Source organism: Rattus rattus, chromosome 2 (assembly GCF_011064425.1).
Source record: "Rattus rattus isolate New Zealand chromosome 2, Rrattus_CSIRO_v1, whole genome shotgun sequence".
Lineage (NCBI taxonomy): Eukaryota > Metazoa > Chordata > Mammalia > Rodentia > Muridae > Rattus > Rattus rattus.
Window position 1 is genome coordinate 138,463,868 of NC_046155.1, and position 123,619 is coordinate 138,587,486.

The following is a 123,619-nucleotide window of genomic DNA, read 5'->3' on the forward strand; positions in this document are numbered from 1 at the left end:
AAACAAAATAAATCTAAAAAAATTAAGATTTAAAATTATTTTTTGAGTATATAACTCAGAGTTGAGAACCCGCTTGACAGTTACAAGGACCTGGGTTTGATTCTGTGATGGTTTGTACATGCTTGGGCCAGGAGTGGCACTATCAGGAGGCGGGCATTGTTGGAGATGTGTGTGTCACTGTGGGTGTGGACTTTAATACCCTAGTCTTAGCTGCCTGTAAGTGAGTATTCTGCTAGCAGTCTTCAGATGAAGATGTAGAACTCTCAGCTCCTCCTGCACTATGCCTGCCTGGATGTTGCCATGTTCCTGCCCTGATGATAATGGACTGAACCTATAAACCAGCCCCAATTTTAAGAGTTGCCTTGGTCATGGTGTCTGCTTACAACAGCAAAACCCTAACTAAGACAGATCCCCAGCCAGGTGGGGGGGGGGGAGGAACATGTTGGACACAGTTCATGTGTTTCATACAAAGTTGCCATCAGGTTTGGCGGTGTGAGTCTGTTGACAGAGTACTTGTCTAGCACGCACAGCTTCCGCCCTCAGTGCCACAGAAACCACAGGCTGGTACAGACCTGTAATCCAAGAACTTGGGAAGCAGAGGCAGAAAGATCAGAAGTTCAGGGTCATCTTAGCTGTGTAACCAGTTTAAGGGCACCCTGGGCTACACAAGATGCTGCCTCAGAAACAAAACAGAACAATGACTGCCAATGCAGTCAGTTTTCAGTTTTTATCATAAGTCTATTTATGGATTTTAGATTCATAGCTCAAATGGCCTTACTTTGCCTTTTAAAATTCTATGTTTTCCAAAATTCACCCTAGTCTTTACTTATCTGCGATAATGTGTCACCCCATCCAGCCCCGGATTAATAAATTAATACTGCCGATCAAAATCCCTAAATTCTCATGCTTATGCTTTTGTTTAAATAATTTACGTATCTGGCTTCTGGGTGTGTTTACCTTTAATCCAGCCTGGTAGACAAGTGACAGGCTCCTCAGTAATGCGATGAGAACATGCAGAGTTAGACATTTAAATATTAACACCGTGCTTAGGAAAACCTATATGGAAGAGAAATATGTTGCCTTCCCCTTACGCAAGAGGTCCTTTCACTGCTTGCTAAAAGCGGCAAACGGTCGCATGGAATGATAGCAGTCAGTCATTCCCTGAGTGCTTGCTCTGTTCCGGGGGATGTGATAAGGCAGCTGGCTGCTGCTCTCACAGATTTACAGCAGCTGACACTGCCTGCATTAGACCTGTACAAGAGCAAGCTAGCCAAAACTGCAGAACAGACAAGGGAGGAGCTCGCCTGGCCCTGACCCTAACTCAGCGGTTATTGGTAGTTGATAGCTGGTGGGGGAACGTCATAGTTAGCTTCTGTTAACTTGACACGAACCAAGACATAGCTGGGAAGAGGGAACCTCAGCTGAGGAATTTCCTGTCAGGTTCACCAGTGGGCACCTGTGAGGCGTTTCTTAACTGTTAGTTGATATAGGAGGGCCCATGCCATTGTAGGCAGTGCTGTCTCTGGGCACCCCTAGACTGTCTAAGAAAGAGAGCTGAGTATGCCAGAAGAAGCAAGCCGGTAAGCAGCTTCTTCCGTGGTCTCTGCTCCTGGCCTGGCTTCCCTCGATGATAGAGTGTACACCGTGAGCAAAGGAATATCTCCTCCACTTTTGGTTTGCATTTGATCCCAGTGATGGGAAAGCAAACCAGGGCAGGCAGGGCTGACTGTTCTCCTTTGCCTGTAGCTGTTGGAAGGTCAGCATGCTCCAGTGAGGCACACACACGCACATGCACAAGCACACACATGCACACACACATGCATACACACACACACACACATGCACAAGCACACATACACATGCCTTGTGTACACACACATGCATACACACACACACACACACACACACACACACACACACACACATGCACAGAGCCAGAGACAGACAGACAGTCAGACAAACAGACACAGAGAAAGAGAGAGCATAAAGTTAGGAAGGGGATAGGTTGTAGGAGATCTGGGAGAGGTTGGAGGGGAGAAATGAGGAGTGGATATAATTGTATTTTATTATATACATTATTAAATTCCCAAGGATAAATTTTTATAATAAAAGTTTTTTGGAAGAATAATTTTCGTTTTCCCCCCATTTTTTTATTTTTGAGATTGTAGTTTAATTGTTTCTCCAGTCTCTCTCCTCCTTCAAACCCTCCCAGGAAGTTTACACTTTCTTTCTTCCTTCAACCATGAATTCATGGCTCAAATAGGGTAAGGACCTCACCCAACAGTGCACTCCCAGGAAGTGAGATGCCCAATGCTTGGCAAAAGTGGTTCAGGGGAAGAAGAGGTAAGACTGGCTGTGAGACTGTCTGATAACGGAGTGACCCTGATGACCTCGGGGAACCATGGCATGAAAGAGATGGACGTGATCTGAGCAGATGGAGCCCTGACATTCCCAGATCGTGCTAGGACAGATTATCTAATGCCCAATGTCCAAGCCAGAAGAGCACTCGAGTAAGCGTCCTGCACCTTTTTATTATAAATTCTCTTTGTAGTTATTATTATTGTTGTTATCATTGTTATTATTATTTAAACAGGGTTTTTTTCCAGAGCAGTGTTCAGTGGTAGGGCCTCTTCCCGCCTTTCCTCCTCCTTCATTCCAGAAATGTGGGTTTGTCCTCCCCTCCCCATTTGTCTATATCATATATTTTTGTATGTATGTGTATGTGTGTGTGTATATGTGTGTGTATGTGTGTATGTGTGTGTATGTGTGTGTGTGTATGTGTATATGTGTGTGTGTGTATGTGTGTATGTGTATGTGTGTATGTGTGTATGTGTGTATGTGTGTGTGTGTCTATGTGTGTATATGTGTGTGTATGTGTATATGTGTGTATGTGTGAATGTGTATGTGTGTATATGTGTATATGTGTGTGTATGTGTATATGTGTGTATGTGTGTGTATGTGTGTGTGTATGTGTATATGTGTGTATGTGTGTGTGTATGTGTATGTGTGTGTATGTGTGTGCTATGTGTACATTCATGTATTCACACTTGGGGCCTCATGTGTATGTGTGGTGCGCATGTGTGTGGAGGCCCACGGTTATAGAAGGCCTTTTTCCTTTCCTGTTCACTTTCTACATTGCGGCAGGGCCTCTTACACAGTCTGGAGCTTACTGTGACTTTGACTAGACTCTGAAGACTTCTGTCTCTGTCGTCTCCTGTGCCAGGCCACCACACCCACCTGCCCTTTCGTGGGTTCTGGGGATTCAAACTCGGGTCCCCACGCTTGTGTGGCACGCACTCTGCTTGCTGACCACCTGCCTAGCTTCTCTCCTCCCTTTCGATCGTCTGAATACTGTGCTTCAGCTGTGTTTCTGGACAGATTTCAGGGAAGCATCTTGGGAGAGCTTCTTTTCATTAAAACCAGATCTCTCTCTAAAGAAAGGCCTGGTGTTCTGCTCAGCCTGGTCATCATAATTCCACAAAGTGCACAAGAACTGTGTCACAGCCCATAGAACAAAATGGGGCATGAGTAGGCAATACCCTTAGGATGCCGTTTTTCCACTTCCTAGTCTCCCTGGTGTGAGCATTCCTATGGGCCTTTGCTTAGAAAATGGATGCAAGCTAAGGTTCACCGGGGAAGGCACTTCTTTTTGTTTTGGAGGCCAGATACAAAGGCCAGCTTGAAAGCTCACTTCCCCACTTAAGATAATACCCGTGGCTTTGCCTCTCCTGTGCCATACAGACTGAACTCACTGTGTCAGACACTATATAAGGCCCTGGAACCAAGTGAATAATAGTGTGTGCTGTCTTCACTACTCCAGGTTGTGTCATTGGTGGGCAGCAGGGTCTTGAGATCCTAGTTGTAGTGAGGTCCACCATACTTGCCTGGGGAATTTGTCATTACCTGGGGTACTTACCAGAGCAAGGATGGGCTCAAAGTAGAGCTGGGGACTGAGGAGGGAAACTGGGCAGAGCTGGAACTAGAAGAGCTGGGCATCAGGAAAAGCCTCGTTTATGGCTAGCACAGCTCTTGTCTACATAGGCTTGACTGTGGCTACTGCCACCTGGAGTGTGGCTGCTGCCACCTGGAGTGTGACTGCTGCCACCTGGGCTGTGGTCTGTGGCTGCTGCCACCTGGTCTGCCTTTCAGGTTCTCTCCCAGGTGTTATAGCATACTACTGCTCCTCCCCTCCTCCTATCCTTCCCTTCCTCCTTCACTTCTTTCTCTCTGCTTCCTCCTCTTTCCCTATTCCTCTTCCTTCCCCCCTCTTCTCCACCACACTCTTTTCCCCCTTTCCTCTTCCTCCTTTTTCTCCTCTTCCTCTCTCTCCTCTTTCTCTTCTTTCTTCTCCCCTCATCCCTTCACCTTCCTCAGGTGAGGCTCTTATACTTACGTGTGATTACATGATCTAAGCCACCATGACAGGTTATCACACCAGTGATGTCTCGCCAGTGAGATGCTGAGCAGTAGGGAGGGCTAATCTCTCCTGTGCTCATTTATCAGTAGGCTTCCCATTCAAAATCATTGTGTGACCATGGCTCTGTTGTCGAAGGTGGATGGAGTACTTTCTCTTGCGTCTCCCACACTCTGACCTCTGCATCTAATGAACCAGTGGTCAGATATACTTGAATCATATGTCAAAGATCTAAGGACCTGAGCCACAGGTCCTGGGATCAAGTTCTCCATCCCTTTTTTGGGGTTCCTTCATCCTCTCCTTCTTCATTTTACTAATCTGCGGAGAAGGGATAGCAATTTAACAATGGGGTGGCATCAGTCAGCCATAAATGCTGGGAGAGTTTTGCCTGGCACATAGGAAGCATGCTACACACATTACCAATATCTTTGTACTCTCAAGAACTATGTATTCCCATCTTTACCATCGGATGTATTCTTTTTTAAATGTATTTGTATATATGTAAGTGCTTTCTGTTTGTGGGCGATGGGAGGCCACATGTGCAGGCACTGAGGCCATAGGAGGATGTGTCCTGAGTTATCACTCTCTGCTCTATTCCCTCGAGTCAAGGTCTCTAGGATGTCAAGCCAGCCCCTGTAAACCTTCTATCTCTACCCGCTCAGCACTGTGGTTACAGGAACACATGACCACACCTGGCTTTTTACACGGGTTCTGTGGATTTGAACTCAGATCTTTTTACTTGCTCAACAAACATTCTTACCCACTGAAAAGTCTTCTCAGCCCCAGATGGCTCCTGTGCCGCTCTCCCAGTAGTCCTCTTGTTACTTGGACCCTGTTCCTGCCTCTGGAAGCCACCTATTATAATGATTGTCATAGTTTACCACAGTCCTGAGTTCTTCTTTAGCAAGTACAGCATCTCCTTGGAGGTCAGGTGACTTTGTTAGAAAACAGTGACTTTCTTCGAGTAGCCAAGCTAAAGTGTATTAAGGGCCTCAGAAGAGCCCGGGGAACTTGGAAAGTGTTCTCAAGAGTCAGTCATGGCTTTTATTTTCTTCTCAAGAATGTGAGCAATGAGGGTACCTGTTTTGAATTAATCCAGATGAACAGTCCAAAAAAAAAAAATCACTGGACTGCTGTGTCAGCACTTCCAATTCATGCCTGAGGGTTTCTCCTTCCTTCCCTGTGAATCTGAAGGTATGTCAAATAGCTTTTGGATTAAATTTAGTTATTTCAAGTTTAAATACAAGGAGAACTTGGTGAGGGCTGTGGTTGATATTCCCACTGCAGACCTGGACTTCTCTCTACCTCCCCTAAGCAGAGATTCAGAAAGCAGGTCTTAGCTTGGACAGACACTGCTGCGTGAAATTTCATAGTGGATAGTCAGGTCTGAGTACAATAGCAGATATAGCCAGTCTGGGTATCATTTATCCTTGTGGCCTTGGATCAGGACAAGTCATCCTGCTGGGCCATATGCCTTCAGGATCTGAGATCTCTCTGGCCCATCGTAAATACCTGGGGAATAGTTACTGAGAGGATAGAGATGGAAATGAAGTGGCTTATGGCCACATTTTCACTGGCTAGAGAAAGGTGCTGTCCCTGTTCCAATGGCCTGGGCCTGCATACAGGATGATGATGGCCAAGGCTGGGGTCTTAGGAGCATTGGCTTTTCCAGAGAAGCACGTACTTGGAAAGGGTCAGCTTCAAGATGCTCCTGGACGTTTCAACTCTGCCACCTTCCAGGATAGGGGACGCTTGGCCCATCTCCACAGCATTTAGCCCTATACAGGCTATTGCAAGGATTCGAGGAAGGATGAAGAGGAAGCCAGTGAGGGTTTATAGGCTTTTCCTTCTGCGCCTATGCCACAGTGTTGGCTTGGCCCCATCTTTAGAGAAGGGGACTCTGGTGGAACCCAGCCCATTTCTCCAGGTGCACACTGAAGCCTGGGTCCCTGTACCTCTCCCAGGGAGAATGCGCTTCCTCCTTGTGACTGAAGCACCCACCTTGCAGAGACACAGCTCTGAAATGAGTTTTCTTTGCTAGAATCCTTTTATTTTATCTTAAATAAAAGATCTCTTATGAAACAAATATAGGAATGTTACATAATACAGAGGGAAAAGTGGAGAAATTGAAATTTTTTATGATCCTACCACCGAGAGGAAACAAGTTAATATTTTGATTGTACCTTTTTAGCTTTTTCCCCCCTCCTGCTTTTATAATATGAAACACTTCTGCACAAAAGATGTGTTTCGAAATAAAGCCCCTCAGCTACCTTTTCACTTGATGTTGTGCCTTCTCTATTTGCCTGCCTTTGTGGAAAGGTACTCTCCTTCAACTGCATTTTTTTTTTGAAAGACTGGATACAGCCCATTAAATGAAGGCAAAAATACTACTGAACACAGCTAGCTCACTGGTGCTGGACAGGAGGAGGCTATCTCTGGTTTCCCAGAATGTAGAGACCATGATGACGGACATCCTGGTCCACCATCACTGTGAACATCTTGTCCCCCTTCACTGAGTTCCTTGAAGAGGAACTTCTGTGGAAATGGTTCCTTTTACTCATGCCAAATTGTCCTTTAGAAAGGCCAATCCACACCTCTTTATGTCCACCTGATCTGATTGGTTCTCCCATCTGCCCTCCTCCAATGTCCCATGTGTGTACCTTTTATAGACTATGCAATGTTCCATGTCTGTCTCTCCATGGCAGTGTGTGTGTCTGTGTCTCTGTCTGTCTGTCTGTCTGTCTCTCTCTCTCTCTCTGCTACACCACGCTGAGATGATGGTCAGAGGACAGACTTGGATGTCTGTCTTCACCTTCCACCTTGATTAAGATGGTGTCTCTTGGTTGTTTGCCACTGTTCACACCAGGCTAGAGGGCCCCTCAGGCTTTTAGAAATTCCCAAGACTCCACCTCTAATTTCATCTTAGGAGCACTAGGGTTATGGACTCGGGCTACTGTGCCTGACTTTTATATAAATTCTGAGGCTTCAAACTTGGATCCTTGAGTCTGTGTACCTAGTGAGCCGTCTCCTGAACTCTTTTTCTTCATGCCTGTGATCTGAAGTGACACCGTCTGTCTCTAGCTGGCATCCCTGTTCGCCATGCCTTTGCTCAACAGGTGGCACACTCTGCGGGTGCAGGGATCCTTCTTGTTGGGGTCACTGCTGCCCCGCAGCACCCCCCACCTTAGCCTTACTCATTTGATGTGAAGCCTATGAGTATCTGCTTGCATCATCAGAAACACTCATTATTAGCACGTCAGAAAAAGCCACTAATGGTGAGGCATGGTGACACATGCCGACAGCCTGGTTCTCTTGAGGCAGAAGCAGGATGGTTGTGAGTTCAATGCTGGCTTGAGTAACTTAGGAGAATCAAAGCCAGCTTGAGCAGCATAGTGGAATCCTGTCAAAATCAGTCCCTAGGATGGACCTCACTGATGGCCTGACTGCCAAACATGTACAAGAACAAAGGTTCAAAAGTTCAGGTTCTAAAGGAGGATGCCAATCAAAACATAATCTACGACTGGCCACGGCTTGGAGATGAGCAGCCCTCATTTAGTTATATAATTGAAGCGTGAGGCCCTTTCCAGGGACTATACAGGAACTATAACTATTATAGTTTTTTATAGCTTCTAACAGTGGTTCTCAACCTATGGGTCGTGACCCCCATTGGGGGGTGTGGAGGTTGTCAAGTGATACTTTTGCAGGGGCTGCGTGCCAGATATTCTGCATATCAGACACTTATACTGTGATTTGTAACAGCAGCAAAATTATGAAGTAGCAGCAAAAATATTTGTATGGTTGGGGGGAGGGTCACCACAACATGAGGAACCGTATTAAAGGGTCACAGTGTTAGGAAGGTTGAGAACCACTGGCTTAAAATGTCTTCCCTTCTTTGAAAGGCTGAGACAGCAGGTATCTGAAGCAGGTCATGACTCCGCTTCTGACTGGCAGCTCATAATCTGCCAAGGCCTTGAGAGGAGATCGTCCCTGGTTAAACTGTGTTAAGGAAGAAGAGTTAGGCCAGTGCAAAGCCTCTTAGTCTGAGAGCCACAACCCCTCATGGGCTAAGTGAATACAGAGGCGACGGAAAACTTAAACCAGTGAAAGGCGTGCAAAGGCTCCAGAACCAACCAGGAATCCAAACCAAACACCTAACAAATTGAGGGGGTTTGGGCCTTGCTTCCCCAGGTTGCGTTTCGTAGTTTTACCACAGCCTTGGCTCTGAACACACAGCTCACACAATCTGCCCTGTGTAAGTGCCACATAATGCCAACAGAGACTGCCTCAAACACCTCAACTTGAATTTGGGACTATTGTATGTCACAAATTGTAGTGTTTTTACTGTATGTACCAAGCTTTCAGCTCTATGGAGCACAATGGCTTAATTACAGAAGACAAAGACTTTTAATACTTTACCTTCCATTATTTCTCGGCACACAAGAATTAAGTTATTATATCTTTGGATTGTATTGCATAAGACAGATAAGAACTTTCATCTTGGGGTTGGGGATTTAGCTCAGTGGTTAGAGCGCTTGCCTAGGAAGCGCAAGGTCCTGGGTTCGATCCCCAGCTCCGAAAAAAGAACCAAAAAAAAAAAAAAAAAAAGAACTTTCATCTTATTAATGTGAACATTTGTCTTAATTTTTAATCATTATTTTAATCTAGAATAATGTCTAACAAAGATTTTTTTTTCAAAGAAATTTCTTTATGAGATTTACCACCAGTGACAGTCTGATTTGCATACTTGCAAATATACGTGCATACCTCTCTTCCCATGAGGATTTATCAATGAAGGGGGTTGTTATTGGGAAGTGTTTAAGGAGCCCAGGGCTCCCTGGGTATGTGAGCAGCTCTCCCGAGTCTTCTGTATCCCTGGGAACTTAGTAGATTGCATCCTATTGTAACAGCAGGATGGTCTGGGTAGGTGGGGCCCAGGTGAGAGAAGTTGCACCGCTCTTTGTGTGTTGGCTCCAGAAGTACAAAGGTTACAGTCTTGTAGACTCAGTTCTTACAGGTGGGGCAGGGAGTGCCAGCTGGGGCTGTGTATCTGGGGCACAGCTGGAGGTCACTGCCCAGAGTAAGGCTTGGAGACTCGGAATCTGTTCTCTTCCGTGTAAGGATCTTGTCAGCAACTTGAAGGCAGACTTATCAAACTTAAATAAATGACACAAAACTGTCGTGGAAGACTAATATGTCAGATAATAAAATCAAGATCCCTAAAACTCCTGACAGGAGTGATAGGCCTCTGACTAGCAAGATAAATTCTCCCAGGATTACACTTGAAGTCCGTAGCAGGCTTGGGCAGAGTTACCAGTGCCTGCCTGCCATGGAAGATACACCGGCGGTTTGGGAACCTAGGAAAGGCTGAGATTTTTCCAGATGTTAATTTTAAGTTAATTAGGCCCTAACTGCGATCAACAGCTGCTCAACTGCCCTACAGCTATCCTCATCTCCCCTTTTACTGGAGGGGACAGCCCCTATCTCTTTCATCTCCCCTCAACTTGTCAGGACTCCGGTCACAGCTGGCTTCTTCCTTTCTAGTTGTCCCTGACCGGCTCAACACACTCACTTTGTTGTCCTTCCAAGTGTCTCTCTCCCTAACTTGTCCTACTCTGTGGCCAGCATCTGGTGATCTGTCTTGCTGTTTGGACACAGGGCTCTCAAAGGTCAGGGACTGGATCTGCCTTATCAGGTGCTCTACTCTGAGTAGAGACATCAAGACTGGCACAGGCGCCATGACTCTTCTTAGATCTGGGATCAGTGACAGGATTGCAGTCAGAGGGTGCTGAAGAGGTTGTGTGGACCCCTCTGAAGGGCTTCCGGGCAGCTCTGCAGACATCGGGGAGAAGGGACACTTTGTTTTCTTGAATGAAAGAGCTTTAGAACAATAGGAGTATCTGTGAACCGCCACCTGCCAACCTCCAGTGCAGAACTCGGGAACGGGCTCAGAAAGCAGAAGTGTGGAGTCGAGAGACAGTGAGAAAGGAAGTGTGCATGCACCTGTTTATTTCTCCAGAGCTCCCCCAGTCAGGAAACAGTTTATATAACCTCCCACCAGGCTTGGCGCTCTTACTGTCTCAGACACTGAGGCCTTCTGCAAAGCTTACGAGGGAGCTAGCCTTAGGAGGCTCTCTCTCTAAGGCTGTGACGTGCTTGCTCTCTGTGCTTCCACAGCTCTCCAGTGCCTGGGGGAGAGACTTTTTAGTTTGTGGCCTTTGTAGACTTTGTGTCTGTTGGTAGACTCCTTGTCTGCCCCCTCTATTCATGTTTTTGGGTCAACAGCTGACCCCTTCACTGACTTACCTTAAAATAGCACTAGTCTAACTAAGAGCAAACATACTTCTTGAGGAAGTGTGATGATGGAAGGACTTTCCCAACCAGAAGTTAGATGGCCTGGTTTGAGTCCTTGCTGCCACTTGCTGGCAATGTGGTCACAGTCCAAACACTATCCCCCTGCCTGAAGTGTAGTTAGTCTCCGGTTTTATAAGGTACTTCTCATAAGCATCTTCTTGACATAAGCTGACTTCTTTGGGGAATCTCAGTGGGTTGCTCATTGCCATGCTTGTTAGAACTCTGTTGTCCAGCCAAGGATGTTATAGCTCAACTGGTATGGCATTTGCTTAGCATACACAAAGTTCTAGGTTTAATCCCCAGCGCCTCCTTAAAGAGGCATGGTAGCATATACTAATAATCCTAGTACCTGGAAGGCAGAGGCAAGAAGGTTCAGACATCCAGCTGCCTTGATGAAGGAAAGCTTGGGAGGCAACATACACTACACACAGATAGCTAGTCAGACTCCCTATGTAGAGGCAAGAAGGTTCAGACATCCAGCTTCATCCTTGGCTACATAGGGAGTCTGACTAGCTATCTGTGTGTAGTGTATGTTGCCTCCCAAGCTTTCCTTCATCATCAGATTTTGGATCAGAGAGAAACGAGGGCCTCAAATCAACAAGTTCTCTGGGCCTCGTGCCTATGTGGGAGGACTCTTACAGTCTTTGTCCCTGTTTTCAGCTGTTACGGAGGTTCTGCTGTGTGTGTGTACATGTGCATGTGCGTGTGCGTGTGCGTGTGTGTGTGTGTCTGTGTCTGTGTCTGTGTGTGTATCAGTATACAAGTGTGCACTCATATGTGCACACAAGTGTGTATCAAGGTGTAACTGACATTTCCTAGTTTCCTTCCATAACCAGAAACGGTTACAGAGCATTTATTGAGGATCACCCATGAGTGTATGCAAGTTTCCTTTGTTAAATGACAGAGTGAGACGAGCCATTCACGCAGACCTGGCTGGTCCTCAGAGAACACAGAGGATGACGCCCTTGCTCTCCTGGAGTTCCTGTGCTAATTTGGCAAGAAAGACATTTACACAGAAGTGCACAGTTACCCCACAGCGCAGTGAATGTTAGCACACGGTCAGAGACATTAGAATTAATGGGGAGAGGGAGGGCTGATGTGGACAAGGAGTGTACCTATTTAATAACAGAAATGTCAAAGCAAACCTGGCAGAAAAATACTGTTTGCCTGGAGCCCTGAGGAAGTGAAGTGCAAACTGTCCAAGGATCCAGTGTTGGGGAAAGCATTCCAGGTACATTCTAGGTGGGAGGAACAACAAGGGACAGTTCCTGACATGCCACATAAGTTAGCACTCTTGGAGGCCTTGTGGCTGGAGTCTGAAGACAGTGGAAGCTTCTAACTGGACAGGAGAACTCAGGTCCTGGACCTGTCCATCGCCTACATCCCTCATTCTCACTATCAAGTCCTTGGAGGCAAGGACCATTGTCCCAGATGAGATGCAGATGGATTCTAGACATTGGGATAGGACAGGAAGCAGACCATGCCGTAGATCTAGAAAGGAACTTCAGTTTGTTATCATGTTGCCTTTGGCTGGGCGAGACCTGCCTTGTATCTCCTGCTTCTAGTCTTATGACCAAAGCCAAAGCTGTGGGGACTCTTAATGGAAGCAGTAGCACACGTATACATGCATGCACGCACAGATGTGCACACGCACACACACAGGCATGCACACATGATTTCTGATGCTGGGTTCTGTGTATTTCTACTTTGAAAGGTGAGAGATCCGTTGTTACTGGTGCATTGAGATAGGAAATGAATGTGGCTAAGATCAAGTCAAAGAGAAAATTCCAATAAGAGGAGACGAGGAAAATTAAAAGAATAAAGAGGCATGCCTCGTTGGTCTCTGTGGTCACAGGAGGCTCCTTGGCAGGGTGTGCCACCCTGGCTGTCCTGGACTGGGAACCCCAGGTTAACTGCTCCACAGGGTAAGGCAGGGTGCGAGTGAGTCCAAACAGCAGCCAGCTACCCCAGGCGCCCTGCCCCGCTGTTCTCTGTTCCTGGAACTCATGAAATGCACAGACCACCCAAACAGCTGTCCCCTTTTATGGGGTCACTAAGGTTTAGAGCGGCTGGTGTCACCTCTAGATCATGTCACATCTAGTGGCCAGGTTGACACCAAAGCCAACTCTTCTGGGACTCTCATCACTACAGAGCCAATGGGTGACTGTAAGGCCAGTCCCATCAGGAATTCGTTTTCTTTCCATTTCTGTCATTTTTAAGTTTTCTTGCTTCTTCCAAAATGATTCTTTAAGAGACATAAAACTTGAACCTACTTTCTCTCTCATTCTGTCTCCGCCCTCTTCCCAATAGTGGAGCCCATTAGCTGTTATGGGCATGGGTTCTGGAGTCTGAGAACCTCCATTTGACCACCTGTAAAATGGGCTCAATACTAATCCACAGTTCATAGTGGTTGAGAAAAGGCATATGGATTTGAGGTATTCAGAATACTGTGCAATACTTAGATAGAAGCTGTTACAAATAATATTGTTTTGATACCTTAATTAGTATAGGAAGGAGGATGGCTCCTCAGGTCTCAGAGTTGTTAGCAAAAATGGAGGGACATGGTTTTCACCATGACTTCTCAGCCTCCATGGGGGTGCATTGGGGACCTCAGGATGTTTATCCTGACTAGACAGGGAGAGAGTTCTCACTTGAGGCCAGGTTACTGTGGGTTCCCAAGTACAGCAAGTCCAAGGAGCTTGCTAGTTTTGGAAGGGGGTTCACAAACACTTACGTGTTACTTCCCCTACCTGCCTGGAAGGGAACCTGCCTGAGATGTTTCCAGCAAGAGGTCCATGCTCACCAACAGAGATGGGTGAGCCCTAGCTCACTATAGGACTCGCAATGTATCTGCAGGCTTCTCCTTCACTGTCTCCATTACATAAAAATTTTCCATGCAAGTAATTGCAGAATGGGGTAACAAGGAGATAATACGGGGAGGTAATTGTGGATAAATCAGCTTGATTACACTCTTTCCCCAAACTTGATTACCTAAATTCGCAGTGCTGTACAAAAATCTTAGAAGCCAATTAAGACCTTCCAATAAGGACTGCAGATTCTGGGGAAATCTCTCCTATGTCCAGCAGGTCTGGCAACAAGTGGGGAAAGGTGAGAACAAAGCTGTTGCTTCTGGGCTTTTTGTATTTCAGGATGAGCAGGGGAGTGGTGCCATGGCACTTACAGCAGGGTGATTATGTGTCCAGATGGGAAGGTGACTCCTCTGTAGATTTGGCGTGCAGTATGTTAGATGCCCCTCTGGTGTTTCACGCTGGGTTTTCTGACTGGCAGCCAGAGGAAGGGAACTCTGGCGACTTGCTCCTAGCTCTGGTAGGAATACCACATGTTCCTATTTGGTCCTCATTTTGCAAGTTTAATAGAAAACCTTTGGGTCCATAGCTACAGGTCCAAAGACAATTGGAGATCCAATCCAGAAGCAAACCTAGGGATTCCTAGAGGACTCCTCTGTACGCTTTGATTTTTTTCAAAGCCTACTTTTAATGGTGGTTTTAAATGCTTTAACCTCCCTTCTAGCCTACCACCCACCAGAGGTAGTGGGAAAGAAATGATATGGGGGAATTAGACCCGTTTAGAAATTGTTCTTTGGAATAACTCCCATCTGGGCTGTCAGTAAATCAGCAGTTTAGTTCATAGGTCAGTAGCAGCATCTCGATCCACTCAACAACTGTCCAGTTCAGTAGGGTTGGGAAAGCGGCAGTGGGAGCACCACCTAACAGGAACTGCTAGGCCTCAGCCAAATCAGGAGGGATCAGGACCCAGAGGGACGCCAGCGGAAGTTCTCTGCTGTGTGTCTCTTAGTGAAGGGAAGATCAGGGTGAAGAGGGGAGGCCTAGGAGTGTTGCACAGCTAGCTCTATAAGCAAGCCCCTCCCACAGTCTGTCACGTCTTATTTATACTCCCTCCAGACATTGTATGTCCTCCACGGGGCTTGCTTCATCACTTGTCTTGCCTTAGCATGTGAGTCTGTCCTAGAAAAACTCCACAGGAGTGTATATCAGTTGACATCACTCTTCCAACTGGCCCCAGTCTGCAGAAGCAGCACAAAGCTGCAGCACGCCACCAGAATTTTCTCAGTGCGTTTCTCTCTGTGGAGTCCTGACAAATGGAGCTCAACTACGCAATGTAAGGTAGATCAATAACGCGTGTAGTTAACAAAGAATCCTTCATCATGTTATCTTTCATGTGCTTGCTTTAGCAGAAAATCCTCTAGCCTTTCACCAGTGTCTGCTTCAGGGAAATGTTCCTTCATGTGTCTGCTTTAGCAGAACATCCTTTCACTGCTTCAGGAAAACACTCCTTCACATGTTTTCCACCCGACACAACTGACGTTCCAAAGAACTGAATAGGGAACCTAGAGTTGCATAGGAAAAATCCCTGGAAGTCAGGGCTCTCCAGAGCAGAGGTGGTCTGCATAGAATAAATGTCAGGTCACTAGATAGCCTCATGGGGGTGACCAGCCTGGAGGGAGGGAGGGAGGGAAGGAGAGCTGGGAAAGAGTAAATGAGTAGAGAGAGCAGCAAAGAACAGGAGTATCAGTGCTGACCCCTACTAGTGGGACCCTAGCTTGTGAAGTGACTCCATGTTTATTATGTATTGGCACACCGGTGGGCATCATCCTACACCAAACTAAGGAAGGAGTAAGTGAAGGGCAGACAGCAGCTGTTCTCACTGAACTTGCCTCCCATGTGCAGATTGCCACACCTGCTGGAACTCTTTTTACAGATGATAACCAGGACACACAGAAGTGAAATGATTTGGTTAAGTTTGGCCCAAGGAGGTGGATCTCAGAGCCCACCCAGGCTTTGCCCTTTAATGTGTAGTTATCTTTCAAGTGGGTGTATGGGTTTCTAAATAGTATAGTGTCCATTTCACCCATCTAAGAATAAGATGGGTGGGTGGGTGGCTTTTAAGCAGAAACAAGGTAGCCATAGGCTGAGTCAGGGCAAGTTGGCTCCCCAAGCTTGGGTCTGCATCCTCATATTGACTGGGAGCTCAGGTCACCCTATCGTGACCCCATGGTTTCAAGCTGTTACATTCATCCCACCCATATTCAGGGTGAGCCTTTCTTCCCCAGATAAACTTTCCTGGAAACACCCTCAGAGACTGGGCCAGAAGTGTTTCCATGGTGGTGTTTTCCTATCAGCTTGAAAAACAGGATTAACTACCACAAAAGCCCACTTGCCTCTAAAGCACACTCCATATAAGAGGAGGTCCCCAACACAAATAGGGCGGACATCTACCTTGTGTACGATAGGACAGCTGCTTCTATTGAGGTAGAGGCGCGCAGACCCAAGGTAACCAGACCAGATTCTTTAACAAAAGCCAGAAAGTTCAGGTCTTGATGTAAAAACTCCCAGTTTTTAGACATTGGCTATGAATTGCATTTTTTATAACACTGAGAAGACTAAACCCAATCTAGCAGCAGGCTTTACACGGGCCGCTAGCCAGCAGCCTCTAACTAAGGCTCGTGTAGCAGAGGATGCTTCTTTACTGAGACAGCTGCCACGGACTCATTTCTTAAGGCGCTGGTTCAACAAATGTTTATCGACCACCTACAATGTGCCAGGCATTGTACTAAAAGCTAGTGGTGCAGCCATAATCAAAAGCAGATCATGGGCTGGAGAGATGCCTCCATGGTTCTCAGGACCCACATGGAGGCTCACACCTATCTGTAACTCCAGTTCCAGGGGAGTTCAAGGGATCTGATACCTTCCTTTGGCCTCCATGGGTACGAGGTATGCTTATGCTACACATACACATACAAACATACATACATACATACAAACATACATACATACATACATACATACATTCATACACACACATACATATGCACGCACTCATGCATGCACGCACGCACACACACACACACATACATATGTACATACATACATACATAGAGGCAAACTCTCCTATACATAACATAAAGCAGGTTTCACAACTCCGTGTTGCCTATTTAGAACTACTGTTTCTCCCCCCATGGCTTTGAATCTTTGCAGCAATGACAATGGCCTTGTGATTTCCTATCCCCTTTGGAAGATTTCAAGTGAGCAATTTAACCTCCTCCATGGAGCCCAGTTGTGTCAACGGGCAGCCATTGCTGAGCCCTGACTTGGACTCTGAGTCACAGATACCAGCAAGGTGATGTCTTCAGGCACTCTGTCAAGGTTCTCAGGCCCATAGCACTTTTCACATCACACTGAGGACTTGAGTTTGCACGAGGGTGGCTATAAAAACACCCGGTGATGCTTAATATTCAAAAAATCATTATTGTTATTATTATTGTTATTATTATTATTGTTATTATTATTATTATTATTATTATTATTATTATTATTATTATTGGTAAGGGACAAGTTTGAATTCTCCTTTGCCACTTAGAAATTACAAGTGCAACTGTTTCTCAGGTACAGGAGTTGGTTCACAGGGCTTATGTCCCACGTGCTCGTTATCAACCCTGCTCCTCTCTCCTATGGGATTGTGGGCTGTCCCCAGGTCTGGACGCTCTGCTCTGTAGGTGTTTTATTTTCTGCATTTACAAGCCCTTCCAAAAACCATTCGAGGAGAGCACAGCCTTAAGCCTCCTATAGGCGGGAGAAGTGATAAGTCTAGAGAGATGCTAAAGCTGAGGGGATGATGGTGTTGGTTTCAGGGTCATTGGGAGGGATGCTGGGTAGCACTATGGAGACCTAATGCCTCTACACTGCTGACCAGTGGTCTCAGGAGAACTTAGGTTACAGTGGAGGGAATTCTCAGACAAGCTGCCCAGTCCCCTGGTCCACAAATGGTGCCCTCTCCCTTGTGCTTTAATTAAAACGGGCTCAGAACCTCCATCAAATGGTTTCCTCTTTTCTGTGTTCCCCTGACTACTGAATGGAGTTCTCTCTTGCTTAGTGTTCTGTCGTGTGCAGTGGCCTTTCCTGGGATCATGCTGTGGCCTGGTTCAAGGTGTGTTTGTAGAATGTCCCAGTGTGTTTTAAGGTCTGTCTGAGTTCTGAAAGATCCTCACTTGATACAGGAATGGATACTTCAGTGGACATTTTAGTCAGAGTTATTAGAGACTGAGGTCCCTTGGAAGGAAACATAGTTTTCTCCCTTGTCTGTCTCCTGTTGGGTCTTTCTTTAATGTACGTCTGCTCTCCTGGGCCTCATACACAGCCAAGTGGTTCAAACACCCTCCTTCCTTGGGAAACCGTGTGCCTCAGAGGGGAATTCTCTCTGCTCTGGTCCTGCTGCTGGAGGAATCCCAGCCTGCTTCTCCTGGGCTGAGGTCCTGGAAAACTGATGCTACAGTTCTGAATCAGTTTGGTAAACCCACTGGCCTGGGTGTACCACAGTCCTCTGCCACCAGGAGGCTTACTTTGCCAGCCCCACCTCACTCCGCGTTGTTGGGCTGCTCCATCAGGGCATTCCACACAGCTCCCAAACCCTGGAGGAAACTCCTCAGCTTCACCCAGACTCCAGAATTCAGATGTGTGTGTGTGTGTGTGTGTGTGTGTGTGTGTGTGTGTGTGTGTGTGTGTGTGTGTGTGTGTGTGTGTGTGTGTGTACACACTTATGTGAAGGCCAGAGGTCCATGTCAGGTCTCTTCTTCAGTGGTTCTCTGCATTGTATTTTGAGACAGGGTCTCTCACTATTCTTGAAATTCACTGATTTTGTCCTGACTGGTAGGGCATTAAGCCCTAGGGACCCTCTTGTCTCTGCTCTCTGACTCTGGGATTTTAAGCTTGGTTAACCACACTCATCATTTTTGGTGTGGGTTCTGGAAGTCAAATTCAGGTCCCTATCCTTACATAGCAAGCGCTTTCCAGGCACGACCTGGATTGTTAAAGGTGACTCGTTTTACACTTGGCCCTGCATCTTTCTGGCTCCTTCTTTCCTTCTGGTCTTCTCTTCCCGCCATCTTTCTCCTTTTTGGTTTTTCATTTCCTTTTTTAATTTTTCTTTGAATTACCCTATCATACTGAAACGAAATTGGAACTAAATACTTCCCAAGAGCAAGCTGCTACTTTGACGGATATAAACACTTTATGCAGCATCTTGGTGAGCCTGGGCAAACCATCCTGTGAAACACGGTTGAACAGGTCTGGTGGCCCACACCTGTGACTCCGGCACCTGGAGGTGGAAGCAGGATGTCCAGGGCCTCAGTCTTCCAGGGCCTCAGTCTTCCAGGGCCTCAGTCTTCCTTCATACAGACCGGGCTTGAGGTCATCTTTGGACATATGGTTCCTGTCTCATAAAAAAAAGCCCCTGCAAACTAGCCAAACAGCAACAAAACCCTCATTGTGGGAAATCTCTCACACCCTCTACCAGCAATAAGCCCATTCACTTACTCTGTTTCCTTCTTCTCTGTGTCATGCGGGATCTTTCACAGCAAACCCCAGACACAGCACCATTTCATAGGTAAACACTTCACTACCTAACTTTAAAGAGTAAGAACTTCAAAGTAAAGCCAATTAAACAATTAACAAAACCAACTAACCTCCCCTGGCGCTCCTTGTACTTGCTGATATTGACAGAGGTGGGGGTTTTTGGATTTTTCCAGCAATTAGTATTGTTAGTACAGTGGTTGAGTTCCTCTCCTGGGTCCTGTCACCTGTGCTAAATGCCTGTCACCCTGCCATGGGCTTCCTGCTCGTTTTCTAGACAAGGAGGAGGGAGGGTTATCAGTTGAGAAGACCCAAGGAGATCCTCCTGTATCAGCCTTTGCATTCTGAGCTCATGAAGACCTGGAGTTTTGTTTGGTTCAATGACAAGGACTCATTTCCCACCTTCTGTTGTATTCTCCTGAGGGGAAGCACCCTGTGGGGAAATGTTTACAAACGGCTTTGATCTAAGTGCTTGGACTTCTTGAGCAGTTTCCATACACTGTGTCTGTGCAAGCATAGCCTCCACTCATGCTTGGTCCCTGGAAGCACATGTGAGTGTGTGATGCTGCTTTTGTGAAACAGAAGTCAATTTTAACATGTGGTCGCTGCCAGAGACAAAATCCCGGGGAAGGGAACATGGGCTGAGCAGGGTGGCCCAATGCTGAGCAAAGTCCACTCTGCCTTTCCCCGCCCTAGTCTTGTGGTGAGTGGAACCACTGCTGCTGTTTATAGGGAGGACAAGAGGATAAGCCACTTGCCCAAAGTCACGTGGGTAGTAAGCAGTAAGAAGAGTGTGCAAGCTTTCGGTTTCAGAGGTCCTGCTCCCACCAGCTTACTTAGCAACTCTCATCTTCTCCACACATTCTCCTTCCCACTTATTTCTTTTGAGTCAGAGACCTACTGTATAAGTTAGGCTGGCCTCAATCCCGAAATCTTCCTGCTTCAGCCTCTCAAGCACTGGGCTTATGGATGTGTGTCATCATGCCCACTACTCACCCTCCGCCTCTGAGATACTGTTTCTAGACTGTCCTGGACCAATGTTTTCTTCTGAAACAGTTCAGGCACCCAGAACAATCGAAGAGTAGGATGATCCCCACATGCCCCAGTTAGAGTTGGCAGTTGTCAATATTCGTCACACTCACCTCACGCCTGAGTGTTTGTTTTCCTGAACACCTGCAGATGAATAGCTGACACTTCATGCTCCTGAGCTCCCTGAAAGCTTTGGGTGCTTCTGCAAAGGGAGTGTGCTTCCACATGCCCCTGTCCCCACTGCAGTGAAGGACACCAGTCCTTCCTTTGTCAGTAATGTCCTTTGGTTTACCCCAATCATCCTCAAGGTTAAGGGCTACATTTTTAAACATTTTTAATTTTATTTTTTACTTATTTTCTTTGTATCCTGCTCACTGCCTCCTCCCAGAAACGCCTTCCCACAATCCTTCCCCTATCCCACAGTCTACATTTTTAGGATTGGGATTCTTCTCCCCCGAATGTAAGCATACCATTTGTGGAGGTGTTTTGTTTCCTTTTAGTTTTTGGTCTTTGGTCACTGAGCTTTGAACTATTACTTCTACTGTCTTCCTGCATTCATCTCATTGTTCCTTGTCTGGTCTGGTTTTGTCCTTGTTGGGTCTGAATTCTTGGTGAGGTTTGGGGTTTAAGTGGCTGGGGAGAATGCCCAATGGAAATGCCTTATTAGTAACAAAACCGTTCTGACAAAGTAAGTAGCAATACCAGCCTAAGGAAGACGGGGTCTATCTTAGCTGATGCTCTGAGAGGCTACTGCTCATTGTTGTGGGAACGACATAAAGGTGGGTGTGTGAAACACTTGGCCACAGTATGTCTAACGTCAGCAAGCAGGAAGAGAGGACAGCAGGCAGTCAGGTTGTTTTCTTCTCTTCTTGTTTATTTATCTCTGGACTCTGGCCCAATGGATGCTGCTACCTATGCTCAGGGTATGTCTTCTCTGCAGTTAAACCTCTCTGAAAACTCCTTTAGATACACCGAGAGTCATGACTCTTAGAGATTCCAAGTCCAGTCTGGTTGACAGTGATGACGTCATGTGATGATGTCATGCACACACTTCATTTCACATTGAGTTGGTGTAGAAAGAACAGTCCTCAGACCCACTCTCAGTGACCAGAGAGAGGGAACGCACATCAGTGAGCATCCGGGATCTGAAGAAGAGTTACACTAGCAGTGTTGTTCACGCATGCAGCTTGTTTCTGGTTCATTCTTTCCTAGTCCCTCTATCTCCCACACCTAAGAGCTAGACAAATGAACAACATTTCCTGGCTTAGACCACATATCCCGTCACTGGCCTGCTCTTTACCCAGTCCTAGGCCAGTGTGCTTAGGAGAACATAGTTGCGTGTGTTACTTGTACATTATCCACCCAGTATGGAAGGAGGGATTCCTAATGTAGGGACTTAGAGAGTTGGGGAAGGAAATTCTGACCTCAGGTTTTGAGGATTAGCACAGGAGATGTGTAACTCTGGACAGAGTTTATGTGTCATAGACACTCACATCCAGGAAGAGGACAGCGTATGCTGTGAAAGGCCATCCAGCAGCAGGGTCATGTTCCCAGAGGAGAGCTGAATATAGACTGACAGGGAACGATGACTCGATATTCAGGAATAAGCAGAAACTGTCTGACTCCTTACTAGGACTTATTTTGGGGGAGTCCAGGAGACACTATTCCTGGAATTAGAGTAGGAGACAGACTTGTGATTAAGATTTCTAAAACCCTTCTGGTGTCAAGTGTTGTGCTCAGTCATGCCGTTAAGTCTTGATTATACTTCCCACTGTCCAAATGTCACACCCATGAGCCAACACATTTCATACACGTACCAACTATCTGAGGGAGGTGCTGCTCTCAGAGTCACCTCACAGATGAGGAAAACAAAACTGGAGAGATAAGAGCCCGAGATCACATGGCTGATTGAAGAAAAATGGATATGCAAGACGGCTATTCGTCCCCAGAGTCTGTAGCCTCAGCTAAACTGGCACGTGTGTCCTGGCTTTGCTACGAATGCCACTTACTTCTGTGAAGTCACTTCTCATACTCCTGTTGGGATGCGGATCTCAGAACGAAAGGAGAAGGTGACACCCGGAGCCGGTCCTCATCTGGTCTAGAGCAGATGGCGTTGACACAGTTCTTCACACCTGGGTGAGGGCAGGCTATTAACTAAATAAGCTGCTTCATGGGAAGCCACTTTCTGAGTAGCAAGCAGGAAGGCATTGGTGGGAATGAATGATATCTTGAGTCTTATTTTCTCCTTCTGGTGGTTCTCAACCCTTTGGTAAACCTCTATCCCCCAAAATATTTACATCATGATTCATATCAATAACAAAATTACAATTATAAAGTAGCAAAAAAAAAACCAATTTTATGGTTGGGAGTCACCATACCATGAGGAATTGTATTAAAGGGTCATGGTATCAGGAAAGTTGAGAACCACTGTTCTAGATCCTTCCTGTACTTCTAGATCTCTCTCCCCACCCCCACAGAAATCCATGCCCCTAGGCCTGTCCTGCTAGTCACACGGAGTGAGTGAGGCTGGAGACCAGTATGCAGGAGACATAGGGAGGAATGAGACCCCTGGCTTCCTTAAGCTTGCAGCATATGCCCCAAGGAATAGTGGGCACTGATGGGCTGAGCTGTGTGGACTGTCAGTGAGATGGCTCAGTGAGCACAGTCACTCACCAAGTTAGCCTGATGATGACCTGAGAGAATCAACTCCTGGATTGTCTTCTGACCTCTGACCTCGGCACTCACACCATAGCATTCATGTACCTCTAACAACAACAACAACAACAACAACAACAAATATTTATAAAAACAAAATATAAACAATTATTTAAATTTATTATTATTATTACTATTATTATCGTAGTAGTAGTAATAGAGTTGTAGTAGTAGTAACAGCCCATTTACCCATTTAAAAAATCTGCATGGACCTAACCAGGCATCCCATGTCTTGTAGCTTCAGTGTACTTGGTTCTGAACTGAACAGTCAGTTCTCGCCCAGAGGTCATTTTGAGGATTACTGAAGTTACTCTGAAAAACACTAAGTATAGTGCTTGGCACAGGACAGTGCCCAGCGTGCTGATTAGTTCTGCTTGTGATTCTAATTGGTACTTTTGTACCTGGGGGTCTCCAAGGATTCAGACTCAAAGGAAGACCCATCTGGAGTCTGGCTGCTGCTTTACTGGCTCAGCGATAACCCATCAATATGTTCTCTCCACAACTGCCTCCCACCCCTTGTTCCCAGGACTAATGAAAACTCTGATAGGCCTATCCCAGCAGGTGTGCAGCCGCCAGTGTCTTCTGCTGGCCACATCTGATGTCTGTTTGTACGGCCCACTGGAGAGCAAGAGTCAATTGTGCAATTAGGAACCAGGCTTCAGGGTTGGCTCTCACCTGCAAAGCCCTCTTAGCACACATCGGTCTTTCCCTTATAGATCTCAAGGTTTGAAAACAGCTTTTCAGGACACTCTTGGCTCATTAAGTGGCCAAAGTCAAGTGGTGGCTGTTACTACTCTTGTCTGAGTCCCTCCTCAACACACAGTCCCACTGTCTTCAGGAGGACCTAAAGAAGGAGGCAACCCAGTCAGCCTCCCATGGGAATCACTGCTGTTCACACTGGGAATTTTAGGACTCCAGACTAGACCCTAACATTTATCTCTGAACAAAATGTTCACAGTGGCCCCGGAAAGTGTAGTCTCCTGAGGATTGAGGGGAGTGTTGAAGTAGAAATGTCTGGATTCTTAACAACTCAATTGTGTCACATGATGTTTTTCTGGAACCTGTCTTGTGAGAGGGCGCGTGATGTTTAGAAAGAATATAAATGGAACCCCACAGATAGTGAGAGGATGCTCTTTCACCGCTGCACCGTGCAACACTTGGTCCCTTTCCTGGTCTTCTCTGGTCTCACTTCTTTGCTGGTCTTCACTGGTCTTTGATGGGTTTGATGGGTTTTGCTGATCTTTACTTCACAGAGAGAGGGGCACTGAAGAACTTCTTGCGCTATTCGGGCTGACTCAAGCTGCTTCAGGTGACTTGTGCCGATTCTGTGGAGCCCCTCGCTGTTTCTGTTGGCTTGAGCAGCCACTGCTGACTCTGGTTAGCATTTACTGTTGAACTGGCTTGCTGCTGTCTTGACAGCAAAGAGGAGAATTGCCCCAAGGAACTAAACAGGTCCACAACCCCCTTTTCCTATTAACTTTCTTTCCCCCTACCTCTGTTTGGTGGGCTAGAAGAGAGGTTGAAGCGTTTAAGAACCCTAAGTAAAGTAGATTTTGAAAACTCTAAGCCTGCAGAATATGAAATCTCAGAAAAAAATTAAATAATTCTTCTCATCCTACCCAACAGGCAAGTGCCGAGTCAGGGATTTAGACCAAGTCAATGCTCTGGCAAGTTCATATTTCTATAATTGGAGTAAAAATTAACAGTGGGGGGGGAAGGATAGAGAAATTCCTTCTAAATGTATGATTTTTACTATCCATAAGCATCTTTTCTTGGGAGAGGGTTATGGACAAACATATTGGAAAATCTATGTGTTTATTGGCTGATATGGAAAGGAGAGCTTTGATAATTTGTGTTTAAAGGAACATTAGCATCCCTTGGCTAGACTCTGGCTTCATCTGGGATCCTCTACAGGTGGCCAACTTGTTAAGAGAGTAGAGAGTCCACAATGGTGGGATATATTCCCCCAGAATTGCACCTGCTGCTTGGACAAGAGTCAGGTAATTCAAGGAAGAAGGCAGGAGGAGGATGGGTGAAGATCCACCCAGAGGAAACAGTGTTTAGTTTCTGTCGTTTGGTGTTGGCCTCACTCCCTCCTGCCTTAGGATTTTGCCTGTTTCTAGCTCTTCTGTCCCTTTTCTATCCCAGTAAATGTTAGCGGATTCTCTCTGCATTTTAAACCATTGCATGCTTCTGCACGCTTCCCTCTCACTTAAATCAGCTTTGGTGTATGTGCCTGCATTTGGATTTGTGCATCCTGTATGTGTGCGTGTGTGAGAGAGAGACGTACTTATGGGAAATTTAAATAAATAGTCTGTGCATGAACTATGCATGAATCAAGGGGAGAATTTCTGAGCATAAGATTAGGATCGTGTCTGTAAAAACATATTCTGTGTATTTTCTGTGCTCTTCAAATTGTCACGAGAAGCTAGAAAAAGCGATTCTTCTTTGCCAAGAGGAAAGTAAAGCATGTGTAGACTCTGAGGACCGTCCCTCTCTGGCAGCAGGGAAGCCAGAGCATGGTTCCATTTTTGCCCAGAAAGTCACTTGATTTTTGACAGTTTTCATGAAAGAAAATGATACATTTGCACATTTATTTTAGCTTTAATAATATCTATTTACCTTTGTAGCAATAGAGACTTGACACGCAGAGTTCAGACATTTTCTTTTTGAGTGAACAGAGGTTGGCCATAGTTAACAGCCTACAAATGCTTACAGTGAAGGGAGACTTCATTATTTGAAGGTTAGATTGATACCCTTACTGACTCTGGGCTTGCTGGGGACAATAAACATAATGTTACCACTTTATCTAACCAGTCTCATTGTACAACATTGATTTCTTTAAAGTGCTGAGTGACTGACCCCCAAGACCTGTTGGACTTCTGCACTTCCTTCTGGGACAGGATTCTTTTCCCCATCAGACTTAAGGGAGCTTTAGGAGTCTTATTCTAGCATAAAGATTATTGTGGTACACAGTGAAGATCTAGGCATTGATCCATGCCATCTGCATGCAGAGGCCCCGTGATACATGCATGCTTACTTGAGAACTTTTATCCAAATGCAGGGAAGGAACAGTCAAAATGGAGGTTCCACATCCCATATTTTGTCTGGTGGCTGGCCCCAACAGTGCTTTGGGGTATTACGATGTTGTCATCTGCATTATATTCATTGGAAATAAAGGTAAGCTAAGTAATTTTATACACCTGCCAGGGCTCAAAGGGATGCCCCCACGTTCTTCATCTTTTTCTTGCAAATCTAAGGATGTGGTCACCATGCTGGACAGGTGTAAGTTGATGTCAGATATTGCTGATGCGGCTAGAGCCATTTTCCTTCAGGTAGAATGACCCATATTGCTGAGTCTTTGAGTGTCCATATATATTTTTTAAAAAATATATATTTTTAAAAACACAAGTGGGGTTTAAAGTGATATTTGAAGCTTTACAGGATGAATGTAATTAGACATGAGCATGACCTTCCTCACAGCCACAGTGGAGAGTTTTGGTGGCATCCCTGTTCTCTTCCACCCTCCATGGGAGGGCCTCTTTGGCCACTTTTTCTTTCCCTTCTCAAAGAGGACAGAGTTCTGTTGAGAGGCCATGGTCACTTAGGAGGACTAGTTTCTGAGTCTGTTGTTTATTTTGATGCTTAGCAGGTGCTGGAGGGCATGCTGGTTTTATAATTAAAGTGACATGACATTTCTTCTAAAATAATCTGAGTAGCTTCAAAGGGGATTCTGTCAACAGAAAAATAATACAAATCAGCCAACCTCGTCCTAAACGGCCAGAGTTAGGAGGCCCGGGATTTTACCGAGACTCTCTTGTCTCAACCCATAGCGAGCACACCAGTTCCCTGAGATTCGCTAAGTGGACGTTCAGGTTGCAGGTCTGAAGTTGAGACAGATTCCCCAGGTCATCATCCCTCAGTGCTCATGGTTTGATCTACAGTTATACTTCATATCATCATCAGGGAAGAAGCTTGCTAGAACCACCAGCTCCCAGGTGTCCTTGTACCTGGATCTGTAATCATAAGAGCCCCATGTGTATCCTGGACGCATTAAAGTATGGGATCCTATGACCCAACACACTGTTGGAAGTCTTCAGCCCTGGTGTAGTGGCAACTAGAGACAGTACCTCACAGCTCCACACCACACAGTGTGTGTGTGTGTGTGTGTGTGTGTGTGTGTGTGTGTGTGTGTGTGTGCACAAGTTACTGTATATGCATGTATGTGCAGGTACACTTTGTGTGTATAGTTGCATATGGAGGCCAAAGGACCATTCTTTCTTTCATCAGATGTCAGTTGTTCTCAGATGACCATCAACCTTGGTTATTTATTATTATTTCTTGAGACAGAGTCTGTCACTTACCTGGAACACACTAGGTAGGCTTAGATGGCCAGTCAGTGAGCTCCCAGGATTCTCCTGTCTCTGCATTCCTCAGAGATGGGATAATGGATGCTCACTCCTGTGCCTTGCTTTGTAGGATACCCGGATCAAACTCTGGTCTCCGTGGCTGTGCAATAAGCACCTTCCTGACTCCCCAGGAAGTCAGAACAGAACCAGAATTTTGACTTCTTGCTTTATAGTCTACTTCCAAGGATGCTTCCAGGGCTGTGTGTGCCCTCCCTCGGAAGCTCTGTTAATGTCTCCAGTGTTTTCTGTCCTCTACATGCCCTCTTCTGACCCCATTTGCTTTTATAAGCCCCCGGTCCTCTGAGCAGCTGCCTTCCTGTCTGGATTCTCTGAGGCAGACGCCAGTAGCTGGAGAACGGACATCTATCTTTCTTAGTACCACTGGCCCCAGGGGATATGATTTGCCTGATAGATGTGTTTTTTTTTTTTTTTGTTTTTTTTTTTTTTTTTTTTTTTGTTACATCGACTCAGGGTACAGTGAGGGATTGTTCAAAAGTCTCAGTCTTTGGCAGCATTTTGCAAAACTCACACCTGACCTTTTGGAAGTAAAACCTTTAGACTGGGGACATAATTTGAGTAAAGTCTTTGGCATGAAAGCATGAGCCCAGCATCCTCTTACAAAGAAGGGCACAGTGACATAACGTGCAATCCCGGTCCTAGAGAAGCAGAACGGGTGAACCCCCAGAGCTTGCTGCAGGCAGCCTAGCCTAGTGGGCATTCCAAGTCTCTTTGAGAGACCCCATGTCAAAAAAACAAGGGGACAACAGATGAGGAACAATATTTGAGGTTGGTTATAGGTTGACGTCATTATGCAGGTGAAGGCAGGTACAGGATAGAATGAAGCCTGTCATTGGACAAGAAGGAAGCATGGCCGGGAGAAAAGTTTTAGAGAGGAGAGGAGACCGAAGAAGGAGGAGAGCAGCTGAGAGAACATGGAGGTTGATGTTAAGATTCTCTCTGCACATTCACAGGTTGTTTTGACTATTCTTAAGAAATGGATGTGTACAGGATTTTGTGTGTCCAGATGGGCAAATTATATCTTATCGATTGGATCAGAGGTTATTGTGTTGTGTGTTCTTTCATGTGGTGATTTAATTGAGTTCAAGAGAGCATGTGGTGTCAGGACACACTGGGCCGCCATGGAATTGGGATGTGTATGTCTGGCATGGTGGCAACCTGCCTTGGGAGCTAGATGGGCTCAGAGGGTAGCCATTGTCAGCGTGATATGGAATGGAGCTTAGCAGGTGAGAGGCTTCGTTGACTGAGATGAAAATATCCCACAGATGCCATGTAGCCCTATGGTACCAGCACTAGTGTGGGATAAAAGAAGCGTTGTTTTTTGGTTTTTGTTTTTTTTTTTTTTTTTTGTTTTTTTAATTTTACCTCAACAGTTAGTTGATATCTGGCCTCCACTAACATGCATGCATGTATACATTAACACCATCAGAGGCAGGAGACAGAGAGAGAGAGAGAGAAGACAGACAGAAAGAGACAGACACACAAAGACAGACAGAGACAGTGGGAAGGAAATTGTTCAGTGATGTATCTAAGTATCCTGGCCCTGTGGCCTGACTTGTGGAGAAGAAATGGGAGTCGAGGCTCTGGGGTCTCTGGCAGTGCGTTGTCATCACAGTTTGTGTCACCCTGTGGGTAGCAGATGGTGCTTCAGTGGTGGCTGGAGCCATATCCTGGACCACCTGCTTTTCTGTAGTTAAGATTCACTACACCTGTCAAGGGAAGGCATCTGTCTCCCTGCCTTGAAGACTTTAAGACTCACACATAAGTGTGGGCATTGACGCTTTCACTGGTCTTCTCATTGTAACCAAGCACTTGACCTAAAAACTCTTAAGGCAGGAAGGGTCTTTCCTGGCTCATGGCTGGAGGATGCAATCCACCATGGCAGGAAAGACAGACGCGGTTCTTCGATGCAGTAGCTAAGGCTGCTCACTTATATTTGGACAGATTGGGAAACTGTTGGGCCTATAAATGTCATGTGACCCATTTCCTTCAGCTGGGTTCTGCTTCCTAAAGGTTCCACAGCCTTCCAGACAGCAGCACTTCCTAGAAACAAAGTGTTCAGACACAGGAGCCCTTGGGGGTCATGGACATCTAAACTATGAAAATGGAATTGCATGACTCTCAAGGCTGGATCAGGGGAAGCCATCTAGCTTTGGTCTGCTTCTCTTAGGATGCAAGATAAAATTCTCAGTACTCAGAGACTTGCGGGGAATGTGTCAGTTCTCCAGTTCAGCTCCAGCCACACTGCCAGCAGTGGGAGGCCAGCTCGATAATGCCTGGTACAGCACTCAGTTAACTACTGTCTCGGTCAATGTCACAGGAGAGCAGCTAAGCAAGAGCTCTTCAGCTGGACCCACAGAATTTCCTGAGCCACAAACTCATGAGCAAAAATCAAATATTTTTGGATAATTTATTGTATGACCACAGTAATCAGAATATTCTAGAAGGTTTAGCTATCACAGGCAGCCTATGTGGAGTAAAATCATCTTTTAGACAAACATTATTGCATTTCATTTCATTTAAAATGCTTTTAAAATATCCAGAGGTGGGGAGCAGGCTGTGACACAGTCAAAGAATATACTAAAAACTAATGAAAACACACATTGGAGACTGGAGTGTGGTGGTAAATGGGAAAAAATTCTAATTTTTCTGCCCATGTTTAGTCTCTTCCCTTCCCATTTTATTTCTCTCTCCCTTTTCATTTCCTTTTTCCTCTATCCCTCCTTTTTCTTTTTCTTCTCCTTTCTCATATAGAGTCCAGACTAGCCTTGCTTGAACTCCAGCTCCTGCTTCCACTCCCCCAAATCTGGGACTCTAGGTGTGCACAATCACACAATAATTATATAGCCCTGGGAATGGGCCCTGGGGCCTCCTGCATGCCAGGCAAGCATCCACCAACTGAGCTTTGTCCCCATGCTCCATGTGTGTTCTTCCAATTTATTTCCATTCCAGCTCTGTAAGATATGTTCAGTTCACAGACAAGGAAACTGAGGATCAGAGACATTAAGGAAAGCACTTTCCATGCCCCACACAGCCAGGGCTAGATCAAAACTCTAGGGCTGTCAACCAAGAAAATTAAGTCATCAAGTTTCTTGGCATCGAGAGTGCAGGACCCTTAAGGGATTACTGTGGTCAAAGCTGGAGCACGGGACCTGGAGAATGGTTCAAAATCCCCATCCCCAAGCCCTATCCACACTGTTAATACATCTGGCTAACAAGTGTCCAGAAGATTCTCGCCCATCTCCAGCTGTGGCCTCTGATTTAGTTCCAAGCTGCCCCATTGAAGGTGCATACACTGCAGCCCCACAAAGGGCAGTGTTTTACTAAGTGGCATAGAGTGGCTTCATGGGAGGACTGTGCCAGGGAGCAGTTTTCTCATGCTCAGGGAAGTGCTCGCCGTATCATTGCTTTGGAGAAAGTACACGGGGCCCATAGCAGTTTTGCAGACCCGGTTCTTCATGCATTTGGGATCCCATTCTGCAATAGACACATTCTGGGCTCAGGTTGGTGAGGGCTTGGCTGGTCTCTATGACAATTACTACACTGGCAAATATTTCCCAGGTGACTCTTTTTCAGTTGAAGGTGCCATGGTCATAGGGCTGTTAAAGACACATCTATTCTTTTTGGAATTCCTAAGTACACATATTCTTAGCATGTAAAAGCCCAGTCACAGTTAGAGGTGATGGTGCAGAGAAGAGAGAACAGAAGGAAGGGCAGGGAGGCGTGTAGAAAGCGACATGGAGGATTATGGGTTCTAAATGCACAGTAGAATTCATGGAGAGACTGCTCTGTTTGAGGGTATTACTGTGAGGCTGCTCAGAGTGTACATTAAGCTTGGCAGCATCAGGGCCTCCTAGTGGGCCAGCATTCTAGGAGGCTCTCAGCTCACAGTCCTTGTACGGTCACTGCTGAAAATGTACATGAAAGTGCAGACAGACCACAATCCTATGACTCTCAAGTTTAGTTTACATAGTGAGGTTGCAAGGTCCCCAGTTTTGCTAGGACCTGGTTCTTGGATAACTGGCCCCCACCTTGTGCCTAAGGCAGGGAGAATTTCTGAATCCAGGACTGAAACAGGAGTGGCTGTGAAAAGAACAAAGTTTCTAGATCCTCTTGGCTCGGATTCAAAATTTCTCAGCCAGGCAGGGGAAGACTGGAACCTCTTGATTCTCTGGCTCCCCGCCATTCATGCTTAAAACCGTTCTGAATGAAATTTAGGTGGAGGTGGGGCTGGAGATGTTGGACAGAGGCTGTTGGCTGAAGTTGAAATTGGAAACTCATAATATTGCCTCCCCTCCTACCCCCCACACTTTTCATTTAAGCATTGCTTTTGGTTGTCCAACTAATGAGGAGATAGCCCAGGCTATCTCCCAGAGTGTGCTGGATTCCCATGCAGGAGTAGTTCTCAGAGGGTAAAAATGATGAGGGAAAGTGCCTAGAGCTAGCCCATTAGCAGACTCAAAACATCCTGTTGCCTCATCTCCTTATCCTTCCTCTGCCCCCTAGTGGAGGGAGTGGCAGCAGCACGACCTCACCTGGGCAATATGAGGGAGGCCAAGACAGGTCCTGTCGTCCCCTTGTTAGGTCAGGGGAACCTGCTGAGTATCCGCTCCTGTCTCAGACCCACTTTGTTCTCAGGTACTGTGTGGACAGCCTGGCCTGACTCCACATGAGCTGCTGAGCTGAAAGCTCACATTAGGAGCCTGAGTTCTTGGGAGTCTTTGTAAAGCTGTTTCCCAGGCTGTCTCCTTAACCAGGGAATGAGTCCTTGCTGCCTTGGGTGACAGGATGTCTCGGGGACACAGAGTCTCAGTTTTGTTTTATCTTTATCTGGTTGGAACTGGCTGAGGATCATCACTTGAGCTCCCTGTTTTTCCCCTTCCCGGAAGTTGGGATTCTTCTGGGGGCATGCAAAATCCAGCTTCTTGTGGGAAGCCTTTTCCACGGCCCCAGAGTGCTTAGCTGTCACATCCTTTTCTCTGTTTTGTTTCAGTTTTACAGAGTTTTTGGATCCATTCCAGAGAGTCATCCAGCCGGAAGAGATCTGGCTCTATAAAAATCCTTTGGTGCAGTCAGACAACATACCTACCCGCCTCATGTTTGTAAGTACCATGATTTGGTGGCCAATGTGTCCACTACCCCACCTATACACCAAATGGGCTTTGACCTTTGCTGTTCCTGTTGAAGGTAGTTGGCAGCTTTAGATAAAGAGGGAGGTAGCCCATCCAATCGAAACTCCCTTCCAGCCATGACAGGCACTGAGTCCTCACTTGCGGGATTGTGATTGTCCAACACTTTGGAAACAGAGGGGACTTACTTACCTGAGTTAACTTGAAAGTTTCCGCATAATGACAATGTAGTAGAGACGGACTGGAAGCTAGTGACAAGAATTCCCTGTCCTTTCTCCTTTTGGGATAAGCCTGAAATTTTCCAACTTGGCCAATACAGACAACTTTGCTAACTACTTGTCTGGTGACAAGATGACCCTTAGGTAGGCTGAGGAGTGAGTGGCTCATTAGGTAAAATTCTTGCCACCCAAGTGTGAGGACTGGAGATCAGATCCCATGAACACATGTAAATGCTGAGTGGATATGATGACCAGCCTGCAATCCCAGCACAGGGAAGGTGAGTCTTAGGGAGAGTGCTAGCTACACTAGCCAAATCACAAAGCTCTAAGTTCAAGGGTGAGACCTTGCCTCAATATGTAGGGTGGAGTACCATTGAGGAAGGCATTTGATTTCAATTAGTGACCTCCATACATGCTACACACACATATACATGTACCAACACACAACAGAAATATACATATGTACACCATACAGCATACACCCAGATATCTATATCTATATCTATATCTGTATCTATATCTGTATCTGTATCTGTATCTGTATCTGTATCTGTATCTATATCTATATCTATATCTATATCTATGCCTATCCCGTATCAACCACTAGACGTTATCTATGTCTCTCTCTCCTAGAATGAATGAGGAAACACCCAATCAAGTGATATAGAATGGGGTTACTCTTCCCTCCTTTCCTACCATTCAGCGATTACAGCCTTTTACCTTTCCCTCCCTGTGTTCCAGTGCATACGAAAGACTACCTCATATAGTCCTAGACTGTCAGAGAGGAAGGGGTCATTACTATCCACTGCTTGCCGGGTCAGAAGTGCACCCCAGAGAGATGAGGGAATTAGTGGGTGACAGTGTCTGATCTGGGTAACCAACTATGAAGTTCAGCTATCCTCCTTGAGAATTCCCTGGATGTTCCAGAGAGTCAGGAACTCCTTGCTGATGCTGTTACTCTTGGAGCATTGCCACTGAGCCATTCTGTAACAGAGGAAACAGTCACAGTCTCCCTCCACCCGCCCGAAACAATAATAAAACTTTCAGATGGGCTGCCTGGTGGATGGAAGGTGATTCCTTTTGACCCACAGACTATGTCTGTGCTTCGGGGGACTACAGTGACTATTCCAGGCATTCATGATGCACATAGGACTATTTGAAAGAATGTCGCCATTTTACAGAAGAGAGCATTTTAAGGAATGATGGTCGGAAAGATTCATATCTGCAAATGAAGATGGCTGCTGCCCTGCGCGGACAGTCAGGTGTTGTAAAAATGGCTGCCACCCTGCGCGGACAGTCAGGTGTTATTACAGTTGCTTTCATAATTACTTTTCAGCTGAGGAAAAGAAAATAGGTTCTATAAATCTTGGAGGAAGTGAAATATTAAGGTTGGTTGGCAGTAGGGCATAACAAATACTCATGGATTACAATAAGATTCGTTTCCAATTCTATTCTAACTCAATAAATCCTAGATATGAACAAACCAGTATGTGGCTAATGACTTCACAGCACAATTAGGGGAAAACGTCTGTTTATCACTCAGACCCGCTCTTCCCTGGGCTTTGCATTTGATGTGCTGTAAAATGCAATTTGGATGAATGTTCATACAGGACACCAAGAGAAATTTGCGGCTCTGGCCTAGATTTATGAACAATGGATCGTTTCGAAGACTAAATGCCGACACCACAAATGTTCTAGCTACAGACAGGAATGGGCTGACATGATTTGCATATTGCCAGTGGTTGGGATGAGATTTGAAAAGGTCATCCAGTGCCATGGTTTCTGGAGACTAGAAGTATGTTTGGCTCCGCGCCCTGGCTTACTCTCTAATCTTACAATGAAACGAGTTCAACCTTTTGTTTTGTTAATAGTGGTTGATGAAGCACATGCATTCAGTTACAAGCTCAGTGCAGCCCATCAGAGCAACAGGAAAGCAGAAGCACCAATTAAAATACCCAAAACTCAAAGAGGGAAAATATTTTGTTATCCCATAATAAGATTTGTTCTCACAGACTTTATTAAGAGCATAATATGAGCTATTGTTTGTCAGTTTGGGTTCTCAAAAGCTTCCCCAGTGTCTTCAAGAGAATGTTGGGTGGAGCTTATAGTGTCACTTATATCTAATCTAGGTCAGTCCCTCTTAGAAGCTCAAATTCTACTCATTTGTTTATCGTATGTGTGTGCATGTGTGTGTGTGTGTGTGTGTGTGTGTGTGTGTGTGTGTGTGTGCACATACACACATGCCATGGTGTGCTTGCCACAGTCAGAAAACAGCTTGGGAGCATTGGTTCTTTTCCTTATTCCATGTGCATTCCTGTGATGGGATTCCAGATGTTTGCATAGAGTGCCTCTGTTGGCTTGTCCACCTCACTGGCCTAAATTTCCTTCTTTCATATGTAAATTTTGGGACTTTTACATAAGTTGGACTGTTTTCATCTGAAGGTGAATTTTCTCACTTTCCAACTGAAATGTTTTCTTAGGAGCTAGCATTGATCCAGGTGCTTCCTTATCCAGTAATTAGCGGCCCCAAGTTATAAGTCATGAGTACGCATGTGTGAGCACACAGGCATGTATGTTTGTGTGTATTGCAATCCCTTCGTCAAATGTAACCAGAAAAATAATAGAGTAAAGGTTTGTTGATTGAGTCAAAGTTCAGTCAAGGAGAATAAATGCTAATGGTGTCCTCAGAGAAGCTCCGACTCACACTTGACCTGCCCAAGGCTCCTTCAGTGCAGGCACCGGGTGTGGGTATGGTGGACTGTTCAATGCCAAGAACTTCTTTTTTCCCCCATGATGAATCTGCATTCTTGTTGATCAGAGAGACAGACCAAGGATTCTTTTCAGAAGTACCGATTCTTGACTTAGCATTTCCCCATCATTCCCAAGCAGCCAGCCCCTTGCCAGAGGCTATGCTGTTATTCAAAGGAGGTCAGCCTCTCTTGCTGAGTGTGTGGGATTTATCAGAGCATGGCTAAACACCTGCTCTTGGTGTAGGCCATGTCAGTTGGTTATGGATGCTGCTCAATGTACCCTCCATTAATGCTGTGTTGTGCATTCAGGGCATACTTCCAAAGAACATGTTGTAGCTAGGGGAGACAGTAAAGGCTGTGGAGACTAGGAAGTCAGGTCAGGTGTGGAACACATCCTCAGGGACCCTGCATATCTACTCTGATATGAAATAGGATCTAGAAAGGTCAGAGAGGAGACTCAGGTAAACTTCCATGGGGCTTCAGCGCCTTTACCATCATTGCCTTAGAGTTTCATCGCTGTGAAAGGATGCCATGACCAAGGCAAGTCATACAGGAGCACAGTTAATTAGAGCTTGCTTACAGTTTCAGAGATTTGTTCCACTGTTATCATGGCAGGAAGCCTGGTGGCACGCAGGCAGACATGGTGCTGAAGGAGCCAAGAGCTCTGCATCTTTAGCCACAGGCAGAACATATATAACATCTCAAAACCCACCTCCACAGTGACACACTTCCTCTAACAAGGCCACACCCACTCTAACAAGGCCACACCCACTCTAACAAGGCCACACCCACTCTAACAAGGCCACGCCCACTCTAACAAGGCCACGCCCACTCTAACAAGGCCACACCCACTCTAACAAGGCCACGCCCGCTAATCAGACCGTCTCCTATGCGCCAAGCATTCCAACATATGAGTCTATGGGGACATTCCTATTCAAATCACCACAATCATCATCATCATCATCACCATCACCATCACCATCATATTACCCATGCTCATCTCTATCATTGCCATGAACAACCACGGCAGCCATCTTTTCTTGAGGACAAGAAACACATAGCAAGCAGCCTCTCGGTTGACGCTTCTCAGAATCTCTCAGCACCATGTTGCATCGGCTCAATAAGTTCAGGGTGAAAAGCCGAACAGCTTTACCAAGATCTTACAACTGTTTGAAGCTAGACCAGACCCTCTCAGGACACCAAGAAGTCATTCTGCTATGTGGCCTCTTTCGGACTGGGGTGAGGTGGAGAGAATGCAGACATAAAAGCTCTAAAGTGGGAGAACAGGGCCCTGGAGGCTCACTGAGTCAGAGCTGGTTGGGGAAGGGGTGGTGTATAAAGGGTGAAGGGTGCAGAGGAAGCAGGAATGGAACCAGATGGTGGATGCCTTCAGATGATGATGATGGTGATGATGATGATGATGATGATGATGGTGATGGTGATGATGGTGATGATGGTGATGATGATGATGGTGGTGGTGGTGATGGTGGTGGTGGTCGTCATCCTCATACTCACTCACTCACTCACTCACTCACTCATTCACTCTCTCACTCACTCCCCCTGCAGCCATGAATCATCCGCCATGAGCCAAGCCCAGGGCTATGAAGTAGGGATGCTGAACCGAATCAATGTGGCTTCTATTCTTGTGGAGGCACAGACAGGAAAGTCAGCTAGCAAGTTCAGCCTTGCTGGACAACCTTTGAAGAGCAATTTACACTTAACTAGGGAACTGAAAAGAGAGCTCTGCAAAATTTCCCTTGCCTCTCAAGGAAATACCAACCCAAGACTCAGTCCCTTTGTCTCTTCCTGTTCTGCAGGGCACACCTGATTTTTATCTCTCAGTTAAAATCCTCCTGTCACTGGGATGATTCGCTAGGAGGGTTTCCTATTCTGGGATGCTTTTAAAGAAGATAGGAACTAGTCAATTTGGGGAGAGGATAGAAGGAGAAGAGACAAACTTGGCTGGTGATAGACAGTTTAATTTGTAGTCTCCTTTTAAGTCTTTGACAGCCCTTTCTGTGGCGACAGGTTGCCATTGTTTACCCAAAGTAGGGACTTTGCTGGGTGTCTGTGTTCTGGAGTCCTCTTTAAAATCCTTCTGTTGTCCACCGTTATGTAAGGTGCCAGAGCTGGAATGCACTTAGCCTCTGTGCTGTGGCATAACTGAGCCTTGGTGACCACCGCCCCAGTGAGATTCCTGACATTGAAATGCTTTGGGTTCGCCTCCCCTCAACGTTTCCTGCTGCATTCATGTCCCCTTTGCCGGTAGGCTGTTCTAAGTCATGCCCTTTCCTAGACACAGCTGGGACAGCCCAGTGCTTTTCAGCATGGCTGAGGCAGATCTCATTTCTAGATGGGGTGGAACTAGGACACTGGGGACCTTTCCTGTGTGGAATTCACTGGTAGACATACACTGCTTGGGCAAGGTGCCTGGAAAATTCTATTCAGTCTTATTCCCAACTTTCTTCCTCTCCCCAGCTCTCTCCACTGGTATCAGGTAGGTTTGTGTGGGATACATGTGAATCCCATATGAGATCCTGGAACCCTGTGGGTGTAGTTTGAATTCATGTTGCACTCATTTTGGGGTATGGTGAGACATCAGATAAGAGATAGGGGGAGGGGATGGTATATATAAATATGTCTCTGCTCTGCATTGGGCTCTCTGTCCCCAAAGATGTTGCAGATACTTGCTATATTTGTGACTTTTTTCTGTTGCTGTGATAAATACCACAAACATAGAAGGATTTTTTGGGGGGCTTATGGTTCCAGAGGGATAAATGTCTACCACTATCACAGGGGAAGACTGGCAGCAGTCAGGGTGACCAGAGAAGCTTGCTGGCTGAGTGCTTACATCTTAAACCACAGCAAGAAGAAGGGAAAATGAACTGGGAACGACGTGCAGCTTTTGAAACCGGAACACCTCCGGTGATGTACCTCTTCCATTCATACCTCCTAAGCCTTCCCAAATGTAGCCACTGACTGGGGGCAAATGCCTAAAACTACCTGTGACAGTGGTTCTCAACTTGTGGGCTGTGACCATTGGTATTTTCAATGATCTGAAGAACCCCAACCATATATCTATATCTATATCTATATCTATATCTATATCTATATCTATATCTATATCTATATCTATATCTATATATTTTGCTACTTCATAATTGTAATTTTTGTCCCTGAACAGTGTCTCAGTTCCTAAGACCATTGGAAATATGTGTTCTCTGATGGTCACTACCCACTGGCTTAGAACTGCTGCTGTAGGACATTCAACCAAACCACCATATATGGCCAGGACAAAGGCAGACTGGCGCCTCCAGCGTTGCTAGGATATAGGAAAGGAAGATCACAGTCTTCAGCTGCCCACAAATACTTCTTTTCAGAGATGGAGCTGGATGCTCTCTGTCAGGCTATGGCCCTTTTCTGGAAGAATTCTTGAGGTGCAGAAACTGTGCCCCTCCTCTGGGGTACTTAGTGCTGGCTCAGTAAGCAGTTCCGGTGTGGAAATTTCATAGTGTCATAAAGCAATCCTAAATTGCATCTACTCAGGAGAGTTTCACAGTGGGTACAATGAAGGCTGATGTTGGCAGAGGCAGAGGGAAGAGAGACTTAAGAACAAGAGGTCTGTGTCAGGGACAATGCTTAAAGAAAGCCTTTGCCATCGGGCCCCTCGTAACTCTCCTAGTCCGGATTCTTGGCTCTGAGCCTGCACACTTCTCACTTGATCCTCTGTCCCTATTTGGGCCAAACATCCTACTTTAAAGTCCCCTTTACCAGCCTTTGGAGCCTCACAGAGAAGTCTTTTCCTACTTGTACTTAATTTGGAGTTTTATTTCGGCCTGCATATATGAACACATGTTGACTAGTGCTGTCTCTTAATAGTTTCTTTTGCTCTATGTTATTTCATTAATGCTTGATTTGGTGGTGGTGTCAGTAAAGGTCGCTGGTTAATGAGTTGCGCTCTCCCCTTCAGGAGCTTGTGATATGAATTATGGCTGTAAAGGATGGGAAACAGCGAGGCTGGTGAACTTGATGTTTGCATTCGGAGACAAAATGGATTCTTGAGCCTTAACTGTGGTCTTGGCTGTCAGAAAGTTGTCCTCTAGACACTGGTTTTCAGAATCCGAACGTAGAAATGTGTTTCTCAATCACCAGGATCAGAACTGTTTAAGATCCATGTTTTTAAAAAGTGATCATCAGTTCCCAGACCGGCTGTCATTCAAGTACATCATTATCATGTCAGCAAGCCCTGAGGTTATTCAGATATGAGCAGTTGCCATCCAAATGACTTGGTCAGTTGATTTTTGAAATAACCATGTCACTCAGCACCATAGCTGATAAGGGGACAACCCAAAACCAGTTAGTATCATTCATGGTCACAAAGGTATGATGACAAATAGGAAGGAAGACCTTCTGGTGTCTTGTAAACCATCTCTGAAGCCAGAGACCAAAATAATAAGACCGAAATGAGAAGAATTTGTTTGGAAAGGTCATGGCTATTTTCATGAATTCCATCCATGATGACTTAGTCACATCAGGAAATCCCTCTGCAAAAAGTGGCATTTCACCTGAGTACAGTTAAAGAATTCCAAAGTAGGAGTACTATTTCTTTTCACTAACTGATTTGTACTGTGTCAAACTGTCCCGAGATTGTTATCCTGAGATATTTCACATGGAGAGTTCAGTAAGTAACTTTCCTTTTGGTGACAGCAGTAATTAAAACTAACTTATTAATTTTAGAAAGCTTGGTTAGAGACTCCATATTGGAGACAGAAAACTGGCCTAAGAAGACTGGTCTTGTAACTCATAAGCTGTCTGTTTCCAGGCCCATCGCTGAACACGGGAAGTCATGTCAGAGCCATCATGAGCCTTATATATTCCTAAAACACAAACTGCCTCATTTAGTGCTTTGTGATGAGTCTGGCTGCATGTGGCCCCCACCAGCTTCATTCCATGAGTATTTGTGCAGAGGAAAAGTGCTAGATGGTGCCTTAGCTACTTCTCTTGTTGCTACAACCAAATACCTGACAAGAAGCAACTTAAGGGAGAATGGGTTTATTTTGGCTTACAGTTGGAGGGGGTACAGTCCATCATGGTGGGGGAGTCATGTCAGTAGAAATAGGAGGTAGCTGATCATGTTGCATCTGAGCCAAGGGGGGGGAGAGAGAGAGAGAGAGAGAGAGAGAGAGAGAGAGAGAGAGAGAGAGAGTCAGTCAGACAGACAGAGAGACAGAAAGAAAAATGAGTGCTGGCCTTCAGCCTCTATCTCTTTGTCATTCTCTTTGGGATCCTACCCAGGGAATAGTACTGCCCACAGTTAGGTTGAGTCTTTTTCTACCTGAATTAACCCAATCTAGAAACTCCCTTACAAACATATCTAGAAGTTTGACATCCAGGTGAAGCAGGTGAAATTGAAAGGAAGAATTTGTATAAAGGGGCTCACTTCTAACCTGAAGGGGAAAAACTGGATATTCAACAAAAGAACTCCAAAGAGGAATGAATTGATTGGCCTTCATTAAGAAGTCCCAACTCATGTTGCTAGGGAACCTACAGTCATTCCTCTGACACACACACACACACAGAGAGAGAGAGAGAGAGAGAGAGAGAGAGAGAGAGAGAGAGAGAGAGAGAGAGAGAGAGAGAGAGAGATGGGGAGGAGGGGTGGAAGGAAAACTCCAGAGTGTTACTGATGCTGATGAACTACTGTAATTATACACTGTTCTTTACTCTTTCCAAGGCTCCCACTTTAAATGTGGCTCCTAGCAATTACAAATCAATTAGAACCTGCAATCAGACCTCCAGTTTCCCAGTCTGTGTTTTTGCTCCACATAGACAAATTGCCCTTCTTTGTTTAAGGTCAGTTCAGTAAGGTCATTTGACTGGTGAGTTGAAGCTAACCAGGACTAATTATGGGTTGCACATCTGAAGCAGATCAGTGTCCTCATGAGGAATTGTTCCTTGTTTCTTCCAGGCAATTTCCTTCCTCACACCCTTGGCTGTTATTTGTGTGGTGAAAATTATCCGGCGGACAGACAAGACTGAAATTAAGGAAGCCTTCCTAGGTAGAGTATTCACAGTTCTTGCTTTAGGGGCTGGGAATGATCTTAATTAGATAATCACATTTGAAAAAAAATCTCATTTACACCCAACTGATTTTTTTTCCTTTTGGTCAAAATTAAAACTGTGGAAAAATAAGATAAGCTTAAAAGGACTTGAGCCCATGGGGAGGAACGGCATTCACAAGCGGGGTTCTCAGAAGGCACCCAGGAGAGACCTATATATTTTAGTCACTTCCCTGTCCAAAGGGCTTTCTCATGGTCCAGGAATGATGGCTCACACCTTTAATCCCACACACCTGGGCAGAATCAGGTAGGTTTGTGCAAATCAAGGTCTACTAATCTATATAGGAATTCTAGTCTAGCCAGGGCTATAGGCTGAGAACCTCCCTTCCCCCTTCTATCTCTCTGTCTCTGTCTCTCTCTTTCTTCTCTATCTCTGTCTCTCTCTCTCTCACACACACACAGAGAGAGACAGAGAGAGACAGAGAGAGACAGAGACACAGACAGACAGAGACAGACAGGGGCAGAGACAGGGAAAGACAGTGACAGAGACAGAGAAAGACAGAGTCAGAGACATAGACAGAGACAGAGAGAATATCCTACTGGGCTGTTTTAGCAACTAAAGTAATTTAACCCATGTCTAAATGTCCAGCTTTTTAATCCCCTGGAAAACTAAATTGGATTGCCTGTATATATTTTAATGAGTTATCTAGACATTCATCCCTAAGTCCCCAAGCTTGGGTTTGGCATAGTCTCTGGACCTGCCATCCTCTGGAGTAGAAATCTAGAACCCGAGTTCCTCACTGAGGGATGCGTTTGTTAGTTGTTTGTTAGTTGCTGGGCTTTAGTGATGAAAATATACAGGATATTCCTCCCTTAGTGAGGGAGGATGGATGAGGTGGTGTGTGTCTAAAGGACAAAGAACTGGTTTTATGTAACCAGACTTTAGTTATGTCTGTCTAGTTGAAAAGAATAATGTTCAGTTTTCCTTTCAAATTAGCTAGAGTAAATAGTGGGTTTAAAGACAGAGCTAAAATAAACAATCTTATCAACTCCAAGGAAAGGAGGGGACAGAACAGCAGTGCCTCATGGGTCTGCAATGGGAAGAGAGCTGAAAGGCCAGGAGCTCACGAACAACTCTGCCTGAAATAGGCCATCCCCCAGCCCCTCCACTTCCTGTCTCCTGTCCTCCCTAGCCTTGGTTTCTTAGGCCCCGGATGTGAGACCTGGGCTCACAGTGGTGCCACTTTCTCCCTATGTATCTCTCTGACTGTTCAACTCTGGTGGCACCCACTACTTCCACTCTATTTCTTGGTTCCAGTCTTACTCAATTGCTTCTCCAGGCTGAGAGTAAAGCTGTGACTCTAGCCAGCCTGAAGTACCATGCTCACTCTCTCCAGTCAGGGGTGTTCTCCAGGCTGCTAACCTGTAGACTGAGAGTTTGGTCACATGGCCTCGGCTTGGGTTGTGATGACAAAGTTTTAAATGTTTTCGTGGGGGTTGGGAGCATCGGTACCCTCCTATGACCGGCTTCAGTAGCAGGGCAGCATTTGGATGGATACTATGGTGATCTTTAGAACATCCTACTGGGTACCCTCTCTGTTGGCTTGGAAATCCCTTCACCTTATTTTATGCTGTGGTTGCTTCCTCACATAGAATCCCAATATAAATGACAGAGGGTAAGAATGGTCTGTCTTGTTTGTGGCTATAATTTACTGCTGGCTATGGTGCTGTGTTCCTGTGGTGTCTCCAAGCATGCCTGGTTACCTCCTTCAGACATTTTCATTCTCTGCTAAATCTCCCTTAGGGTGATGCTTCGAAATTGAGCACCATACTCTGCCTCCTCTACAGTAACTAAAGAGGAATTATTGGCTGTTCTGTTTGCCGAAATCAATGAGTTCTTGTCTGGAAAATGACGAAAAGCCAGCAGTGTGCACAGGGGGTTGCAAACAACCCATGCTTTTAAGCAAGGCTTGGCAGCAGGGAGGGGGACTTCAAACACCAAGGTCAGAGAAGTAGACGGTTTCTCATCAAGCCTGGAATTCAGATCTCTCTCAGGGAGTGGGGTTTAGTTGTCATGTCCGTCCTGTACTTGAGGGTCTTTAGAAGATTTAACATAGTCATTTATTTATATCTTAGTCCCAGTGTTCCCCTCTGCTACCTATGTGCAAGAATGGCAGTCCTTGTAGCATCTAGGTTATAGGCTTTCAGGCTGTAGAACAGCCAGAACTCTGTTATGGAAAGACTGGAGTATTAGACTGCCTAAAACTATGCAAACAAAACAAATGACAGCATAAGCTCTCAACTCCTCTGGCACGCCCATATCCCATAGCACCCTCAATGCAAGCCCCTAGCAAGTAAACCTGTAAGACATGACACTTTGAATTTCTTTCTCAGTCTTGTTTGTATTTCTGATCCATCAGTCAAAGTGGTCTGTCAGATTGTGTGAAAACATCACATGAATTAGACCTGTGGTGCTCTTGTTAGTCAGCAGGCTCAGGTTAGTCTGGGGCCATGCGTTCTCCTGCCTATCCAACCACCGATCAGTCATTTTTCTAAAGAATACGGAAGATAGGAGTAGATGCCTCATGAGAGGGCCCTGCATCAATACCCTGTCATTTTGAGGCCTTCTCATCAGGTACCCTATCCATTGTATCACTCATATAAAAATTAATCAGTTGTTTGTACTTCCAGAATGCCAAAGCGACTCCCACACTCCAAATCTCATCTCTCTAGCTTTTGATCCTTCTCTGTCTCTTTCCAGCATTTGGATCATATAGCAAATTTGCTGGTTGTTGGGTGTCTTAGTCAGAGTTTTTAATTCCTGCATAAAACATCATGACCAAGAAGCAAGTTGGGGAGGAAAGGGTTTATTCAGCTTATATTTCCACATTGTGTTCATCACCGAAGGAAGTTAGGACAGGAACTCACACAGTGTAGGAACTTGAAGGCAGGAGCTGATGCAGAAGCCGTGCAGGAATGCTGCTTACTGGCTTGCTTCCCCTGGCTTGCTCAGCTTGCTCTCTTATAGAACACAAGACTATCAGCTCAGGGACGGCACCACCCACAATGGACTGGGCCTTCCCTTTTTGATCACTAATTGAGGAAATGCCTTACAGCTGGATCTCATGAAGGCATTTCCTCAAGGGAGACTCCTTTCTTTGTGATAACTCCAGCTTGTGTCAAGTTGACACACCAAACCAGCCAGTACATTGGGGTTTTCTAGCTTACTCACTTCAAACCTTTGGAAAGAGTGTATTGTGCTGTGACAGGCCCACTCAGCTCCGAATGTGTATGAGGTATATTGTGCTCTGGATTGACAGAACTGTGAATGAAGTTCACACAAATTTCTGTGGGATGAAGAGGGAGCAGCTGCGATGCTTACTCACAGATGGCTTGTCTGCACTGAGGCCATGCTCCCAAGCTAAGACTGAGTGGAACTCCCTTAGAAAACATGGCAGGACCAACTCTAACAAGGAGGACACCACCGTCATTTCTGTGATCTCTCACAGTTTATTGTCAGGAATCTCAGAGAAGTCAGCCCAGATAACCTAGGGGAATTTCTCAGTTCTGCAGAAGAGGCCTCACCTCTGCTGTGAGCTTACAGACTAGAAGGAAGTCAATATTTCAGGCAGGAAAGATCTCTATGTACAGACTGTCCTTACCGGATTGTCCCTATGTTCTCTGAACTCAGAACCAGACTATGGCCAAGCCTGCACATTGGGCATTTTCATGGTAGTGCTGTGGGACCGACTCATGCTCAGCTCCCCAACAGGGACCTACCCCTTCTTTTCCACTATATTTATATATAGCCAAGAATTTCCCATCACCCACCACCAAACACCACTCAGGTGTTTGGTTTCCCTTTCCGTAAGTATCTACCCCAGCCTTCTCCTTCCTTCCATTTCTTACAACTTGCTAAAAGCAGGTGGCTCTGTCTTCACTCTAGTAGCCTGTGGCCTGGTGACTGTCAAGGCCATGCTTTCTGCATATAGAAGAGCTCATCTGTCACACTTAATGTTAATGAATCACTCACGGAAGGTCCTTCCCGAAAAAGGCCCTCTGCTGCTCTCATCTGACATAAATCTCTGCTGGCATCAAGCAGTTAATATTTGCCAAAGAGAAATGGTAGCTCACATCTTTGACTACTCAGCAAAGCACAAGAGAACCTGGGCTTCTGTTGCTTATGTAAGACATTTGACCCTCATCACATTGACGGTGATGACTATGCCTAAGTCCCTTTAACAAACTCTAAGAGAGGGTCAAGGTTTTTGTAGGGAAGGGGTTTTGTAGGGGAAGTCGGCAGGTTTCCAGGCTGCTTGGAGGTCCCTGGGCTGTATATTTTAAAACAATGTATTCCAGAAGTTCTTGCTAGTCTAGATGACAAAAGTCACCTCCTGGACTCTCCACCGTTTTGGAAACAGTGATGGACAGCTTTTGGCAGGTGATGGGTCAGCGGTGAGACAGAGGCCTGGCAAGGCTGTCTGGCTCTTCAGAAAGATTCCGGCAGCTGCTCTGATTTGAATTATGTCTGAGGAGGTTGCCAAGAAGAAATAAGAAAGTTATGTGTTTTGCTACCAGTAAAAGAAATTCTATATGCTGTTGTATTAAATCTGTTTATATCAGGCTGGAAAGTGATAGATAGGTTTGTTTGTGAGGCTCAAAATTCTGGCAAAAAAGGAAAGATAAATTTCTTGTCATAAGAATGTGATATTTTATGGGACAAACTCCATAGCCCTGCCCCAATTGCATTTTTCCCTAGCAACAAGGTCTCCCTTTATGTTTTTAAAATATCATTTAACAACTCTGTGGTCATAAACTAAATCTAATCACAGATGATGATGATGGTGGTAGTGATGATGATGATGGATGATGATGATAGTTGTGATGGTAATAAAAGTGATGGTTGATGATGATGGTGATGGTGATGGAGATGGTTGCAATGGTGATGGGTGATAATGGTGATGATAATGGTGGTGATAATGGTGGTGGTGGTAATGGTAGTGATGGTGATGATATGTTGATGGTGATGATGATGGTGGTGGTAATGATGGTGATGATGATGGTGGTGGTAATGATGGTGATGATGATGGTAATGTTCATTATAGTGATGATGATTTTTAAATTTGAGAACCAACTGGTTTTTTCTTTTTCTGTCTGTTGGTTTTGTTTTATAGCAGTGTCCTTGGCTCTTGCTTTGAATGGAGTCTGCACAAACACTATTAAATTGATAGTGGGAAGGTAAGTTCCACAAAGAAACACATGATGTCTTATACCTCAAAGTTCACCTATATGGCAACTATGATCAGAGGACACCGGGAGGACAGATTCCAGTGTGTCTGATTTTCCATTAAATTGTTGCTCTTCTGGGATTTATGGCCTTCAGATCTCTTCTCTCCTTTAAATTATGAACTCATTACTTTAGAGAGGAGTTCACTTGTAAGACAGTGTGTCCACTGGCTGGCTGAGCACATTTTCTCTTGGCCAAAACCTGCAACTGTCATCTCCAAAGTCATCCACTGCTATCCCAGGCCCTTGGCAGGCTTAGTCATCACTTATCAGTGTTGGCCTTTAACAAACTAATCAGATCACTTATGTATGTTGTCTTTGGAATGAGATGTATGGGTTGGCATTTCAGATCTGGCTTTATGACACACTTCCCTTACCGCTCCTGAAAAAAAAAAAAAAAAAACAATCTTGAGTCTCCATTTGCTTCCCCTTCTCCTTTGGTGGCTCCGGTAAAGAGTCAGAATCAGCCAATGAAACACCCTAACCTGAAAGTTCCTCCAGGTCTCCATGCTCAGCATGCACTTGGGGCCTAGATAAAGTGCTGATTCTCCAGCCTCACCCCCTGAGATTCTGGTTGAGTAAGTGGACAACCACATTAGGAAACAATGGCTGGGTCTGAGAAAGACAGGACAGGAACAGCTCTGATAGGTCGCAGAGGCACCTTCCTGATATCCCAGAGCTAGGAAGATCACTGAGTCTGTACGTGACAACTATGACTCAGTATGCCAAGTAAAAAGGGCATCTTCTTGCAGCATTAGCAAGCCTCACCCTTGGTCTACACACAGCAGTGCTGGAGTTGAGCCCATAGAGTAGTGGGCTGGCACGTTTCTATGAGTCAATCCTCCCTCAAGTAGAACATTCAGACTGTGGTGAAATCCTGGGCATAGGATTCAATTCTGTGGCTGACAGCTTATGTTTGCCACTTATGGATCATGGATGATCTTGGCAGGAGTACTATCTCCTACAGCACCCTGACCCTGCTTTAAGGATTCTCATAGGCTCTATATACATGGTGGATATGCAATGCCTCCCACACCCAAAGCTAAGTTAATATTAGCTTGGATGGCTCTGGAGGGCCTGGCTTCAGCCAGAATCACCCTTCTTTCCTCTAGAGATACCTGTCCCACTCCTGCTCTAAACCAGAGCCACCAGCCTGGGTCACTGAACTCCTCACACTGTGTGACTGAGCTGTCAGGTTTCCCAGCCAAGTTGAGGGCCACTGAGGTGAGAAAAGACAACTGACCACCAAAACTTGGCATGTAGCATCTCAGAACCTGGAGGCAGGGTCTAGGTTGACCGAACAGTAAAACAGGAAGTCCTCTCGATTCTGATGATGCCTAGGTGCCTCTAGGAAGGTTCACTACCTAATGCTCAAGACCTCACCATTGGCCATGTATTCCTTTCTCCCTTTTAGATGTAGAAATGTGGCCGGGGAGGGTAGAAGCCTCCCTAAGGCTACAAACCTAACTCCATTTCAGACCTTTGTGACCCCAAAGAATGAGCTTTTCCTCAGCAACCATGTCTGAAGGGTTCTCAGGGATCTCCTGTGGAGGATGACAGAGGGGTCCTGAGGAGGGTTGGGATCTGTGGGGAGGTGGGGTCAGCTTGGGGCACATTGTGATGGCAGCGTCCTATATTGAAAATGTCCATGGTGTCTTTTGTAGACCTCGCCCCGATTTCTTTTACCGCTGCTTTCCAGATGGGGTGATGAATTCAGAGATGCACTGCACAGGTGACCCTGACCTGGTGTCGGAGGGCCGCAAAAGCTTCCCCAGTATCCATTCCTCCTGTAAGTTCAAGGGGAAGACATTCTTGTCCTCCTGCTCGCTTTCTTGGGGGTGTTTAAGAGAAATGGTTTTGGTATTTGAATATTAGCACAGTGTAGTTTTCTTCACTGTGGGATGGATGGTTTAGAAAAATAGTGTTCCTTGGGAAGTCATGAAAGCCTGTAGCTAAGGCTCCAGATTTTATACAGTGCTGTATTGCTGTATATGTTGCTTTTGTGAGCTTAGAAGAGTGTGGCATGAGAGGCATGAGACATTTCAGCCTTGGAAGGTATGACACAAGAATTTGACAGTACAAAGGGAATCTACCAAGCTCCTTGACAACCAGTGTTCAATTGAGCATTGTATCTAGTATTTTTTTAACTGAGGTGTATTATACATATGAACAAATATATAACACATGTGCATATAGATAATGCATATGAAAATATGTATGTATGCACATGAATCTCAATATGCTGTTTCACTATAGATTCTAAATCCTAGATCAGCTTTACACAAAGGCTTGTCTGAACCAGTAGCAGAATAGCATAGCAGAAAGAAACAAAAGCAAAGAAATAAGAAATGCCACAGACCTCTGAATTGTGACACATCCTGGCTCTACCATGCCTTGGCTCTCGAATGTCACCTTTCTGAGTCCAGCTGTGTTAATGGAACTAGAAATGCCTCTGTTCTCAGCAGACGGGAGGATTAAAGTCAGCGATCATGATTACTAACATTTCTGGAGAATCCTTCAAAACCAGAATGTGGAAGTGCATTGTTTTATTTAATCCCTCCAGAATAAGGCGCTTGGACCTTGGACTTGTAACCGTGGCTCTTCCGTTATTATTTATTACCACAGCTGGTGTCGCCACTCACTCCGGTGGGGTTTATTGACTGACTTAGACACCAGGCATTGGTCCTAGGAATCCAAAGATAAACAAGGCAAAATACAGCCCTGGGAGTCCACGGGAATAGGCTGTCTGTGATGTTATGACTCTTGGGATAATTGGAAACAGACTATGGCTGCAGGTAACTCCTCGGAACAGCAAAGCCTCCTGTCAAACTGTGAAGTTCTGCATAGATCTAATCATTTACTTTTTGGCAAGGCTCTTATCTTAATAGGATTTTTTTTCTGAATCCTGTGACAAAGATGCACCTTACTGGTGAGTGGCTGAGTTGAGAAACATCTTAAAACTTCTTTGAATGGACATTTTGCCCAGAGATACAGGAAGCTTGGGTCTATCATTGAGCTATGGGAGCAGCAGGCACTTTAAGAGGATCGTTATCAACCACTGTTACAGCTCTGTAGCCTGCCAGGAGGAGGATGAGCTCTTCTTACACAGAGCAGTGAGGCTCAGACAGGATTGGTTATTCATCTGAGGACAGCAGCCTCTGGAATGATGGTGTTTTCTCCCTCGCAAAGCTTTAATATAATAGAGTGCTCACATTCCATGTCAGTTAAATAAATACCTCATTTTCTTCTCTACAGCTGTGGAGATTATAGTAAGTGGAATACTGCACCCCCTTCCCCTAAACAAATCCAGGTCCTACTCTCCAGAACCTATAGCTATGACTTAATTTTTTAAAAAGGGTGTGTCTACACACACACACACACACACACACACACACACAGAGAGAGAGAGAGAGAGAGAGAGAGAGAGAGAGAGAGATTACATAAGAAAATAGATAGATGTGTTAAATAACTTGGCTGTAGTAATCATTCTCCAAGCATACTTTTGCTTTCTCTCAGTGTTTAATTACCAAAGCAAAATGAACAGTAAAAAACCCTTCAAGTTAAGAATATTGAGATGAAGTCTTAGATTTAGGGTATTCCGAAACCCAGCAAGAGTTGTTCTCATGGGAGACAGGCAGAGGAGGGTGGAGGTAGAAGTGAGGAGAAGGCTAGGTGAGGACACAGAAGGATGGAGTGATGCAGCCACAGCCAGGGAGCATGTGGCTCTACCAGAGCTGGAAGACGGTGATACAGGATCTACTAGAGCTGAAAGATGCAGGGATGGTTCCTCTACAGAGCCTAGAGGAAGTGTGGCCCTGCTGATGTTTTAAAAATCTGGTCCCAGAGCTATAAAGGGAATGTTATGTTATCAAATTTATGACAGCTTTATCCAACAGGCCAAGAAGTACATGAACAGAGCCAGATCCAATCCATAGGTATAAAAGAGTTGACCTTAGAGCCACCACACACTGCTTTATAGTGCCACTGAGGTGCCTAGGGTGAGGACATGGTGATAGAAGAAGGCATGACTCTGGGCGCAGCCACAGTGCAAGAGTGCTTCCTCCCAATCTTGTGTTTCTGGAGACACAGTTAAAGTGAGTGTATGCTTGGGCGTCAGGTGCTAGCTGGAAGGGTTCCCCCTGCACTGAGTGATTTCACCGTTGCTATTAAGGGTTCCAAAGCTCTAACGCTTTGAGGGGTCTGGTGTATTCAAGGTGGTGTCAGCTCCTATAGGTTCTCCATCCACTTCATTACAGCTAGGTTTATTCATGCCCTGTGCTGCTTCTTGTGCATGTGTACCTTGTGTGTGTACATACACATGGGTGGATATATTCACATGGGTAGGTATGTGCACTGTGTGTGGGGAGGTTAAAGGTTGACATGGACTTATTTTCTCGGATATCCCCCACTTTATGCTTTGAGATGGGGCTGTCTCCATGAACTGGAGCTCCCTGGGTGGGTTAAGCTGGTTTGACTCATAAGCTTCAAAGATCCAGCTGTCTCTGCCTTGCTGGTCTGGCATTCAGGATGTATATCATCATGCCTGGCTTCCTCTTTCCTAGAATGTGGTCCTAGGGATCCCAGCACAGCATGACAAGCTCTTTACTAACTGAGCTGTCTCCTTACCTTTATGCTTCTTGAGATATCTTCCCCACTCCCAAAGATTTGCTGCTAGTGCTGAATTTTAAAGGGCTTTAAAATTTAAGATCACTAGGAAATGAAACCGTTTCTAAAATTAAAATCTTAATCCAGGCTTCTCAAACAATTGACTGAGGACCGTAGCACAGGCTAGCATCTGCTGGCACACTTGGACTTGTGTAGGAAGTAGCTCTCGTGTGGACTACCTCATGCTGGCAGACCATGGGCCTCAGAAATTAGTGGCTGAACCTTAAAGGAATGTTTCTATTAGATGTGAGTTCTCTCCTCTGCTTCCAAAAGGCTGGCTTTCTCACAGGCTGCCTCTGGCTGCCTGCCTTGTAGATGTGTGGCTATAGGGTTCTGTGCCTCACAGGCTTTTGGGCAGAGGCTGTTATTACCTCTTGCCTCAGATGCTCCTTAAGGCGTTGTTTGCTCCTGTTGGCAGACAGGATGTCCAATGCAGCTCTGGGTTTTTGATGAAGTCGCTTTCATCTGTGTTCTTTCCCCGACTTTGTGACAAGATAGTGTTAGCTTGAAGGGAGCTGCCTTATGTAGCGAGAAACCCATCAGTGCTCTGTCCTGCATGTCTTATTGTCACTATTAGGACACCTCATGATTGGTGTGACTTTTTGCTCCTCAGAAGAGATGACCTCAGCGAACCCCTTCATTTTATTAGAAATGCTTCATGTTCCTTCAACAATCAACACTCTAGTCCAGACTTGAGTGACTGGATGAGGTGGATCCCAGGCTAAAGAGATGTGAGCCAGGCTCCTCTGTTCACAGGTCGATGGAGGCTGGATGTATTCCAAATCCTTATATTATCCCGTAGAGCATTTGCTTTTCCTTCAAATCTAAGGACAGATATCAATTTGTCTTGGAAACAAAAGAACTTGATCTGAATCTCTCTTAAGCAGCTGAAAGGCTCCAGTGTGATGTAACCAAGCGGCAAAGCGCCATAGCAACTTTTGCATGGAATTTTCTTTGCGACAGCCCTACCTAGCTTCCTTGACTGGAAAAGCAGAGACCACAATTGCAGGGAGCTAATGGTTTTAAAGCTCGGATTTCAAAAAGGGCTGTCATTGCGCCTTTCTCCAGAAGCTGAGTGTGAAGGCATTTGGGAATTGTCTCAGTTTTTGATTCAGTATTTATTCAGCATCCAGGGGATGATTTATATAAGGGAGAGGTGGGAGATAACAAACCATGGTGCCGTCAAGCTATAAAGAAACATCTGTCCTCTAAAACTGGTGAAGCGTCTCTCTGATGAGAGCAATAGCACCCAGGTGTCAGCACATGAGTCACTTCTAGCCACGGCTCCTATCTATAGGCATTCTGTACTAGAACATCAAGATGTCCCTTCATCTATTTGTTGTTTGTGGTGGCTTTCACCTTACAACGGTAGAGCTGAATGGCTGTGAGAGGGAGATATAGGGCCCATGGAATTATAGCTGTGATCTGTCCTTTGTGGAGAAAGATCAGTGGCCTTGCTATGAGCAATACTGTAAGGCAGCAGCATCAAAACCTTACTAAGAAAGGATACTTAGTGTTGCAGAAGAAGGGAGGTAGAGACAGGAGGAATCATGGGATTGAAGGCCCTATGTAGCAAAACTTCTGTCTTAAACGAGCTGGACTGGTTAGACTGTTGTTTAAATTGAAACAAACTTGGGTCATCTAGGAAGAAGAGTCATCATTTGAGAAAATGTTACCTCTAGCTTTTGCTACCCCACCTTAAGCTTCAGGAACCCTGCTACCAGTCCTCGCCCAGAAAATATCGGAGCTGGGGATGAAAAACACAGACACATATACATTGCTCAATTTCAACCTGACTTGTTGCTCAAATGCTGGGCTCTTCCAAGCCTTCCTCCACTAGTGTGGCCATCCCAATACACTTAGCTCAGCGCCTCTCAACCTGCCCTCAGCTTCAGCTGCTCAGTTACCTTGATTCCCAGCTCAACATCCTAACCTCCCACCTGGAGAAGCAGCCAATGGCTACTTTGCCCAAGATCTCACATATCTGGTTACCTTTTGCCCTTCCAAACCATGGTGAAAAGTCCTTTCCTTTTCCTGTGTCTTTTCTCCTACCTTCTGGGGACCCAGAAGTCCCACCTCTTTCCTTCCAGCCAGCAATTGCCCCTGACATCTTTTCTGCTAGATCAAGAACCAATTGAGGAACAGGACCATAGCATCAGAACCCCTACCAAAAAAAAAGCCTATAGGACAATCTGTGGGACATTTTCTTGATTAATGATAGATGTGGGAGAGTCCAGCCTACTCTGGGCAGTGGCATCCATGGATTAGTACTCCTGAGTGTTATAAGAAAATGGGCTGAGCATACCACAGGGGGCAAACCAGTAAGGAGCACTCTTCCATAGGTTCTGATTCAGTTCCTATCTCCAAGATCCTGCCTTAAGTTTCCTCCCTGACTTCCCTCAATGTTGGGCTGTGATGTGGAAGTATACCTCCACTAGACTGATACAGCAATAGAAAGAAAACTAGCTCACAGGCCAACTCACTAAATAAGCACACATCTAAAGCAAGACCAGTGCACTCAAATGTACATGCAGATATTCTTATTGTTTATATGTCTAAACATGGTTACATGTAGATGTTTGCTTGTTTGTTTTTTAAATGGTGCTGGGGTTGGAACCCAGGGCTTCAGTATTGCTAAGCAAGTGCTAGGCCACTGATTTGTACTTTTGCCTTGGCAGTCTCACTTTTAAGCCACTGTGGCACTATATAAAATGGGGCAGCTGTTGCTTGTGGGATACATTTTATGGCAGAGAAGATATAAAAACATATCCACAATACCTGAGTGATCCCTTAGTATTTAGCGGTACTAGACTAAGTACTGGGTAGAGAAGGCAAGAACAAACTTGACTCTGTGTCCTTCTGGAGCGTGAGGGCAAACACTGGTGTTTGAATGCCATGTGGTGGGGATTAGGGGATCTAGAAAGGCAGGGACAGCCTCCAGGAGGGAAACATCTGTAGCTTCTCATCAGAAAGCAATATAGTTACATGTCTTGAGACTTTTGTGCTCTTAATTTGGAAGTCCAAATTATCCATCATTTCCATGAGGCTCTCCAAGTTGCAGTGTTCCTGAGGGGCATTTGATGGAGGACTTTCTTTGATTTGTTTTGGGGGCTGGAGTTGTAGCCCTGTCAGTATCCATGGTTGCCTAGCAACCACAAGTTTGCCACTGAATTAGCTGGGTGTAGTAGTCCATGCCTCTAAACTCCAGCAATAAGGAGGTAGAGGCAGGAGTTTAAGGTCATCCAAAGTCCCATAGGGAGTTCAAGGCTAGTCTCAGCCACATGAGACCCTGTCTTTTGCTTTTTTGCCACCTTCACAACTTCATAAGGGCCCACTGTGTACCTTTGATCATCTGAGACTTCACAGTGACATACCTCACTGAAACCATATATTTCTCTATGTATTTTCCTGGTCACTGGATGTGTCTTTTTAATCAGAGAATGTGCCCCTTTTCTAGATCTGTATAGAAAGATGTTGAGTTACTTTTCCATTATCTTTTCTTTCCTGTTGTCTGCCTTTTGGTTGTTTAATAATCACCTCTTGAAGATTTTAAAACTTTAGAGAATTATATAGAATTATCATATTATTTTCTATTTTTAATATCTAAGAGCTTTCTCAAACTTTGGATTTTTAATAAATGTACCACCCTTGTTCTTTCTCTCACAGTGTGAATGACTCTGACTTCTTTCTCTGTGTCTGGGAATTTCACCCTGCCTTCTGTGTCCTCACAAGCTGTTTTGTTCTTATACCCAATGTTCTCAGCCTTGTCTTCTAGCTTAAAGATGGATGGCTAAAGGTAACTGGACAAGGTACATTAACTGGCTTTTTCTGAGGGTGACTGCAAGGGACCTGTGCACAGTCACGGACCCTGCTTGTTAGCACATGGCCTTTACCTGGAGATCATTGGATCCTCAGAGAAGGTTCTCCAGTTTCTTCCTGAGGTACGAACCAGAGCAGAAGGCCTTGATGAGCCTTGGGTTACCCACTGGACATTTTAATACCCGCTTTTCAGTCTGGTCAGCCCATGGGACCTTCCACTTACTCTTTTGTTCAAAGCTTCTAGAATTAGGTTGTGGGTGACCTCTAGGGCTCACTGGGTACAGAGTAGAGATGTGACTTCTTACAGGAACTCTCTGCTAACCTATTTGTGATGTCATGGCTCATCTGCCTCTTCATGCACTAAATGTTAATGGATCCAAAGTTTGCAGGGTTCTGTGGGTTGAAAGGTCTGCTTCTTGTCCTTGCTGTCCTCTGTAGACAGGAAGAATGAGTTGTCTTCGGCTTGGTAAATCAACAGCTGTTTTGCTCTTTCCTTCTCTTCCTGCACTGGGGCAGAGCTCAGGTGCTGCCAGATGGAATCTGCATTCTGTTTGGATCTGTTAGCGTTCTCCAGAGGCACAGAACCAATATGATGTCTTTCTTTCTCCTTTCTCGAGACATCTACTTGAAGGAATTGGCTGATGGGACAGTGGGAGTTGGCAAGTCTAAGTAGGTCAGGCTGGCATGTTAAAACTTCCAGGAAATGTTGATGTTACCATCTTGAATCCAAAACATAAGGACAGATGAGTAGGGCAGATGCTCAGGCAAGATTTCTATGTGTACTGATTTATTTTTCTGATAACTGAGTCTTCTGTAGCCTAGACTGACCTTGAACCCAGGCTGAGTATCTGGATGGATGTGTGCATATAAAATATGTGTGCATGAATGCATATATAGCCAGAGAGAACTTGGCTGATCCTCCGCCACCTCAGAAGAGCTGGTCTTACAGTCATGCCTCATCTTACCTATTTTATACAGTGCCGAGCATCAAACTCAAAGCTTTGCACCTACCAGAGAAGCGATTTACTGCTGAGCTCCGTGCTTTGCGCTGGCAACTGAAAACTGAAAAGTCTACTGTCCTCACAGCTCGTAGCAAATGGCCCAACACTGAGCTGTGTTCTCAGCCCTCTATGTGATGCTTCTAAAGACAAATTCTTTCTTACGGTGGAAATCCCAATCTCCCATCTTACGGCTTACAACTGATAAGGATAAGACCCACTCACTGTGTGGCATGAAATCTGAATTTTAAAATCGAGTGATTGTAAAACTTAGTCGCTTCCTAAGACACAGCAATTTTTTAGAGTGGGTTGGACCAAGTGGTGACTAGGAACTGCAATATGCCACCATCCTCTTGCTCCATTTCTCCACCATTTACAAGTCAGGAACACCACCACGATGTTCTGATGCCCTCAGTGTAGATGGTCCATCTGTGGTCAGGTCCTATTCAGTCCTGGTGGTGTTTCAGACAGCAAAGTCCTTGAAAGACACTAGTGTCTGGCTTCCCAAGCTGAGCGTCTGGTGTTTGCTCTTGGCACTGGAATCTAAATAGGTTTTAGTTACAACTTGGGAAATAATCACAAGATCTCATCTGTGCCAGGTTGAACTCCCATCAAGCATGAATATTCAATGTCATAAAGCAGCCGTTGCTGAAGTTGGCTAGGCTGGCTTTTGCATGGAGAAAGAGGAAACAAAGGAGTGAGAGAGGGTAGCGAGATTCATTTGTTGTGCCTCCTTTCATAAAACACAGTTGCTATCATGAGTTGCTGTTGGAGGGCAAAATACTTGACAATTGCTTCTTTATGCTTTTTTAAAGCATTGAATAGAAAGTCCTGGGCTACACAGGTCATTGGTTTAACCAGAACAAATTGCCGCTGATTTGAGGTCACATGTTATGTGATTTGTCCTGTAAACACTGAAGCTTCCAATTTATTGCCACTACAAGGAACATCAGTAGACATGCATGGCACAAGCCCTTTGTAGTCTCTTCTTCCCAAGCTTAGTTATTATCCCCCACCCCGAGCTTCTAGAACAGTTGGGAAGATTCTGAGAAACGACTGCATTTATTTAAGTCACATTTTCTACTCATGAGAAGAATCTCCTTCATGCTGGATGGCTTGCTTTGAGCAGGCAAACATCTGGAGGGAGAGAAAAAGCTCAGTTCTGTACTAGGAATTAAGCCTAGGACTTTGTGCATGCTCACACATGCTAGGCAAGCATCTAACTCACAGCATGGCAAACATCGTACTGTCTGTGCAACACTGTGTCTCTGTCTGTTTATCCCAGGCCCCCATCTCCTCCCTATGGGTCTCGTTAAAGTTTCCCCTCCGTAAGTCCCACTATGAAATTTTAATGTCACAGATTATATATCCTTTAATATACTCAAGAATAAAAGCTCCCAATGTCACCACCATATCAAGAGACATCAGCAAACTTGGCAAGAGTTCCTCATAGCTCCCCTACAGTGATAGTTTTTTCTAAATAACTGTAATATATAAAACTCTTCATCTTTCCAAGAGCCAATTTTCATTCCATGAAGGGATGGCATCTTTGTCAAGAATGTATTCTAGGGCAGTTATTCTTAAGGGGCTTTTGTCTCTCCACAGTGACACTTAACAATGTCTAGAGACAATTTTTATTATCAGGTGTGTGTCTATATATATGTATATGTATATGTATATGTATATGTATATGTATATGTATATGTATATGTATATGTATATGTATATGTATATGTATATGTATATGTATATGTATGCACACATGTGTCTCTGTGTGTATCTGTGTGACTATGCTTTTGTGTGTCTGTGTAGGTCTAAGTGTCTGTGTATATATGTATCTTTGTGTCTGTTTAGGAGTGTGTCAGTGTGTTTGTGTGTATATGTGTATTTGTGTGCATTTGTTTATGTGACTGTTAATTTGTGTGTATATTTATATGACTTTGTGTCTGTGAGCATTTGTGTGTCTGAGTCTGTGTGCACATATACATATCTGTGTGTCTGTTTGTCTGTGTTTATATGTCGGTGTCAGTGTTTCTCTGTGTGTATCTATATGTCTGCCTATGTGTGTGTACGTGTCTGTGAGCCTGTGTGTGTGCACATTTGTCTGCCTGTGTGTGTGTGCGCATTTGTGTGTTTTTATGTCTGTTTGTTTATGTGTCAGTGTGAATGTGTGTGTGTGTGTGTGTGTGTGTGTGTGTGTGTGTGTGTGTGTGTGTAGGGGGTGAGGCTGCTGAACAGCAGCAGGAAACGAGGAGCAATGGAGCCAAGGGACTGTGAACAAGAGACTTCTGAAACCGTGAGCAGAAGCAAGTCTTTCCTCTTTTAAAATGCTCTCTCCTAGCTATTGGCCATAGTAATAAAAGTCTGACCCACACTCTATTGTTCTCAATTGGTTGTTTTAGTTTTTCACACTACTTCCCCATCCTTGTTGATAGTTGATAGATGGTAACATTTTTTCTTTTTATATTTTAACCATTTTAATAATTGATACTTTGAAATGTGTAAGTCAGAGCCGACCAGTCCTGATAGATGGACGTAGTCATGAATAATATTCTGCTCAGTGAGGCTTCCTTCCTGTCCACTTCCAGCCAACCCTCATGCTCTCAGACACCCACTCCAGCTACCCTATTGTCTTCCCTCTTTCCTTTCCTTTCCTTTTTTCCTTTTTTCTTTTCTCTCTTTCTTTCTTTCTTTCTTTCTTTCTTTCTTTCTCTCTTTCTTTCTAACTGCCTATTTAAGCTTCATACACAGGGAATCCTGTGATGTGATTTCTTTGGTGCATGGGAGATTCTGGTCAGTATAATGTCTTCTAATTCATCCATGCTGTTGTAAATATCAGTAATTTATTTCTTATGTCACCCTACTGAGTACCACAAAGCTGCTTATCCATTCTATTCTTAGTGATATTGGGGATTTTTCCCATTTCTTATATAGTTCTTTTCATTGATATGTGTTGCTATTTTATGTTTTTAAATATCTATTCATAGCATTTTAGGTCAATGTTATCCATTTTTAACTATTTTTATTAGAAGAAGCTGCTAACTCCGATTCCAAGACATCTAACTCAGTTTACCTTCTCAATGGCAATGTTTTCCTATCACACTAACATTTGGTGTTATTAGTCCTTAATTTTAGTCGTCTTGGTGAGGATGCAGTGATGTCTCCTGGAGGGTGTACTTTGCATTTTCCTAATGATTAATGGTGCTGTGTAGTCTCCCCTTTTGCACAGTGACTGTTCACACATCTGCCTATTTGCATATCATATGCTCAAGTTCATTTTCTCTTTATTTATCATTAGTTTCCCATATTCTGTTTATAACTTTTTTTTGCCAGATAAATGTTTTGTGCTATTTTCTCCCATTTTGACAGAGATGTTTGTTTGCTCCTTAGTTTTCTTGATGGTGCTTCTTGATGAAAGGCCATTTTATAATTTGATTAAATGTCTTTCTTGCATGGTTATTACTGTGTCTTAGGTAAAATACCCATTGCTACTCTATAGTTGCCAAGATATTGCCATTGTTTTCGTAAGAACTTTATTGTTGGGGCTGGAGAGATGCCTTAGTTGTTAAGAATGCTGGGTCCTAACACCCATGCCAGGCAGCTCTCCCAGAACTCCAGCTTCGGGACATCAGATGCCTTCTTCTGACCTCTGTGGGCATGTGTATTGAATTCATGGCATGCTCACACCTATAAATAAAAGTAAATCTTTTAAAGTAAACTTTCTGATTTTTTTTATTTCATCTCGGCAGCTTTTCTCAAATCACTTTTTGTTCATAACGTGAGAGTTTCCATATTGTGTCTCCATATTGAGATACAATTTTTCTGCGTCCTTTCTTGAATAGGACTTCCATTTCTCCACAGGATTGCTTTAGAGCCTCTGCAGAAGTTAATAGAGTGCTGACATATGGTCTGTTTCTGCACTGTGTATGCTGTCTACTCTTCTGTGCTCTTCCCCCAGCTGATCTCATCATATTGATCACCACCGCAGCACAATGCAGGTTGAAGTCAGGCACTTTAAGTCCTTCATCTCTGTTCTTCTCCATCAAGATTGCCTTTGGCAATTACAAGCCCTTTCTTTTTCCACATGCTTTAGAATTGGCTCATATGTTTCTCCGAAGCCAGCCAGAGATGGGTAGGAGATTGTGTGGAGTCAATAGACTGCCCTGGGGGAGAGTAGCTATCTCTTCACTATCAAGTGTTCTGCTCCATAAAGTCTATTTCTCCATTTATTTGTAAAGTTCTATTCCCCTGTAATATTTTTGTAGTTTTCACCATGTACAGCTTGTGTGCATTTTAAAAACTAGTCTTTGAATACTTTTATTGAGACAAAATTTACTTATACTACAGTTTCAACCATTAAAGTATTTTGTGGTATACGCTTCTAGCTTGTGTTTTATAGTTCATATAGTTCATTCATAGGGTTTTTATAGGCTCAGTCACAGCCTCGGACATTTCTGTCATCCATAAGAGAAAGCCTGAAACCCTCAGCTTCTCCTTTCCCATCTTTTACTTGTCCCCAGAAGCAGTCAACCACTAGTCTATAGTTGTCAATTCTGAACAAGTCAAATAAATTAAGTCAAATAATATGCAGTTCTGTGTAGATGGCATATTTTACTTAGTGTAATGTTTTCATGTCCCATTAATGTTGCAGCATGAATAAATAATTCATTTTAAAATATTTTATTAGTTGTTGAGAATTTCATATAATATATTTTGATCATTTCACACACACCCTGCCTCTATTCCTCTGAGATCCACCTTATCTTCCCTATGCAAACAACTTTGTGTTCTGAGTGGTTTTTTTTTAAAGCTATCAAATCCTATTTGTGCTTCCTATGTATTCTTGGGTCTGTGGCTATCAACAAGTCATGGTCAGTCTTAAAGGAAATGAACTCTCCCTCTCCCAACAGCTGTCTATTACTGATAGTTCCTCAGCTAGGGGTGATGCTTTATGTCTAGCTCCCCGCCTCAGTGTGGGATTTGGACTAGTTTGAGTTTATGAAGATCTTGTGTGATCTTGTGCATGCTATCACAGATGCTACGAGTTCATCTGTGCAACTGCCCTACTTTGTCTAGAAGATTCTAGTATGGGCATCTACTGGCTCTGGTGGTGACAGTCTTTCCACACCCTCTTCTGTGACAATCCTTGAGCCCTGTGGGGAGGTATGCATTATTGATATTCCATCAGAAGCTGAGCATTCCATAGTTCTATAATGTTCCATTGTATGGATATAGAACACAACTTATTTCTATGCTTTATCAATTGGTAGACACATGGAGGACTATTAAAAATAATACTGCATACATACTTGTATAAATTTGTTTGGATCAGTTTCAGGGTTTTTGGGGGAGAGGCTCATAACTGGCTATGGAGTGATGGACCACACAGCAGCTCTGTACTTAGCTTTGAGAAACTACACTCCTGCTTTGCCCAGCAGCTGCACCATTTTATATTCCCATCAGAAGTGAATGAGCTCTCTGAAGCTCTTTATCACTAGCCACACCCCATCTTCTGGGATGGATTGAGGCTGTCCTAATGGGTACGAACTGTTCTCTGCTTGTAGTTTTCCTCTGCATTTCCTGTGACTACCCCTGTTATTTTTTCTTAGTGCCATGAGATACCTGACAAAAGAACTTAAGGCAGGAAGAATTTATTCTGGCTCATGGTTCAGGAAATGCAGTTCGTGATGGTGATGGCTGGCAACAGATACATAAGGCACTGGTTAATTTGTGTATGTAACTAAGAATCAGAGAAGACTACGTCCCATGTGGGGGGCAGGGTGTGACACTCAAGCTCCTCCTCTATAGCCCCAAGTCCGTTGGCCAGGTCCCATCCATATCCAGAAAATATCAGAACCTCCAAACACCATACCACCTGCAGGGAGCCAAGCATTTGAGCACATGAACCTGTGGGAGATACTGCACATTCGACTCATACAGATAAAATCTTTTCATTTACTTATTGGTCACTTGTAGATCTTCTTTGGACAATTTTTGGGCTGTCTTTATTGTGGAGTCTTAAAGGTGAGTCATCATCCAGTATCGCGTTCTTTGTCCAGGCTAGCCCTTCCCCCATTAACCTCTTTTGTGCTGTTATTACAAATACATCCCCCTTTGATATAGCACAGGCCCAGCAAGGCAGTCACATACCATTCCCTACGACTGATTTTATTTTTAAGAAAATGAAGAGATCTGCATTGATATTGTCTTTAATAGTATTACTGTTTTTGTTTTAGTTGATTTTGTATCCAGCCACTTTGCTAAACATGTTGATCAGCTACAGAATTTGCTGGTAGAATTTTTGGGTCATGTATATATACATATCATCTGCAAATAGCAATACTTTGACTCCCACCTTTCCAATTTGTATCTCTTTGATCTCCTTTAGTTGTCTTATTACTCTAGCTAGAACTTCAAGTACCCTTTTGAGTAGATAGGGAGAGAATGGGAAGCATTGTCTTGTCCCTGCTTTTATTGGAATTGGTTTTTATGTTTCTTTCCATTTAATTTGATGTTGGCTATTGGCTTGCTGTATACTGTCATTAGATATGTACCTTGTATTCCTGATCTCTTCAAGTCTTTTAACATGAAGAATTGTTGGATTTTCTCAAAGACTTTCTCATCATCTAATGAGATGATCATATGTTTTTTCTTTAACTTGTTTATATGATAGATTATTTTGAATTTTTATATACCACACCATGCTTACATCCCTGGAATGAAGCCTACTTGATCATGGTGTTTGATATTTTTGAGGTGCTCTTGGATTTGGTTTGCAAGAATTTTATTGAGTATTTTTGCATCAGTGTTCATAAGGGAAATTGGTATGAAATTCTCTTTCTTTGTTGAGTTTTGTGTGATTTAGGTGTCAGTGTGACTGTGGCACCACAGAATGAGTTTGGCAATGTTCCTTCTGTTTCCATTTTGTGGAACAGTTTGAAGAGTATTGATTGGTATTAGCTCTTCTTTGAAAATCTGGTTGAATTTTGTGCTAAAACCATCTGGCCCTGAGCTTTTTAAGTTGGGACACTTAATGATGGCTTCTATTTTCTTAGGGGTTATAGGACTATTTAGATAGTTTACCTGACCTTGATTTAACTTTCGTAGTAGTATCTATCAAGGAAATCATCCATTTTATTTAGATTTTTCAACTTTGTGGAGTACAACCTTTTGAAGTAAGACCTAGTAAGTCTTTGGAGTTCCTCAGTGTCTATTTTTATGTCCCCCCTTTCGTCTTTTGTCAATTTGGATAGTATCTCCATCTTTTAGTTAGTTGGTTAATGGTTTGTCTTGTAGACTTTCCCAAAGAACCAGTTCTTGGTTTCATTGATTCCATTGTTCTCTTTGTTTCTAATTGATTGATTTAAGTCCTGGGCTAGATTATTTCCTGCCATCTACTCCTCTTGGGTGTGATGTTCCACATTTCTCTGAGTCTCTAATTTTGTTCAGTTCCCCCTTTTTATCCTTTGGACTATATTGTCTCTAATAGACATCCAGAAACGTACTACTTCTGTCTCCTGGTGCCTCTGCTTTGCAGTGGAATGTCTCTGATGAACTCTACATTTGTATTTCCCAACTCTATTTCGGTATGGCTCTTTTCTTCATTTGTTTCCTTGTTAACATTTTCAAATTGTTGTGACATTGTCATTTGACTTGATTGTTTGGGCTCATGATGAGGCATGATGAAACTCATGAAAGGGGGCACATGGTAGAGACAGCTTCTTACCTGATTTGGGAGGTGGTGACGGTGGAATGGAATGGAATCATCTGGACAAACCCCCAGCAGCCTCTATTACCTCCTAAAACTTTCAACACTGCTTTCCTAGTTCAGATTCTCTAGAGTCATGCATGCATGCGTGTATGTGTGTGTGTGTGTGTGTGTGTGTGTGTGTGTTACAGTAGACACACTTGACAAAGAGTTAAGTTGGCCCATACTGATGGGCTTCCGACTTATTTTGAATGCTCCAAATCTCCAGCCTATTGAATCCTGCTGCCTCTATGCAGAGTGGATCCTCTGCTTCAATTTGCTGTCCTTTCTTTGAGTCATTTCTGAAAATGCCATCACAGACATACCCAAAAGTATGCTATTCTAATGTCATAGGTGTCTCAATTCAATCCATCTGACAATCAAGGTTAATCACAACTGGTGTCATTAACTGAGGCACCAAGGCATCAACACATGAGATGGGGGGCAAAGTGCTAATTTAAGATCTAACCCATAATATACATCTTGGCTATTAGAATTTTGTTGTCAGTCATACCTCAGTAAGGCTGAAAATAATTAAAGAAGTAGATATCAGGAGGCAACAATGTTCTATAATTCCCTTCTTTGGAAATAGGCTATTTCTGAGATTAATGACCATCCTTAGCCAAGGTCTTGGCATAGAATGATTATCTTTTAGGTTCAGAATTCTTTCTCTCTCCTTCCCTCTCTCTCTCTCTCTCTCTCTCTCTCTCTCTCTCTCTCTCTCTCTCTGTCTGTCTCTCTGTCTCTGTCGGTCTTTCTGTCTCTGTATCTGTTTCTGTCTCTCTCCCTCCATCCCTCCTTGTGTGCGTGTTCCATATTCAGATTTAGAATGCATTTGCTTAAAGTAGTATTTTTATTTCCTCTGTTGAATAGAACTCATTGGCACACATATTTCCATGGCGTCCACATCAGCCACTTCTCTCCGAGCTTGGTTTCTTATGCCTCTGAGTAGTAGACACTTTCCCCGCTATTAGCAGCTACTTGGAAAATGCAAAGCTTTTTGGATGGCAGCCCAAGTCAGGATGGTCAGGGAGTTCTGTCTGCCAAAGTCAAATGAAGCAGATCCTTCCACAGCCAAGTCAGGGCATCTTAGGATGATTTAGACCAATGTACCTTTCCTTGCATCAGCTTCTGGATTCCAGTTATGTAGTGAACAGCAGCACCTTCAACCTCTGCCATCAGCAACCTTAGCATGGGCGATATGGAAGGAAAGGCGATTCCTATTTTTGAAGGCCATTACATCCCAGAATGACCATGGAAGCTAACGCCTCAGCTCAAAATCGTCAGTGGCTTCCAGTTCCCCAACCTAGATTCTCCCTTGTTTCTGCATCCCAGCTCCTCACTCCTGTCCTCTTGATGAAATGCAAGACAGTAACCTGTGTCAGGCACTGTGTTAAAGGCCTGGAGAGTCCTGCTCCATTTAATACTCAGTGTATATTTCTGAATTCACTGCTTATGATTCGTCTTGTTATCCAGGTGAGGATCTTAGTCTTAAATAAGAATGTAATCTACCTCAGGTGACACATGCCCAGCCTATGACAGAGGCTTTGGCATTTATATCCAGATTGCCTGATATCAGAACCCAGGCTCAACTTCACTGCAAAATTCTAGCTAGTTCCTTTCCTTTCTTGATCTTTGCCCTCCCTGCCTTCCCCTTTCTCCCATATACCGCTATAGACTGCCCATAACAACCCACTCAACCCTCCCTCTGTCCCTGCACACTGATCTGATGCCCAGCAGTCAGTGGCCACACCTTTTTTGCCAAGAGTTTCTCCTCTATTAGAACCATCCAGCCTGTGCCCATAGCAGATGGGCTGCTCAGGGGAATTGATGTACAATCATCCTCAGAGCAACCTTCAGGCAATCCTGATGGGGGAGGTGTATACACACCCCAGCTCCCTGTACCCTGAGTGAATCTCAAGAGTGTTTTTTTACCCAGTAAGCAGAGTCACCAAGTCGACTGTGCTGGACCTGCCTAGGGTTGTCAGTTGCTTACCACACTCCTTGACAGCTACCTGCCCAGGACCATCACTTGTTTCTCCATACTATCTGACACCTTCCTTCTTGAGCCAGCTTCACTTGTCCCTGGGGGTTTTCCTGACTCATCTTGGTAATATACTGTTGGCACATAAATCAAGGTCTTGCCTTGAAGGAACCCAAAACTAGGTTGTCCCATGGATGTATCTTGTACACTCAGGTGTTTCTGGCTCCACGGGCCTCCTTAAAGACTCTGGATCCCAAACCCTGACTTTCACCATTCCTTGTCAGAATGTTTAATTGAATCTGCCTTTATAATCTTTAATTATTAGTTATTTTTTCCCCAGTATCTCCTTTGGCCCTATCAGAGCTGGGACTGTGAAAGACTTTGGCTTTCAAGTGTCCCTACTGTCTGGCATAATAAACTGTCCAAAATACTCTAGATATTTATTGAGCAGATTGATTTATTGGCATAACTGGATAAAGCCTTAACTAAAGTTGTATTTACACCATATGAGTGTGTTTAGGATCCCAGTGTCATTGTTAAGGTTATGTTTTCAGGACATTCCAAGTACATTCTGCATAGGTGAGCATCCCAGTCCTTAGCACACCAAGGAAAGAATGAAATAGTCCATACAGAAGACATGTCCCACTCAAGTGGGAAGAACATACTTTTCTTGAGACACAAAGACTTGTTCTGTTTCCATTTGTTTTCTGCCCATAATGCCTTGTCTTTGTTCTGCCTGGTTATCTATTAAGCAAAAGTGTCTATTCTTTAGAAAAACAAGCTCTCTCTCTCTCTCTCTCTCTCTCTCTCTCTCTATCTATCTATCTATCTATATCTATATCTATATCTATATCTATATATATACATACACACACATACATACTTATATCCCTTCCCTCATGAAATCTTACATTTCAAACTCTGAGTCTTGTTTCATGACTGAGCTCTGCCATCTGTGGCAATACCTTCCTTTGTTTCTAGTAAGAGACAACATGCTGTGACCTCCTCACAACTGAGGGTTTTCCTCTTCCCACAGGAGAAGAAGGGGCCAGGGTATAGTTACTAGTTCCTTTGTGCTATGAAATCAGTGGTCTCTGTTGACTTCCATTCTATCTACTGTCAAAGAGGGCTCAATGTAGTTACAGAAGTCTTGGGTCTTCCTAGAGCAGATAGTATTGAGTCTCCAGCCTTGTGCCGGGCAGGTAGAAGGAGCCTGCTGTGTGCTGAAGCCCTTCTGCCTCCTTCTGTTGGGTTGTGGGCCTGGTCCAGGATTGGAAAGAGCTAGGAGAATATCTGAACATCAGGGGCCATTTACCCAGAAGTCTGGAATGGAACTGGGGACCAGAGGCTTGTAGGAGTGGAAGCAAACAAATATCTTCACTGGACAGTTCTGGCCCTACAAATGCATTTTATATTTTAGTACATGGCCATCTTGAGAATGGTCAGGCTTTTGTGAGAGCCTCCTTGTGCTTATTGCCATCAATCTGTGCATCCAGTCCCAGGCTTTGAGTCATTCGTTCTCATAGGATAATGGGCATCAGCTTTCTGGGTCATAATAAACCAAGACTTTCTCCTTGCAGGAGGGTAGAGGAAGAGGCTGATCCTGGCTTTCCTTGGGCTTGCTTACTAAGTGGAGCATTTCACTGCTAACCAGGAGCGCCTTCTAGTGGGGACTCCCCTCCCCCATACTGACGTGGTTGGTGATCTTATGAAGAACTTGGCTCATATTTTTTGTTTTCTTGTCCTTTATTAATGTGGTCTTTGGGAAAAGTGTTTGATATTTTGCCCTGTGTGTTACTCATCTTACAAGTTAGGCAAGGCTCTAATCATAGAAGGAGGAGGAGGAGGGAGCAGAGGAAGAAAAGAAGGAGGAAGAAGAAAGAACGAAAGAAAATAGAAAGAAAGAAAGAAAGAAAAATGAGTGACAAGGGTACTGATGTCCATTGCCAAAGTCCTGTGGCTTTGTTCTGTGAACCCGTGGTTTAGTTCCTATCTTTGGTAAAATTTCCAGTACCCTGAAAACTATTTAAAAGCATTCATTTGGTCTCAAAAGGTGGCTGGGTAAAGTGCTTGCTGCATCCAAATGAGGGCCTAAATTCAGATCCCTAGCACCCACAAAAGAACCAGATGTGGCAGCATATGTCTGTAGTCCCCAGTACTGGGGGATTGAGACAGTGGATCTTAGGAACTTGCTTGCTAGCAGGTCTAGTCCAAACACTATAGGTTCAGTGAGAGACCTTGCCTCCAAAACAAGCAAATGCATAGAGAAACAGTTGAGCAAGACTTCTGGACATCAACATCTAGCTTTCACACATGGCTACACACACACACACACACACACACACACACACACACAGACAGACAGACACATACACACACACTCACAAATTGCATACATGCATACAGGGAGAGCATTCATTGCACACACGCTTACTGGGCATTTTCTATGTATTTGGCTTGAGTCTGATATGAGGAGACAGTGTTTCAAAACTACCACAGTCCCTGTTTTCAGAGTTCACAGGATAGGACCATTATAAGCACAGGGGGTGCCCTGAGGCAGTTAAATGAAGGTAACCCTTCCTCCCAGCAGATGCAATACTAGGCATACAGCCAAGTGAACAGAAGCAGGCCTCCCTCTTGCACTGGGCACCCTTGGACAGTGGGCATCCTAAACAACCTTCCTTGGCAGCTATGATAAATAACAATGGATATTAAATAAATAATCATACAAATGGCCATTTAATTATAATACCAAAGTGCACTAGTTGGAAAATGCATCATGCATAATTATGCATGTACACAGAGAGATCTAGAACAGTAATTTCTGAAGAATGAGGTCAAGAGTGTTTGTGAGTGGAAGAGTCTCTCTGCACCTTCCTCTCATCCTTGTGCACATGGAGAACAGGGAAACAGACTGCCGTAGTGATGGAGAAGAGGCCAGAGCATGTAGACCATTTTAAGACATTAGCTAGATACTATGGCAAATCCTTAAAAACTTCCTTTTAAGCCAACACCTGCCACATGGCCAGCTCCCAATCCATTTGCTCATAACTTTACCTGTCTTCCTGCGACATAAGTTCTGGGTAGTAGCACAAGCCTTCATCTCCATTGTGGTATAGCAGTATTGTCTCATAGGAGTGATGGCTGGTGATTACCAGTCTTTATGAGACTTCGAAAAGCTGGGGATTGACCACACAAAGCCTAGTTCTTGAGAGGAATACCACATTCTGTCTTGCCTATTAGGTATGTACAATTGGACATGCTTCTAGTCTCTGCTCATTTTATCCCCATGGTCCCCAAATCAGAAGGAGGCCCCACCAACATTCTTTTTCATGTTTCCCTTCACAATTTGGCAAGCCTTAGATTGGGCTGCTCACATGAGGAGGTTCGGGACATTGAGTTTTGATGAGCACCTTGTTCAGAGCTATCAGGGCAGGGAGGAGACTCAGCAGAGGAAGAGGTAACATAGTCAGGAAGGATGAAATGATTGCAAGCTTTGCTGAAACCAAACCAAACCCAAACTAAAAGAACCCTTTATTTCACTCACGTCGACCCAGATTCCCTGAGGGGTGACAATGCATCTCTGAGAACTGATCAGAATCTTGTATTGTTGTCATTCTGAGAAGTGGCTTCAGGATGCTGCTTTTTGTCCCTTGCCCTGGCCTAGAAGTAAAGTGCATCATAACAGAGGGCAGACTGAAGGTTTGGATGTCCTCCAGCTTCTCATGTCAACCCTCTTGATAATGAAACATGGATCTGGATCATCAGCCCCCTCTACCTGCTATGTAATCCTCTTCTGTTCCCTAAGAAGCCCTAAGCTTCCCTTCGTGGCCTTGCTCCCAAGAATCTGCCTCATTTACAGTAACTCATCAATTTCTTCCAATAAGGCGTGGGGGAATTCCAACCTGGCCATATTTCCAAACCATACTTGAACCAATTTAAGTTCCCTGTCTATTTCTTTTGAGAAGAGAAAGCCTATTTTCTGCAAACCCCTCAGGCTGGACTTTCATTTTCCCCAGGAAGTACCCTTCTGGTCATTCTCCTGACTTCACCTTGACTGGTACAGAAAATGTTGAGAAAATCAATCCACAACCTACATACCCCTCTGTCAAGGATGGACGTTTTTTTCCAGGTCTTCTTGGAATTCTTCTATGGTTGTTGAGGCTCTCGTGAGAAATCTGTATCATATATATCATTTTCCTTCTAGAGTGGTCTGAAGGATAATGCTAGCAATTTTAAGATTGTCTGTCATCCATTGCAAATGTGAATATATTGGATTAAAGCACAAGTCTACAATTGTTTTATTATGTGTATTGAATTAGAAGATGGAATGAGCAATATAAATTTGCAAGGGATAATCCAACATGTGTGTCCAATATTTTTCTGGGAATCAGGGATACTTAACAGGTTTTTTCTTTTCCTAAAATGTATGCCCCTGAAATATCTGTCTTTTTTTTTTTTTTTCGGAGCTGGGGACTGAACTCAGGGCTTTGTGCTTGCTAGGCAAGCGCTCTACCACTGAGCTAAATCCCCAACCAATATCTGTCTTTTTTATTTTTAATCTTAAAATAATTTTTAAATGGCAAGAGCAAGGACAATAGAAATATTTTATTTGTTTTGTTTTTGTTTTTTTTTTTATTTTCTAAAATAAAGCACTCAATAAGGACAAAACAAATGTGTGGTCTAACCCTTATATTTCTTGTCTAAGAACTAAGTGCCTTTCAGACTGGAAATTAGAAGTGCTGTGGTTTTAGCTCGACATTGTGTACCACGTGCTTGCAAGTGAGATTCCTCAGCCTCTGCAATCACACCTTTAGAAGGAAAGGCTGGGATAGGAAGCCTTTGAAAGAAACAGTTGACCATGTGCAGGGAAGTTCCAATGGGCATGTGATGGGTTCCCGATCATTGAACATCGTTCTATTTTTGTCTACATTTGATCAAAGAGCTGTTTTCTGTCAACAGCTGTATTTTGTTGAGCACATAGGGACCCTTCTTGACCCATGGAAAGACCATGAGCATCTTTCTTTTTTTTTTTTTTTTTTTTCGGAGCTGGGGACCGAACCCAGGGCCTTGCGCTTCCTAGGCAAGCGCCTACCACTGAGCTAAATCCCCAACATGAGCATCTTTCTTAGTTAGGGTTGCTATTGCTGTAATGAAACACCATGACAAAGAGCAAGTCAGGAAGGAAAGGGTTTATGCAGCTTATACTTCTATATCATAGCCCATCACTGAAGGAAGTCAGAACAAAAACTCACACCAGGCCAGAACCTGGAGATAAGAGCTGATGCAAAAACCATGGAAAAGTACTACCTATCAGCTTGTTCCCCATGACTCTCTCAGCCTACTTTCTTAGAGAACCCAGGGCCTCTAGCCCAGGGATGCATCACCCACAATGGTCTGGGATGTCTCACATCAATCACTAATTAAGAAAATGTGGTACAGACTTGCCAACAGCTGGGTGTTATGGAGGCATTTTCTTTTTTTCTTTCTCTTTTTTTTTTATTGAAAAATTTTTACTTACATTTCAAATGTTATTTCCTTTCCTGGTTTCCCATACATAAGCCCCTTATCCCATCCCCCTCCTCTTCTTCTATAAAGGTGCTGCTCCTCCCCAACCACCCCTACTTCCCGCCTCCCCACCCTAACATTCCCCTACACTGGGGCGTCCAGCCTTGGCAGGACCAAGGGCTTCTCCTCCCATTGGTGGGCAACAAGGCCATCCCCTGCTACATATGCAGCTGGAGTCATGGGTCTGTCCATGTGTATTCTTTGGGTAGTGGGTAGTTTAGTCCCTGGGAGCTCTGGTTGGTTGGTAATGTTGTTCTTTTGGGGTTGCAAACCCCTTCAGATCCTTCAGTCCTTTCTCTAATTCCTCTAATGGGGACCCCGTTCTAAGTTCAATGGTTTGCTGCTAGCATTCGCTTCTGTATTTGTCGTGCTCTGGCTGAGCCATAGAGGCGTTTTCTTAATCTAGGTTCCCTCCTCTCAGATGCCTTTAGCTTGTGTCATGTTGAAATAAAGCTGCCCAGCACAGCCTCTTTCTTCTCATGTGTTCCTCTTTCCCACTGAATACTGCCCAGGTCCATGAGGGGCAGTCTCTTTGCACCTGTAGGCTGCCCAGACACTACCTCGGGTGTTCGAAACTTTGTGGCTGAGTGAAAAGTTTGCAGGCATTGAAATGTGGATGGTGAGAGTGTGAGTCCAAGGAAGCTTCAAGGACTTTAATAATCTGACTATCCAAACCTTGATTTTCTCATCTTAAAGTAAGTATAGAAACACTTTACAAATTTTCTCTTTTTTATTGGTTATTTTATTTATTTATACTTCAAATATTATCCCCCTTCCCGGTTTCCCCTCTGGAAACCCTCTATCCCAATTCCCCTCCCCACCCCACTGCTTCTGTGTGGGAGCTCCCACACCCACTCACTCACTCCTGCCTCACTGCCTGCCCTAGCATACCCCATACACTAGGGCATCAAGCCTCCACAGGACCGAGGGCCTTCCCATTGATGCCAGATAAGGCCATCCTCTGCTACATATGCAGCTGGAGCCATGGGTCCCTCCTTGTGTACAGTTTGGTTGGTGTTTTAGCCCCTGGGAGCTCTAGGGTACAGTATTTTCATAAGAAAAATATTATTGGACTTCCAAAACTGCCAGTATCTCTATTTTAGTCTCATGTGATTGAATCTTGTAAGATATGCATATGCATTAAATTGATGTCATATATAAGGGGTTAGTTTAGATGATATTCAATGGCAATTCTGACACTTGAACTTCATGCATATATGCAATTAATTTATATCAACCTTACACAAAATTCATATCAACCTTACTCAAAATAGAGAAGGAATAACTTCTCAACTCATTTTCTAAGATGAAACAAATAGGGTCATAAAATAATCCTGATAGCAAAACCCAATTGCAGAGACAAAATTCTTAAATAAGTTAGCAAGTTGAGTCTAGCAATACATAAAAAACGAATTTGGATTTATCCTGTAATTAAACAGTTGGTTTAAAATGAAAAAAATGGAAGGTTGAAGAGGGGGGCTTGATGGTTAAGAACATTTACTGCTCTTGTAGGTGACTCAGGTGCAGTACCCAACACCATGTCTAGCATTAACAACTCCTTGCAATTCCTGCTCCAGGGAATCCAAGATCCTCTTCTGGCATCTGCAGGCTCCTGCACACAAAGAGGGGCACACATATACACATAAATAAAAAGACATACATCTTTTAAGATTGAAAATAAAACTAACTCGTGCAATTAACCAAAGCGAGAAAAAAAAGAGAAAGTTATATGATTATTTCAATAGATATAAAAAAGCAAAATTTGCCAGTTACACAGTTTCTCATTAAATGGGGAAGAGAATGAAATCACCCTAGGCTGATACAAGAGATCTATGAAAAGCCTACTGCTATCTTCATACTTCATGAAGACTGCTTTTAAACAACAAAGTTGTGCTCATCAGAATCATAAAAATAGGTCTGTCTCTGGTGTATTAATTCAGCATGATGGTGGTAATCTTAATGCACTTAGATTAGAAAGCAAAAAACAAAACAAAAAACAGGAAATGAGAGATTATTTTCATGTGTAAATTATATGATTATCAAAGTCAACAAAATGTTCTAAAACTTGTCAATCAATTTTGAAAGATCATGAGATCCAAGGACAGTATGAAAATTCAACTGTATATTTATCATAGGAAGAGGCAGTTAGAAACCGAAAATGTCACTTATACTGCCATCTATCTGTTGCAGTAAATCTCCAACCCCAATAAGCCCATGCAAAGAGCACATGACTACGTCATAATATTTATAAGCTGCACGCCTAGACTGGACAGATCTACCACTGCGCTACTCTATTCCCCAGCTACAAGATTCCTTGTTACTTGTGGCTCCTCCAGGTCCATGTGGTTCTGCTCCATCTTCTTTCTACCCCCTCTTCCTCCATTTTCCTCTCTCTCCTCCATCTTCTCATCCTCCCCACCTCCTTCCTCTATACCGCTCTCTAAATTTCCAGCCCCACTTTTCCCTTCCACAGCCTAATCACAGGCTCTAGTCTTTATTTGACTGGTTATAGTGGGGAGAAGGTTCATATGATATGCACTCCATGTTGGGGCAGTCTCTCTTGAGGAAGCAGAATTAATATCAAAATACAAACAGCACCAAGGTAATCTACAGCATCTATTTAGATATCTATAAGTAATAAGCAAGAAAATGAAAACCCTGTATTTTTAAACTAAAAACATATTATTTAAAGAAAGCAGAAGTAACATATGTACTATGTTCATGAAAGGATGATACACCACAGCTACTAATTTTCCCTAAGTTGGTGTATAGACTCAGCCTAATTCCATTTTTAAAATAGGTGTAGAAATTTAAACATTGATTATAAAATTCATCTGACAAATCAGAGAACACGGAATAACCAAACAAATTTGAAGTGCGTAAAGTACCTAATTTCAAGAGTTACTATGAAACCTGCCCTGATCCTGTGTCTCTGAAGAATAGTGAGTGAAGGGGTGAGACGGCTCAGCAGATGAAGATGCTAACGAGAAGTCTGATGACTTAGGTTCAACTCCCCCGACCGGCATGGTGGAAGAGAACTGACTTCTTCAAGTTTATCTATGATCTCCGTGTGTGCACAGTGCTACACATCCTGCATGCTCCAGTCATGCACACACAAAAATAGATAAAATAATAAAACTTTCTAAAGAAACGAAGACCACAGAGCCATGTTAATGGACCAGTAGGGTGTTAATAAATAGACCCTCACGTATGGGTCATTTAAATTTGATGTAGATAACAAGGAGAAATTTCAATGGTGATAAAACCCTGAATAAAAATCTGAAAGAAAAAGAACACGTTGACTCATAACACACCATATGCAAAACTAATCCAAACTGGATCTGATAGTAAAAATTAAAAGAGAGAACTCCTCTAGAGTAGTGGTTCTCAACCTCTTAATGCTGTGACATTTTAATACGGTGTCTCATGTTGTGGTGAGGAATTATGAAATATTAAATCCTTCAACCATAAAATTATTTAGTTGCTACTTCATAACTGTAAATTTGCAACCACTATTAATTGTAATACAAATATCTGACATGCAAGATATCAAATATGTGACCCCTGTCCCCTTGTGACCCACAGGCTGAGAACCACTGCTTTAGATGCTATCAAAGAGTATCATCAGTATTTTGTCAAAAGCAAAGATTGACTAGAAGGGATACATAGTGCCAGCAATAAAATATTAAATAAAATGAAAAATAGAACGTCACCAAAATCCCTTTTTTTTTCCTGTTCCTCCAAAGGCATTAAGAAAATTAAAAGTCACAGGCTGAAGAAAAACATTTTGAACTCATGTATTTCACAAAGTCCTTCTCACTGACCAGTGATTTTAAAAGAGAAGCCAGGGGCTGGGGGTGTAGAGGTGTGACTGAGACATAGAACAGGGAAGGTGCTCAGTATAGAAAAGGTCGATACAGTAAAACTGCAGGCAGAAGTTAGTCCAGGAAGGAAGGTAGCTGTAAGGAGGTGTGGGAACAGGTGCTCTGCTATTGGTTCACAAAGAAGTGCAAATTAAAGCCATACAAGGCAGTGATTCACACCATAGCTAAAATTTAAAAAATGTACTACATCACATGTTTGAAGTACACTTGAGTGGAACTCTCAAATACTGCTACTGGAATTGTCGATTCAAATGGCCAAGTTGAAAATTGGTCTTCAGTCTCTTATAAAATTCAATCACAAATTTGTCCTGTTACCCAACAGGTCCATGTGGTAGGTATTTACCAAGAGAAATAAAAGCGTGTGTCCACAAAATAATTGGCACAAGGTTTTAAAATAGCCATTTTCTTTTTAATAAGTCCAAGCCAGAGACAATACCAATATTCATCAACAAGAGACTAGATGGCATTAAAAGGAAACCACTGGGACTAAAAAGACAGCTCCTCAGCTCAGAGAACTTGCTGCTTTTGCTGTAGACCTGGGTTCAATTCGCAGTACTCATGGTTGGTGGCTCACAACTACCTTTAACTCCAGTTGCGAAGAATCTGATGCTTTCTTCAAGCTTCCTTGGACATCTGCCTGCATGAGGTGCACATACATACACTTAGGCACATAGGTTTTTTTTTTAAGTAAAAGTAAATAAAAACTTAAATGAATGGGTTGAACAGGCTCCAGTAGGTGGCCACACACAAGAGTATGTACCAGCTCTAATAGGGCTAAAAACTCAGGAGGACACAAAGTTCAGTGGGTAGGGGGGAGGGGGAAGATCTAGGAGTGAGGTAGTAGGATAATGATAATCAAAATACAATGTATGAAATCATCCAATAGAGAAAATGAGAAAAGAGAGGGTTCTTTATGGAGGGGAGGGGAAGTAAATAGAAAAGGGAAAAGAAGATAAAGTAACAAGGATATTTTTAAAAGGCCACAAGGAATAATGCTATTAACTATTTTCTAAAAGAAAAAACTATAATACATATAATTCTATGTATGAATATAATATATAGTTTTAATAAATGTTTCTCATCTGGGATATTGATCCTTCCTCTAAAAGCCAAAGACTACCTAGCAAAAGTCCAATATCAGACATGAGAAGCCCTTTCTCAAGTTATTGGTCAGAGATGTCCAAAAGACTCCTAAAATATACAGTCTGTTGCTGCTGCCCTTGGTTACTCCCCAGGGGTTAAAGGTAAGTCTCTAATGCTGATGACACCATGCACTTCAGACAAAGGGTCCAAGGACCTTAAAGCTGGAACTGACCTGCCTGCCTCCCCCAGTGGCCTAGCATTCATGGTACCAAACAGTGCCATGCAAGCTTCCAAAGGAACCAGTGATACCAAAGCTCATTGGCTCCTATCTAGTCCTCTTGGGTCTACTTTGCTCATCTTCCCAACCATTCATATATATTCAATTCATATTCTGCTACCCTTTAAACTTCTTAGGATAAGACTGATTTAGAATAAAAATTGAACAACTTACTATGACTTATTATGGGAAATTCTAGTCCTGCTTATTCCTGAGACTTCATTTCATGCCATACTCCCTCCAGCTACACTAGCAGCCTTTTCCTTTCTGCTTTGGGAATTGAACGCAGGGCTTCACATATGCCAAGAATCACTGTATCTCTAGGCTCTGTGCCCAAGCCTACACTGGCATCTGGTGGTACCTTAACTATACTCAGTATTTCTTCCTCACAGGTCCACAGTGATCTCTGTCCACTCATTCTGGTACTCTTTACATAGCCCTTCCCTGCTCATCATGTATCTAGGATGGATGGGTCTCTTCTGTTCCCACCCAACAACCTCTCTTCCAAGAGTCTATCTTTTTTATTGATACTCTTGACAATGTTAATAATGATTTCTGCCTCTAAACCTCTTGGGACTCCAATCAAGTCTGATATTTGTTCCCTGGAATCAAGCATACTAGTTAAGAATCTAGCACATCTAAACAAACACATGTTGACTTAGTGACCTCATAACAAAACTCTTACCCTATCGTTCTAGGTATTGGTTCTATAACTGTACAAATCAAAGGGTGTGTGTTGTTTGTGAGTTTTATGAAGTCCATATATATCCTAGCAGAGTGTATTCCTAGACACTGACAATCTGGAATCACCTGAGGGCTCAAAGCTAAAGCATTTTCTCCAAGCTCAAGATTTTGCTGCCTATAGTTGTTATGGTGATTGGTGGTTGGTGTAGATGGTATGGTGGTTAGTCTAATTTGTCAACTTGAGATCTAGAATTGTCTGGGAGACAATCCTCTGGGCATGCCTATGAGGGGTGATTAGGTTAATCGAGGAGGAAAGACCCATCCACATGAGTGGCACCATTCCCTGTGTTAGGGTCCTAGACTGTATAAGAGGATAGTGAACATAATATAAGAATTCTTCATTTTGTGTTTCTTGACTGAAGATGCAGTGAAACCCGATGTTTCAAACTCCTGTCATTATGAAATCCCTACCACGAAGGACTTTAAACTTGACCTGTGGCCAAAACAAAACCTCCCTTCCTTTTTTTAGTTGCTTCTTGTCAGGATATTTTATCATAGCAACAGGAAGAGTCACTAATACAGAAGACTTTTCATTAGTGGATCATTGCTGCTTTGTGCAGTGGAAATATGGTGGTTGTCACCTTTCTGAGTGGAAATGTGAACTCTGTCTTTGACATCGAGATGTTAGAGTTACCTACTTTTATTCTATTCCTATTGGCCATCACAAACAGTGTCTTGGAAGTCTCTAGGGAATTCTGTTGTTTCAGCTCAAAGTGCAGATTCTGTGTTCCATGTATGCACAATATTGTGCTCATTTACAGAAAAGCAGTCTGGCTGGTAGACCAGATGGAGCAATTTGACTGCATCCACAAGTGCCTTGACTGCTATTTTTCTTTTCCACATCAAACTTCACTGAATCTATGACCTACTTTGGCGCTGCAGTTCATAGACCAATTGCCATCTCTTCAAAGCTGTGGACTTGAATTAGTGATTAGAAAGGCACATCACCCACTAATTTCAAAATCTTTTCAAGAAGTGGGAAGACAAGACTGGAACTGATGGAATAAATGCATGGAAAGGTATCTCTGAAGGATACAGCAAAGGAACTGGGAGCTCTCTCAGATGTTTCCCTGAGGGCCGATTTCTTATGCTTATTCTCGCCAAGAAAGAGAGAGGCCCTGGGTTTTCTGCAAATGATCACAACACTGTTTACACACAGGACACCAAATCTATACATAGAATTGAAATGACAAAATTCTCCAAGTTTTTGTTCCTGACTGGTAGTCTCAGTCTTTGCAGTTTATAAGTGATGGAATGGGAAAGCCAAGGTCGGCATGGCATGAAGAAAGCCGTTGACCGCTTCTGAAAGTAGCCTGCTTCCTGTCATCTATTCCTGCTAAGTCCTGGGCAGTTATATGTTCACCCTTGTTCAGTTCTCCCTCATTACTGGTTATTTTAATTTGTCTCCCCTGCACACACATCCACACACACCACCAAATTTATGTGTTAAAAAATCACAAGTTGGATGCTCTAAGGGAATGGACTTTAAGAGATAGTTATGGGGCTAAAGAGATGGCTCAGTGGTTAAGAGCACTGACTGCGGGGTTGGGGATTTAGCTCAGTGGTAGAGCGCTTGCCTAGCAAGTGCAAGGCCCTGGGTTCGGTCCCCAGCTCTGAAAAAAAGAGAAAAAAAAATAAGAGCACTGACAGCTCTTCCAGAGGTCCTGAGTTCAATTCCCTGCAACCACGTGGTGGCTCACAACCATCTGTAAGGAGATCTTCTGGTGTATCTGACGACAGCTACAGTATACTCATATAAATAAAATAAATACATCTTTCTAAAAAGAAAGAGAGATGGTTACAAAGGGAGAGTACTTGAGATCAAACTAGCACCCTTCTAGAAGAAGCCACGGAGAGCTATGCCATGACTACCATGAGAGGATGTAGCCAAAAAGAGCTATCTAGGAACTAGGAAAGTACCATCAGTAGACATGCATGCAGGCTTGGTCTTGGATTTCTCAGTTTCTGAAACTGTAAGAAACAAATCTCTGCTGTTTATACGTTACCACCCTCCAGTACTTTGCTGTGGCATCCTCACATTAATACAAGTACAAGGCAAATGCATCACATGCCAGTATAAAGGAAAACTGCTCACTTTGAGAAATATGCTCACTTTGAAAACTGCTCACTTTGAGTCAAAGGGAGTGAATACAGAGCTGCAGGCATTACAGGCCAGGAGCTGGCAGTTAGGGGCAGATCAATAGAAGCTGAAGTCAGCTTGGAGGAGGCCATTAACATTGCTTCATATGACATAGAATTAAAACAGAAAGGATTGTGAGATATGGATGAGAAGCAGTCATTGTAGCAGAACATAAACATTCAGACCATAGAACCTGATTTTCTTCTCATTCCCATGGCCTTTCTATTCCTTCTGTGTTCCAAGTAGAGCTTCCTGTAATGGCTGGAAAGATTCTGACTTCTTCTATTAGGTTTCTGCCACGAGGTACATGATGGCTGTTCCTTGGACAGGTAGCATAGGTTTGTGCATTCCTCTCATTTTATGTTGCTGTGCTAAAACATCCTGTCTAAGAGCAACTTAGAGGGGAAAGTGATTTTTATCTTTCAGTCCCAAGTTATAGTCCATCATCGCTGGGTGTTTAAGGCCATGAGAACATAAAGCAAGTAGTCACAGCCACAGTCAAGAATTAGAGAGAAATGAATGCCTATGTACCACTCTTCTTGATTTCACCACCCCGCTACAGAAGGAAGCCTAAGGAATGGGGCTGCCCATTTTAGGCTATCTTCCCATAGCAATTAATGCACTAGAGATATGCCCCACAAACAGGCCCACAAGCTAACTTGACCTGGACAGTCTCCTACTGAGACTTTCTTCAGGGAATTCATCACTGTGCCAAGCTGACAATGAAAACTATCCACCCTCATCTACATCACTGTCATCCCAAACCGCCTTTGAGGGTATATGAGGTATGCTGAGAAACTCTCAAGCCTGCAGGTGAAAGAAAGGTGTAGATTCAGGCAGAACAGCAGGAAGAAAGCAGAGAAAATACCAACACAGAGCAAGGAAACAGAAACCACCAGTGGACTATGAATGACTGAGGCTCTGAAGAAGTAAAGGGAAGGTGGGCTCCACAAGAGAACATGTGTACCCGTGAGACAGATTGGAAACCGTTTCTCCTTGTTCTGTGGCTGATTTGAATGAAAGATGGAGTGGGCTAACAGTGGGCTAGCCCCACTAGGCTCACTTCTTTGTGCTAGAATCACACTTTAATTTCCTCTGCCTTGTGAGGAAGAGGGTGGGGACTGCCTGGCTACAAAGGGCTTTGACTTCTCATCAGCTTCGCTGGGACTCTACTTGGCACCTGGCTTTTCATTCTCTCTTCAGTCGTAAGGAAACACTGAATAGCAGAAGCCCCATAGCAGCAGGGCATCTGTGCTTCCTTGGGCTAACTGCTCCGTCAGTTGTCAAGGCTCCCTTCTGCGCTCTTCAGGCTCAGTCAGTTACCAGGACTCTCCAGGAAGCCCTGATGCTCATTGTGACAAGCTTCTCATCAGAGCCTTTGATGAACATCCAGACCTACTAGGTGTAGAAAGAAAGCACAAGACTTGGGATCTGCCTTACTTGGTGTCTAATTGATTGAAAGGGTGGATGAATAGAAGAGAGGATGGAAGTAATTTCAAATCTTAATCTATCATGTAAAAGCCATGACTTTGAACAGCTTACATGATATTTGGTTGCCTCCTTGGTGCCAAGCACTAAAGGAGGTGATGAGGGTCCAGAGGTCAACGAGGTGACACCTGTCCTACAGAAATTCCATTTAGGAAGAATGGAAACACAACAGGAAGCTTTCCACAGGAACCTAACTGGCTCTGTCTCCCAGGAGACCAGACTGCAGGTATGGTTGTGGCTAAATCTGTTGTCCTCTCAGCCTTGTGACTTGTGACCTGAAGGGCTGTCCATCTCCTCTCTGCCTTAGCCATTAGATTACACACTCTACTCCGAGGGTATTACCAGAAACTAATAGTGACAGTTCAGGTCCTTAACATCCACAACTAATTTTTTTTGTCCTTAAATCATTTTCTTCCAATAAACCAACTAAGAATTCTCCTGTCTCTGAGCACTTTCTTTGGTGTCTGTGCTTTGCAAATATTCTTGAAAGTGATTTTTTTTTTTTTAAAATCACAGTGATGAAACTTTCTCTTTGTGTCCTGGGGAGCACATCATCCAGTCCTACAGATGGCCTAAAGCTAACAGGTGGCGAGCTTACTTTCCTCATGTTTGCGTTTTTCTTTTTCATAATTAAAGTCACAGTGGGGACGGAAAAGTTAAGCTTAAATTAAACCATCTCCACCCCGCGCATCTGTTTTGAGCTGGGTGTTTCAGATGTCATGGGTAGGATACTAAGCACCGGACATGGCTATGAAGTGTAAGCTTGCCCTTTGCAGTAGAATAGGCCTGGAAAAGTCCAGTCTCCTGCTGAGAATATTAAAATATGCACAGAGGTTTTCAACTACATTTCTATTGCACTCATTGTGACCTCGTAGTGGTCCCAGCATACAGTAGGTTTTTGACATGCGTCGTCTTATTTAAACTTCACGATGACAGAGATATTTTATCCATTTCACAGGGGAAAATTAAGGATTAAGTATCCTGTTCAAAGTCACTGGCCAGTAGATGGTGAAGTTAGGCTTCAAAGAGGGAGGTGTTATTTTGTATAACTATCTACCCATCTTACACAGCCATTGCTCATTCCTTGTGGGGATTGGTTTCTATATCTCCTACAAACGTGAATTCTTTGTATAAAATGACATCCTATCTGCATGTCACCTGTGTGAGGTTTCACATGTGGTTTTAGCCTCCTATTCTTTGGAATACTGAGTACAATATAAATGATATATAAACAACCATTCTACTTTATTGCTTAGGGAATAGTGAGAAGAAAAAGGTCTATCTGTGTTCAGTAAAAATGCTGTATTTTCCCAAATATTTTTTTATCTGCAGTTGGTTGTATGAATCCTTAGATGCAAAAGCTACTGACAGGAAGGGTCGACTGAACATAGATCAAGACATTAGCATCAAAAACAAAACAAAAAAAAAACCAAAAAACCCAATCTCCAATTGGTGATTCATGTTGCTGTTTTCTTCTTTAAAAAATTATACGAGAAGAACTTGATTTAATTTCCATGTTTGTGGAGTGCATTTCATTGGTATTAATATTTTTTAAAGAAGAAATAATCAAAGTCTTTAGTTTGGTTGTTTTTCTTTTTCTCTGAGCTTGTGGAAATCATGCAGAATATCTTAACAAGTGGCAGAGTCACAGGTGACGAAGAGGAAATCAAATGGAATCTGTGTTCTAACTCTAATTCACTCTCCAGAACCAACGTGTGACGGACAATCAGGTCCCAACGTTGGCTTCTAAGCTCAACATATGGACCATGTTCCTCACCCTATCTCCCAAAATGAATCAGCATTAAAATATCTACATCAGAAAAATATAATAGTGGTGAAATCTGAAGTATGTTCTAGTCCAAGACCGGGGCCAGGCAGCACAGCCTGTTTCGTTTATGTCACCATTATTCTCCCCACGAGCTGTGTGTGTTCCCTGGGCCCTTTCTGGCTGAGTCTGTGTGTTCAGAATTTGCAGTAGCTTGAATTCTGTATGCTGAGAAATCAATCAAGAGCCTCGGGAGATGCCGTGTCTCATTCTCCTCTGATCTTCCCCGTGTCTCTCGTAATTAAGCATTAGTTGGAGTTCATTGCACTTGAATAACGAGCCGAGCGTTCTGGTCGGCTTCCTTCTCTGCCTTCTCTTGAGGAACATGGTTTCCATTTTCTGGTTAGCCAAATCACTATCATCATAAAAATGCAATTTAAAGGCTCTGTAATTATAGTATGTATTTGTCTCTGAAAACCCAGATCCAGCACTTTCTGGTCATTAGTGTCTTGTTCTCCCTGGCATAGAGCCCTGGTATGCAGAGAGTGTGTGTGGTAAAGATAGGGCTGTCACAGGAGAGGAGATGCAGGTTGAGAGACTTAAACATGGGTTTCCTTTATCCAGTGGTTGAACTGGCCTGGTGGCCCAGTGGGTAGCTGCACAGTCCCTGTTGTTGCTCATTCGATGATGTTTCTAGCTCCATTTGCTCCTGAAATATGTTCTTTCTCTGACACTCTGTCACTCTATTTAACAGGGATGCTTAACTAATAGCAAAATATAGGCACGAAATCATATGTAAATGTGTCCATGTGATTTCAAGAATATAATTATCAATCACTATGAAATAGTAATGTTAATAAAAAGTAATATTATGTTAATGTTGATGCCAGTTTGTTAGCAGTAAATATTTGCCTAGTATATTTCTATTGCATATACTGTTTTATGTACATGAAATTTAAGAAAATAATTTCAATTGTATTTCTGTTCTTCATTGACATACAGCCTTATGCATTTGTAGAATTTTACTTGTGGTGTTTTTATATGTCTCTTTCTCCGCTTTGTACTGGTTTCACACACATGTCTGTATTTCCTTCTTCACCCTTGAAAGTTTTACAAACTTCAGCTTTAATACACAGAGTTAACGAAGTCTTGAGTGAGTAATTTTTCCTCGAGCAGTATAAGGACCCAGTGCTTTGGGTCTGATGAATACAGTACAACTTACTAATTTCGTCTGGTGTTTTAATTCTAAGATTTTAACTTTAAGACCTTTGTTTCTTTCTTCCCAACAGAGTCAACAACCCAGGCATAGTTCAACTAATGTCAATGTTTTTACTTTTTCTTTCTCAGCCTTTCCACATCTCACCTAAAATACATGCTTTAAATGTCCTGGCTTTTTTCCCCCTGAGAAAATTTTGTTTGAATTTTCAAAATTTTATTTGCAATCACTTTTGGAAGACGACTTAATTTAACGAAGGATTCTAGTTTGACAGTTTTCCTCTCTGAGTCCTAGGAATATTATTTTTTCTTTTAGTGTTTAGGTTGGGGTTCGTTTATAGTTTTGTTGCTACTTCGCGCCAAGTTTTCTTCTTTGTTGGATGTTTTTGACATTTCGTTTTTCCTTTCTATCCTGAAGTTTTACTATTATATTTCTAGGCATAGGTTTTCCTTTTCATTTTCATGAGAGGAGATGAAGGTTAGGCTTTCCTTCACGCAGTGCTCTAGCTCCTTTTCAAAGAATTTGGGATTCCTTTTGGCTTTATAAACATGTCTTCCAGCATTTGGAGATCTGAATCTTGTTTTATTTTCTCCATTGAATCATTTCTTCACTCATTTAGAGCTTCAGTTAGACATTGTATTAGACCTCCTCACCCTATTATCTGTTCCTCTGTCTTTAAATTATATGTGGATCTGTGCATATGAGGACAGTTGCCCAAGGACACCAGAAGACATCCTCAGACCCCTTGAAACTGGATTTACAGGCAGCTGTGAGCCCTGCCTGATGCTGGGAAGAGATTGGGTCTTCTACAAGATCAGCATATACTCTTAACAGCTGGGCCATTCTCTAGACTGTCTCTCTCTCTCTCTCTCTCTCTCTCTCTCTCTCTCTCTCTCTCTCTCAACTTTTCCTTTGTAATTGTCCATTCTCCTTCCTTTGTTATGTTTCAGTTGAATTCTGGAAAACATAATGAATCTCCTATCTCGTTTATTCTTTATTCAGTTTTGTCTCGCATGCTATTTAATCTCTGTTGAGTTTATAAGTTTTATGATTAATATTTTTCATATATGGAAATTCTCTTTGGTCTTTAAAACATATACTTTGAAGCTAGAGAGGTTTAGTGGTTAAGAGCTTTTGCAGAAGGCTCAGGTAGTCCTGGCTTCCAAAAGCCTGTGTGCAAGCACATAATGCACATCAACGCATTCGAGCACACACAGATAAACATAAATTTAGAAAAGAAATCTTTGAAACACTGTAGAGAGAATGTCTTGTGTGTTGTATGGAAGTATTACCTGCAAACAGAAGGTAATATTAGCTAGGCAGGAAAGATGGCCTATTAGCTAGGGCAGGAAATAGGAGGTGGGGGCTCCAGTAGGAAGAGAAGAACTCTGGGATAGAGTTGGAGATAGGAAGAGATTAGACCCAAACTTTGAGGAAACAGACACGTGAGAGTGAGGAGAGGCAACCAGCCATGTGCCACTCATAGAATAGAATAAATGGGTTGCTTAAGTTATGATCTAGTTGAGGAAAAAGCCCTAGCTTATGGCCTAGCCATTTATTCATAAGTAATCAATCTCAGAGTCATTAATTCATACTCAGCTGGAAAAGCTCACAGTTATAAAACACCTATTTTATCCATTCCTTTACTGTGTCTATCCTGTCATTATTTTTAAGTTTCTCAATAAATCTTGACACATATTGAATATAGTGATTTTTCAACCTCTGCCTTGTGATTAGAATATCTAAGTTGATGGTGAGTCCGATTGTCCTGTGTGTTCTTATTCATGATACCAGAAATTTTTTGTGCTTGGGTTTTCTTCATAGAACTTGCTATTTGGAAAAGTATGGGTGAAAGTTTAGTTCTTCTAGAGAGGAGACTTGCCATTTGAATAATAGCATGACCTCATCAGGACCGCTCACTCAACGTCACTTCTCTACTGAAAGATCTGTGGAGCCCATAGGAGAAGCATAAACTACACAGCAAGTCCATGACAGTTGGCTGGTAGTTGTCACATATCTTCATGGAGCACAGATGGAGGTGGAAAAGGTCAATACTGTCCTTCTTCTTGGAAAGGTTGTATTGTCTTGGAGTTCCAAGGCCTACTCAGTTCTTCTGCAACACAGCCTTTGCCTTGAGTATCCTGAGACTTTGTCCCCTACACAAATACACACACACACACACACACACACACACACACACACACACACACATATCCACACTCAGGCCCACCCTGGCTACCTTACTCTCATTAATTCTTCTTTCAATGCAATATGAGTTTAAGTTTTTTTTTAATTTTATCAACATTTAGTTATTTTAAACACAATAATCATAATAAATATTATGATGAGGAGGAGGAGGATGACAATGCTTCAATTAGAAGACCAGAAGTCTGACTTTAGGAATTGTTGGCTGTATGTATGCTGGGAAAAAGAAAAGAAAACCAATTGTAAGACAGATGTAGATAATAAGGTCAGCAGTTGTCTATCTGTAGCTTTAAAGTAACAAGGAAATGAGAGAGAATGGTAAAGAAGCATACATGTTTTAAGTTGGCATAAAACATGTCAGTATTGGTAGGTCTCTGTTTCCTAGCTCTACAAATGACAGCACCTTACATCTGCATGATGGGTTCTGCTTGCAATGTGCTTCCCACAAAAGGATATCCACATTTGGCCAGTGGATGAGATTTCTGTGGAAGATAACATGCCTATTTTAGCTGATTTAGAACCCAAGTCTTCAAACACTTGGGAGACACTGCTGACTTGGAGTAGATAGTTTAAGAGAAGGTAACAGAGGATTTCCATGTGCTTTTACTTACATACTATCTTGGGAGATTTGGAGCCTAGAGCTGACTTTCTGGATAAAATTGTTTAATCAATCAGCTGTTGCTTTGGAAGGTCATGGAAATGATGGCACATTATATTGTCTTCATGGCAGGAACTGGATGGAGATAGAGGTCTTCTTTATTGACATTGGTCACTTTTGAAGGTACCGTGGGATGAACTGGTGAGGAGTCCATGCTCCTTTGACCCACCAGATAGTCACTTATCTACTTAAGGGAGAGGTAACATGATCAGGGCTATGCTATGTGATTGGTCCATGACCCCTTATGAGCCTTACAGCCAGGAGGATGCTATCTCTCATCTCACTATAATACTGCTAAAAGACAGGTAGGTGGAAGCTATCTTTAGAGAATACCAGGCAATGGCAGCCACTGTGACTCTGTAGATGTCTGTAGCCAAAGCTCCCCCATCCATGTAGAAGCAAGCAGATAAGCACGCAGAGCAAGTCAAAATCTGCCTTTTGGCCCTTCCCAAGCATGCACATTACTATTCAGACCCCATTGTCAAATTTATGTAATGCCAAGGCCATTGGAAGTGGAATAAAAGCATTTCCATTAAAATATTATCTTTGTGGGAGCCCTGCCCAGGTTCTTATCAGCTCCCCCAAGGCATAATGGTAAAGGTAATCTCTCCCCTTTGAAGGCTTAGTCTTATATTATGTTTCAAATCATCATGACATATCATCCAGGCTGAAAGGGGAGAGACGAGGCTTTAGACCTGCTGTAGATGGGGATATTCTGATATGCAAAGTCACTTCCCAGCTAGTCACCCAGGCCTCAGAGAGAGTCCTGATAAGCATTTTTCAGCAATCCCTGGGGTGAGTGAGGGAAGATAGGGCAGATTCTCTTGTTTACAAAGAAATACTTAATTCTCCTCTGCTTATACTTCTTCTGGGCCAGGCCTGTTCCCAGGACTGGTGCCTCTAGAACCCTGACAAAGGATGTCTCCCATCTGCTCTCAGTTTTCCTTTTCTGTTACTAAGTTCTCTTCCACTACTCTTAACCACCAAGGAGTCTCTCCAGCTCCCATGTGTGTCCTTGGTAGATTCTCAGGAAATGTAGACATTGACAGGAAAGATGCAGACCTGATAAGGAAAGAAGAGAAGGATGTACCCAATAGAGGGCAAGGGCTTTGGAGTCAGGCTTGCAAATGCATGGGTTCCAGGTACCTGTGGGAGGAACTGAGCTGGGTCTGCATCGCGTTCTTGACCACATCTTACTCTCTAGAAAATGTGTGTGTGTGTGTGTGTGTGTGTGTGTGTGTGTGTGTGTGTGTGTGTGTGTGTGGCCTTCTGGCGCGTTTAGATACATGGGTAGGTGGATGGATGGATGGATGGATGGATGGATGGATGGATAGATGGATGGATGGATGGATGGATGGATGGATGGATGGATGGATGGATGGATGGATGGAGTGAGTCTCTGTCTATCTACTATAGTAATGATCTCAGAATCTTCCTGAGCAGGCCCCTCTCTATTTTCCAGAGATCACTGCTCAGAAACCGCACCAGACTCAGGGAACAAAGTGAGCTCTCTTCACTCACGGGTGAGAGAAAGCTATGGAACACAAAGGAACAAGAGACTCTCAGGTCTAAGGCACAGGAAGATTTATCAATGAACTTGAGATAGAGTAGGAGCTGTATGAACTTAAGCAAGTATTGAGAACATGCCACCAAAGGAAGAGAGCCAGGTTGTATCCACCCAGGTCTGCGTGACTTTGCCACTGTCAGTGTTCCAGGATGGTTATCTGCACCTCTTAGGACAGGACAAGACGAGCTTCAGCAGCCCCAGGCTCGCCTTGCCTTCCCAGGATGCTTAGGGTTTGGTTCACCACCTTTGCACTAGCAGATAGCTCACAGCATCTTCTCAACACACCAGTGTTTGTTGCATCTTTTAAACATTTTTTTTTATTTATTCTTGTCTTATACAATATATCCTGACTGAATCTTCCCCTCCCTTCGCTCTTTGAAGTTCCCCTCACTTCTCTCCTTCCCCAGACCTCCCACCTCCCCCAAGAATAGAGCAAACTTCCCAGGGATATCAACACGAACATGGCCCAAGTTACAATGAGACTGGGCACAACAGGCTCGTGATGCTGGATTAAGTGATTCTCCTGGAAGCTGTTGGCCATTCTGCCCACCCCTGGACTCGCAGGCAGCTCTCTGGCTGCTTTCAGCCCTGGACTCCAGGCAGCCAAGCTCCTCCTCAGCCTTTCCCTGCCTCTCGGTCTTTCTTCCATTCAACTTCTTGTGTTATTTCAGTGTCCCTTTCTTCAGTGTAACTTCCCCAGGGCAGAAGCCGGGTCTTTGGTATCTGTGCTAGGCCAAGTCTGTGAGTTGAGAAACTAGGATTAAAACTACAAACTGACAAACTGGTCATATAAAGGCAGGCAGGGGGAACGTTCCTGTTATGTCAGCTTTTGAGAGAGAGTGGCAAGAGAATCAGGCTTTCAAAGTTGTCTGTAGATACACAGCTTGAGACAGCATGGGTTACATAAGATCCTGCCCCAAAAATTCAGAGGGAGAGGGTAGAGGGAGGAGGGAGAGGGTAGAGGGAGGAGGGAAAGGATAGAGGGAGGAGGGAGAGTGAAGAAGGAAAGAGGGAAGGAGGAGAGAGAGAAGAGTGGGGCGAGAAGTTTGATTGTGTTTAAAGCAGGCTCCAATACATAGAATTTATTTCCAAGGACTCTAGGAGATACCTTTTGGAATGAGTCACTTGGCACAAGCATGTCTGGCTCTCTTATCAGAGAGGCATGGGCTTCAAAGAGAGAAAGAAAAACCTCTCCACCACCTCTTCTCTTCCTGTCTTCAAGTTTGTTAATTTTGCTAACATCTCCTGAGAGCCTCTGGGGATGAGAAGAGCCCTGGAATCTGACCCTGGAATTCTCTCTGAGTGGATTTGTACCTGTGTGACCAAAGAGCTGGAGGCTACAAGGAGATTCTATTAAAGCTTCTCTTTCGAAACGGGGCTTCACAGAATGGAGGCAACCCAATGCCTCAGCCAGTGATAAGAAATGAGCAAGCCCTGGCTACCAAGACCTGTGCTGAGGGTTTCAAAGTTTCTGGTGTGTAGTCCTCACATAGTGCGGAGAATCAACTGTCACTGACCTACTGCGCAAAGGTGGAAATGAAGGGGCATTCCCCAAGGGACAAGCTCATGCTGGACTCCACGACGGAGCTGAGTTCTGCACACAATCAATGATCCTGAAAGCCATTCTTCCTTTACTCACAGAGCTCACAGAACAGTGCAGTAACAGCCGCATGTTACCTGTTTAATGGTGATTCTTTCTCCAGTATGGAGAAAAGGAGGAAGCTTAGGCTCAAAGGTCTTTTCAAACATTGTTGACATTGGAAGCAGGACCAGGATGAGATCTCAGAGTGGCAGGACATCACATTTTAAAGGTTTTGTTTTTTATTTACTCAATTACATTATTCGCTTGTCTGTGAGTGTGCCCGTACCCATCCTCTCATTACTGAAGCCTAGAGAGGAATAGCAAAATGCTGAACAGGACCATGCATTGTTCTAAGACGGTAAGGAAATCAGGTTCCTGACACGTGATACCACACCGTTCCTTATGAGGCAGTGGCAGCAATCTTGTTACCTGTACCCTTGGCTTTGTGTGGTCCTGTCCTGCTTTCCCAACCTCTGCAGAGCAGCCCTCAACATTGCCATTCAGACACCTCCTTCCTCTTGGGAAAGGAATCCCCGGCTCTTGGAATCAGATAGAAAATTCACACTGATTGCCGCCTTAAAGCACAGTTCTATCCCCAGTGTCTGGAATGATGTTTGTCTGGGAAGTGTATTATTATTAGAAAAAGTTAAAAATACAACAGGGAAGGCAGGATGATTCCTTGATTCTTGTCTCGTTTGTTCTTTTAGTTACAAGACAGCTTTAGTTAGCTAAGGTTTGAGCACATCTTGCAGCCAGTGCGATATGAAAGCAGGTGTCAGTATTTTTTCCTTATATGGCATGGACAATGATAAATCTTAAAATCAATGGCATCTTGTGTATGGTGACCTATAATGGTTTAATTGGTTCTTCATCTCCCCAGAATTTTATCTAAGTCAAATTCCCAGTGTTCATTGTCTTATTTTTTTCTTTCATGTTTTTTATGCCCATGGTTTCATAAAGATAATCTTTTTCAAGGGTGTCATGAAAATGGGCTCTACTCACCCAACATTTTCTCTTTCTTCTCCCTCCCTCACCCCCTCCTTCCTTCTCCCAGTATCCTATCTACTTTGCTGGCAAATATATCAATAATTTGATGTATCTATAGATGATCTAACATCCACAAATGAGAGGAAACATGATGTTTATCTCTCTGAGTCTGACTTGGTTTTTTGTTTTGTTTTTTGGCTTCTTTAAAAGATATATTTATTTATTTAATGTATGTGAGTACACTGTAGATGTCTTCAGACACACCAGAAGAGGGTATCAGATCCCATTACTAATGGTTGTGAGCTACCACGTGGTTGCTGGGAATTGAACTCAGAACCTCTGGAAGAGCAGTCAGTGCTCTGACCGCTGACCCATCTCTCCAAACCATGGCTTGTTTTGTTTAATATGATGATCTCCAATTATGTCCATTTCACAGAAAATTATACAATTCCATTCTTCTTTAGGACTGAATAAACCCCTGTTGTGTACTGAGACCATGTTTTCTTTATCTGTTTACTGTTTATGACAACTACGCAGATCCCATAACTTGACTATTGTGACCTGAGTGGCATTAAATGTCATTCCGAAGGCATCTTTGTGATATGATGCCTTTAAGAGTCCTTTAGACATCTGCCAAGAGTGGTAAAGCTGGGACATAGGATAGACCCATAGTTAGTCTTTTGAGGAACCTCCTCACTCACAGCATCCACAGTGGCTGGATCACTTTAATTTCCTTCTAGCAATATAAAGGAGCTCCATGTCACCCACATCCCACCAGTCCCTGCACTGCTTGTTTTCTCGGGAATAGCCATTCTTACTGGAGTGAGATGGAATCTCAATGCGGTTTTAATTAGCACAACACTGATAGTTAAGGCTGCTGGGCTTTTTTTCATATACGTCTTACCACGTGTACTTTGGGGGACTGTCCATTTCATCATGCCACTTACTGACTGGGTGGTTTGAGGCTTGGAGGTAGTTAGACTTTGAGATTACTACATAGCCTAGTTATTAATCCTCTTCAGATGTGTAGCCAATAATGAGTTTCTCCCATTCTGTGGGCTTGACAGAACTCAGCTGTTTCCTTAGATGCGCAGAAAATTTTAATATCATGTTATTCCATCTTTTAAAGCTTGCTGTTATTTCCCAAGCTCTTGGTGCCTTTCAGAAAGCCCTTACCTAGACTTCTTCTATCTTGAAATATTTTCTCCTAGTAGTTTCAGATTTTGTATTAAGATCATTGATCCACTTTGAATTGATGTCTGTATTGAATTGGTGAGAGATGAGGCTCTAGTATTCTTCTGTGTGTAAAAACAGCTTCCCCTCACCATTTCTCACAGAGACTATTTTCTCTACAGTGGAAATTTTGACACCTTTGTCGAAGATCTTGTGACTGGGGCTGGCTGTGTGTATGTCTAATGTGGACCCTCTGTTCTATTCCATTGACCGATGCGTCCATTTCTGTTCCAATACCATGCTGGCTTTGTTTTTACTGCTCTGTATTCTAACTTGGAATCAGGTGTTATGATACCCCCAGTATTGTTCTTTTTACTCAAGTTGGCTTTGGCTATCCCAAGTCTCCAAGCTTCCACCTGATACTTAAGGTTGTTCTCGCTTACAAGAACAGACTGTTCTGTGTAGAACCTTCTTCACTGCCAGTTTTCCCACTACAAAGTGAGAGTTGGTTTAAGAGTCAGCCGAGGAGAAAAGGCAAGCCATTATTATATACATAAGAGGGCTCAGTGAACGGACTTTTCCTTTGCCAGAGAAGACCTGCAAATCTTGGCTCATTGGCCTGGATCTCAGGGAGAGGAATAAGTGATTGCTGCTACCCAGCACCTATCAGTTGGGAGGCAGACAGCCATGTCACTGGATGGGCCTGGGACACCTCCTGGACCCTTTCCTTTACCTCTGTCATTGAAAACAAGCGAGCTCTCATGTTCTTGAAACGAGGTGAGACGCTCTCACTTTTGCCTTCTTCCTAGCTAAGAGCATCTTTGCTGTTGTCAGGCAGATCCTCATGTCAATAGTTACAGTTAACTGCTTTAGTCAAGGAGGCCTGCATTCTCTGAAAGCAAAAGGCACACAACTGTTCTTGCAGATCACCATGCCTGCTTCCTTCCCATCTGTGGTAAAGGGCTATGTGTGTGCATGCACCTATACATGTGTTCTAAATGCTAGGGCATAATGAATTTGTTGCCCAGAAAAGGCAGGTTCTTGAAATTCCCTCACTTCACTGTTTTTTTTTAAGGGGTGGGGGGTGTTCTGTTCATATTTCTATTCTTGCCAATGCTAACAAATATATATGTATCTCTCCTGTAATCTCATCTTCCAAAGTGGACAGTGCACTGACTATGTATTTGAAAATCCATTATCTCAGCTAGGATTGGGTTCCCCCTTCTTCCCTCCCCCATTCCTCTTCCGAGATAGGATCTCCTGGCTTCCAGGATGGCTTTAAACTCTCTCTATGCACCTGAATATGGCCTTGAACTTTTGATCTTTCTTCCTCCTGCCATCACTACATGAGTGCTGGGATTACAGGTCTGTGCTTCCATGCCTGGCCTTCTGTGATGCTAGAGGTGGACACAGGGCCTCACGCATGCCAGGCAAGCATTCTACTTGCCAGGCGTGCCTTGCTACACTCTAGTCTGAGTTCTGTTTCTTCATCATGTTAGAAAGTAGTGATCCATTTAAAGAGAGACAGAGAAGAGAGTCTCAGTGCAAATGGGCGTCGTCTAACTAGCTCCAAGGTGGGGTGGAGAGCCCCAGCAGCTCAGCGGACTGTGCCCCTTTGAGAATAGGGTGAAGCATGGTCAGTGTTAGAAAATTTATCTTTGATGACTTTCTTACTTACTTGCTCTCCTCATTGAATTTGAATCTAGGATTCTGGATCTCAGAGTGGAATGGTTCATGGAACATTGAATCCTGGTCCCAAGCCCCTTGTCTCATAAGGAATGGTATTTATTCAACCATAGCTTGGTGGGTCTAATTTAGACTCAGCAGGTAATGAAAAGAAAAGGCAAAGGAGCAAAGGACGCAAACTGTATGATGCTCGGATGTGTCTGCCAGGCCCAAAGGAATCTCCCCCTAAGTCCATTGTCTGAAAAGAGAACACCGGGCCAAAACTGTATAAATGTCAGAAAGAAAGTGACAAGCATGAGGTTTAGCATGAAGTTGGAGCTTTATATTGTTGCCTAGAAAAGTAAGAGCTTGCAGTGCTTTTAAAATACTGTCCAAAGGGCCAGTAGCATGTGTCAAGGAAATGGCTGCTGCAGCTCTCCTGGCCTCCAGAAAATTAATTGCTCTCCACCTTTCCAAAGGAAATCCTCTTCTGCAGAGAGGGAAAGGCCTCCCTGCTTGGCAGAGTCTGTGCCCTGGTGCTGCCTCCAACTGGTCAGGAGAGAGGACTTTACCTGCATTCCAGGGAATGATGCAAATCCCTTGAGGCCACAGCTGGTGCCAGCACTGTGCTGTGAGAGCTCCTGGGTGACAAAAGTCAGGTGGAGGTCGGGACCTCATTGCTAGCTAGGCCATCTCCTTCCTTCTCCACCTCCTGAAGGTACCAAAGTGCAGGGAGAATTGGTAACTTGAGCCCATGATGCAACTGTGTTGAAGTCTTCAAGACACTTTTTATGTGGGCAGTGTACAAATTCTCAACCTCTTCCTCATCCACTTGGTGTTCCTTAACTTTTTAAATAGTGTTTTCCTGAGAGATGACAATTTGGCATTGCTCTGAGTTGTATCCTTTTTGATTCTGGAAACTTCCATCCATAGCCCAACAGAGCCTCAGGGCAGTTGGGCTATGGATGGGCTATCCTCACACTTAGGATAATTAGGTGGATAGACTTGCTAAGCTGTCTCTCTTCAATAAAGACCATTTCATTCCTCCTGTAAGAGCTCAGGATGAGGCCAGAGCCAATAAGAATGAGCTGACCAGCCTTCCCACTCCTGTGCCTCACGGGAGACTGGAAATGAATGAGAAGGATGGAGTCCAGTGCATGTGGGCGGAAATTAAGAGGCTACTGAACCAGCTAGGATGGTACCCAAGTGGTTCCACGTTTAGAATGCTATGGAAGTCACTTAACACCCTCCTATCATAGCGCGCCTTGCTGGGCAGTGCTGTGTTTCATGTCTTCTTAGGCTAAGCTTAATCCTCAACATGTGTTTGCTGTTGGAATGCTGGTCATGAGGAGAGCAACTCAGTGCACACATACAGCGTCCATGTGTGTTTCCTTACTTTTGCTTCCTTTGTGTACCTAAGAAAACCAGGTTTAATATATATTTAAGAGGCAGTGGGGATCCATTGTAGTCTTGTTTGCCTTGGCTGCTAAGGGAGACCTACTTTGCTGTAAGTTTATGCTCATAGCCAGCATCCCTTTTAAGCAGCTATGCAATTTTCAGAGATGATTTGGAAATGCTGAAGGCGGTTCACCGTTGCCCATGATAACTATGCTGGCCTGGAACCTACTGTTGTGCCCTCTTTTCATTCACCATTGTTATGTAATCTGGGTTTGCATGCTGCACCCCCACCCCCTGGCTGTTGGAGGTGTCAAGGCTGGGCTGTTTATGCCTTTAATCAATCATTTTTAATTTTCCACCTTTGTAAACAACTTTGAAGAGGAAATTTTCTAGTCCCCTCCACTCAGAGTTTAGGCTATCTTCTTGAGATTGACCTAAAGACCTCTAAAAAGATGATGGATGTGTTTTGGGCCAGGGCTTCTCACCCTGCAGTGTTCATAAGATCCGTTTAGCAATACTGTGAAAAGTCAGTTGTCACTCATGGGCCTGGAGCCAGCCTGAGAGTCTGTTTTTATAAGAATCAGGCTTTGCATAGTCCCTTGGACTTGGTGGTGGGCTGGCCAAGTATTTGTCAGAGCTGTTCTTCCAAAGTCGCTGTGTGGGCTGAGTCTGTAGGAACTCTCATCTTTAGAAGTATCTTCCAATCAAGACGAAGGTTTGTAAGTCTGCCCTCTGGAGAAGATGACTAGCTATAGTAGCTGGCCTCAAGGAAAGCCTCTGAACTCAGTCATCGCAGCCATTATAACCACAGGGAAGTTCAGATATGGCACACAGGTCTGCACCCAGGAACACACACATCTAATGCAGGAACCATGCCAGGTCACTACAGTTAGACTGTCTGGCAATAGGACTTGGATACCAACAGAGCATTAGAACAAAGCCTTCCTAATAAACTCTTTTGATGCCTTTCACCCAAACTCTCTCCATTCTTGACACTAATGACCACTGTTTTACTATTTGCTGTGAGATCAAAGTGAGCAAAAATGTATGACGTTTTTCTGTGTGGTTAGTAGCTTTAAGTGTTGATTTGATAGAATTTAGAATCACTAGAAAAGAAATTCTTGGTGAGAAATTTTATAGGGTAGGTTGACCTATGTGTATGTATGTGCAAGGTTGTCTTAATTGGTAAATTATGAAAGATCTAGCTCCTTGTGAGCGGCACCATTCCCTAGACAACATGAACAGTACATGAAAGGAGGAAAGGAGAAAGCTATCTGAGAGTAAGAAAGCAAGATTCCATGCATTGCATTTATTCTCTCTACTTTTGGCTATGCGTCTGATGTTTTACTCTCCTGCCTTGACTTCCCCACAATAATGGGCTTGGAACTGGAACTATAAGTAAACAAACCCTTTGTCCCCTAAGTTGCTTTTTCTCAGGATGTTCATCACAACACAGAAACAAAACTACAATTGTCTTTCTTGGGCACATTTATTTCACTTACTAGAGTGCCTTCCAGATCCATTCATATAGCCATAAACGGAAGGATGAAAGCCTGTCAGTTTACATATACTATATCCAAACTCCGTGGTTTTAAGTCTATGCATTTCTAAAATACAGTAATTTTATAATTTAAAACTAATTTAAGGTGTTTGCCATGAGTGGCTTCTCCATCAAGTCCACTCCTTTTTGGTATTTGCTGAGGTCAGCAAATGCTGCCGTTTCATGTTTTATCTCTAACAAACCCCAGAAATTATCCCAGTCATCTCACTCATCCTGACCCTTCTAATGTAAGCAAACATCTTCCTGACTTTTTTCCTGGGTGCACTTTTTTCTTACTGCATGTAATATATTTTAACATAGTCTCGCAGAACGGCCATATTCTTCCATCAGCCCCCAAGCCCAGTGAGAGCAGAGATGGTGTCCTGCTTATCTTTTTCTTCTCCCATTTAACATGTGTCTGCCTAGCATATATTAGATAGCTGTCCTAGCTAGCTTTTCCATGCTGTGATAAGTCACTCTGAAAATACAAGGCAACTTGGGAGATAAAAAGGTATGTTTCACCTTATAGGTTACAGTCTATCATGGAGGGAAGCCAGGGAGTTTGAAGCAGGAACCTGATTATTGGCTTGCTTCCTGGTTCATGTTCAGCTACCTTTCTTAAACAGCCCAGGCTCCCATGCCTAGGGATGATACTGCCCACAGTGGGCTGGGCCCTTTCTCCTCAATTAGCACTCAAGAAATTGCCCTGTAGATATGTCCATGGGTCAATCTGATGAAGGGAGTTTCTTAACTGAGGTTTCATTTGTCTCTGGTATGTCAAGTTGACAACCAAGATCACCCATCACAAAAATCATTAACCCTTTGTTGAACATGTGAGTGAGTGAAAGGATAATGACACAGAATAGGCTTTGGGCACAAGCACACCTGGAAGGTCATTCTCATGGTTGTATGTTTATTCTAGAATAGTTGTGGCAGAACACATTTCCTACAAGGTGCCTGGTTTCTTTTGCCTTGGCCTTGGTGCATAAAGCTGGCAGACAGGAAGTCTGAGATTCACCAAGTCCCCACTGCTCCTCACCCGCTAGGGTAATGCCTGCTTTTTCTCTTTGGCAGTTGCCTTCTCGGGCCTCGGTTTCACAACATTCTACCTGGCTGGCAAGCTGCACTGCTTCACGGAGAGTGGGCGGGGGAAGAGCTGGCGGCTCTGCGCAGCCATCTTGCCCTTGTACTGTGCCATGATGATCGCCCTGTCCCGCATGTGTGACTACAAGCATCACTGGCAAGGTGAGTCTCTGATCAGTCCTCACGGTGGCCTGTCCCTTCTTCCAGGGATGAATGTTGGGCATTCATTGAATTGGGAAGAACTGAGTCCCCACTGTCAGAAGCCGGACGAGATATGGTTATAAAACACAGGTCTGTTCAAGCGTGTCCTTGTATTCATCTTTCCCCTGCTGAGAAGTTCTTTCTTCTCATGTTCTCAAGAAGAGCGCTCAAGTCCTCCCAGGATGTCAGGTCTTCATTGTAGTCGCTCTGGCCTCAGATCCAAATGTGATTTCTCTGTTGGATCAGTCTTCAGTCTCAGTGCCAAGTTGGTTTTGGCTCCTTTCTCATTGCAAATCTAGTCCCCAAGGACATGTTTCTCACTACCAAAGGGTATGTACAGCCCAGGGACCCAACTTCACTAAAATTCTCAGTGGCCACTACAAGGCTGGAGTAAGGCTTACCTCTATCTCAAAGCTTGGGTAAGGCTTCCTTCTGCCTCAAGGCAGAGTAAGGCTTGACTTTGTCTCAAGCCTGAGGTAGGACTTAACATCTAACACAGCTGTGGTGAGGTTTGCAATGCTGGGACAAACCTTGTCTTTACTGCAAGGCACTCCTAAAACTTACTGTCTCAAAGCAAGGGTAAATCTTGCTTCTGTGTATCTGTCCTAGGAAAGTCCTTAAAGCCCAAATCACAAACAAGTGAGAGCTTTGTTCCTGGCATGTGACTGACCTTACCAAGCCTCTGCCAATAAACTGCAGCTCACAGTTGGCCTGGAGGAGAATCACTGGCTGTGGCAGTAGACAGGGAATAGAGACAGAAGTGACAGCCAGAGTAGGTGCAGCTTCCAGGGACAGCAGGATCAGTGGGAGGTGCTTCTCACAAAGATATCCTCGTACCACTTTAATCAGCCTCACCCACATCCCTTTCGTCCTGGACTTCTATCTTGGTGTAGGATAGCGTCTGGTGTGGTGCCCAGGGGTCTGCATGGCTGACAAGCAAGCCTGTTCTTTCTGGTCACTTCTGAGAGTCACCAGGAAAGAGCCGGTTTCTTCTGCTCCCTCCCAGCTTCTGGCCTACTCCCAGCCCTCCCGAAGCTCATGTCTTTGGAGTCAGGTATTGGAAATGGCATTTTGGAGTTAGATGATGCAGGGCGTGTGGAGGGGATACTGAATCGCAGTTTAGGTGGGGACGCCTGGTCCTCCAGTGCACCCTCAATGGAGGAGGAAAAGAAAGGAACACTGACTGAACTGTAGCTTCAGCCCTTCTTCTTTAGCTTTACCACTGACTTGAGCCAAGTTCTTGGTGTCATGAAAAACCACATTGTAAGAAGAAAAGAGGGGACCGAGTCCCTGAGTCAACAGCAGCAGGGGTGTGTCTTCCCTGCAGCGCTGGCTTTAGTAGTGTTTTTTCTGCCTCCTTTGTGCCTACGGGGTGAAGGGGTTAGGTCATTTTCCGGCGAGAACAGTACAGGACAAATGGCCTTGATTGAATTATGTCTCCTGTTACCCAGGGAACTACAGTTTCCTCTTTTGCTATAGAATAATAATACCTGAATATTTCACAAAGCACTGTGATAGACGGAGCACAAAAATGAACCCAGGTGTCATTGGTAAACACAAATGCACTGTGCTCGTCAGTATCCCCCACTGCCTCATTCACTGTCCCTGAGAAAGGATGAATGGCATTTCCTAAACAGCTGACTGGGTGGCAGATGTATCTCTGCCACACGATCTCTTCGTAAGTAAGCAATACTGACTTGCCACTCTTACTTGGCCTTCTTGGATTTGGACAGCAATGAAGAACTTCAAGGGGCCAGAGGAGCTCATGGGCAGAATGCTTGCATACCATGCATGAAGTACCGGGTCCCACCCACAGCACCACACCAATTGCGTGTGGAGGTGCACACTTAGGACTCTAGCACTAGGGAGGTGGAGGCAGGAGGACCAGAGGTTCAAGGCCAGCCTTGGTTGGCTGCACTGTGAGTGCACGTTCATCCTGAGATGTGTGAGAACCCATCCCAAAATTAAAAAAGAAAAAAAAAAAGGTTCAGAATTTATGTTCCGCCCCTCCCTTCATCTTTGTTTAATGATATTGTACGGGCAAACTAAGAGGCGAAGTGTGAACTTTTTCAATCCTCTCTGACGCTAGCTTGACTTGTTGTCATTTTCTCTGTGGCTGAGTTACATAGCCATGAGGAAAGAATGAGAAATGGTGTTTATTCAATCCTCAGTTGTTTGCGGAGACATGGAGGAGGCCTCTAAGGCTTTCAGCTTGACAAACACATAGCAGCCAGGCCAGTAGGTGGATGGTAGAGGCAGCATGCTTGATTAAGACAAATTGTTGTTTTTTCTCTGTGGTGAACTGAGCTGCCCACTGACCATTGGCGGGGACTATCAATCAAGGTGAAAATCTATATGGAACCCCAATAGGCATCAGCAAATTCTACATCCTTCCTATTATTAATGTTAGTTAGCAACATTACTATTATGGGATGGTGTGACTCCATTTCGGTGTGATTTGAGCAATGATGTCTGTATGGCAATACGACAGATTACCTCATTACATATTCATGTCTAATCAATATCCCATAATTTCACATGGCATGCTCTATTAGTTTTCATGGTTGATTTTTTGTTACTTCTACCTCCTTAGGCCACCCTAAGTAGACAAGTTTGCTTTTTTACTATATGAGGGGAATATGGGGGCATAGGCATAGATGAGGCTACACATAAAATATTCAGGGAAACTTCCCAGAAAGAGCTAGCTGGATCAATTCTAAAACTCCGTGTGACTGATGCTCCCTTTGTCTTTGTGCTAGGCTGCCTTCCAGGTCTTTTGGAAGCCGAAGAGATTCACATGTCGTGCCAGGGCAAAGCCCATGCCTGGCAACAGGGCTCACCTTTGTGATTAACCATGAACACAAAGCATTTGAACTCAGAATCTGTAGAATCCCCATTCTGGGAAAACTGATGCAGGCCAGGACAGCGCCTGCCACAAGCCAGCTTCTGCCTCTTCTCACTCTTGGGCATTTGGGGTTCCTGGCCAGGGAAGAGCCGTAGCCAGGGCTGGAAATGACATGTGCTTTGCTCCATCCCTGGTAAATTAGCACTCATGCACACTCAGACACACATGCACACGCACAGGCACATGCAAGGGCATACACACCAGGCATATGCAAAGGTATACACATACAGACACCATGCAAGTGCACGTACACACAAAAACACTCACACACATGCATAGGCACATGCATGGGCATACACACACTAGCATATACACATACAGACCCATGCAAGGGCATACACAAACACACACACAAACACACACACACACACACACACACACACACACACACACACACACACACTTCACCAGACCTCTCTTAGGCTACCAGAAGCAATCCTTTGGTTTTCTAAATAAGGGACATTAAAGGGGTTTTTAGAAGTGTACGGTTGTTCCCACCAGACACCTACCAGCCCTGGGCCAAACAAACCATGGCCCTGCTGCTCTCTGTTAAGAATACTCCATCCTAAAAGAACGTATCTCCCCTCCATCAGCTACCTGTGTGGCACGGCTGAGCTCACAGCATTCCATGCTCTTTAGGGACCTCAGAGCCCAGCTACCCATGATAAGCACTGTGTCCATGTTGGTGCTCAGGAGACTGGGAAAAGTCTGAAGCCCCATGGTGCCCCTCCACCCATGCAGAGCCCACCAGACAGGCAGAACTTTTGCCCAGCTTCCCTGAGGAAAATCGTTGTTTGCTCTGGACATCCCTAGGCATTTTGTTTCACTTTACTCCCGGATTGCTTCTCTTCTCGGCTTCCTGAGGTTTTCTGTAAACTTTTATGTTCAATGTATTTCTAGAATCCAGTTCCTCCCCCCACGCTGCAATACCCCGGGCTGTTTTACTTTGTCCCTTTGCTATAGCCAGTGAGGCTTCAGTGACCCTGTGGGGCTTGTCCATGAGTTCCTGCAGGAATCCCCCATCGATGCTCTCTCTACTCCTTCAGCATCATAGCCCACACCCTGCAGTGACCTGCAAGATGCCACCCTTCAGACGTGCCTGCTCAGGTGGCTTCTTGCTTGTCCTTGAACACCCCAGGCCCGTCTCACTAACGGGCCTTTACCCTGGCTTCTCATGTGCCTGCCATGCTTTTCTCCTTGATGTGGGCATGCAGTGGTCCTTTGCCCTCCTCCAGCCTGGTTCCACACGTCACATTGGTGGAGACTTGGCAATTTCATTTCAATTCATCACATCTGTCATATCCCGCCCTCCACACTAACTCATTTGCTACTTGTAACAACTAATTTAGTGCGTACTGACTGTTGTCTGTTCCTATCCCTAGAACAAGGGAAGAAGACAAACTCTGTGAATACTACCTACAGGCCTTATGTAGATGAATCATTTCTGTGAAGGCAGCTGTGCATGCTATGTAAATGAACAGATCTGTGTCACTGGTTGACCCATCCTACATAGGCAGGGATGCTCTTATAGCACATGCTATGTACTGATACTCATGGAGCTTCCTAGACTTGCTGGAATAAACATCTGAATACCAGATGTTTAGAATGACAGCAGTATATTGTCTTGCTATTCTGGAGGTGGGCTAGGGGCCATCAAGACAGCTTTTTCAGAAACCTGCAGGACTTTCTTGCCTCTGCCAGTTTCTCATACCCAAATTGTTCCTTGGCTTGTAGAAAGCAGAGTTCAGGCTCTGCCTCTGTCCCCCGTGACATTCTCCCTGCACCTCTTCCCATCAACTCCCTCTGACTTTCTCTACCCCAACCGTCCACTCTTTATAAGGATACCAGTCATACTGGGTTAGGATCCACCCCAATGACCTCATTAGTTACTTCTAGGAAGAACTCGCTTCCTGCTGCAAATGGAGCTAGTTGGTAGCGTGGTTACCTATATCACCCATGGGGCCCTGGGTGCTAGCTTCAGTACTGCATAAAAACTGACACACATCTCTAATCCCAGTATTCAGGAAGCAGCAGCAGGAAGATGAGAAATTCAAGGTCATCTTTGGTTCCACAGCCATGGCAGAGCCTTAAGACCAAAGAATCCTTCACAGTGCTATAAAGATTAGGAATTTGACAGAAATTGGGTCACCTCAATGAATATATGCTAAGTAACCTAATGATTTCCACTAACTTGCTCCTTTGTTTCCTGTTTTGCCTTTTTTTTTAACCAGCCTGTGAGCTCAGGCTGCCATAGAACTCTATTTTATAGTCCAGGATAGCCTCAAACTCAAGATCCTCCTGCCTCAGCCTCTTCAGTACTGGGTATACAAACATGTACATTGGCTTAACATATGCTCCTCTTTTACAAGTCATATTTATCCTTTGCATTGGTAACATCGTCCGCTGTATCAGGCAAGAGGGAAAGTTGTCTAGAGACTAAAGGAAATGCCCCAGTAGTGCATGAGACACAGGTTCATCTTAGCATACTCAAGGGGAAGACAAAGGACAAGTGGGAAGCATCTAGGAGCCCAGATGAGACAGGAGAGTTGCTATTGGGTCCAGGAGTTGTGGGCTTCAAAAGAATGAGACCACTCCACGGTGGCCCCCTGCCATTACCCTGCCCATTGCAGAGAGGGGGTTTTATATTAGACTACGTAGCCAGGACATTATTTACTTAGCTTGCTTCCTCTTGTATGATAGCGTTCTGAGCAGTGGCTTCATAGCTTACACTGTCTGTGCAAGAAGCACTTCCTGTATGGATAATGGTGGCTTCTATGACTCACTTAGATTGACTGGACCCCAAGGATCAAAAGCCAATATTTCTGGGATACAGCAGGGTGACACAGATGCTCTGGGTTTCTCTGAACTCATCTGACTCCTTTCAATACAATAAACCACACTTTCTGTAAGCTCTTACCTCTTAAAAGTAGATCTTCAAAATTGTTTTTGCATCTTAGATATTCATTCAGTCACGCCTCCTTCTGCCTGTGGGCTCAGTAAAGCAGTGTGGCCTCCATGCCTCCAGCCTACAGCTTACTAGGTAGGTTGGTCTCATATATATTCTTTTCTAAAAACTCAGTTGCAAAAGCAGAAATCTTACTAGTTAGAGAAACACCGGAAATAATAATAATTAATAATAATGATAATAATAATAATAAACCAAACATTCAAAAAGGTTAGATGCAATAGTTCCATTTTCCAGAGTTGGATTTTGCCCTACTGTCTTGGGTCATGAAGCCCAAAGCTTACAAGCTCCAAAGTCAAGTGAACTCATTGATGTTGGATATTGTCAAGGTGACAGGAATGGATGTGTTCTTCCTGGGAACCTACCAATAGATGTTAGGAAGTCTTTGACCATACTGTTATTGTATTGAAGCAGGTCAACATAGCTCAGCATATTGGTTGTTGAGGACCTGGTGAGGCAATTTCCTGTCCTTTGACCTCACAAGATGAGGATTAGTTCGAGTGCATTTTAAACAATTCACACAATTCATTTCTCAGGTTGCTGGATTCAAAGTCACAGTTTCTGGTTCCATTGGAAGCCATCTGGTGTTGGTTTCCTCCCTCTGCTTTTATAGAGAAAAGCTCAATTGAGCTCTGATTTAGCACTGTAAAGCTCTCCCCTTTGAAGTGCACAGTGCAGTGGGTTCTGTCTGCATATTCAGAATAGTGCAGCCATCATAAACATACTAGCCATCACCCTCCTCTGCTCCTGGCAACAGATAGACTTTCTATCTTGGGCTTTGCCTGTTTTAGGTACCATGGAATTATGGCCATTTGTGACTGGTGGTGTTGACAGTTAAGTGTGTTTTGTAGATGTTGTTCAGTGTATCTGTTTGCCAAACATTTACAAATTAGAAACTATTGAGTTTTTAGGCAATAGACCTGAGCTTGCTGCCTATGCACCTAGATGCCATCTACTGGGCAGACAGACTTGGAAATTGGTACCAAACAGGATGGAAAGCATGAGGCACAGATGATACCCTAGAGGAGAAGTGGGACTGTGGTCAATGCTGAGGGCTCACTGGAGCTGTGAGAAATGTTCTTCATGCCCTCCAGGTGGGTGATCTTAAGTCCTATAACCCTTTTTATTAGATGGCCCCCTGTGATGGTTTGTATATGCTTGGCCCAGGGGTAGCACTATTAGAAGCTGTGGCCCTGTTTGAGTAGGGGTGACCTTTTTGGAGTAGGCATGTCACTGTGGGTGTGGGTTTCAAGACCCTCATCCTAGCTGCCTGGGAGTCAGTATTCTGCTAGTAGCCTTCAGATGAAGATGTAGAACTCTCAGCTCCTCCTGCACCATGCCTGCCTGAATGCTGCCATGTTCCTCCTTTGATGATAACGGACTGAACCCCTGATCCTGTAAGCTAGCCCCAATTAAATGTTGTCCTTAGAAGAGTTGCCTTGGTCATGGTGTCTGTTCACAGCAGTAAAACCCTAACTAAGACAACCCCACCATACATTTCTCAGTCTGACAAGTCCCTTTATTCCACTTTTGGCAGCTATATGCATTTCCTTCCTTTTCCTAGAAAACCACAGGTACCCTTCTTGCTCCTACTTCCCCTAGATAATGTTTGCTCATTCTTAGGTCTCAATCTTTGGGTCATACCCTCAGCATAACTCTGTGTTCCAGGTTAGCCCAGGCCACACTGCTGAACCAGCTCTCAGGCCCCCATCATTCATGGTGCTTATCACAGCTGCAGCTTACTGCTAAGCCTTCATTCCACAGTCTCTGTCTTGACCCCTAGGGCTGTAAACTCTGGGTGGCAGGCTCTCCTATGCTTCATTAGGCCTGAGGTCAGAAATCTGACTCCAACGCCTAACACCTGATACACATATAATAAACATACATGTTGAAAGATTAACATCAATGCTAATTAAGGAGACAACAGCATGTGGGTGCCAGGGACATGGAGAGCCATTCATTTCCTTTTTGAGTCTTTCAGGAGCATGCTACCACACCTGGGGGAAAGTCAGTCCTAAGAGGCTTTTTCTTCCAGTGAAGACCTGCATGTTCCTTGCCTGATATCTGTCAACAGGTTGTGAGTGTGAGTTAATTAAAACAGCAGTAGTTACTTGAGCCCTTGATGACAAGCTCCCCAGAAAGGAAGATTTTTTTTTGTTCACACCTTGGCAATAAACACATCTCTGAGGGACTGTGGCTTAGAGAAGACTCCACCTTGCCTCTGCTGTTTCCCACACCCTCAGGCCTCTCACTTGTTCCATCCAATAGGAACTAGCTTGGCATCACCAGTTCCTTACAAGCTGCTACATCAGTGAGCCCAGGAAGCATATACCTGGAATTGCTAGATGGCTTCAGTCAATGACCCTTCTCTTGAGATGCTGGGCCATAGAGGAGCCAGACGCTGTCATTTGTAGACTTAGCTCTTTGGTCCGTTTGATAGTCAATGGCTCAAATGCAGGTTAGGTTTTGTGGTTTATTTTAGATGCTCATAAAAATAACACCCGGTAGGAATGTTCCCTGAGCTTGGACAAGATAATAAAGCGATGTAATAGCTCAGTGCCAAGACCTTGAACTAGAAAAGTTTCTAACATTTTATGGACTGTTATTCAGAGATTATATGAAGAAACACTTCATTCAAGCTGCTGCTTCATTCCACAATGCTACCTGTGCCTTGAAGCCCTGTTCAAGAATTCATAGTATACGCTGCTTTATAGGTTCTTGGGTGACACATGTTTTCCAAGTTTATTTAAAATGTTACAAAGAGCTGGAGAGATGGCTCAGTGGGTAAGGCTCCTGGTGCCAAGTCTGACAGTTAAGTTTGTTCTCTAGGATACACATGACGGAAGGAAAGAAACAAATCCTGCAATTTTCCCTCTTTCACACACACACACACACACACACACACACACACACACACACACACACACTTAATCTTTTGTTTAAAAAAATACTTCATTTAAAAGTAAAATAAAGTGCTATAAAAACATGGCTGTGTTCCTAAGCTTACAAATAACTGTTGGCTCACTGGGTAGGAAGAAAGACGGTGAAGAATCAAGGAACCCCTCAGAAGTTCTGGAATAAGATATGAGAAGAGCAGGGTGGGGATAGCTGCTTTTAGGTCCTGTTGTGACATGCCCTGTGGCATCGACTTTAGCAACGGTAGCAGAAATTATTGTCACGGCCAATGAGGAGAATACTGGGACTTCATCTCCATCTGAGATAAGGAAGCCAAGGCTCAGGAAGGTGAAGTGACTCATCCTGGCAGGGGCTGCAGTGTCTCAGAGATTCTACCTCAGGGATATCCTTGAATCAGGGCGAGGGTAGCGAATAAGTGCATAGCCATGTCCAGGTGCACCCACTAGGCCCTGGGCATGGATGGGGACCGGCTAGTCCCTGACGCCCATTGCTTAGTTCCACTAGCATCTCTCAGTCCACCACTTTCCATCCTGACAGCTGTTCGCCAGGGCCAAACAGACCCTTGTATGTGTTGCTGGCCTTTACATCAGACTGCAGGAAGCCCCCTCCGTTCATTTGTAGCATCTGAAGCGGTGACCATTCCTCAGCATCTTGCATTGTCCACTTAGAATCACTTGTTTTTAAGTTATTCTTTCACACTCAGGAGGCCAACAAAGACTCTTTAGGGCCATGTGCTTTCCTTACTCAGCTATAACCAACAGGGTGACAGAGGACCACAGGGTCCAGGGGCTCACTCACCTAAGGATACACAGAGCAACAGTCCGATCTAACCTTACTGTGCATTCACCTCCCTCAACAATCTTAATTCTGCTCTGAGCAGCAAGAGGCTGGCCAAGTATTGAGGGGTCAGCAATGCACAAGACACACACAGCCCTTGTCCCCATCGAGTTCTGAGACTAGTGTTAGCCATCTACCATGGTAAAGTTTACCATTATTCAGCACTCAAATGGTGAGCTGGGGAGCCGGGGAAGCTAGGGTGCGTACCTAGGCTTCATTGTACAAGGATAATAAGTTAGGTGTTGAACTATGAAAAGGAATTGAACAGGAGAGGAATGAGAAGGATCCTCTTCTGAGCTCAGGATGGAAACTGCTTCTACACAGCCAAGAAAGAAGCAGATACAGGTAGAGATTGTGAGTGAAGGAGACATGGCTGGAGTAGGTGGCAGAGGCACAGGAGCAGCTCTGAGTGACACAGGGCCTTCTCGGTTCTTTGGCAGCAGTGGCAGTCACAGTGAGCAGAAGAGCAGTTCCATCCTTGCACATGAAGGAGGTTCACCGGCTATTGTGTCCGGACTCCATACTCGGATCATCAGAACAGCAACTAATCACCACATGCCCTCGACGTCCATGCTTTGTCTTAGAAATTTCTAGAATACAAGCACTCTCATGCTTGGTGTTTTTCATATTTTATGTTATAGATCAATAAAATTCCATGTACTAATTTATTTGGAAGAACTTAAAAGTATATGTTACAGAAGACTGTGTTTGCCTACTAGCCTACTATAAATACTGATAGTAGCAGTGGTTGGCTCTATAGAGGATAGTGATTTTTGTGCCCATCCTTAAAATTTTTGACAGGGTCAGGAAATGCACTAGCTCAGCAGATGAAGGCGCTTGCTGCCAAGCCTGATGACCTCAGTTTGATCCTCAGATCTCACATAGAGGAAAGGAGAAAACCTACTTCTGAAAGTTGTTCTCTAACACACAGCAACTGTAGTGTGCATGTATACACATGCGCACGTGTACATTTCTGTACTAAATACATTTTAAAAATGGGAAAAGAATTTTTATATTATGATAGATCAAGGTAGAGTCTAGATGCTTAAGAAGACCAGCAATGGCTGGTAGCACACAAACTCACACAGCTACATGGAGAGGTTCATTTTCTGGAAAGATACAAGGCTTTGACAACAACTCAATATGGTCTTTTAGTAAGTAAGAGGCAATTAGCTTGACTTAAGCTGAGGTGACTACAGTGTCTGGCTTCCCGAGAAGTGTGGAAGCAGTGATTCCTTGTCTGACCCAAAGTGGACATAGCCTTTATCTCACAGGCCTGTTGCATCCTGAAGGCCAGGACCTCAGAAAGTCACATAGTTATCAAGTATAGAATGAACTTGTCAGGGTTTACATGGCCCCTAGACCAGTATAGGCTGTAGACTCAGGGCAATAGTATCCTAGTCTGCTTTATCTGTCAACTAAATATAGCCTAGAGTCACCTGAAAGGGTGCCTGCAATTAAAGCATGTCCCAGTTCATATTGACCTATATTCATGTACATGTAGGGAATATCTTGATTGTTAATTGAGGTAGAAGGCCCTAGCCCACTCTGGGTGACACCATTCCCTAGGCAGATAATCTGGGTTGTATAAAAAGAGATGGCCAAAAATAGGTCTTCAAGCAATGATCCTCTATGTTTCTGCTTCATGTTCCTTCTGTGATGATAAACTGAAACTATAAGCTGAAGTAAGCCTTTTTTTTCCTCTCCTAAGTTGCTTTCGGTCATGGTATTTGTTAAGTGTGCTATGAGCAGCAAGATGTTGGCCTGTTCTATTCACAGCAGTGGAATTTAACTGGAATGCTGGGGGAAATGGAGGTGCTTCCAATGGCCTGTAGGTAGTGTGCACAGTTCCACAAGCTAACCAGAATGTAGGTGGAACCCTGACAGGGTAACAGCTGAGCAGGGCAGTGACTGGGCCTGAGTTTCAGATTTCTTTTATTGTGGGAGGTCTCACTGTGTCAGCATGTTTTGGCAGAAATAATCTGTAGAGACAGTTTGGGTGTGCACCGCACACACTGAGGGCTGATGGGTAGGCCGTCTTTATGGGGTCTCTATTGAGTAGATGAGGGCCATGTTTGAGGCCCGTCTTTGCCTGCAGGGGAGTTGTGTTGCTTCATCTGTTCTGCACCACCATCACCTCATCTTGGAGATACCCACAGCTCATTGGAGGGATCGGGCTCCTTTTTACAGACCTCTGAAGAGTTTGCCACACCTCAAAAACTGTTAAAGGTTTATTTACCACAGGCCTCTGAGGGTTTATTTCATCCCAGAGAAACCACTTATGGTGAGGCAGTGACCAGAACACCTGTTAGGGTTTCGTGGCTCACTAGAAAGATCAAAAGACTCCGGTAAGACTGGCCTAGGAAAAATAAATGTCAGCCTCGCTGAGGTGTTCAGATGTGAGAGAGATGGCTAGGGTTCTTCTTCCAGAGTTCAGTTACCCTGAAAAAATCTAGAATACCAGTCTGACCTCATGCAATGCTCAGGTATGAGTTAAAGAAGTGTGTGTGTTGGAGGGGTGTAGAGTCAAGTCCTTGATTTTTCAAAAATTATGTGGGGGGGGAGTGTAGGGAGTGAGGCACACATTTGTTCTTTCCATCTGTCTTTATGTAGGTGCTGGGGAATAGAACTCAGGCCATCAGGCCTCTCAAGAGTTGTTTTGCCTGCTGAGCCATTTCACTAGTCTAGATCCTTGGGTTTTAGCATTTAAATGCTAGAAATGATGGCAATTTGCACCCCCAGCTTGCTCTTTTCCCTTTGGTCTTCCAGGAAAGTGGGTTGGGGGGTGGGTTGGAGAGACTGAAAGCAATCCAACATCTTGGGCAACTGAAAAAAGAACTTTATGGGAACTCTGGGCTGACCACATGAAGGAATAATAACCATTTTCCCACTTCCTCTCTCCTGACTAGATTCTTTTGTTGGAGGAGTGATTGGCCTCATTTTTGCCTATATTTGCTACAGACAGCATTACCCTCCTCTGGCCAACACAGCATGCCACAAACCGTATGTCAGCCTCCGAGTGCCCACCTCACTGAAGAAGGAGGAGAGGCCTACAGCCGACAGTGCACCCAGCTTGCCCCTGGAGGGGATCACCGAGGGCCCCGTATGACGGGTGTCTAAGGAAGAGTGGACGCTGAGCCCCTGGCTCATTCTTCTACCCTGATGTCATAACACAGTAGAACGGATTTCCTGTCATGTGATCCTCTCATCAGTTACTCCGAAGTCCCCTCAGCTTCCGTTTTGTGGATGGCGTTCTTGCCACTCTCTATGTCTCCTTTCAACACTTTGACTTTGTAAAGTTGGGACACCAGGACCAGTCTCTGAGAGACCCATGCACAAGGAAGGAGGATCCAAGGGCGGAGTGGGCATGCTTGCTCATGCCGTGATTCCTTTACCTGAGGTGTTTGCTGTAGCACCCACCCTCCTGTGTTCATGTTGTGAAACATAATAAAGTCCCACCTAGAAGGCTTGGTGTTGGCCATCAATCAGCAAAAGTTATCAGGTGTCGTGATGTGTTTTAGGTGAGGTCCAAAATAGTCTCTGTCACTGGGTCATTCTAGGCTTGGAAGCAAGTTGGCTGCCTGTGTGGGGAGGTTGCCTCAGGTTCTAGGTGCAAAACTGTCGCCACCTTGAAGTGGAGGTTGGGGAGCCATTTCTAGATGTAATTCTGCCCTTGCAACGAATGCACAGAGGACCAAGTGAACTGTCTCTCAGGAGAGTAAGTCAGCTCTGTGGTTTCCCTTGTGGGATCGAGTAGGGGAACAGTGGAAATACAAACTGACAGTGAGGTGTCTTACCCTTCTGAGAGGTGCATGTTGCACAGCTCTGTTCTAAGGGGTCTTTGATGGCAACGTAACCTGGTTGCAGGCCCTGGGAGAAGGAGGAAAGGAAAAAGAGCTGCTCTCTCTACTGGGCTCTTCTCGTTGTTGACTACAGCCGGTTAACACTGATGTTTTCCAGGCTGAGCTCCCAGCCGGTGTGGTCTTTTCAAAGCTGAGAGCAGTCCCTTCACTCTGCTCCAGATTTCCAGATTGCTGGGCTTGGTTGCTGTGCAAAGTGCTACGTCTTTGATGTCATATTCTGGCAGCTAATGTGACAGACTGCACTTTGAGAGACTCGTGTGTCTAAATCATCAGCTGAGCAGGTTTGAGATCAGCAGTCCAGGGAGAGGCATCACAACACACTCTGTGACCCGCTGTACATGGCACTCATGTACCACCTGTTCCCGGTCCCCAGCGTGGCCCTCCCCAGCTGTTCCCTCTGGCTGTAGGTTTGATACAGAGCCACACGATTGCTCAGTGGTAGGGGTGAGGCAGGTGAAAGCCTAAATGAACTTATCACCCAGGTCAAAGCTTAGATTACAAAAAGCATCGCAGCAGTCACATTCACAAACAATCCTGAAAATGAACGTAAGGGTCAGTGAGACAGCTCAGCGGGTAAAGGCGCTCACTACCGGGTCGGGTTTGATCCCCAGGACCTATTTGGTTGAAGGAGAAAACCAACTCCTGCAAGTTGTCCTCTGCTTGGCACTCATGCTCCACGGAATTCACACACACACACACACACACACACACACACACACACACACACACACACTCACTCACTCACATAGCACACGAATGTATTTTAAAAAGAAAATGAAACAAGAACAAAAAAAAACCATGCTAGTTCATAAGACACAATTTTAAATCCAGAGGGGGAAAAATCCACATGAAACTTAAAAAAATTAATATCTGGATTGAAATTAAAATTTTCAGATCCGAAGGCAGGAATACAGATGCAAGAAAAGTGGCACTGTTCAAAAACTGAGTCCTTGAGCTTAATTTGATCCTAGCTTTAACCTGGCTCTGCAATTTCAGCCAGAGAGAAAGAGGGAGAGTAATTATACTTCAGTGGATGGCCACTTAAAATTCTGGACCACGAGGTGTCCGTTTATATAAATACTTAACATTTAAAGATAAATGGCCAGAAGGGCTCTGTAAAGCAACAGCAGAATATTGTTAATGCTGATAATTAAACTGAAAGCCCTAAAATGGGCCATGTAAAAGCTTTGATTAGAATGTAATTAAAATTGCAAGGACGTAATAGCATGAAGCACGCAGCCAGATCCTTAGGAACGGTAATTAATGGTCTAAGCCAGCTCACAAAAGGCAGGCATGTTTTAGACCCGTATGTTTAATTCCACACTCTATTAAAGTGAAGGAACTGTAACATCATGATGCACAAATAAGGCGGCTTGGAGAGCGACTCTTGTGCCTCTTGTCCTGTTCTGAACATGGGGAGTGTGGGGGAGGGGTGACTAGAGCTCAGTCTGGCTGGGGGCGGGGGTCAGGGTGTGAGTCAGGGTTCGCCCTGGAAGCTAGGAACCATAAGCTTCGTCCTCTTTTAGGTAACCTGCTCAGAGCACATATAAGAGGTTGCAGTCCCAGATTAGGCATCATGAGAGGCTGGGATAGGAATACAGAAAACAGGTTGACCGGGGATATCAGGAGCCAAGAGACCAGAGCACCAGCAAGCACATACCTGGGAAGTGGGGCTTAGACATTGTAGCTCCAGGTTGACTTTGCCAGACAGGAAGCCTAGCCTGGTGTTGCCAAATCTCCTGAGTTCTCAAAAGTCAGGAGTCTGGCCCAGGTCAACCAGCCTTGGTCTTAGATGTTGGAACACCGTTGGACTGTCTTAGTACAGGCAGCATTGTAGAGAGGATGTGCATGTTCCCCTAATTCCAGAGTCCCTCAGATCCTCCTATTTCATCTCTGTCCTCCTTGGGGAGGTTTCTCTATCCTTTTCCAGGCCTGTGAACATCCTGGCCAAGGCAGGCAAGGACTGGAAAAAATGCTGCCCCAGAGATGACGTTAAGAGAAGCGAGGTTGGACTCCGATGGCTGCTCCGTCCACCACAGCCTCATATCACACTATGCTCTGCAAAGTTCACCAGACTGAGAGAGTCTGCGGTAGAGGACACCCAGTGCCTTGTCCATATACAGCTGGCTCCCTTCAGTAGACACCCAGCCTCTTGACAGGATGAAGGCTTGGTAGGTCAAACAGAGGAACAGCACAGGACTCCTCAGAGACACCAGAGTTGACTTGTGGGGAGGATGAGCTTAAGGGGAAATAACTACAGCAGCAGCTGCCTCACTCTGACATTGCCTCCCAGAGTTACCTGTCTTAGTTAGATTGGCGTAGAGAGAAAAGTGCTATTATCTCCAGGGGAAAGGGCGCACAAAAAACACACAAATACACAGCTCTAGAGCTGAGGACACAGATCTGAATCCAGCAGTCTCTCTTCAAAAGCTATATATTTAATTTCTGAATAACGTTGTCACCTGACTTGTTCATTCTACTCTCTTAGTTTTTTTTTTTTTTTCCTATTGCTGTGACAAAGCACCTTGTCCAAGGCAACTTATTTTAAAACGTGTTTACCTCGAGGATTTAGCGTTTCAGTATCAGTTCATGGCCATCTTGGTGGAGAACATGGTAGAACAGGCAGGCTTTTCACTGAAGCAATAGCTGAGGGCTTATATACTTATCTGCAAGTATGAGGCAGAGAGCAAGCTAACTGGGAACGGCACGGACTTTTGAAAGTTCAAAGCCCACCCCACTCCAATGGCAACACTCCTTCAACAAGGCCACACCTCCTAAACTTTCCCAAAGAGTTCTACCAACCAGGAACCAAGCATTCCAATATATGCACCCACTGGAGACCGTTCTCATTCAAACTGCCACAGCTTCCTATCCAAGGTCATTCATTTCCAGGGGATTTCCAAAGCAAAAGCATGTGTTTCATCGGAACCCTTGTGTCTGACATCTGAGAGAAGGGGCAGAAAGGCGAAGTTTGCCTTCCAAAGGCATGGCCCCCACTCTGCTCAGCTGCAGCTTCCTCCTCCTCAGTTCTCCTGTCCTAGCGGATGACGTGCAGCTTTCTTTCTAAACTTTTGAGAATTTCATACATGAGTGCTGTGTTTATATCATTTCCACCTCTCCCTGTCCCTAGTCCTCCCATGTTTTCTCAATTTCCTGACCTCTTCGATAATTACTGTTACACACACACACACACACACACACACACACACACACACACACACACCCCTGACAATAGCAAATCTACCTATAAACCCAGGAAGAGGCCATCTAGATTTTAAGCAACACCAGAAGGATGGGGAGAGACCAAATTCAGGCCAGCAAGTGTCTGCAAAGATGTGTCAGGAGATTAAGGGTAGCTACAGATCAAAAACGCTTGGAGTGACTGCCTTAAAAAAGTCTGCAAGTGAAACTGTCTGTCCTCTAAAGCAGTGGTTCTCACCCTTCCTCACGCTGTGACCCCTTTCATGTTCCTCATGCTGTGGTGACTCCAACCATAAAATTACTTTCACGGTTACTTCATAACTGTAAGTTTGCTACTGTTATGAATCATAATGTAAATATCTGTGTTTTCGATGGTCTTAGGTGGCCCCTATGAAAGGGTCATTCGACCTCCAAAGGGATCAAGACAGCTCTGACGCATCTAAGTGGTCTGGCGACTGCTTTAACTCACCATCAGTTTACAACATGCCAGATAGAACATAAAACTCAAGATTCAACATTGCTGCTTTCTTCCCTTTCCAGCTTCATTTGTTTGCGTGTGTCTGTCTGTTTTCCTGGTACTCTGTATATTGCCGTGTGCCTGTGACTTTTGTGCTCATTTATCTCTGTAAGAGCCTCTCCCTCTCTTAGCGTCTCTGTGGGCGTGTCTCTGTCTTCAAGTTTGGCAGGCTGCTCTGGAACTTCATCGGCCCCCCTAACACTGAACACCCACCTCTTTTATGGAACAAAGAGCCTCTGGGAGAGAGACATTTCTTGAAATTCATGGATGCGCTCTCATTATCTGGGGACAGAGGAAGGAACCTCTCCACTTTGTCATTTCAATAAGAAAGACCTTTGAAACCCGTATAGCTATTTTTTACACTCACGCCTTTTATTCTGTGGGTAGCTCGAAGGTGGGAAAAATTATTCTGAACACTCATTAGTAGATCCACGAATGTCGAGAATGAATTGGCATTTTGGTTGGGTTTCCCTTGCTGCTGATCAGAGTTCTGTGAGGGGAAGCTTCCCCGGCCCATTCTCTAGGCCTCCCTCGACCCCAGGTCGTCAGCTGCTAAGCCCTAGCTAGGCAGGGGTGTGGCCAATAGGTGGGCTGAAGTCATGGAAAAGATGATGCTGAATGCCTGTTTCCTTTCCTGTCGCTGTGGTAAATACCCTGACAATACAACTTTAGAGAGAAAGGGTTTATTTAGCTCACACAATTCCAGATTCCATCACTGTGTGAGGAACTCAAGGCAGCTGAAATGTGAAGCCGCTGGACACATTATATCCACAGTCAAGAGCAGAAAGTGATGAATTAATGCATGGACACCATGCCCAGCTCCCTTTATCAACTCTTTCTTAGTTTAAAATTCTCAGCCTAGACAATGGTGCTACCCAAAGTGGGTGTATCTTCCCTCCTCAATGAACATAATTAAGATAATTCCTTACACAGGACGGTACAATCTTGACAATTCCTCATTGAGATCGTTTTCCTCAGGTGATTCTAGATTAGGTCAAATAGGCAATTGACAGTAGCTGTCACACTGGGTATGCTGGAGAAATAGAGAGACAGAAGCAGTCGATGGCCAATTTCAGGATCAGCTCTGGTTTGAACATTGAGAGGCATTGGTGGCAGAAACCGACACTGTTCTCTGGTTTTATCAAGTTGACAGAGCTAAAAATCACTGGTAATGAGCAAAATGACAAAGAATGAAGACACTGGGTTTTCCCAATGTTCCTTTCCGCATATGATGTTCATCGAAGGTTCAGAGCCCCAAGTCAGTGAGCCCGAATTCCTCGCCTGGCCAGGGGAGCTCGGTGGGGGAGACTTCATGTCATGTTATTTTCTGCACCATGTGTTTATTTGTTTGATGTGTGGGAGGGCCACCACCCGTTCGTGGAAGGCAGAGAGGTCTGTTCTTTCCTCCTTCCACGTGGTACTAGGGATCCCTCTCAGGTCACCAGGACTGGGAAAAGTTCCCTATCTGTGTTGGGAAGCAGTTGGACCTTTCAATCTGACTGTGAGGAGAAAAATCACTTATAATTTCTCCACAATCATGGAGGGGTTCTTCCTCCTCTTCTGGCAAGTATGTGGCCAGATTTAGGGTCAGGTAACACAGCTGTCACCTTGTTGGGTAAGGAGAGGGCCTGACATTTCCCTCAGTGGCAGTTGGAAGGATGGGATCAGGTGGTCTCGTAACTGCCTTGGTACCATGTGGCAATTGGAGCCATTAGAGAGACAGCACCACCACAGGCAAGATTTCACCATCCAGGGAAGCTACCAGGGTGCTTCCTTGGTGTCTTCAGGCTTAAAGGTCTTTGCAGGACTGTGTGAGTTTCACATTGGGACTCTGAAAATCCCATGGTGAGCAAAGCTCCCTCTCCGAGAGCTGGGGGAGTTTATATGTGCCTAACCCTGTGTGGTGAATACGGTAAGGTAGAGACCTGCTTCTCCCTCAAGCAGGTACCTGCCCTGCCAGACACCATGTGGCAATTTCAGAGGTCTTAGCTTAGGGTCCCATGTATAACCCTGTGCTTGATCACCTCCTATTGTGGGCGGGAGTACCTGTTTGTGTGAAAGGGCTTCAGCAGATCTGCAGGTTGAGGCCCAATCTAATTCTGTGGCCACGGAGCTGTGGGAACATTTCAGTCACCTACACAGCCATTGACCCTTCACTTAGAAGTTATACATCCCCCCTTTAAGTTCTTCTATTTCTTCCAAGACCAGTCCACCTGAGCATCCCATCAATGCCCTTGCCTTGGGGACCAGTGCTACCTGGTATCCCTTTAAGGCTTCAGATGCAATATCCTGCAGCGTGATACAGTCTTTGCTAGCTCACCTTTTGGGTCTATACTTGGTCTGGGTATCCAGCCTAGTCTTACCTGGTCTTCTGCTCAGAGACTCCAAGCCTTGGTCTCTCGGTCCCTTTGTCCACTAGAAGGGAACCCAGAAGTCCTGTTTAGGATATGTGCTTCCCAGTTCCAGGGGTCTTTGGTGTGCTGAGGACCTGGGAGCAGCAGCCCCTCTCTACCATGGGGCCACAGTGAAGGAGATCTCACTGGGGCTTCCAGAAATGTTGCGGGAATTTCTCTGGAATAAATGCTTCCCTCCCACTGAGAGTGAATGAGAGGCGGTGACACTGTGGGATTGGAGCCTTCGCTGACATCCCTCTCTTCCACACTCACTGATGTCAGAGTACTTACTCCAGGCTTCTGAGAAGTGAGTCACGGCGAGGCCTGCTCTTTTCCACTTGACACTGGCCACCAAATACCTCCTCTGATCTGTAGACACAATTCTCGTCTGAGATTACCACCTACTGAGGCCTAACCTCATGAAAACTTCTCAGAGAGAGAAATGCCAAGATTCTGTCAGACTAATTCAGAGACACCAGCAGGAAGACACTATGGCCGCTTTGGTGAATCCACTATTCAAAAAAGCTTCCATTTGATACCTATGATGTTCAGAATGGCCTCTCCCAGTTGTCCAACATTAAGGACACTGGAAGAAGCATCATCACAATCAATGAATTTGGAAATGGTGACCCTTGACACTTGTAATAAAACCTGCAACTTGAAATGTCTTCAACTTTTCAAGTGCACACTGGAGGTCATAACAGTGGCTTCATTGTTGATAGCATGTGAAGAAAACACAAAAACTTACAATATATCAAAACTAATCAAAGGTGGGGCTGGAGAGACGGGTCAGGGGGTAAGAATGCTCACTGTACTTCCAGAGGTCATTTCCCAGAACCCATAGCCAATGCCTCCTTATGTAATTCAAGATCCAGGGCATCCCATGTCCTTTTCTGGATTTCGTGGACACCTGCACTCTCACACATACAAGCCCTCTCAGAGGCATACACATAAACATATAATTTAAAAGCAAATAAAAATTTTAACAACCATCACTGCATGTGATTCGGCGTTACGGGCCCCCAAGACATCTGACTGACAACGAGAACAAACTCATTTGTTTGCTCTTGTTAATTTTGTGCTGTCACAATGGCAGCTGGCAGGAATGGAACCCTGGTGTCTCAGGGACTCTTCGGACAGTGAGGAGTCCTTTAGAAAGGTGACTGAGACACGGATCAGTGGTGTATTTACAAGTCCTCAGCCATCCGTAGACTCTCCTTTAAGGTGACTATGATCCTGTTTGCTGTCTGAAGCCTTTCACATCTTAACAAATTTCAACTTTTCTAGGAGGGAAATTAATCATTTTCCCCACTCACCAGACAGTAACTGCAGACCTCGCCTCACTTCAACCTCAGAAGTGAGCATATGACGTAGCCAAGCCAATCAATCCGGAGATCACGTCTCTGACTTTAGTGATTGGTTAAGGGATGACCATGTGGCTTGCAGGTAACCAATCAGAGCCCCCGAGGTTAGAATGGGATCCTGGAAAAGCTCAGACCCCTTTACTGGTAGAATAGATCTATCACCTGTGGATGAAGCCTGCAGTGAAAAAGCCAGAACTCAAATACTGGAGAAAGGAACAAATGGCCTCTTTTGGATTCCGGACCCAGCTGTGCCAGTGGATAGCTATGACCTTGGCTTCTCAGATGTTTGAACTGATGCAATTCTTTGTTTTCCTTGGTTAGATGTAATTAGATCATTCAGCCCACGGGGTTGAGTTGAGCGAGAACTACGTTTAGCTTTGGGTCCTCAAGGCCGAAGTGTGTTCATGCCCCGGCTACTCACTGCTCTCCTCTTCCGGAACCTACCCCCACTCTTCACTCTGCCAGCTCCATACCTTCGAGGTTTTTTTTTTTTTTTTTTTTTTTTGTCTCCTGTGTCCGCCTTCAGCTCCCAGTGCATCAGCTGGTTTTAGAACCAGTACAGCGGGGACTTCGTGGCATTCAGCTCTCTCTGTCATTAGCACACTGCGTTTCAGTCTGGGTGATGCGAGCTGAATGCTAAGTGCTGCTGCGCACTGGTTTGCAGTCTTGAGCCTGCCTTCCGAGCGAGAGACTCCGGGCACAGCTGGGCTGCAACGGCAATTTGCTCTGATGGCTCAGAGCTGTGATGTTAGCCTGTCATTGATGCTCGTTATGTCATTTTGGAAAGTATAGGGACATGGAAGTCAATTTCCCCAAGTATCTGTTAAAAATAAATAAATAAATAAATAAATAAATAAATAAATAAATAAATAAATAAGCCTACATTTAAACCCACTTTTCCTCTGATGGAACCTGGCAGGGGGTTGGGGTGAAAAAAGATAAGGGAGGAGAAGGCCAGTTAATACACCATCAAAACAGCACAAGCAATGGTGACACACTTTAAATCCCATTTGTAAATTGGTTTTGTCCAGTTTCTCTCAAGGATTTGTAGCAGCACTCCAAAAACAGCTGGATGCACTGAGAGCTGAAGGCCAACACAGGAGCCAAAAGCCCAGAGGATATGGACCTGGCAGAGTGAAGAGTGGGGGTAGATTCCGGAAGAGGAGAGCAGTGAGTAAGGCGGACCGGAAAACACTTCTGCCTCGAGGACACAAGCAGTCTCCTATGCTGGGTAACTTTTGTCCATTAGACAGAGACTAGAGTCATCTGGGAAGAGACAACCTCGGATGAAGAATTGCCCAGATCAGATGGTCCTGTGGGAATTCTATGGGGAAGTTTCTTAGCTGCTAGTTGATGTAGGAAGGCCCAGCCCACCTTTGGCAGTCCCATCCCTAGCCGGTTGGGCCTGGGATATATATGGAAGGATGGAAGGTAGCTGAGTAGACGGGGAACAAGCCAGAAAGCAGCTTCCTTCCATGGTTTACACTTCAAACTTGTGCCTCAGCTCCAATGATGGACATACAGCAAATACACTAAAACAAGCCCTTTCCTCCCAAAGTTGCTTCGGGTCTTTGTATTGATCACAGAGACAGAAAGCAGATTAGAAGACTTTCTGTCTTAGTGACATATCCACCTGTTGGCAGACAGCAAGATGTGTGGATCCTAACATCTGGTAAAGAAAACAGAAGTGACCCTACTTATCAGGCAGAAACCTTTGGGCTTTGTGTGCCTTCAGAGGTGACATCGGACATTAGACAATGTGGAGTCCTGGGATGCTGGCTGGAAAGCGCCGTGACAATGGAGTGCTTTCACTCCTATCAGTTACTCTATCAGATACTTTAAATCCACCTGTTTGTCACCCATGTGCCGTCAAGTAGCTGTCTTGAGTCTCGGCTCCATTTTGTGCACAGAAGAAAGAGCTGTGCTGTGAAATGGAAATCTGAGGGGTGGCTGCCGTCGGTGCTGGCATCTGAGGGCAGAAATGACACCGCAGCACACTCGTCACCCGGCTCTGCAGTAAGGAGGGCCTACGGTTCTGCTAGGAGCAGACTGCCTCCAAGAACTTCCAAAGACACCTAAGGCACTCCTCAACGCACACACTAGTTAGTGTTCTTGAGTGATGTTTCCAAATTGTATGTTCTGAGTAAAAGGAAGGAAGGAGGGAGGGAGGGAGGGAGGAAATTGGTACAGAAAGGAGAGGGAAACGGGAATGAGAGAGTGAAAAAAGAAAGGAGAAAGGGTTGGAGGGAGGGAGAAGGAGGAGAGGGAGGAGACAAAAGGATGGAGGAAAGAAGGAGAAAGCAAGAACAGGGGCAGAAAACTAGATGAGCGGGAGTTTGTGTCAACATCACACTTGAGCAGTGGGAGGCCAGCCTTGGCGCATGCTTACCAGGACCGCACCAGAGACTGGCGTATCTAATGCTGCTGTGTGGAAATCCCAGCTGACTTGTGTCTTACACGGTGAAAGGAAGAAGGAACCAAGAAGTAGTAAAGAGAGAGTCTGTTCATTTTTAAGCTTTCTTCTTGGAGAAACAGGCTTCCCAGTGAGGTGGGGCGTTCCCGTCTGGAGCCATGCTGGCAGAGACCAAACACACAGGTGGCACGTTTGAGAGAGGAAGCCAGACATCTGGGGAAATGTTAGGCTTGCTAGAGAACTGGCTTCTGTGCTCCACACAGGCTCCAGGAGACAGAACGGCAGCCCCAGTGGCGTGCCCGACTTAGCTTAAACCCCTTAGGAACAAATGCTTCTCGGACTTCAGCAGAGTCCAGAGGAGTCCAGCAGAGTCCAGAGTGGCAGCTACAACAGAGCATGTGCCTGGAGAAAGCTTTGCACCCGTGAGGAGGTCACTGCTTCCCTTCAGAAACCCCACAGGGAAGAAGAGTGGGCAGAATTAAATCACTGACTTCCCCCTCATCATCTAGCGAACAATCCCACCTCCCTTCTAATTAGTGCCTGCATGCAGCCCTGTGTGGCTGGCCCTGGATAACGTCCTGGGATGGTAGAACAGTTACAGGGTCTCACAGTACAGGGCCATTGTAGAACAGAGCCCTGCTACCCACATAGGGACATGGATAAGAGATTTGAAGGGGACAACTAAACTCTGGATACACAGCATAGTAGCACCTGGACCTACTGTATGGTCCTGCAACTTGGTGCCAGCAGAGTCCGAGAAGGACCCTGACTCCTTGTCACTTTGGTATACAGTGCTACGCATAATGAGCAATGGAGGGATGGAGTGTGTGTGTGTGTGTGTGTGTGTGTGTGTGTGTGTGTGTGTGCATGTGTGTTTATGGGTTATGTTTTTGTATGCTTTTATGTGTATTTGCATGTGTACGTGAGGGCGTGAGGGTTTTGTATTTGTGGAAAGAGTTGTATATGTGTGTGTGAGCTTTATGGGGTTTTGTGTGTGTGTGTGTGTGAGAGAGAGAGAGAGAGAGAGAGAGAGAGAGAGAGAGAGAGAGAGAGAGAGAGACTGACTTACTTTGAAGCAGGATCTACGATTTAAAATAAAAACTGACATTTGAATTGACTTTTAAAATAAAACAACACAGCCTATGTCCCCAGTCTACTACTTAGAAGCTCCAATGGAGACTTGCATCATCCACCCTCCTGGTTACAGAGCGGTCCATTCTCCAGCCAGGTGACCACTGCCTTCTGCAGGCTCGCTAGGCTGGGCTGTTTGCTATGAGTAAAAATCACAGCTATTGAATGAACGTTGGGACACTTTTTAACGCGCTCACAAAAGAAAAGGAAACAATTTGTCACAATCCCCATGGATCACAGAGAAAGCAGAGCACCATTTAAATGAAGCCCCTGTGTCCCACGTGTCTGGTGGAGTTAGTCACTGTTTACTTCAGAAGCTTTCTTTGCTTTGTGATCACAGCAGGTAATGGCGGAGTGCAGCTTGGGGACATACAAACAAAACCTACTGGAGCTAAAAAGGAGAAAATGGAAAATGATCTTTGTGGAAGGAATCCATCATGTATTGTTCCCACATGTGTCATGGTGAGCTACATCTCATCTAATCCAGGCAAGCCCAGGTTCTTGGCTCTTTCAAGAAAGTAGCTGTCAGCAGGCATCCAAGGAGCTTTGGTAAATGTTTAGCTAATTAGATGTCAAAGAACATCATCTGGGAATAAACAGAGTAACTTCATATCGAGACAGGCTGACAGAGCTAAAATCAATTGCTAATTAAAAGGGGATTGCATAAGGGACAAAAATAAAATCCGGGATTCAGGATCTCAGGTCTTTTTCCACCCCTCCGTTCCCCCTCTGATTATAGGGCACTGCACTTTTTACATCCGGCTTAACGTTCATTTCAGATTGTATCCTAGATCCCTGTAAAATGTTACTTTACCGAGCATCTGGATTTTGACGCCTTTCTTTAAACAGAATTTTGATTTAGTTGGTAGTTGTTATTGATGATCAAATCATTCTCTTAGGCTCTTTCTTAGA

At 44.4% G+C, this 123,619-nt stretch overlaps 1 protein-coding gene across 2 annotated transcripts; it reads left to right on the forward strand.

The window, feature by feature from the left end:
• Window positions 1-32,314: 32,314 nt before the first annotated feature.
• Window positions 32,315-111,295, forward strand: Plpp4 (phospholipid phosphatase 4). 2 transcript variants are annotated; one of them, XM_032893482.1, is made up of 6 exons: window positions 32,315-32,425; window positions 41,389-41,479; window positions 46,654-46,717; window positions 48,430-48,554; window positions 97,993-98,163; window positions 110,735-111,295. In XM_032893482.1, exons 1-6 carry the CDS (start codon window positions 32,420-32,422, stop codon window positions 110,932-110,934), a joined length of 657 nt encoding a protein of 218 aa, XP_032749373.1. In that variant the 5' UTR covers window positions 32,315-32,419; the 3' UTR covers window positions 110,935-111,295. The 2 variants fall into 2 exon arrangements, with proteins under 2 accessions (XP_032749373.1, XP_032749374.1); XM_032893483.1 differs by having other exon boundaries at window positions 46,657-46,717; window positions 110,735-111,290.
• The last annotated feature ends 12,324 nt before the right edge of the window (window positions 111,296-123,619 follow it).

What these genes read in the sequence shown, in the direction of transcription:
- Plpp4 (XM_032893482.1), top strand. An exon ending in ATTAAATTGATAGTGGGAAG is followed by an intron (nt 46,718 to 48,429) that starts GTAAGTTCCACA and finishes TGTCTTTTGTAG; the next exon opens with ACCTCGCCCCGATTTCTTTT. An exon ending in CTACAAGCATCACTGGCAAG is followed by an intron (nt 98,164 to 110,734) that starts GTGAGTCTCTGA and finishes TCTCCTGACTAG; the next exon opens with ATTCTTTTGTTGGAGGAGTG.